Source organism: Myotis nattereri (genome assembly GCF_964212035.1).
Source record: "Myotis nattereri genome assembly, chromosome: 2".
Lineage (NCBI taxonomy): Eukaryota > Metazoa > Chordata > Mammalia > Chiroptera > Vespertilionidae > Myotis > Myotis nattereri.
The window spans coordinates 120,208,780-120,352,958 of record NC_138076.1 but is presented as its reverse complement, the minus strand read 5'-3'; the positions used below and the strand labels follow the sequence as shown (position 1 = coordinate 120,352,958).

The 144,179-nt window shown below is 42.6% G+C and overlaps 1 protein-coding gene and 1 pseudogene across 2 annotated transcripts; one reads left to right on the top strand and one right to left on the bottom strand.

Annotated features, from left to right (window-relative positions):
* Positions 1-31,332: 31,332 nt before the first annotated feature.
* On the bottom strand, positions 31,333-31,702 carry LOC308513526 (large ribosomal subunit protein uL29-like; annotated as a pseudogene). Its single transcript has one exon. The product of its transcript is annotated as a large ribosomal subunit protein uL29-like (transcript).
* Positions 31,703-68,443: 36,741 nt separating this feature from the next.
* On the top strand, positions 68,444-143,850 carry ADIPOR2 (adiponectin receptor 2). Its single transcript, XM_081083643.1, has 8 exons — positions 68,444-68,622; positions 91,697-91,953; positions 120,474-120,593; positions 129,435-129,606; positions 135,517-135,703; positions 135,942-136,129; positions 138,726-138,919; positions 141,009-143,850. Exons 2-8 carry the CDS (start codon positions 91,783-91,785, stop codon positions 141,135-141,137), a joined length of 1,161 nt encoding a protein of 386 aa, XP_080939769.1. The 5' UTR covers positions 68,444-68,622; positions 91,697-91,782; the 3' UTR covers positions 141,138-143,850.
* The last annotated feature ends 329 nt before the right edge of the window (positions 143,851-144,179 follow it).

The following is a 144,179-nucleotide window of genomic DNA, read 5'->3' as shown; positions in this document are numbered from 1 at the left end:
TACACTACCGTATGCATATATGCATAACCCATGGACACAGACAGTGGGTTGGAGAGGGCTTGGGCGGGGGTGGGCTGGAGGGGGTGAGGGGGGGAAGGGGACATAGGTCATACTTTCAACAATAAAGATTAAAAAAATAAAACCTGACAGTTTTAAAAAAAAAAAAAAAGACTGCACTGGACCTATTGTCATTAGAGCTAACCCAAGATCAGCAAGGAGGCAGGCATTCAGGTCCTGACTCCCAACCCACTGGGCCACCCTGTGCAGGATCCGTAGTCCCTGACATGTATCATTGTTAACATGTAGTCTAATTGGAAGGTCATTGCATTGGGCGTAATGCCTGGATCAAGTAGTCCTCGACATTCCAGGGAGCCTTCTGAGAAGGGAAAGGGCATCTGGCACAGAGAACTGACTTGCCCAAGGATGTTCCACCTCCGTCCTCTCCCTGGGACTGGTAGGGGCAGCCTACAGATCCATAATGAATATAAGTTAATATTTGCTTAGCTATTTGTCTGCATGTATTCACCTTGTCTTCAAGATTCATTAGGGAAAAGGTATGCCTGACTGTCTCCATCTAAAAGTAGATGGGAGGGTAGGAAGGCAGTCGCAGCCAGAGTGAAGATCAGGGCAGGCAACCGTTTGTAAAGGCATTCTGATCAAAGTCTCAAGAACTTGGATTGAAAATCCTAACTTGCAGAACTCATTCAGTGGTCAGCCACTCTCCAATCTTTGAGGTGAAAAACAAAACTTGTTACTTGTATTAAAACTCCAAATTAGTTACTGCTTCTGAAATTCTGCCCTGCCTCCTATCTTAAATCATTATTTTCTTTTAAAAAATCTTTTTATTGATTTCAGAGAGGAAGGAAGAAGATGAGAGAGACACATCAATGATGAGAGGGAATCATTGATTAGCTACCTCCTGCATGCCCCCCACGGGGAATTGAGCCTGCAACACGGGCATATGCCCTGACCTGGAATCAAACCCTGACCCCCTCATTCATAGGTCAACGCTCAATTGCTGAGCCACGCTGGTTGAGCCATTCTTTTCTTTTTAAAATATATTTTATTGATTTCAGAGAAGAAGGGAGAGGGGAGAGAGAGAGAAACATCAATGATGAAAGAGAATCATTGATCGGCTGTCTCCTGCACACTCCCATTGGGGATCGAGCCCACAACCCAGGCATGTGCTCTGACAGGGAATCAAACCCTGGACCCTTCAGTCCACAGGCCAACGCTCTATCCACTGAGCCAAACCAGCTGGGGCGAGCCATTATTTTCTTATTTAAGCTTTGTCATCCCCTGGAGTTCCAAGAACTAGCGAGAAGTCTGTGGTTGAGATTGCTCCACAAGATTGAGATCTTACAGCAGGAGTAGTTTATCAAGAAAGAAGCCTATTTCTTGGGCAGAGAGCTACACCATCCTGAAAGGGTGGAAAAAAATAGTCAGATCAGTCTTAAAACAGGCTCTGATTGCCCCTTGGGTGTGGCTCAGTGGTTGAGCATTAACCTATAAACCAGGAGGTCTTGGTGGGATTCCCGGTTAGGGCACATGCCTGGGTTATGGGATCCATCCTTAGTGTGGGGTGTGCAGGAGGCTCTCTTATCACTGATGGTGTTGCTATCTCTCCCTCTCCCTTCCTCTCTGAAATCAATGAGAAAACAAAAACAGACTCTGATGCATTGTCAGCCTCCACTGAACTGGTTACATGTATTTTGGGAGACTGTGTGTGTGTGTGTGTGTGTGTGTGTGTGTGTGTGTGTGTGAGCATGGAGGGTGGGTGTGTGGGTGTGTGCACATGCATTTGTGCACACCCATGCCACAGGAATAGTTTTTCATTAACTTTGGAGGGGAGATGGAGAAGTACTCGAATATGTAAAAATTTTAAAATAACTGTCACCACTTCTGGCTGAGATGCTGCAGAATCTGGATTGTCCATTTTATTGGAAACCCTGCCCTCTGGTTGGCTCGTGATGACAGGCTTCACATCTATAGAGGAAGACGGAGGAGCTGAGCGGGCCACCGGAGCTGTAAGTGTCCAGTCCTATGATTTGTCCTTTATTGTATAAGAGTCTCTGCATTGTATTTATACTAATATTATAAGTCAAGGAAGTAAAGGGTGCTCTCCTTCCTGATTTTACGTAGGAACTATGGGTAATTTGCCCAAAATAAGAAGGTTTTAGCCCAGATATGAGGGTCAGACAATATGTAAGACTGAGTCCTCACACAGTTAATCTTCCAAATTGTATGGGAGTTTGGGTGTTCGTCAAGCAGATAATTCACATTCTTTGCTTTCTCCCCCCGCTGCCTGCCGTTCAGTCTTCACGTGGTTCATCTGCAGTCTGTCAGAGGCAGCAACAGAAGGCAGAACCCAATCAGTTAATCCGGGCTTCCTAGGTAGTTCTGACAAATAACTGAGTGGGAGAGGGGTGGCTAAAATCAGATGCTCAAAGTATGTGTGGATTTAATTTGTCCGTTATGTGCATTATCCGTTGCTCTCCCTGATAACTGAAAATAGACTGAAAGCTGCCCAGAGCCCAGCAGGCAGGAAGCTGCAATGGGAGGAGAGCTCTAAGTGTGGGGCCCCAGCAAAATATCAGAAGGGGCCGTCAGCAGGTGCACCAGATGTAAAAGAACGACACGGGCAGGCCAGTCTTTTCATCCAATTTTATTTTAAAGCCAAATGGACTGTGGGTGTTTTAAGTGGCTCTCTCGTACATTTTCTAAGATTTGGGGCGTGTGCTCTCGCTCTGTTGGGTCAACCAGCTTTATGGCTGGTACTGATTTGAAGTTTGTGTCTTCTCTCATATGTCTGTTTATTTCCAGAGACCTTTTTATTTTGAGTCTCTTTTGCTCCTAGGTATGTCTCCCAAAACCTAAAATGGTGCCTAGCACAGAGAAAACACTCCATAAATGTTTGCTGAATGAATGATGACTCTCACTGAATAGATAAGGGAATTGCAGGATAAGGAGATTAACTGCCCAGGTCACTGTGTAGTTTGTTCTCTCAAAGTTTCAAGTAACAGAAATCAGTTTGAGCCAGCTTAAAAGGAGGGGGGTATTATATGGGTTCAGGAGAGTCCCAGGGACTCCAGGGTCTTCAGGAACTGCCCCCGACACCTCTGGCTGCTCTGCGCCTCCTCTCACTGACCTGTGGTTGGCTTCCCTGTGTGTTCTGCAGACCAGCTTCCTCTGCTCCTCACGGAGGGTGGGGGTGGGGAGGAGGCGGGTGGGGGGGACAGGTCAGCCGACAGTGTCTGTCCGAGTTAACAAGCTGCAGTTCTAGCCATGAGAAGTGACTCAGAATCTCTCCTGACCCTTAGCTCCCAGGCCAGGGCTCTCTCCACCAGCCCAAGACAATGAAGTGGAGGAGTTTAAGGATTCATGGAAGTGTGAGGAGCCGTGTGAGGAGCCATTCTATCCTCATCCATTTCTCTGCTGAAGGTTAGATGAGAGAATGCTTAATCCAGCTTGTTGTTGTGCATGGAAACCCCCTAAATATTTTCCCTGGGAATGTTGGTGAGAAGTCCTTGATTTATGAAAATGCATAATTATGGGACAAATCCTGAGACTTTACTCAAGAGTTAAAAACCTGGGCCCAGTACTGTGAAGAGGAAGCCTCCTGCTCCCTAAATAACTTCAGGGATGAGATAAATACCCATTTGTCTGTCTGATAGTGTTAAGGGACTCAAGTTACTAAGCAGATGACTAGGCTATAACCAGGGACCACCCAGACTGACATTCCATCATACAGATTTAGTAATCCTATCTAATAATAGACAAACATGGCAATTAACCATACCTCCGCTATGCTTCCCATTGGCTAATCAGGGTGATATGCAAATTAACTGCCAACCAAGATGGAGGCCGGCAGCCACGCAGCTGAAGCGAACATGAGGCTTGGTTGCCCCGGCTATGGAGGAAGCCAAGGTTCCCCACCTGCCGGTTCCCCGCCTGCCGTGGCCCAGCTCTGAGCTCCGGATGCAACAATGTTGCAATTATAGAAGCTAAACAAACCCCAGATACCTGCTTTCAGCCAGCTGGCCTCGGAGCTGGAGCTGCAACAAAGTTTCAATTACAGAAGGTAAATAAATCCCAGAATAAAAAGAAAAAAGAAAAAAAGGAGAGACTGGGAGCTTCAGTTGCAGGCTTGGCCTGCCTGAAAACAACCCTCAGCCTCTCATCCAGACTATCCAGGCACCCCAGTGGGGACGCCCACACTAAAGGGGGTGTGGCCACCCTGAAAACAGCCCTCATCCCCTCATCCAGGCTGGCCAGCCACCCCAGTGGGGACCCCCACCCTGAAGTGGGTGTGGGCAGCCTGAAAACAGCCATCAGCCCTTCATCCAGTCTGACCGGGCACCCCAGTGGGGACCCCCACACTGAAGGGAGTGCAGGAAGCCTGAAAACAGCCATCAGCCCCTCATCCACGCTGGCCAGGCACCCAAGCGGGACCCCCACCCTGATCCTGGACACCATTCAGGGCAAACCAGCCAGCCCCCACCCGTGCACCAGGCCTCTATCCTATATAGTAAAAGGGTAATATGCAAACTGACCCTAACAGCAGAAAGACTGGGAATGACTGGTCACTATGACACACACTGGCCACCAGGAGGCAGACGCTCAATGCAGGAGCTGCCCTGTGGTGGTCAGTGAGCTCCCACATGGAGGAGCTCTGCTCAGCCACAAGCCAGGCTGCTGGCTGCCAGCACAGTGGTGGTGGTGGGAGCCTCTCCTGCCTCCTCAGCAGCAGTAAGGATGTCCGACTGCAGCTTAGGTCTGCTCCCTGCTGGCAAGTGGACATCCCCTGAGAGCTGCCGGGCTGCCAGAGGAATGTCTGATTGCCAACTTAGGCCCAATCCTCCGGGGAGCAGGCCTCAGCCAGCAGATGGTCATCCCCCGAGGGGTCCCAGACTGTGAGAGGGCACAGGCCGGGCTGAGGGACCCCCCCACCCCCCGAGCGCACACATTTTTGTGCACTGGGCCTCTAGTCCTATGTAATAAAAGGGTAATATGCAAATAGACTGAACGGCAGAACAACCAAACAACCAATAAAAGCGTAATATGTTAATGATATGCTAAGGCTGCTCAACCACTCGCTATGATGTGCACTGACCACCAGGGGACAGACAGTCAACTGGTTGACCAGTTGCTATGACGTGCACTGACCACCAGGGGGCAGATGCTCTGACCAGTAGGCTAGCTTGCTGCTGGGTCCGACCAATCGGGACTGAGTGAGATGGGCCGGACATACCCTGGAGCCCTCCTGTGGTCCCTCCCCAGCCTGATCGTGCACTGGTGGGGTTCTTCAGCCTGGCCTGTGCCTTCTCGCAATCCAGGACCCCTCTGGGATGTCGGAGAGCCGGTTTCAGTCCGATCCCACAGGCCACTCCTCTTGGGAGAGCGCCAGATGCAGGGGCTCATGGCTGGCGAGCACTGCTATGGCAGCACGAGCCTCTCCTGATCGGGACTGTTTGAGCAAGAGCCTGCAGCAGGCACCATGGGGCCGGGATGAGTGGGAGGGGCAGGTGGGAGCTTCAGGTGGCGTTGGACTGCAGGTTTTGGCCTGACCTCTGCAGGCTACCCAGAGGGACCCCACCCATGCACAAATTCATGCACTGGGCCTCTAGTCTATAGGTATAAAGAGGTAATATGCTGCCCTGGCTGGTTTGGCTCACTGGATGGAGCGTCGGCCTGTGGCCTGAGGAGTCCCGGGTTTGATTCCGGTTGAGGGCGTGTGCCTTGGTTGCCAGCAACATCCCCAGTGGGGCATGTGCAGGAGGCAGCTGATCAATGCTTCTCTCTCATCGATGTTTCTAACTCTCTGTCCCTCTCCCTTTCTCTCTGTGGAAAATCAATAAAATATATTTCTTTTAAAAAAGAGGTAATATGCTAATTGGTCCTAATGGTGTCACAGTCACGACTGTTCAACAGGCTGTGCGCGCACAGGAGCTGGTGGGCAGGGACGGAGGCAGGGACTTGCGCCACCAGGACACGAGGCTGCCAGTGGAGGCGCACGCAGGCCTGCTGTGCCGCCCGCCTGGAGGGGGCATCAGGATGGGCTGCAGCAGCGCCCACAGAGGAAGCATGTGCAGGCCTGCTGTGCTGCCCAGCCCAAAGGGCAATGTCAGGATGGGCCGCGGCAGCGCCCCCAGCGGAAGCGAGCATAGGCCTGCTGCGCCTCCGGCCGGGAGTGGGGTGTCAGGACAGGAGCAGGGCCTCAGCGGAGAGCTCTCAGCACTCCTGTGCCAGGGTCTGAAGACGCAGAGAGAAGGGGAGAGCAGATAGGCAATTAGGGGGATCAGGCCAGGAGGGGCGAGCAGATAGGCAATTAGGGGGATCAGGCCAGGAGGGGAGAGCAGTTAGGGCCATCAGGCTGGCAGGGGAGCAGTTAGAGGCATCAGGCAGGAAGGCAGGTGAGTGCTTAGGAGCCAGTGGTTCTGGATTGCAAGAGGGATCCCAGATTGGAGAGGGTGCAGGCCGGGCTGAGGGACATCCCCATTTGCACAAATTTCATGCACTGGGCCTCTAGTTTTCAATATTGAGCTCTATTTGAAGGGCCAATGGTTCCTGTTAATGATTTAAAGATATCTTCCCTGTGGCAGTATTAATTGCTTCCTGCATGGTTTTCCTAGTTTTTCAAGGTCTGAGCACATGCCAAGAAAAACCTGAATAGGTTAAGGATTGCTAGGATTTTTCTGTACATTTTCCACAGCTCCCTGGGAGCAATGCTGAAAACATTGAAACTTTACATATGCCCTGTGGCCAGCTGAGACCACACGCCATCCAGCTGTCAAACTTTGGGCTGTGGACAAGCCGGACACATTTGAAAAGTAGGAAGTAACTCCACTCCACTCACACTTGGAAGGTGCTGTGTTCCCTTCCTGGCCGGTTTGGCTCACTGGATGGAGCCAAACTGACGAGATCTGACTGCTGGTCTGGTTTTGGCTGCAGTTCTATCTGGCCACACGGTGTCGCTGTTTCATAAATTATAGCCAAATATAGTCTGTGGCTCGCATCACAGTTCAAAAGTGGAGCAGTGGGGTCCTTGTGGATTGATAACAGAAACAGAATCTGGACAGCAGCAAAGTTTTATATTTTTCATTTGGACAAATTTGGGAAGTTAGGCCAGTGTTTTTTACTTATTTTTTAAAGATTGAGTGCGGAAGGTAGTGCAGAGTGAAATGCCTACTGCTCAGCTGGGCCACCGAGACCTCAAAGATGACAATGGATCATGGGCTTCAGAAGTGGCTGCGTAACAGGTATATGATTCACCACGGTTTTATTTCCTGCTCCTGAATAGTTTCCAGGAAGCCGGATACGTTGCATACTTGAAGGTTATCCTTGTAGAGGTGAGGATAATTACAGCTCCATTTATCAAGTGCTTACTGTATACCAGCTGCTTTGCATATATTATACTATATAATTCTCTCAGCACCTCTGCACTGTAGGCATTATTACCCACATGTTACAGGTGGGGAACTAAGACTCAGAGGTTAAGTAATGCCATTTGACTCACACAGCTGGTAATTGATGCCGATTCCAGAGCTCTTTCTCAGTGGGTTTCTGGGTAATTACAGGATCTAGTCACCTGAAATAAGAGGTGCCCATTTCCTTCTAAGCATCAAGGTGTGTAAATAATCTTCCCCATCTTGCCGCCATGAATTTTTAATCAGGAGTGACTAGGGAAATTCTCTTGATAGGGGCACATACACGGCAGAGGGAACGTGGCGATCCCAAATCGAAGGTAAAAGTATAAAACATACAGGGCCAGTGACACAGAAAATTATGCACCAAGTTGACAGAGAGAGAGAGAGAGAATACATATATATACAGTGGGCCTTGACTTACGAGTGTCCCGACTAACGAGTTTTTCGAGATATGAGCTGTCTCTCTGCCGATTTTTTGCTTTGAGTTGCGAGCTAAAATTCGGGTTACGAGCCAGCTTCAGATACCCCACCGCTAGTTGGCGCAGCGAACGTCACAGTGAACGCCACAACATCAGCCCAGCATCACGTGTCTCACTCGTTCACTTTATGATTTGACATACGAGTAATTTGAGTTACGAGCTCCGTCACAGAACGAATTAAACTTGTAAGTCAAGGTCCCACTGTATAATATTTTTTTATTGATATCAGAGAGGAAGGGAGAGGGAGAGAGAGATAGAAATATCAATGATGAGAATCATTGATCAGCTGCCTCTGCATGTCCCTGGGGATCAAGTCTGCAACCCGGGCATCGAAACATGACCTCCTGGCTCATAGGTTGACACTCAACCACTGAGCCACACCGGCTGGGTGAGGAGAGTATATTGACATACAGGTTGAAACAGAGGAGAACTGGTGGAGTGCTGAGCTTGGGGAGTTCCACGCCTGGGACCAGGGAACTAACGGGGTGACTCCACGCAAATCAAGTATGATTTCAAGAGCTGCCTCATGGTCGTTCATTGTACACAGGAGAATTGTTTTGTTTTTTGGGTTTTTTCCTCTGAACATTCGAATTTGTTCTTGGCAATGTAACTTACACAGCAGGTTAGGCAAGACATGTTGACCCTTGGAGAAAGCCCCAAGGCAGCGGCAGGAGGCAGTAAGATGGACTCTTAGCAGGAAAGGAAGGAGCCACAGGGCTGAACTATAGGAAGGTTTCAGACGTCAGGGCCTAAGCAATACGAAGTGTAAGGATGGACTTCACCAGCCTTAACTTGGTGCTCAAAAAGGCAAAATAGCCCAACCAGTGTGGCTCAGTGGTTCAGCATCGACCTATGAACCAGGAGGTCATGGTTTGATTCCTGGTCAGGGCACATGCTTGATTCCTGGGCGGAGCGGGGGGGGGGGGGGGGGGGGGGGCGCGCAGCATGCAGGAGGCAGCCAATCAATGATTCTCTCTCATGACTGAATTTTCTATCTCTCTCTCCCTCTCCCTTCCTCCCTGAAATCAATAAAAACATATATATTTTTAAAGACAAAATACTCCCCTTCAATGATTAGGGAGAGGTCTGAGATGGGGGAGCAGGTTTCTAATTGCTTCCCCCTCCAGGGACCTGTAGGATCCGAGCACAAAGGAAAACAATGGAATCAGGCTGGTGGGAAGCGGAGGTCACCTGGTTCCTTGAGTGAGGGCTTCAGCCACCAGGGCCAGAGCAGCTTTTCTTCCCTCTGGAGAGGTCACCTGAGCTCGCAAGACTGGGAATGCCAGCTTTCGAATCTCTAGTTGTTGAAATTCCCTTGTGTCTCAAAGGCTTTGGAGCAGTTAAATATCTCTCCATGATTTTCCCCCCCTGTTAGTAAGCAGCCAGTTCGCCTGGCAGAAATGTCCAATCATGCATAGAAGTTGCATGTTGCACTGGAAAGAGGAGCTGAGGCCGGGACAAGAAGGTAGGAAGTGGAGGCAGGTACTATGACTCCCACTGCCCAGGGTGTGCCGACGGAGGGTGCAAGAGCAGGACCAGCAGCTCCTGCTGCCTGCCTCAGAGCTCTCGCCTGGGTTCTCGGTTCACAGCAAGAGTGGGGTCCAGGTAGGTGTTAGAAGAATTCAATTTGGTGAACAGCTCTTAGGGCTCCTCATTCTCTAAGAGAAATGAGTCCAGGTCAAAGCATGAAGGTGCTCATGTGTCGGGCAAGCAAGCTGAGGTGGACATTTAGCAGAGCTCGGATTACAACTAGGGCTGAGTCTGAAGTGGTGCTTTAATGTGTGCAAAGGGCGAGAGTGGTATTTTCCCACCCCTTTGGTGGGCCAGTAAGCAGGGAGTTCATTGCTTACCCTGATCCAGCTGAATTAAAATTACCTGGTGAGATTTTTAAATTCAGACTCCCAGACCTAGAGGTACAGATGTTGATGGAATGAATCTGGGGTGGGGCCTGGGAATCTGTGTTTTAAACAATGCCTTGGGTGAATCTGCTCAGAAGAGGTTTGGGAATTGCTGACCTCAGCAAACCTTCCAGGCAGTGAGAGGGCTGTTTGCAGGAAGAGTTGGGCTTAGGGGAGGTGTGACCAGGGCCTCAGGCTGTTAGAGGTCTGAGGGTGAGGATTCTGAGTAAATTATCAATGTCTGCAGGGGTCCTCAAACTCTTTAAACAGGGGGCCAGTTCACTGTCCCTCAGACCGTTGGAGGGCCGGACTATAGTTTAAAAAAAAAACCTATGAACAAATTCCTATGCACACTGCACATATCTTATTTTGAAGTAAAAAAACAAAACGGGAACAAATACAATATTTGTATTTGCATGTGGCCCGCGGGCTGTAGTTTGAGGACCCCTGGTCTACAGTGTCTAGAGAGACTCTACACCAAGCATGTCAAACTTGCGGCCAACGGGCCACATATTTAAACGAGGCAGGCTGCGAGTTTGACATGCTTGATCTACACACAACTAGACTGAACCTGGGAGAGGGAATGGTAAACTGTCCTGAATTAGTTTCCCAGGAGATTAAAATCAGTACAGTCTGTGCCGAGTTCCACCAAATAAGATGTACAAACATAATTTCCTGGGCCTGTTTCTAATCTCCACTGAGGTCAGCTGCACCACATTATGATTAGGTGAGGAGGGGAGTTTTATTAGGCACACCTGAGCCCTAAGCTTGGCCTGTTTTTGTTTGTCTTCTCTAACTTTGGACAAATGCACAAGACAGTGCATCAAAGTGGCATTGTGTAGCTCAGTTGGTTGGGCGTCATCCTGCGCACCACGAGGTCACTGGTTAGATTCTCAGTCAGGGCACATGCCTGGGTTTTGGGCTCAATCCCCAGTAGGGGGCATGTAGGCAGCAGCTGATCAATGTCTCTCTCTCTCTCTTTCTCTCTCTCCCCCTTCCTCTCTCTCCAAAATCAATAAAAAAGCATATCCTCAGGTGAGGATTTTTTTTTAAAAAAGTGGCATTGCATTCAGATTGTACAAAGCCACACGGTTTGCATGCGAGTCTGGACAGACTTGATGGACCACAGCTCAAGAAAAGCCTCTGAGCATTGCTGGTTCCCAGGCAGGCCTGAGCAGGGCAAAGCCAGCAGCTGCTCGGTTGCACAGCCGGCTGGCTCTGCCCCAGGACCAGCCAGCAGAAGCCAACTGGGGCTTCGTGTTCTCTGTAAGCGAAGTCCCTGGGGAGCGTCTGTTTCTGCCAGCAGCAGTCCTGCATTCAGGGCACTGAATTAAGAACTCAATGTGAGTTCTCGGTGGACAGAGACATGGCTTTTAAATTCCAGGGTCAGAGACCAGAATCTAGTCCAGCTCTGGGGTTGATTTGCACAAGAACCTTGGATGAAACACCAGGCTTCCAAGCTTTAGTTTGCTTATCACCCTGGCGCTGAGGCCAGCACTACCGCCCTCACGGGTTTTGTGAGGCTTAGCTGCCAGGGAAGATGAGGAAGGAATATGGAAAATGCACACAATCCCGGTCTTGTGTTAGTTATTATTTCAGTTGTGCTGCAGACTGTTGTGAACTGACCCTGTAACCAGCTAGCTCCTTGTTTTTTAAGTCCCTAATTGTGTTTTCTAAACGAAGTAGTAAAAACACTTTCTCTGCCAAATAAACTTTTTTTTGTTTGTAATCAAAAGAACCAAGGTGGAAATAAAGATGTCTTTCTAATCAGAGAGAGGCTATTTGTCACCAGGACAGGTAACTGAGAGTTAGAGATTCCATTCCCTAGAGAAGATTAAGAACAAAGAAGCATTTCAATGTTTCAGAGAATTTAGTAGAGTCTGGAGACAGAAGCACACCAGACGTTCCCTGGAGACTCATTTTAGCTCCAGAACCCTGGGTCCTGCCTCCATGTAGGGAGTTAATCAACTTCTGAAAAACATCAACAAGGACACAGATTTGGTGCACAGAAGACCAGCCAAGTCAGGCAGATTCCTTAGCAACAAAACAGGTAATATTATCTTTACCTCCAATGAGATAATGGATATAACAGTGATTTGTAAAACATAAACCTTTAAAATATTGAGATACTGGTATAGATACATTGAGCTTGTATTAAGGCAAGATCAAATAAAACATGATTTTTTTTTTAAGTGCAAGATTGTGACATGTAAAATCTTGGGAATCATCTCTGAATGAAAGCCAACTACAAACGCAAGTACTCTGACCCAGATTGGTTTGGTCTTTTGTATGTCCAGAAATCCACCATTCTTCCCTAGGTCCAAACTTGGTCTTCTCTGAGAGGGCCACTAACTGAAAAATTAATGAGAAATTCCACTCTTCTTCAAACGGGAGCCAGTTTTAAAATTTCCAGTCCATTTGCCATTGTTTTTAGGGTACAAAGACCTCAGGAAGCTGCAGAAGATCAAAGAAACCTTGATCAGAAGCATGAGGAAGCAGGCCTATCCCCAGGGAGCTCAGAGATGCAGAGGGAGCTAGATCCTACAGGATTTCTGGGGTTGGCTCTGCCCTCCACGGTGCCTGGCCACCCCATGCCCAGCTCCTCCTCCTCTGACTTCCAGCCCACACCACGGCAGCCACGCTGAGGAGTGAGAGTTGGGGAAGGCCCCACAGAGGGTCCGTGACAGGAAAGATTCCCAGGTCTCAAGTTAGAAGTTGGAAGGCATTTTCTGACGGATCACTGTTCACCACCAGGGGTGGGGTTTTTGTTACCACTATACAGTCCTTGATTTCAGGGACACAAGAAGTTCTTTCAGGCTGTTCTGAATAAGAAAGGTTACACATACCCTTGTTTATCTGGGGAAGCGCCTTCTAGTTCTAAACAATGGACTTACAAATCTCTTTCTCAGAACAATGCTCATTTATTGTTTGGGGACATTCTGTCCTAGTGATGGCTGACTGGGCAGTCATAGCTCTCAGGAGAGGAAGGAGGTAGGGTGTCACCCCTACAGAGTGGATTGTGCTTCAAAATCCAATCCCGGTGTTTGCTAGGGACACACCAGGGACACACCCTGTGCATGTGACGGTCACAGGTCCTGCCAATGCCACTTAACCTTCACTCTGAGCCAAAGGAGATTTGGTAGGTGTGTCCCTCTGCTAAGGTCCTAGTAACACACCGTCAGATATATTTTTTTAAAATATATTTTATTGATTTTTTACAGAGAGGAAGGGAGAGAGATAGAGAGTTAGAAACATCGATGAGAGAGAAACATCGATGAGAGAGAAACATCGATCAGCTGCCTCCCGCACATCTCCTACTGGGGATATGCCCGCAACCCAGGTACATGCCCTTGACCGGAATCGAACCTGGGACCTTTCAGTCCGCAGGCCGACGCTCTATCCACTGAGCCAAACCGGTTTTGGCCACACCGTCAGATATTATTAGGGCCAAAAATTTTTAAATTTTGTTCCCTGGTGAATAAGCACTTATTGTTCTTATCTTTTAATAATACAGGGGTAGGAAAATTGTTTGGAGGTCAAAATACTGAGGTTTTTGTTTTGGTTTGGGTTGCAATGCATGTAGAGAACTGTTTTCTGTATTTTCATTTCAGTGGCTGAGATATAATTGATATACAGCACCTGTGAGTTCAAGGTTACAGCTTAACGACCTGACTTATGTCTGCTGTGAAATGCTTGCCACAGTAAGTTCAGTGAACTTCAGAGAGTTAAAAAAGAAACAGAAAGATGTATTTTTCCTCGTGATGAGAATTTTTAGGATCCACTCTGTTACAGCTGTGGTCCAGCAGTGTTGTCAGTCGTCATTGTGCTGTACATCACGCCCCAGGACTTTTCATAGCACCCGAGTCCCTCCCAGGCCCCCAACTTGTAGAGTTCCAGGCGGAGGCAGAGTAAGCTTCTGGGGCCTGCAGGTGGCACAGCCAGGGATGGGGAATGTGGGAAAGGGCGTGGGCACACAGTGATGGGCAGGGCCTTCCAAGGCCTGTGGCTTCTGCTGCATTCAGTCCATGGAAGATCCAGCTCTGGTTCCAGGGGGAGCATCCAGAAGATTCCCCGTAGACGTGATCTCACAGAGCTTTCAATGGCTGTCCCTAAGGCTCTCTCACTCCTTGATCTGAGCTCTGGATTTTTCCGACAAGGTCATTTAGTTAAAAACCTTCTGCCGTAAAGGCTCCTTCTCTCAGCCCCATGCTGTGGGGCTCTCTCGTTTCCACACACCACTGTAACGGACCTTCCTCAGGAAGCCCCCGAGCCAGGCCATCTTCTCCCCATTTTGGTGGTTGTCCTCCAGCCATTTTGGGGCCCTTCTGCAAAGGCACTGGGGACAGAGACACATGCTACCATGTCCTTTTGTCCCATCTCGTGACAGCAAACTAGGCCATGTCACAGCTGGCCACCTCCTTGGAACCTGTCATAGCCCTCATTTCTTTATTACTTGGCAGCTCCAAAGCCTAGATCGCCTCTCCAACCCCACCCTACCCCCAGCTCCACCCCTCCACCCCTGCTGTGCCAGCATGCCTCAGGCCTGCCCTGTGGTCTCTTCACCCCTTTTCCTGAACTGCTCACCCTCTCCTGCCTGCATTTTCTTTTCTCCTGTACTGTCCAGTCCTTTCCACCCCGCCCTGCTAGCACCTCAAATTCCCTCTTCCCTGGACCTCCTGTTGAAGAGCACCGGCCCAGCAGCCTGGGAGTTACTCGGGCAAAGGTGGCAGAAGCCAGCCCTTAGGAAGCACACTCTCCTTTCTTCCCCCGGGAAACAGCCTTCTGAGCTATGAAGCAATCTGACTTCTGACCCCCACCCCCCACGGGGAAATAGCAGTCTCCGGCATCTGAATGCACCCAGCTTTCGCACACTCAGAGCGCTTAGTGGGCGTGGCCTCCCCTGCTTCCCTCCTCCCCTTGGCCAGCTGCTGTCCAATTGCTCTCTCCTCTTTTCTCCTGTGCAGTGTCCTGGAAAAAGTCACACATCGGGGCCAGTTCTCCCCATGACATATTCAGGCTTCCTGACCTCAGTGGTCTTCACCACGCTGCTCCTAGCTGTGTCCCTTTCCCCTCTGTGGTCCTTCTCCGACCCCCACCCTGAGGTCCTCCCTGCCGCCCCTGCTCTGCTCTTGCTCAGCTGATGGAAAGTGTCATAATTTTGCCACTCCTCTCCCCTCTTGCTCCAAACTTGTCAGTAACTTCACTCTCCCTCCCTGAGATCCTTCGCTCTAGAGAAGAGAGAACTCCAGGAGGTTCCTGATGTGGTGTTTTGTTCAGACCCCCGTGAGATTCCCTCACTACAGCTGTAGAGTTGTCTGCATATCCATTTAGCCTCTTAAAATCACAAGCTCCTTAAAGGTAGGAAAAGTGTCTTCTTCCTCACCCTTGCATTGCCCAGCACCTCGTCTACCTTCCCATGTAGACCCATTGATCTACTCCCCTGTGAACCTACTGATGAAGATAAAGAACCAGAAGTCTCCTTTGAGTTAAGAAAGCAAAGTACGGAAGAGGAGTGCATTTGCAGTGCCAGAGGAATGCAGTAGGGTGAGTCCAGGAAAGTAGTACAGGGTCAGGAGACCAGGGGAAGAAATTGAAGCAGCAGACAGGTGCCTGGACAGATGGCCTTGAAACTCTCCACCTGCCCTGACAGTCTCTTTTTGCACTAGCACCAGCTCAGCACCTCCATGCTCTGTCATCTCAGGCAACCCACCACCCTCTGTCAAATGCAGATCGGAATGTCTTCCTTCTCCCCTCATGAGGCTCAAGTGAGCCAATGCATGTGAAACCACAAAAATCTCAAATTTTAAAAAATTCTCACCAAGGATATGTTTTATTAATTTGAAAGAAAGGGAGAGAGAGAGAAACATCGATGTGAGAGAGAAATGTGGATTGGTTGCCTCCCCCAGGTACCCTGACTGGGGATCAAACCCACAATCTAGATATGTGCCCTGGTGCAGAATCGAATCCATTACCTTTCTGTATATGGGGCAATGCTCCAACCAATTGAGCCACACCAGCCAGGGCTAAATTTTTATTAGTACGCTAGAAGCAAGGGGATCAGAGTATTTAAAGCTCTCTCTCTCTCTCTCTCTCTCTCTCTCTCTCTCTCTCTCTCTCGCCCTCAGTGGGCAATCCCCCCTTGAGGCTACAGTTGGACTTGCCCGTCACCCCTGTCCTGGTGAGGGATCAGCACTGGAAGGAAGGGCCTGGTTTATTTAGTGATTCACTGTATTATGTTGGTTAAATTGTATGCTTGCCAAAGGCAGCACCTGTGTCTGTCAGATGCAGCACCAGTTCACCACTGGACTGCCAGGAGCAAGCACAGTACTGACTCATGTGAAGAGGGATGGAGAGAAAGGGAGGGAGAGATGGAGCGGGGGAGGGAGGAAGGAAAGAGCTTGGGGGTAAAACGGGTGTAGGGCCGGTAGAGGTGCAGAATGTTAAACTGCTGAGAAGGACCTTGAAAGGCAAGAAAGATGAGGGAATGCACCAATCAGTCTGTGACAACAAATAATGACCTGTTTTATTTCCCCCTCAGTCTTATATTTTAATCCCCAGTGCCTACATAGTAATATTTTGTGCAGAGCTTTGTATTTGTAGCAGAAGAGATGTGGAGAGGGCAAAGGCAACAACTGACCATGCCCCTACCCGTACAGCCACGGGAGGATGACTCATGAGCAGGGTGGGAAGGATGTGTGTGTAAACCTTTAAAAAATTCACAAGAGCAAATTCAAAATTTTACACACACCTATCCATCTGTATTTATCTGTATATCTTTATGTATTAGGAATCATGACTTCACATGGATGCCTATCTTCTAATTTGACACCGTAAAGTTGATTCTCGTTTTCCCCCTTTTCCTTCTCTGACAATGAGAAAACTGGCTCCTGTGGGGAGTACTTTAAAAAGCTGAAAAAAATAAAAAAGAAGTGATAGGTCACCACAGCCCTCGCTCCTCTGTGCCAACCCTGCTGCAATGCCTCTGAGGGGGAGGGCAGACTAGGGCAGAGGGAGGCTGAGCAGACCAGCTGGGTTGTGGGCTACCCCCAGGGTGTAAGGAGTCCCAGAAATGCCAGTGCTTGTCAGTAGTGATTTAGGAACCCCATAGATACACACCAGGGAAAAGTTGATTCAAGGCCACCTGGAGCCTTTGTAGTTATATTGAACCTCCAGGGTTCACCTGAATTAACTCCAGGTGACTCCAAGCTGTTGATCTGACCCTAGACCCAGAATATGAGATATGATCTAGGTCAGAATGGTATCAGATTAATTTTGATATCTGGGGGAAAGGGAAAGTAGGAGAGAAGGAGAAGAAAGAGAAAGTTTAACAAGTGTATCATCACTTTAAAGCATTAATAAAAATTGACAAAGTTGACTGTATTCCAATTTAAAATTTCCATGTGACAAAAATAGCTAAGAGCAAGAGGATAAGCAATAAGCTGGGGAAATATTTGCAGCACATCCCATGATGAAGAGCTGACTTCATCACATGCAAAGTACACTTAAAGTCAATAAGATCATCAACTCAAAAGAAAAATGAGCCGAGGACTTTTTAAATATCATAGAAGAAATAAGCGGGAGAACCAAGATGGCGGCATAGGTTAACGCCGGAGTTTGCTGCTTTGAACAGCTACTTCAAAAGTGAAACTAAAAGACGGAACGGACATCACCCAAAACCACTGGAACGCTGGCTGAGTGGAAGTCCTACAACTAGGAGGAAAGAGAAACGCATACGGACACTCAGAGGAGGCGCAGTGCTGAAGTCAAATTCTGAGGTGCGGAGTGCGCGCGCGGAGCGGGCTGGCGGCGGAGGGCGCGGTTGGCGTTTTCAATCAGGAGGGAGTCGCAGACTCTGAGCTCCAGATCCGGGCGAGTCTTTAGGGACCCAGACTCAAACGGGAGAAGCGGGTCTGTCTGGCTTCTGTCAGAGCGAGTGCAGCTTTCTCTCCAAGCTTTGCAGCGGGTGCTGGGACTCAGAGAGGCAGAGCCCCTGGGGACAGGACTGAGAGCCGCCATAACTGCTCTCTCTGGCCCACCCTGTTGATCCTGTGCGACCCGCCCCGCCCAAGCCCTGCACAGAGGCATTTGCCAGATAGCCTCAGGCAAACGCCAGATTAGCACCTCCCTAGAGGACAGAAGTTCTCTCACTGCTGACACAGCTGATTCTCATAGCCACTTGGCCTGGAGGTCAAACCCTCCCTGGAATTAGCTACAACAATCAAGATTTAACTATAAAACCACAAACAAAGACCACTAGGAGGTGCACCAAGGAAGCATAACAAAATGCAGAGACAAAGAAACAGGACAAAATTGTCAATGGAAGATCTAGAGTTCAGAACCACACTTTCAAGGTCTCTCAAGAACTGTTTAGAAGCCGCCGATAAACTTAATGAGATCTACAAGAAAACTAATGAGACCCTCGATGTTATATTGGGGAACCAACTAGAAATTAAGCATACACTGACTGAAATAAAGAATATTATACAGACTCCCAACAGCAGACTAGATGATTGCAAGAATCAAGTCAATGATTTGAAATGCGAGGAAGCAAAAAACACCCAACCGGAAAAGCAAAATGAAAAAAGAATCCAAAAATGCGAGGATAGTGTAAGGAGCCTCTGGGACAGCTTCAGGCGTACCAACATCAGAATTATAGGGGTGCCAGAAGATGAGAGAGAGCAAGATATTGAAAACCTATTTGAAGAAATAATGACAGAAAACTTCCCTCACCTGGTGAAAGAAATGGACTTACAGGTCCAAGAAGCGCGGAGAACCCCAAACAAAAGGAATCCAAAGAGGACCACACCAAGACACATCATAATTAAAATGCCAAGAGCAAAAGATAAAGAGAGAATCTTAAAAACAGCAAGAGAAAGAAACTCAGTTACCTACAAGGGAATACCCATACGACTGTCAGCTGATTTCTCAACAGAAACTTTGCAGGCCAGAAGGGAGTGGCAAGAAATATTCAAAGTGATGAATACCAAGAACCTACAACCAAGATTACTTTATCCAGCAAAGCTATCATTCAGAATTGAAGGTCAGATAAAGAGCTTCACAGATAAGGAAAAGCTAAAGGAGTTCATCACCACCAAACCAGGATTATATGAAATGCTGAAAGGTATCCTTTAAGAAGAGGAAGAGGAAGAAAAAGGTAAAGATACAAATTATGAACAACAAATATGCATCTATCAACAAGTGAATCTAAGAATCAAGTGAATAAATAATCCGATGAACAGAATGAACTGGTGATTATAATAGAATCAGGGACATAGAAAGGGAATGGACTGACTATTCTTGGGGGGGAAAGGGGTGTGGGAGATGCGGGAAGAGACTGGACAAAAATCGTGCACCTATGGATGAGGACAGTGGGTGGGGAGTGAGGGCGGATGGTGGGGCGGGAACTGGGAGGAGGGGAGTTATGGGGGGAAAAAAGAGGAACAAATGTAATAATCTGAACAATAAAGATTTAATTAAAAAATTAAAAAAAAAAAAAAGAAAGAAGCATGACTTTCAAACACACAAAAAGGTGCACATCCCCATTTCTAACAAAAGAAATAGAAATTTAAACTATAAGATATATAATTTTTCACCCATTAGGTGAGTAAAGATGAACAATTTTGATAAACTACTGTGTGGGAGGTGATGTGGAGAAGTAGGTACTCCATGCATTGCTAGTGCGAGTAAAAACTGCACCATGTGGAAAATAGAGATAAAGGAAGATATAAACAAGTGGAAGAATATACCGTGTTCATGGACTGGTAGAATTAACATCATTAAAATGTCCATACTGCTCAAAGCAATCTATAGATTCCATGCAATCCTTATTAAAATACCAACAGCATATTTCACAGATCTAAAATAAATACTCTAAAAGTTTATATGGAACCAAAAAAGACCCTGAATAACCACAGCCATCTTGAGAAAGAAGAACAAAGTTGGAGGGATCACAAAGCCACTGTAATCAAAACAGCCTGGTACTGGCACAAGAACAGGCATATATATCAATGGAATAGAATAGAGAACCCAGAAATTGACCCAAGCCGTTATGCTCAATTAATATTTGACAAAGGAGGCAAGAGCATGCAATAGAGTCAAGACAGTCTTTTCAATAAATGGTGTTGGGAAAATTGGACAGATACATGCAAAAGAAAAAGAAAGAAACTAGACCACCAACTTACACCATACACAAGAATAAACTCAAAATGGAGAAGAGATTTAAATATAAGTCATGAAACCATAAAAACCCTAGAAGAAATCATAGGCAGAAAAATCTCAGACATCTTTTGTAGCAATATGTTTACAGATAAATCTCATAGGCCAAAGGAAACTAAGGAGAAAGTAAACAAATGGGCCTACATCAAAATAAAAAGCTGCTGCACAGCAAAAGAAACCATCAACAAGATGAAAAGGGAGCCCACTGTATGGGAGAACATATTTGGCAATGATACATCTGATAAAGGGCTAATATCCCAAATATATAAGGAACTCATACAATTTAACAGAAGTAAGACCAACAATCCAATTAAAAAATGGACAAAGGACCTAAATAGATACTTCTCCAAAGTGGACATAGAGAAGGCCAAAAGAAACATGAAAAAATGCTCAAAGTCACTGATCATCAGAGAGGTGCAAATTAAAACAACAATGAGGGATCACCTCACAGCTGTCAGAATGGCTACCATCACCAAATCAACAAACGACAAGTGCTGGCGAGGGTTTGGTGAAAAGGGAGCCCTAGTACCCTGCTGGTGGGAATGCAGACTGGTACAGCCATTATGGAAAACAGTATGGAGTTTCCTCAAAAAATTAAATATGGAACTGCCATTTGACCCAGTGATCCCACTTCTGGGAATATATCCTAAGAAACTGGAAACACAGAAAGAGTATATGCACCCCTATATTTATAGCAGGGCAATTTACAATAGCTAAGATCTGGAAACAGCCCAAGTACCCATCAGTAGATAAGTGGATAAGAAACTGTGGTACATTCACACCATGGAATACTATGCAGCAGTAAAAAAGGATCTCTCACCCTTTGAGACGCATGGAGGGACTGGAGAGTATCATGCTAAGCGAAATAAGCCAGTCAGAGAAAGACAAGTATCACATGATCTCACTCAGATGTGGAATCTAAAGAACAAAATAAACTGATGAACAAAATAGATCCAGAGACATAGAAGCATGGAACAGACTGAGGAATCTTTGACGGAAGGCAGGGGTGGGTGGGTGGGTGACAAGAGATTAATCAAAGAACTTGCATGCATATATGCATAACCCATGGATACAGACAATAGTGTGGGGAAGGCCTGGGGTGGGTGGTGGGTACAGGCTAGAAGGGGGTCAATGGAGAAAAAAGGGGGACATCTGCGCTTTCAATAATAAAGATTAAAAAAAAAAACTGCACCGTTTCTTTAGAACAGTCTATCAAAATGTAAACTGTGTGTGCCCTTTGATCCAATGAACCCACTTCTACAAAATGATCATATATATATATGCTCACTCATGTGCACAAAGGTGTATGTGCTAGAAATTTCCTGCAGCATTATCATCAAAGAGTAAAAATCTGAAAGAATCTAACCCTGGCTGGATAGCTAAGTTGGCTAGAGCGAGTCTCGATATGCCAAGGCTGCAGGTTAGATCCTTGGTCAGGGCACATACAAGAATAACCAATGAATGCATAAATAAGTGGAACAACAAATCGATGCCTCCCCCCTTTATCTCTCCCTTCTTCTCTCTCTCTAAAAATCAATAAATTTTTTTTATAGAACTTAAATGCCTGTCAGGAGAGGGAATGGATATTAAACATGGCCATTATGTAAGTTTAAAAAATCACACAAAACAATACCATGGGTTGTTCTCAGACACACTGCTATATGTATGCGGTCTGAAAAGCTATAACAAATTCATGATAGTGTTCACCTCTGAGGACAGGAGGGGAATAGGATCGGCTGTGAAGATCACAGAGTATTTGAACTTTATCTGTAACTTTTACTTCTTTCATGTCAGAAACAAAACAGCTATGGCTAAACTGCTCCTATCAGCTCTGGATGGTGGGAACTTTGTATATCACCTTCTCGCCTTTCTGTATTTTTCCAAAAGGCACGGTACAAATCAGTGGTATAAGATCAGCTCTTTTGTGGGAAAAGGTGCCAGGTGCTTGTTTACATGTAGCTGACTGCTGGAAGGGGAACAAGGAAGTGTGCTACTTAAAAATAATAATTATAAGGAGCAAACAAAAAGCGTGGATTGAGAAAGAGCCTGCTGTGTTTGGAGAGGAGGGTTAGTACAGGCCGGCCCTCTAGGCCAGGAGGACCTCATGTTCCTAGGAGAAGAAAGGGCTTTTCTTTTGGTTTTTCTGAATCTTTGCTGCAGCGGGGGGCAGGGTGGAGGGCTAGAGAGAGACATGCAGGCTGAGAGCTGGGAGCAGCCAACAACACACCAATTATGTAATGGACAAGGCAGGAGAAAACACTGAAGTATCCAGTGTGGCAAAGATAGGTCTGTTTTAAGGTGGTGAGAAGGGAGCCCTGTGGCCAGGCAAACTTTCAGATGGTTATCCTGTTTTCAAAGTCAGAGTGTTCAGCAAGAAAACAAAAACAAACAGTTCAGTTGGTAGAAAACAGACCAGAAAAATTTAACAACAAACATAGGTGAACCTTGAAGACATTGTGCTAAGTGAAATAAACCAATCAGAAAAGGACAGATACCATGTGATTCCACTTCTATGAGGTGCCTAAAATAGCCTAATTCAAAGAGACAGAAAGTAGAGTGGTGGTGGCCAGGGACTGGGTGGGGAGGGGGGGGAGGGGAGAAGGGAGGTTTAATGGGGACAGTTTCCATTGGAGAAAATGAAGTTCTGGAGATGGATGGTGGTAATGGTTGCATAGCAGTGTGAATGTACGTAATGCCACTGAACTATACACTTAAAAATTATCAAAATGGTAAATTTTGTTACATTCATTTTTTTAAAAAGTTACCAACTAAGCTGACTGACAATTTTGACAAGCCTAAAACCTTTAACTAGACATTTAAAGTACAGTGCTTAACCAGTCTTACTATTGCCTTATGGTATTTAACCAAACCCACCTTTATTTTTTCCTATAAATTTTCTGCCAAGAGTGTGAAATACAACTTCGACATTCATATATATATGTACGTATATGTACACACACACACACACACACACACACACATTACTAACAACACATACATAACACAACAACAAAACCAAACTAAAAATAACCCTTAAGAGAGGAAGGAAGGGAGTCTTACTCAGGTTTCCTGCACACAAGGTGGAAACATCCAAGAAAACCATTTCTGTTTTCTGCAATGGCCGCCAGGAGAAAAGCTGCAGCTATGAGACACCCCCCCGCCCCCGCCACACACACACACACACACACACACACACACACACACACACACCTTCCATGCAAAGCTACACCCCTCACTAGCATTCAGGTGGATGGCATTTCTCTGCTTTTTGACCTTTGGACCAGTGTCCTAACTGAACTTCTTTATTTTTTTTTTTGAAGACAGTGTCATAATATGTGAGTGGTGTATCTCAAGCTCTGGGCTATAGGGAGAGTCCTGGTCTTTGGACTCTGAACAGAACTAGGGCAGAGGGAGTCTAGTATCTGGAAGAGATATTGCTGTTGCCTTATGCCACCTAACACTGGTTTTGTAACATTCTGCATCAATGGCCCAATCCCTGCTTGCCCCAGTGCTCATCGGCCCTCTTGATTCTGGTCTCCTTTTGAATTAACACTCTGAGTGAGTCAAAGTGCCCTGTGGCCTGTCCCCCTACTGGCCCCACCAATGAGAGGGCCCTCCGGTGTGCCCAGAGGAGGCCTGTCCTCTGGACCTCAAGCCTCCCACCCAGCGCCACAGGATCCGCACCAGGTCTAAGGTCATGAAAATGTCACGGCCATCAGACTCAGATGACGACAGAGAAATGGAAATACCAGACACTGATTGGGAAACCTGGCTAAAATATTCCTAATCTAGCTTGATGCTTGTCTAGAAGAACTTTTACTTCAGTGGCAGTTTATTGGGCTGGCAAATAGGAGCTCTGGCTGAAGGGGAGGATCAGGGAGAAGTAGACTATCACAACTGGGTACAATTTGAATCCTTGACACGTTATTTATTTATTTTTTTTGCTTGTATCACCCTCAACTAATCTCTAATAAATTGCCAGAAACATCACAAACTCTTGCTTTCACAGACCAAAGAACCCCCCACCAGAAAAAAAAATCTTACTTTTCTGGTGTTAACAGAAAAAACAGGGCTTGTTCTGGAATCTCACACATCTCCAAAAACACAGGCTGGAAGTGATATTGGGCTCCTTCGAATCTGACTCTCTTTCTGGAAGAACTTGAAGAGACAAATGCTAATATCACATTCCGTCTGAGCGCTGGGAATTTGAGAGTGAAGGGAACCAGCTCCCGAATGAGGGAGAATAAACCAAGACAGGAAGGGAGCCTATAGGCCTGGGTGGGCCCTTTGCAGTTTTCCTTGGAGACATGGTCTGGAGGCAAAAGATTCTTCACCTTGGAAGAACCACGTTACCACCTTCTCTTCACTCATTTTTAGCTTGATCAGTGCCTGCCTATGTTTTTTGCTGCATACAGTTCTCTACACTGGCACCCTCCCCTCTTATTTATTCCCCTCTGTTTCTATCCTTCCCCCCCTTTTTATAAAAAAAAAATATTTTTATTGATTTTTTACAGAGAGGAAGGGAGACAGATAGAGAGTCAGAAACATCGATGAGAGAGAAACATCGATCAGCCGCCTCCTGCACATCCCCCACCTGGGATATGCCCACAACCCAGGTACATGCCCTTGACCGGAATCGAACCTGGGACCTTTCAGTCCGCAGGCCGATGCTCTATCCACTGAGCCAAACTGGTTTCAGCAATCCTTCCCCTTTTCACCTTAGGATATATAGGGCTTCAAAAAAAAAAAAAAAAAAAAAAAAAAGGTCAATGGAGAAATCCCAATGATTAGATCAGTCAGTCACCATGCATTTATAGAGCACATACTTTAAAAATCACTACAGGTTTAGACTTTGTTCCATTAATTTAAGAATTAAATTTCCTGCAATGGCCGCCAGAAGAAAAGCTGCAACTATGAGACACACTTGCCCCCGACCCCATCACCACACACACTCCTTCCACTCAAAGATACACTCCTGGCTAGCGTTCAGGTGGACGGCATTTCACTGCTTTTTGACCTTTTCACCAGTGTCCTAACTAAACTCCCCCCCCCCCCCCGGCAGTGTGGCACTGATGGCTGGGCGTCCTCCTGTGCACCGAGAGGTTCCTGGTTCAATTCCAGGTCAGGGCACATGCCTGGGTTGCAGGCTCGATAGGAGGCATGCCCATGGATGTTTTTCTCTCCCTTTCTTTTCCTCTCTCTCAAAAAGTCAATACAAATTTTTAAAAAAGCAAAGAGATAATATCATTTGTAAGTTTAATTTATTGGGGTAACATTGTTTAATAAAATTGCATAGGTTTTAGGTATACAATTCTACAATACATCATCTGTATATTGCATTGTGTGTTCACCACCTCAAGTAAGAGATGATATCATTTACATCTCATTTGAAAAGACTTCAATTAAGTTATAATTTTTTTCCTAAAAACATGTTTTTATTGATTTCAGAGAGAGGAAGGGAGAAGGAGAGAAAGGAACATCAATGATGAGAGAGAATCATTGATTGGCTGCCTCCTGCACACTCCCTACTGAGGATCAAGCCTGCAATCCAGGCATGTGCCCTGATCATGGAGTTGAACCATGACCTCCTGGTTCATAGGTTGACGCTCAACCACTGAGCCACATCAGGCAGGCTATCTTTTTTTTTCCAATATGAAGTTGTTGGTGTGTTATCAGATGATGCCTGGTACAGTGTTCTGACTCATGAGTCTACAGAGGGCCAATACACCTGCCACCTGGTGAAAGGTCAGCCATGTTGCCCTCACTATAATGACGTTGTCCTGGTAAGTGTAGAGCTCACTTTACCCTGTGGTTCTCCACCACAGCACCAATGTCTTAATCTTGAAGTTGGAGCAGCATAGCTTTTCCCTGAGATTCAGATGTGCTTAGCTTTTCACCTGTTAAAAAACATTTTTAAACAAATAAATAAAAAACATTTTAAGTTTACCAATATAGCTAAAAAGACATTGTTTCCTCCCATTACGTTTTCTAGATCCTAAAAGTGGATGTTCCTAGAGATCCGGGTCTCCACCATGTCTCCACTAGGCCCATACCAGATCCACAACAGGAATTAGAAGTACCTCGCTTTTGGGGCTTTTGGCTATGATCAAGTGTAGGAATAAGAAGTACACAAAAACTTCACCCTAAGTCCCATTGCTGCCTGGACAATAAAAGGGGTTCTAGGGAAAGTAACCTCACAGGATGATCTGATCATAAATTCCTAACTGGGCAGGTCTTAGTGTGTAGTCATGTCCCAGGCATATGCGTAACTTCGTTAGTAGTAAAAGGCTATCTTTGCCTTAAGTAAGCCTTGTCTTTTGTTTCTGTGCAGCCAGGTTAATACCTCTTTAAAATGCTTCTTTGCAGACCCCTCTTTCTAAAGGTGACCACTTAGGAAAAAAAAAAATCTTGCTAACTATCCTGTAATTGGATTCCACTGTGTTTTCTCCTACAGTCATGTAATCTTCTCTACATTCTACCTTAATTTCAAATGCATAAAAGAAGCTGCAAACTGTCATCCCTAGAAGCATTTTTCTCAGTCTATTGAGACCTTGCTCCCAGGCATATCCTGTTTGACTCAGATAAAGTCAAAACATTTTGTACAGGTTTGGACGTTTCTCTTTTCTTTCTTCCTTTCTTTATTGATTAAGGTATTACATGTGTCCTTATCCCCCCATTTCCGCCCCCACCCCACTCACGTACATGCCTTCACCCCCCGGGTGTCTGCATCCATTGGTTATGCTTCTGTGGACGTTTCTTACGTCATTGACAGCTGTCACTCTGGTTCCCTGGGGCTCTGCTGATCTCTCCCTAGTTGTCTCAGGTTGACACCTTAGAGCTGGGTTTTTACTTGATTTCCCTAACTAGGCTTCTAGTTTCTTGCTGAGATTAGAGACTGTAGAGCTTATGTCTGCCCAGTGTTGGTTCCTTTTGCCACCCCTCACTAACTTTATGTGATTCTGGTTGACCACATCTCCCTCTTAATCCTCAGATGGTAGAGTGTGAGTCTGTGACCTCGCCTGGCCAGTCAGAGGATTCTGTCCCCCATGGTTGTGGTAGCAGATTCAGGGAGAGCTATAGAGTCCATGGCAGACAAATCAGAGCCTTCTTAGACTTTTTTTTTTTTAACTAAAGCTACCTGGAAGATTGGTCTCTGTTCATTAGGGCTGCTAAGCTTGGAGAAAGTGAAACAGGGACAGCTAGCAGCCATCTTGCCCTTCACAACAGAGCCTGCAAGCAGGGTAAAGCCAAGCAGAGATGAGCAAAGTTCAGAGATGGTGTTTGGATTGTATTATTATTTTCAATTTTTCACTGTCTTTCTGAAGTTATATATATGGAGAGATCTATTTATTTATTATCTATCATCTATTATCTATCTAATCTTTTGCCATGTGACTTTGTAGTGCCTCCCACTAGAGTAAATGGAATATACTTCCCTTCCCATTAACTTTGGACTTAGCCGTATGACTTGCTTTGACCAACAGATTGTGGATGGAAATGACCAGTGTGCCCAGTCTAAGCTGAGGCCTTAAGAGTTTCCACCAACCATTTTGGATCTTCTACTCTCTGTCATAAGAAGAACAGGCCCTAGAAAACTGTTCATTCTTCTGCTTTGGTCCTAGGATGAAGACATGAGGCACATCTGTGGTTAACGTGAAGCCTGAACTCCAGCTGAGTCCAGCCAAGCCTAATCAATACAATATTAGCTTAATCATAGCCAATCTGTTAATCTATGAGCATGAAATAAATGTATGTTGTTATGGGCCATTGAAATTTTGAGGTTACTTGTTATATAGCATAGAGATTTAGGGGTTACTTGCTATATAGTATGATTATAGCAAACCTGACTAACATAGATGGTAAGTGAAAAACAGTTCTGACTACATCATTTAAACCTCTGGATCCCATTGCATCTGAAGTCAATGCCACCCAATTATTGAGTTTCTGTTGTTAGGAACCAAACAAGTCCTCACCAATGCAAAAATCTTTTCTAAGCTCCTAGGATATAGTCCTATTACCTTGACAAATCATTACTAAATCCCTCTCCCACAATGTTGGCTCTGTATACCAGATGAGATCCTGACACAAACGGTCAGATCATCAGCTATTATACTGTTGCCACAGCCTTACCTTTAATCTCACTCAATAACTAACACTCCTAACCCAGTTACTATTTCCAACTCCTGTAATCACTTGTTCCTTGTCCTCAGCGCTGACCTCTGCACTAACTGTAGCTGAACTTGCCATTACCCCTGGATGTCGCCCTTTTGAGGTTCAGCCTCTGCGGCTGAGCCTGTTTCTCCAGCTGCTTTGGTCTACTTAGTATTTGGCTACACCCTTGCCCACAAACATACACATCTCAAACAGAATCCATTCTTACTGTGAGAATGTCAATATGATAAATATCAAAATATAAGTGCTAGATAAAGCCCAGTCGGCGTGGTTGAGTGTTGATCTATGAACCAGGAGGTCACGGTTCAATTTCCAGTCAGGGCACATGCCCAGGTTGCAGCCTCAATCCCTATTGTGGGGTGTGCAGGAGGCAGCTGATCAGTGATTCTCTCTCATCATTGATGTTTCTCTCTCTCTCTCTCTCTCTCTCTCTCTCTCTCTCTCTCTCTCTCTCCCTCCCTCCCTCCCTCTCCATTCCTCTCTAAAATCAATATAAATAAACGCTAGATAAATATTTCTCCTTAATTTAGGATATTATCTTTGACTTTACATAAAATGGAATGTTTCTTTCTAACCTACCTGAATCCTATTCTGGAGTTAAAATCATGAAGACCGGAAAATCTGAAAATGTGGATCAGTTTTGTCAAAATCTAGAAGTGGAAGAATGGAGAGCAAAGATGGTGGGTGTTCCTCCTTGGAGCAGGTGCATAGTGCCAATATAATTTGTATCTTAGCCCTGGCCAGTTTGGCTCAGTGGATAAAGCATTGGCCCATGGACTGAATGGTCCTGGGTTTGATTCCAGCCAAGGGCATGTACCTCATACCTCGGTTGCAGGATCCAGCTCCAGTCCAGGTCGGGGCCTGCGTGGGAGGCAACCTATCGATGTGTCTCTCTCACATCTGTGTTTTTCTCTTTGTGTCTCTTCCCCTCCCTTCCACACTCTCTAAAAAATCAATGAAAAAATGTCCTTGGGTGAGGATTAACAAACAAAATTCAAATCTAGCAGGGACTATTTATATAACATAGATGACTTAGGCCAAAATTATAGGTTGCTCTTCAGACTCCTTAATTCTTCTTAATATATATTTATACAATACATATACAATTTTCAGAAATGTTTATGATTTTTAAAAATTTAAGCAAAGCCCCAGCTGGTGTGGCTCAGCTGGTTGAGTGTTGTCCCATGCATGGAAATGTCACCACTTTGATTTCCAGACATGCCCTGGTTGCAGGTTCAATCCCTAGTCAGGGTGGTATGGAGGCAACCTATTGATGTTTCTCTCTCGCATACATATTTCTCTCTCTCTCTCTCTCTCTCTCTCTCTCTCTCTCTCTCTCTCTCCCTCTCTCTCTCCTTTCCTTTCTCTAAAAAAATCAATTAAAAAAAGTAAAAATAAAAATTTAAGCACAGATATGGTAATATAAGAAACACAATTAATATCACAACGTCTCTATCCTCCCAATCCAAGATTTCTAATGGTTACACTCATATGTGCCTCATCTTCTTTTCTTCTCCAAAGAAATAAAACATTATGGATGTAGCTAAAAATCCCTTTAACCACCACTCTTGGTCCTATTCCCTTTCTGTCTTCATGCTATGAACAGATATGTTTTCCTTTCTATTTTGAATCAATGTGTTTTTACTGTTAATGTTTTTCATGTTGTTTTGCAATTTGTTTTTAGTCCATTATGTTTGAGATCTGTGCACACTGATCCACATAGAGCTAGTTTATTCCTTTTAATGAGACACAATATTACAATGTATGCATATACCATATTTTACATATCCATTCATCTACTGTAGCAATTCTCAACCTTTTCATTTCATGGCAAACATAAACTAACTAGAGGCACAATGCATGAAATTCGTGCAAGAGTAGGCCTTCCTTCCCCCGGCTGCCGGCACTGGCTTCCCTCAGCACCCGGGACCTGGGCTTTCCTCACAGCCCTGGCTTCGTCCTAAAGGTTGTCCGGCAGGAAGTCTGGTCTAATTAGCATATTATGCTTTTATTACTATAGATTAAACTTTGCAACACACCAAAAACTATATTATATTTTTTGCCGGTCTGAAAAAAAAAGGTATAATTTTGATTCATTCACACTGGACAACTATTGTTGTTTGGGCTGCTATCATTTTTTCTTATTTTTTATTTTGACAATCTAAGGGAAAAGAGGTCAGTGCCCCTGACTAAATAGTCAGGTATTGTATGTTTTAAAAATTCTTGCAGCCCTAGCAGGTATGGCTCAGTTCGTTGGGCATTGTCCTGTGCACCAAAAGGTTGCAAGTTCGATTCCCAGTCAGGGCACATGCCCAGGTTGGAGGCTGGATCCCTGGTAGGGAATCATAAGGGAGGTGCAGGAGGCAGCTGATCGACATTTCAGTCTCATTATGTTTCTCTTTCTCTCTTCCTCTCCCTCCCTCTCTCCCTAAAACTCAATAAAAATATTTTTTAAAACTCTTGCGGCACAAAGTGAATCCATATTTAGATTTACTTAAAGCTTTACCAGTTTCTTTGTTCACCATTCTTTCTATCTTTCTTTTGTTCTTTGTCAGGGACATTTACTTTTTCTTTTGTATGAATTTATATGTGTGTGGGAAAGAGACCATGTAACTAAAAATACATGACAACATGCACATACTGCATTATTTATGTGTGAATAATATGATATCTAAGATACATTTCAAAATAATCTAGGAGGGACATAAGTGGATGAGGTCATAGGTGAAATTAGACTGGCTGTGTACTGACAATAATTAAAGTTGGGTTATAGGTGCAGGGAGTTTATGCTACTTCCTCTATTTTTGTATACGACTGAAATTTTTCATACATGTTAAAGAATTTAGAAAAAAGGGAAAGCACTCTACTGGTAGCAGAGGTCCTGGACCCCCTTACTCAACTGGCAGCTGACTAGCTATGTCACTTTTTTAAAGCCACTCCCTTTCTCTGGGCCTCAATTTCCTTCTCTCTAAAATGATCAAGGTAGACCAATGATATTTAAGATCCTTTCCTGCTTTGACATGGTAAGAGATATCAAATCTTTTTTGTTAATATTTGTTTTTTGAGATATAATTCACCATTTTATTTTATTTTATTTATTTATTTTTTCAGCCAGTTTGTGCTTCATTGGCGCCGTGACGCTCAGGCCTTGACCGCGTACTTCCGTAGGGGGTAGAGCCGCTCCTTCCACTGCTGCTTCTTGGTCTTCAGGTTCTCTTCATGCTTGTTGAGCGGCGGCGCATGGCGCGTGTTTTCTCAGGCCTCAGATCCAGGGGCTCGTACTTCTTGCCCTTGTAGAATTTCCTGAGTTCTCTTTCTGAGTCTGGTTAATGACAGTAAGAACACGGGAGATAGACTTGCGAGCAACCCGGATCTTAGAAAGCTTGGAAGCTGCGCCGTCTGTCACTTTGGCTACGCGCAGCTGGGACAGCTCCACCTTCAAGTCGTCCAGCTATTTGAGCAGCTCCTGCTTCTTCTTGCCGCGAAGGTCCCGAGCCTCACTTTTGGCCATAGCTGAACACACCGCCGCCGCCGCCTGCTCGGAGAGCTCACCATTTTAAAGTGTACAATTCAGTGGTTTTTAGTATATTCACAAGGTTATACAACCATCACCACCATCTAATTCTAGAATACGTTCATTACCCCCAGAAGGAATCCCATACCCGTTAGCGGTCATTCACCATTCTTTTCTTCCCCCGTCTCTGGCAACCACTAATCTATTTTCAGTCTCTATGGATTTACCTGTTCTGGAAACTTCTTATAAATGGAATCATACCACATGCAGCCTTCCATGTCTGGCTTCTTTCACTTGGCAAAATGTTTTCAAGGTTCACTCATGTTGTAGCATTTATCAGTATTTCATTCCCTTGTTATGGCCAAATAATATTCCTTTGTATCACTATCCCATTTTGTTTACCCATTTATCAATTAATAAATATTTCAGTTGTTTATATTTTTTGGCTCTTACAAATAATACTGCAATGAACACTCATATACAAGAAATCCCTATAAATGTATATACACTGTAACAGCTGGTAGCTCAATTTTGAAAATGAAAAGTATTTTAATAAACACTGACTTTATAATTATTCAAAGTGTGTGTATACATTTGGGGGGTGGATTCCCTGTATATGTTTTTGTGTGAACATATCAATTTAATTATTTTAAACCTAAAGATAATGGTAGGTCATATAGCAACACCATATTAACTTTTTGAGAAGCTGCCAGAACTGTTTTCTATATTGGCTGCATAATTTTACATTACTACCAGCAATGCATGAGGGTTCCAATATTTTCATATCCTCACCAATACTTGTTATTTTCTAGTTTATGTTTTTGTTTTCACTATTTTAAAAATCTTTGTTGTTGAGAGTTTTACAGATGTCTCCCCATTTTTGTCCCCATTGTACCCCTCTACCCAGATCCCGCCCCACCCCAGGCCTTCACCATCCTATTGTGTTCATAGGTCATGCATATATGTTATAAGTTCTTTGGTTAATCTCTTCCCATCCCTGCCCCCTTCCCTCTGAGATTAGTCAATCTGTTCTATGTTTCCATGCCTCTGGTTATATTGTATTCATCAGTTTATTTTGTTCATTAGATTCCTTGTTCATTTATTTTGATTTTTAGATTCAATTATTGATGGATATGTACTTATTGATATTGTATTGTTCATATTTTGTCTTTTCTTCTTTTTAAAGGAGACCCTTTAACATTTCATGTCATACTGCTTTGGTGGTGATGAATTCCTTTAGCTTTTTCTTGTCTGGGAAGCTCTTTATCTGACCTTCAAATCTAAATAATAGTTTTGCAGAGTAGAGTAATCTTGGTTGCAGGTCCTTGCTTTTCATCACTTTGAATATTTCTTGCCACTCTTTTATGGCCTACAAAGTTTCTGTTGAGATATCAGCTGCCAGTCATATGGGTCTTCCTTGTAGGTAACTAACTGCTTTTCTCTTGTAGCTTTTAAGATTCTGTTTGTCTTTGACCTTTTGCATTTTTAATTATGATATGTCTTGGTGTGGGCCTCTTTGGGTTCATCTTGTTTAGGACTCTCTGTGCTTCCTGGACTTGTATTCTGTTTCTTTCACCAGGTAAGGGAAGTTTTCTGTCATTTTTCCAAATAGGTTTTCAATTTCCTGCTTCCTCTCTTCTCCTTACAGTACCCCTATGATGCAAATGTTGGTATGCTTGAAGTTGTCCCAGAGGATCCTTACACCATCCTTTTTTATGGTTTTGGGGAATTCTTTTTCTTTTTGTTGTTCTGATTGGTGTTTTATGCTTCCTCATACTCCAAATTGCTGATTTGATTCTCTGTGTCCTCTTCTCTACTGTTGATTCCCTGTAAATTATTCTTCATTTCAATTAGTGTATGCTTAATTTATGACTTTTTTATGATGTCTTATGGTACCTTTTATGACATTGACTTACTCTCTAAGTTCCTTAAAGTAGTCACTAAGTCCCTTGAAACTCTCATTAAGATCCTTGAACATCATTATAGCCATTGTTTTGAACTCTGTATCTGTTAGTTTGCTTGCTTCCATTTTTTTCTGGATATTTCTCTTGTTCTTTCATTTGTGACTTTTCTTTGTCTCCACATTTTGGCTGCTTCCTTGTGTTTGTTTATATGTATTAGGTAGAGCTGCTATGACCCCTGGAATTGGTAGAGTGGCCTTGTGTAGTAAGTGTCCTGTAGGACCCAGTGGCTCAGCCTCCCCAATCACTTGAGTGGGTACTCTAAGTGTACCCCTATATGGGGTGCATGCACTGTCTTGTTATAATTGAGCCTTGTTTTCTGTTGGCATCACTGGGAGGGATTGACCTCCAGGCCAATTGGCAGTGTGGACCAGGTGCGACTACAGTGGAAGAGCTGATGTGCAGGAGACACTCCTATGGAGCAGGACTTGCTTCAATGGCACTTTGGTACTCTCCGAATCTGACCTTTGAGTGTGTTGCTCATGGATGTAGTAGGGTTGTAATCTGGCATGATCTGAAGCTGATCACCAGGTGCACTGGCTCTGGGACCTCCTGGGAGGTTCATAGTCAGCTACTGCCTGTGCCCTGTCTGGGGCCACCTGACATAAACTACCGAGTGATCTGCAGATGGCTGCTACTTGTGTTGGCTTAGAGGTGCCCAGGAGAGGCCAAATGGTGAATCAAGGCAAGCTGCTGCTAGTGCCTGGCATGGGGCCTCTCATTGATATGTATGGGGCACTCTGAGGCCAGCTGCTGCTTGTTTGAAAGATTTTAGAAAAGTCTGAAGCCTGAGCCAGGACAGGCTATTCATATGGAAGGACCACTGCAAACCACTTGGGTGGGGCTGCAAATTAGGTGGGGCAGGTTCTCAGGAAGTCACCAGGGCCAGGTGAACAGTGTGAGCCAGGTTGATGGAGACTCAGATATGGCACCTACCAGTCAGCTCTGTGGCAAGGGAAGTTTCAGCATAGAAACAATGACCTCTGCCAGTACTTTTGTCTGGGAGAAAGCTGCCCCCCAGTTCTGTCCTGATGCCAGACAATTCAGTTCCTCCCTGTATGTCTATGAACCCTTTCAAGCTGCTGCTCCAGCCCTGGAGCTCAGAGAGAGTGTGTAAGTCATTGTGCCAGCCCTTTAAGAGGAACACCTGGGACTCCAGCAGCCTCTATGTCTCTCAGCCACAATTCCCACTGTTTCTTTCTGCTCAAAGTTGTGTGGGGACTTCTTTTCCCAGCACTGGAACCCTGGGCTGAGGAGTCTGGTGTGAGGCTGGGACTCCTGGGTCCTCACGTAGACCTCCACAGCCAAGATATCTCTCCTGATTTAAAAAAAGAACCGCAAAAACAACAACAACAACAAAAACCCCAAGAAAAAAATAAAACCACCATATGTGGGTCTCAGCCCATTCCACACCTTCGTACCTCCTACCAATCTCAATGTGGCTTATTCTTTAATTCTTTAGTGGTAGGACACCCATTCAGCCAGATTTCAGGCAGTCCCAAATGATGGTTGTTCTGTGGGTTAGTTGTAATTTTGATGTGGTAGTGGGAGGATGTGATTGCCGTATTTACCTACGCTGCCATCTTAACCAGAATGTTTGTTTTCATTTTTTAATTATAGTCATTCTACTGTGTGTAAAGTGGTATCTCATTGTTATTTTGACTTACATTTCCCTAATGACTAGGATGTTGAGCATGTTTTCATGTGCTTATTGGACATTTATAGATCTTCTTTGGAGAAATGTTAATTCAAATCCTTTACACATTTTTTTAATTGAACTATTTGTCTTTTTATTGCATAGTCTGCATACTAGATCTTTATCAAATATACAGAGTGTCTCAAAAAAGTGTACACACACTTTAACAGCTGGTAGCTCAATTTTAAAAATGAAATGTAGCCCTAGTTAGTTTGGCTCCGTGGATAGAGCATTGGCCTGTGGACCAAAGGGTCCCAGGTTCAATTCCGGTCAAGGACATGTACTTTGGTTGCAGGCTTCTCCCCAGCCCGGGCCCTTGTCTGGGCTCATGCATGAGGCAAAAAATCGATGTGTTTCTCTCACATCGATATTTCTCTCTGCCTTTCCCTCTGTCTTCCACTCTGTCAAACTGCAGCAGGAAGGCCAGGGAGGGTTGGGGGGCAGAAGGGAGGGGGATAAGAGATCAACCAAAGGACTTGTATGCATGCATATAAGCATAACCAATGGACATAAGACACTGGGGGGTAGGGGAGGCCAGGGGATTGTCAAGGGCGGGGGAAAAAAGGACACATATGTAATACCCTTTGTAATACTTTAAGCAATAAAACAATAAAAAAAATATCAATGGGAAAAATCCTCAGGTGAGGATTAAAAAATAATCTATAATAATAAAAGCATAATATGCTAATTAGACTGGACTTTCTGGATGACCTTCCAGACAAAGCTGAGGCTGCGAGGGCTGCGGCAAGCCACCGCAGCTGCGAGGGCCGAGCCTCTTGCACAAATTTCATGCATTGGGCCTCTAGTAATAATAATAATAATAAAGAACTTTTAAAAAAGAAATGTATTTTAATAAACACTGCCTTTATTAATTATTCAAAATGTGTGTACAAGTTTTTTGGGCGGACACCCTACATGATTTCAAATATCTTCTCCCATTTTGTTGCATTGTCATTTAACTTTTTTGATACACAAAAGTCTTTAATTTTGATGAAGTCCAATTTATCTATTTTTCTTTGGTTCCTTGTGTTTTAGATATCATATATAAGAAACTGTTGCCTAATATGAAAACAGGAAGATTATACATATATCTTTTCTAAGAATTTTAGTTGTAGTACAAATATGTATATATATATTATGGATTTCAGAGAGGAAGGGAGAGGGATAGAGAGATGGAAACATCAATGAGAGAGAAACATCAATTGGCTGCCTCCTGCATACCCCTGACTGGGATCGAGCCTGAAACCCAGACATGTGCCCTGACCAGGAATCGAACCAGTGACCTCCTGGTCCATGGGTCAAAGCTCAAACACTGAGCCATACTGGCTGGGCCTTTAATCCATTTTGAGTTCATTTTTGTACATGATGTAAAATAGGGGTCTAAATTCATTATTTTGCATCTGGATATCTGTTGTCCCACTATCACTTGTTGGAAAGATTATTCTTTCTCCATTGACTGATCTTGGCATCCTGTCAGAAATCAACTGACTGTAGATGTATGGGCTTATTTCTGGACTTTTCATTCTATTCTATTGATATATATTTTCTTTCTTTCTTTTTTCCTTCCTTTCTTCCTTCCTTCCTTTCTTTTTTTAAATATAGGAAGACATGGTGGACTTCTGGTCAAGATGATGGAGTAGGTACATGCAGTATTCACTACTTCCCAGAATCACATCAAAATTACAACTATACTACAGAACAACCATCATTCAGAACCACCTGAAATTGAGCTGAAGTTCTATAGCTATGAAATTAAAGAAGAATTCACATTGAGACTGGTAGGAGGGGCAGAGGTGTGAAATGGGCTGGTTCCATGACCATGTATAGCCGATAAAAATAAGGAGGGATACCTTGACTGTGGAGGTCCCCCCAGAGGAGCAAGGAGTCCCAGTCCCACACCAGACATCCGTGCCTAGGGTTCCATTCCCAAAAGGAGAAGTCTCCAAAACTTCTGGCTATAAAAGCCAGTGGGAATTGAGGCTGAGGGAGGCCGAGGCTGCTGGAGTCCCAGGCAGTTCCTCTTAAAGGGCTTGCACATGGACTTACTCAGACTCACTCCCTCTGAGCTCCAGCATGGGGACAGAAGCTTAAAAGGCACCAAAGACCTACAGGGAGGAACTGAATTGTCTGGCATCAGGGTGAGAGGTGGAGGGGAAGCTTTCTCCTAGACAGAAGTGTTGGCAGAGGCCATTGCTCCTTTGATGAGCCTTCCCCCACAGAGCCAGCAGATAGGTGCCATATCTGAGACTCCATCAACTTGACTCACACTGTTTGCCCCACTCTGATGATTCCTTGAGGCCCCACCCCACCCACCTTTCGGGCCTAACCACACTATTTCCATAAGAATGGTCTGTCTTGGCTCATGCTTCAGATTTTCCTAAAATCTCTCAAATGAGCAGCATCTGGCCCCTAGAAAATTGGCCCCAAGCCTGGCACTAGTAGCAGCCAGGCTTGGTTCACAGTTTGGCCTCACCTAGGCACCTCCAATGTTGGGGGCCAGATGTAAGCTGGCAAGGTCCTTGCACCTGAAGGGGCTAGCAAGGCTGGGACCCTTACCCACACAGTTTTCCCAGACTTGTTTGGATGGCGATTATCAGTAGAATGAGAACAGCCTTTCATGGCTTACCAAGAAGTCTGTAACTATTTACTGAGATATGCTGTACTGAGAACTTGTCCTTCTGCTGTGTCTCTCCCTTAGAGATTAAGAGGAACAAAGAATACATTCCTCTTGACAGACCTCCTATTCAGTGTGTTGTGTATAAATAGGATTGTGTGGCTAATAAAGTTGCTGTAGTTCCTCGAATGAGCTGCAGTCCTCCTGATCCCGCTTTCCTGTCTTTCTTTCTTTTCTCTATTCCCACCTCCCTGCCTCAGCCCGGCTCAACCTGTCAGGCTGGCCCTGACACTCCAAGCTCAGTACAAGAAGCAGCCATCTGCAGATTGCTTTGTAGTTTATGCCTGGTGGCCCAGGGCAGAACACAGGCAGTGGCTGATCTTGGCCTGCATGTTCTGGGAGGCCCCTGAGCCAGTTTACCCAGTAGACAGCTTCAGACCATGTCAAAGCACTACCACCCAACCACCTCCCTAAGCAGCACACTCAAGGGAAGACTCATTGGGAACCAGAGCCCTGCTGAAATAAGTCCTGCTCTGTGCAGTGTGTCCCTGCACAGGTGATCCTCCAAGGTGGTTGGAGTTTGGTGGTCAGTGGTCACAGCCAGTCTTTGCAGCTGATCTGATTGATGCGCCATCAGCAATCAAGACTCAACTACAACAGGAGGGTGTGCAGCCCACACAGGGGGGCACACTTAGAGTGCCCAGCTGGGGCTATCAGGGAGGTTATGCCACTGGACCCTATAAGACACCTACTACATTAGGCCATGCTACCAAGCCTGGGAGACATAGCAGCTCTACCTAATATATAGAAACAAACACAGGGAAGCAGTCAAAATGAGGAGACAAAGAAACATGGGCCAAATGAAACAAAAGAACAAAACTCCATTTAAAAAACACACTAAACAAGCCCTAGCCAGTTTGGCTCAGTGGATAGAGCATTGGCCTGCAGAACAAAGAGTCCCAGGTTTGATTCCAGTCAAGGGCACATACCTTGGTTTGAGACTCCTCCCTGGCCCAGGCCCTGGTTGGGGCTTGTGCAGGAGGCAACCAATCAATGTGTTTCTCTCACATCAATGTTTCTCTCTGTCTTTCTCTCTCTCTTCCACTCTCCCTAAAAATCAATGGGAAAATATCCTCCGTTGAGGATTAACAAAACAAAATAAAACAAAAAACCTAAACAAAATGGAGATAAGCAATCTACTAGACGTAGAGTTAAAAATACTGATTATAAAGATGCTCAAGGAACTTAGTGAGGACCTCAACAGCATAAAAAAAAAAAAAGAACCAGTTAGAAATTAGAGCTATACTAACTGAAATAAAGAATAATTACAGGGACTCAACAGCAGAGTAGAGGACACAGAGAATCAAATCAGCAATTTGGAGTATGAGGAAGCAAAAAATACCCAATCAGAACAGCAAAAAGAAAAAAGAATCCTTCCATAAAAAAGGATAGTGTAAGGATCCTCTGGGACAACTTCAAGCATACCAACATTTGCATCATAGGGGTACTGTAAGGAGAAGAGAGGAAGCAGGAAATTGAAAACCTATTTGGAAAAATGACAGAAAACTTCCCTTACCTGGTGAAAGAAACAGAATACAAGTCCAGGAAGCACAGAGAGTCCTAAACAAGATGAACCCAAAGAGGCCCACACCAAGACATATCATAATTAAAAATGCAAAAGGTTAAAGACAAACAGAATCTTAAAAGCTACAAGAGAAAAGCAGTTAGTTACCTACAAGGAAGACCCATATGACTGGCAGCTGATATCTCAACAGAAACTTTGTAGGCCATAAAAGAGTGGCAAGAAATATTCAAAGTGATGAAAAGCAAGGACCTGCAACCAAGATTACTCTACTCTGCAAAGCCATCATTTAGATTTGAAGGTCAGATAAAGAGCTTCCCAGACAAGAAAAAGCTAAAGGAATTCATCACCATCAAAGCAGTATTACATGAAATGTTAGAGGGTCTTCCTTAAGAAGGAGAAAAAAAAGATAAGAAAGATGAACGGTAAAATGGCAATAAATACATATCTATCAACAATTGAATCTACAAACAAAGTGGACAGTATAACAGAAACAGATTCATACATACAGAGAACTTTTTGTTGGTTCTCAGATGTGAAGGGGGTTGAAGGTGGATGCATGAAAAAGGTGAAGAAATTAAGAAGTACAAATTGGTTGTTACAGAATAGTCATGGGGATGTAAAGTACATCTAGGGAATATAGTCAATAATATTCTAGCCTGGCCTGTGTGGCTCAGTGATTGAGCACTGACCTATGAACTAGGAGGTGATGGTTTGATTCCCCATCAGGGTACATGGTTGAGGGCTCCATCCCCAGGTTGAGGGCTCCATCCCCAGTGTGGGGTGCCTCCTGCAGCCAACCAATAATTCTTTCTCCTCATTGATGTTTCTATCTCTCCCTCTCTCTTCATCTCTCTGAAATCAATAAAAATATGTTTTAAAAGCAAGTATGAAGGCACATAACAGGGGTAATGTCTGACAAAGGTTCCGAGCTGTTAAATTGACAAAAGCATAATTGTAGTTATTAACTAAACTGGGGTTAAGAGAAGAAGACAATATAAACATGTGACCACATTCTCTAGAGCTAAGTCACTTCCCAATGGAGTGGCATTATAAACTCTTAGACATGCTATTTATAAAATGTCTTAAACCAGCTGGAGCTCTCCTATGGCCAAACCCAGGCTTGAAAAGCATGTATCAGTGTGGTTTGAAAAATGGTTTTAAAACAGGGAAAGTAGACTAAAACAGAGAGATCCAACAACTATTTTTAGCATCAGCAGAGTTTTAAGTAGCCTTCTACTGTTTGCTTCTATTGTTAACAAGATCTTCTATAATCATTTCTTTGGACTTCCCATCTCCAAATTTCTTTTTTTAATTAATTTTTATTCTTACCTGAGGATATTTTTTCCATTTATTTTTTTTTTTAAAGAGAGTGGAGGGGAGAGAGGTGGGGAAGAGAGAGAGAGAGAAACATCAATGTGAGAGAGACACATTGATTGGTTGCCTCCTATTTGCACCCCGTCTGGGGCTGGCGATCAAGCCTGCAATTGAGGTACATGCCCTTGATCAGAAATTGAACCCGTGACCTTTTGGTCTAAGGGCCAATGCTCTAACCACTGAGCAACTTGCCAGGGCCCACCTCCAAATTTCTTAATAGGCCAATTCAATCACCTTTCCCTACTGGGCTTGACATCCAATTGGCATGGTGGCAATATAAATTAAATATTGTCTTGATCTGCACTTGTTTTCACACAACTCTGGTATGTTCTAAGGTTATTTTCATGTTTCCTGTGTGTGAGTTTCTCTTCCCCAAAATAGTTGTGGATTGTGTTATAACTTGTTTCTTAATTGGCTAAATTTAAAGAAACATGAGCTATTTAGAGATGCCACATTTAGTATTTATTTGATGAGTGAACTAGTGAAAAGCAGTAGGTCTATGAAGCTAAGAAATTTATTGCAGAACTTGAAAAACTTGATTCTGAGGATGGGTGATTAAGATGTCGGTGTGGAGAGAGGGGGTTATTAGGGAAGAAAGAATCTGGAAAGTAAAGGCAAATATGCAGTTCCCTCACCAAATTTGCAACATCTATATTGATTTTGCTTTCAACCTTTACATATTCCTTTGCGTGCTTCTTTAATTGCTAGTTTTACTCATTATGTGACAACTGGATTTTCACATATTTTACTTTTGGTGTGTTTATTCCATAGTAACTTTTAAATTCATACCCTTGATGTCTAGCATAGTTCTTATTACATAGTAAATATTCAATAAATATTGTTAAATGAATGAATGAGTGAATGCTATTTTAAAAAGTTGAATGATATTTTGAAATCACACTTAGACACTACTAAAAGACTTTAAGACAATTTTGCCTTCCTTTTCTACCTTCCCTTCTCTCTATCAACATTTATTGAGCACTCATTATAAGCCAAGCACCATGTTATATGCTGGAAACTACTGGGATTTACTCTTCCACCTTGAAATAATTTGGCAGTTGATGAAAACCTGTAATGTTTGTTATTTAAAAGTAGCCAGTTCTTTTTTTCTTTTTTAAATTTTATTTTATTGTTTAAAATATTACAAATAGTAGTACATATGTCTTCTGTTTTTCCCATTGACCTCCCCACCGACCTCCCCTACCCTCCAGCACATGCCTTCACCGCCTCCCCCAACCCAGGGTCTTGTGTCCATTGGTTATACTTATATGCATGCATACAAGTCCTTCGATTGATCTCTTACCCTCCCAACCCGCCCCGGCCTTCCCGCTGTAGTTTGAGTCTGTTCGATGCTTCTTTGCCTCTGTATCTATTTTTGTTCATCAGTTTATAATGTTCTTTATGTTCCACAAATGAGTGCGATCATGTGGTATTTATCTTTCACTGACTGGCTTGTTCTTTGCGGTTCTCTCCATGGACCATGCCCGTGCCTTTCTCCCTCCCCCTCCCCCTAGGTATGTTCTTTTTCTCTCTTTCTCCTAAGCTCCAAGGGCCATTCTTTTGCCTCTGTAATTTGTTTCCTGAGCCAATTTCTTTTACAGCTCACTTCTTCTACCTCTGTGACTATAAATAAAGCCTTCTTGCTGGGCCAGCATAGCTCACTTGTTGAGCGTCAACCTGTGAACCAGGAGGTCGAGGTTTGATTTCCGGTCAGGGTACATTCCTGGGTTGCGGCCTCTATCCCCAATGGTGGGTGTGCAAGAGGCAGCTGAGCAATGATTCTCTATCATCATTGATGTTTCGCTCTCTCCCACTTCCTTCCTCTCTGAAATCAATAAAAAATGTATTTTAAAACTTTCATGTATATATTGCCAGTTCTTGGATTTGATGACACGGTGCAAGTGTAAGGCTTACAGTTTTATTATTGCTCTGAGGTCTACACTTCCTAGAGCCATTAGATTAAAAAAAATAAAATTTTTAATAGTGATAGCTGGTTTACAATTTTAAGCAACCAGTGCCTGGAATAGGCATCCTTTACCTGGGATTGAGTCATACACATAAATGTACACTCTTAGAGGAGCAGGGGCATTCTTCTGGCAACTTGTAAATATGTTGTATATATTTATTTCTTCTGAAAATGTTAATAGCGACTCTGTTTGCTTTACTCACTACAGAGTCGCTATTGGTCTAGTGGTTAAGTTCTTGGGTAATTAATAGTTATAGTCCTTCTGTTTGAGTCCTGGCTCTGCTGTTTAATAGCTGTGTGATCTTAAACAAGTAACTTCACCTCTCTGCTTCAGTTTCCTTGTCTGTAAAATGGAGATAACATCAGTACTATGCCATATATATGTATGTAATCCTCACCACAACCCCATGACATAGTGCTATTGTGTATATACAATTCAGAAAATGCTCAGCATATAGTATTCTTTCTATATTAACTATTGTTATTACAATTATTACATAGTTGTGGCATTGATGATACCAATGGTGAAAATTGTGATGACTTAAACCTTCCTAAAGCCACTAAACACTAACTGAAGAGTGAATGAAAATGAACTACTACAAGAAATGTTGAATAACCAGCTGACTATTCCAAGTATTGCTAAGATAGCTTTTTCCTTCTCGTTCTATTTAAGGCCAGCCAGACTCTTAAGCCTGGAGAATCTGACTTGACTTCTGAGATGAATTAGGTTGAATTAGAGTAGCAAAAACAATTTGCTTTTTAAATTTCACTAAAATGTATACTGATTCTATTTTTCAGCATGGATGGAACTGACTCATTACAATGGTTCTGTGGTTTATTTTATCCCATCAAATGCACATTGTTGATGCTCTACCAGTAATAAATGATGAATGGGGAAATGTTAACTTTTGATTAGCTATCCTAAAGCTTCTCTCGTCCAGTTCCACCACATACAATTAGAGAAACAATTTACTTGAGTCGTCATTTCCACATACTGACTTCCACTGCTAAAAGGGTTAGTCGAATTAGATTAGGTTAGAATTTGTTCCAAAGGTTTTTAACTTTTCCTAGCTTTACATGACCAAAGCTTTCTTTAGATAATTGAATTTCAGGGTTATCTGTTTACCTTTGTTGGGTCAATTTTGCCTTCTCAAACGCCTGAGAGTGATTTCTTTCCCCCATGTATTATTTTTGAGGTCTCTCCTTTTTTCCTTTTTCCCCCTATTTTTCTTGATCCCTTTCTTGCACAAATAACTGCCAATTCTCACATGCCTGCCCCTAGGAATCTGCTTTCTACCATGGCTGCTTCTCTCCCTGGGCTCTGCCTCTGGAAACAGCCACTTGGGGAACTCCTAACCCAAGAGTGCCCAGTAGAAATGGTGTCAAGTTATTTTATTCAGATGCTGGCTGTCTAGCAGACTTAAAATCCAATAGATCTATAGATCATTGCTTGAATCTCTTCAAGAGTGGAAGACTGAAGCCTAAGGCCTAACTCCTATGGCAGTGTAATTAATTTAATACTTTTTTTAAATTATAAGAGAAAGTTTATTTAGAGGTAGTAGACAGGCCCTTGTAGTTTAGGAGAGAAAAACGCAGAGGTAACGACGTCCTTGGGGGCTGGGGTGAGGGGGGGGTAGGTGGGGGGGGGGGGGAGGGAAAGCATGGGCATGTTCCCAAGAGGGAGAACATGCCTATTGCTGTGTGTTTTTTATTTTTTTCTTAATCCTCAACCGAAGATATTTTTTCCATTGATTTTTAGAGAGAATAGAAGGGAGAGAGAGGTGAGAGAGACACATCAATTGGTTGCCTCTTGCAACCCAGGTACGTGCCCTTGATCAGGAATCAAATCTGCAACACTTCTGCCAAGGCTCTAACCACTGTGAGACAGTGTATTTTTTAAAAAATCTTTTTTTTATTGATTTCAGAGAAGAAGGGAGAGGGAGAGAGAGATAGAAACATCACAGATTAGACAGAATCATTGATTGGCTGCCTCCTGCACGCCCCACACTGAGAATACAGCCCACAACCCGGGCATGTGCCCTGACCAGGTATCAAACTGTGACCTCCTGGTTCATAGATCAATACTCAACCACTGAGCCATGCCGGCTGGGCTGCAGTGTATTTTTTATTTTTATTGATTTTTTACAGAGAGGAAGGGAGAGGGATAGAGAGTCAGAAACATCGATGAGAGAGAAACATCGATCTGCTGCCTCCTGCACACCCACTACTGGGGATGTGCCTGCAATCAAGATACATGCCCTTGACCGGAATCGAACCTGGGACCCTTCAGTCCGCAGGCCGATGCTCTATCCACTGAGCCAAACCGGTTAGGGCTGCAGTGTATTTTTTAAATGTGGCCCATGGGGACAAGACCAGCTACGTAACTTGCAAGACCCGTATAAACAAGGGGCCTCTTGTTCAAAGTTATTAAGAACTTCAAGTCTGCGATGAAAGAGCATTAAACCTAGTGTAGGGTCCTTCTGAGTACAGAGCCCTGTGCAATTGCACAGGCTGTGGGTCCATGAAGCCCAGCCTGTGAGTAGCCCATAACATCAGAATCTCTGAAATCTGACTGGTGAAGGCCTGATTTCTGGGTCCTACCACAGGATTAGTGAATTGGAATCTCTGGGGATAACGTTTGGGAACTGACAATCATAACAAGATTCCCAGAGGTTGGTTTTGTACATAAAAGTTTGAAAACCTATTTTCTTCATTTGCTTGGGAAGTGGAAAAAGCAATTCTGTATTTTAAAAGTATTTGGCTTGCTTTCCTAAGTAGCTATAGGAGGCAGCTGAGAGCATCTACCTTGCACTAAGGGCTTTCTTTTCTGCTCTTTCACACTCTTTATTCTTTAAAAAAAAATTTTAAATTTTTATTTATTGATTTTTTTCTTTTTTCTTTTTTTCTGGCATCAGTTCTACCAATTGGCTTTCTCAGCAGTGCCTGTCACAGGCATCTGAAGACCATCGTGAAAATAGACATCACCTGCCTATTTATTGATTTTAGGGAGAAAAAGGGAGGGAGAGAGAAACATCGATTTGTTGTTCCACTTATTTATCCATTCATTGGTTGATTCTTGTATGTGCCCTGATGGGGGATTGAACCCACAACCTTGGTGTATCAAAGCAATTCTCTAACCAACCAAGCTAAGGGCTCACACTCTTTATTATTCTTTCTTCCCTTTCCTTTCCTATTCTGTGTTTGTTTGGGACCTGTCAGCTGGCCCCCAGGCGTGGTTAAACTTGATTGATGATACCCAAGGCATAGAAATTATTTAACAAAGAGAAAGTTCAAGAGGAAGAAGTAAGACTTTCGATTGTCTGGGAACTTTTTCTACAGGAATTATGTCTTTTTTTGTCAGAGCCCCCTTTTCTAAACCAGTTTGTTTTTCCTTCAAACACAACAGAAAAGGGCGGGGGGGGGGGGGCGTGGTGGGGATATCAGACAAACAAAGCGATTCGAACAATGCCAATTCCACAGTCTCACCCTCAGTGACTATTTGGTCACATTCATAGGGCCAGTTCGGTTTCCTCAACACTAAATGCCTGCCAGTTCTTGAAACTTATTTCTGCAAATTGTCACTTGACCGAATTGCAACACCAAGGGCTCAGTAGTTCATCCTGAGTAACGTGAAGAAATACTTTTATCAAGTTACCCTAAGCACTTGGTTGTAAATTCTGAATTTAACTGTATATCATTAAGATAGTTCAAGGTTAATAAACCTCATTAAGTTATGGATTTTGAAGTTTGGCTAAAAAAAATGCTCTTCTTTTTCTCACAGTTTTCTGTGTGTAAGTTATTCCTTAAGTAGTCACTCAGCGGAACAAATGCTGTCTTGAATGTTTCCTTATTTAAAAGGTACTTTGAAATTACTTATAAAACTTTTTCTTTATTGATTTTAACTTCTTATTGAAAATATATGTTTTAAAAAAATAATAAATAAATAAATATATGTTTTTATTGATTTTAGAGACAGAGGAAGGGAGAGGGAGATTAAAAACATCGATGAGCCTGGCTGGCATGGCTCAGTGTTGAGTATCAACCTATGAACCAGGTCACGGTTCCATTCCTGGTCAGGGCACATGCCTGGGTTTCGGACTCGATCCCCAGTGGGGGCATGCGGGGGCCTGCGGGAGGCAGCAGATCAATGATTCTCTATCATTGATGTTTCTCTCTCTCTGTCTCTCCCTCTTCTTTCCTCTCTGAAATCAATAAAAATAAATTTTAAAAAACCTTTGAGAAGTAAATACCAATCATCTACCTCCTTTACACCCCCTACTGGGGATTGAGCCTGAAACCCAGCAAAGTGCCCTGACCAGGAATCAAACCAGCAACCTCTTGGTGCATAGGATTATGTTCAATCCACTGAACCACACCAGCCAGGCTGATTTTAACTCCTATTTCCTATTCTCCCCACCAAAGCTTCATTACTCTATATTTTTAAAGTAATAAAATCTTTTTTGTTTCTATTCTTGTAGCAAGTGAGAGACTAAATGGAAATAATCCTTTATAACTTTGAAATATCATACAACCCTGGAGTTCTTAAAAATATTTTTTCTGCCCTGGCTGGTGTGGTTCAGTTGGTTGGGCATTGTCCTGTCCAACAAAAGATTGCCGGTTTGATTCCTGGTCAGGGCACATGCTCTGGTTGTGTGGGCTCCATCCCCGGTAGGGGTAGTGCAGGAGGCAGCTTTTTTATGATTCTCTCTCTCTCTCTCCTTCTTCTTTCTCTCTCTCAAAATCAATAAAAATTTTTCTGTTTGTTTTTTATTTTGGGAAAGTACTTAATATGCACAGAACTCTTACAATTCAATAATCAGAAGAAAAAAAATGCAAATTGTTGAAATAGGCAAAACATTTAAACAGGTATATCACAAGAGTATAGATAAGAATGAATGGTCGCCAAACCGGTTTGGCTCAGTGGATAGAGCGTCTGCCTGCGGACTGAAAGGTCCCAGGTTCGATTCCGGTCAAGGGCACGTACCTCGGTTGCGGGCACATCCCCAGTAGGAGGTGTGCAGGAGGCGGCTGGTCGATGTTTCTCTCTCATCAATGTTTCTAACTCTCTATCCCTCTCCCTTCCTCTCTGTAAAAAATCAATAAAATATTTAAAAAAAAAAAAAAAAGAATGAATGGTCAATAAGCACATTAAAAAGTTTCAACATCGGTCTGACCAGCTTGGCTCAGTGGGTGAGCATTGACCTATGAACCAGGGGAACTTTTACTTGGTTTTTAGAGCTTGTCTGCTGTTTCTTTTTAAATATATTTTTATTGATTTCAGAGAGGAAGGGAGAGGGAGAGAGAGAGAAAACATAAATGAGAAGAATCATTGATCAGCTGCATCCTGCATGCCTCCTACTGGGGATCGAGCCTGTAACCAGGCCTGTGCCCAGACCAGGAATCAAACCCAGATCTCCTGGTTCATAGGTGAGCCATGCTGGCCATACATGTCTGCTATTTCTTAAAATTAACTGGCCTGGTCCTAGCTGTTTGGCTCAGTGGATAGAGTGTTGGCTGGGGGACTGAAGGGTCTTGAATTCGATTCCGTTCAAGGGCACTTACCTTGGTTGTAGGCTCAATCCCCAGCCCCTGTCAGGGTGCATGCAGGAGGCAACCAAATGATGTGTCTCTCTTTCTAGTATATCGATGTTTCTCTCTCTCTTTCTCTCTCTCTCTCTCTCTCTCTCTCTCTCTCTCTCTCTCTCTCCCTCTCTCTCCCTCCCTTCCACTCTCTCTAAAATCAATGGAAAAATATTGTCGGGTGAGGATTAACAAACTGACTGGCCTAAAAGAATTTTAAAAAACTAACTGGCCTAAAATAATTCTAACCCAAAAAGACATATTTTGGGGTGACAAATTCGGTTTCCCTACATTTCCTAGGCCACAAACTCATACAGCATGTTACTATACCAAATACTATAGGCAACTGTATCACAATGGTAAGTATTTGTGTAATGCATTGTGATACAACATTAAGAGGTCTATGATTTATGACCTCACTAAGTGATAGGAATTTTTTAGTTCCATTATAATCTTATGGGAGCACCATGGTATATGTGGTCCCTCATGACTTAAACATCAAAACAATTGAAAAAATGGGATTTTCAAGGGAGACTGGAGGAACCAAACTTCCATCTTGGGTTTCCTATGGGATATTTATTTAATTTACAACCACTGTTTCCCCAAACAATACACCATAGAAGTTTTTTTAATCACCTATTTTACAAAGCTTCCTTGCAATTTAGCATAAAAACAAATCTTTTTATGTACTCCAATGACCCTTCTGGAACACCCTAAAGTTATTCTTACATATACTGAGATTTTAATCCTTAAAACACCAATTTCTAAGAAAACAATGAAAAAGAAAATAAACCCTCTCAATTTCTAGATGAAAACAAGAAGTAAATAATTAGCATTCTTTATCTTAGCAGATTTATGAAGACATTTTATAACCCCTAGACATATTTCACAGACATCAAAGTCAGTTATTAATATAAACTTATTTTTGTAAACCTGGGTAAAATATAAATATTACACTTATATCAACAACTTGAAAGAGGTGTCTGTTCTACTTAAATCACCAAACTTAAACTAGCTTTTGTTTACTAAGAATTAATCTTAGATCATGTGAACTTGAAAAGCACTAGTTAGTTTCTATTTCCGAGAATTTTAAAAATGCTTACAAGGGTCTGATTTTAAATTAATTTTAATAATATCATCTGAAGGTAAAAAGTTATTTCATATTTATTTATTTATTTATTTTTAAATATATTTTTATTGATTTCAGAGAGGAAGGAAAAGGGAGGGGATAGAAACATCAATGATGAGAGAGAATCATTGATTGGCTGCCTCCTGCACGCCCCCTACTGGGGACCAAGCCCACAACCCGGGCATGTGCCCTTGACTGGAATCGAACCCAGGACCCTGCAGTCCACAGGCGGATGCTCTATCCACTGAGCCAAACCAGCTAGGGCACATTAACAATATGGATAGATACATGCAGATAGATGCAAAGACATTCTAGCCATGAATAGTTGTATCAAAACTGTTTTGGAAGAAATTCACTAGTTTATATAAGATTAGTTGGATCTAAATTATGTTTTGGAGGCACTTACAGTTTATATTTGTCCTTAACAAGCCCAGTTTCAAATTACCTTCTCCCTTTAAAATAAGGACAGCTGTTGTTAATACCTTAAAAGAATTGAGCTGACATCATAGGTTGATCCATTTTATAGCAAGCTTTTTCTAATTTTGCACACAAAATATTAATTTAGAAATACCAAAGGATCCTTATCTTGGCCATCTTAGTACTAATGGGAGACTGACTGTCCTTCGGCTCAAAGGCATGATTTTCCTGTGAGATCTGTAGGTTCTCAACAAAGTTCTAGGAAAAATCAGCCTTTACCAGTATGTGCACATCTCCAGATGATTCAAATGCAGTGACTATCCTTTGTCAAACCTAAGTACATCCTAGCTTGTTGAGAATTTTTATAATAATTTACCTGAAAGGGGAGGGGGTAAAAAAAAAAAAAATTTACCTGAGCCACAGAGGCTATGCCTAGAAACAAGATCTCCACAGACAAACATAAACCTTCCAAGAAATAAGGTTATAGCTTTTCTATGCATTTGAAATTAAGAAGGGAACATAAGGACACGATTACATGAAGGAGGGAGAAAGCAAGGCAAAGATCAAATTACAGGACAGTCAAGAAGATTATGTGCTCTCTAGATGTGGTCATGCTTTAGAAGAGGTCTGAAAGGAGGCATTTCAAAGGCATGTTAACCTAGATGCACAGAAACAATGGACAAGGCTTGCTTAAGCCTTTCCTAAGGAACTTATAGTTGTGGGGCATGACTACCCACCCGGTCCTGCCTCGTCAGGAATTTATGATCAGATCACCCTGTGAGGTCACTTTCTGTCTACACCCTGTAGGACTGTTTCATGCCCTGGAGGAAATTTTTCCTTATGAACCCCACAAAAATTCTTACTCACCTAAGAATACCTGAGCCAGGGTCAATGAGAATTTACTGGATGCCCCCAGAACTGTGATGCTTCCCAAGGCGGACCCTTCCCTCAGGGCATTTTGCCCCTCGTGAAGAACTCTCCCTTCTGCTGGCTTTTCAGGTTTCAGTGTGTTACCGTACTGGATGCCTTAAGGAGCCCATCTCACCACTCGAATTCGAGAATCTGCAACAACTATTGTCACCCCATTGGCTATTCCGGCTGGGAAAGCAAGTGTCATATCTATTTTGGAGCTAAAAAGAATTGGGTCTCTCATTTAACCAGCAAAGATTCTCAACCCTTATTCATTTTGATGATTTTAAAAAATTGATTTTAGAGACTGGGGGGGGGGAGGGGGGTGGAGAGAGAGAGAGAGAGAGAGAGAGAGAGAGAGAGAGAGAGAGAGAAACATAGATTTGTTGTTCCACTTACTTATGCATTCATTGGTTGATTCTTCTTGTATGTGCTCTGACCCGGCATCAAACCCACAACATTGTGGTATCAGGGTAATGCTCTAACCAACTGAGCTACCCTGCCAGGGCTTGATGATTTTCTAAGAACAGGTCAAATAAAGTTAGGACCTGCTACTTAAAGTAAGAAGGTCTGGGATTCCGAGGAAAAACTCACTCGAGTTCACCTAATGCAAAGTGGGGACCCAGTGGGGCAAAATGGGCCCTTGCTGGTATCTAGCACCAGTTCTGAGTCCGCAGGGTGGCTCTGGGTGGGTTTTCTCATGAGACAGGCCAATAAGCCAGAACAAGCGAAATAGGGAAATGGAGACAGTTAAACAAGCAGTTTGCAGCCATCTAGTAAATCCTATCTTCCCTAAACCAGAGACACTTAAAAGCAAGTTGTTTGCACTTCTCCTCCCCAACCAGAGGGTAAATAGCTTAAATCACCCTATTCAGGGAGACAGATAGCAGAAATCCAATTAGTGCCATTTGCTAAGGACACCCAAGGACAGATAAAGTTATGAGAATACACCTCATTTTGATACATCAACATAAAGCTGATGAATATTCTAAGATCATCCCCTAAGAACTCCCCTAAATGTGCAGATATATATATATATATATATATATATATATATATATGTATATATGTATATATATATTATGGGTTGGCTCAGCGAGATAGACCACTGACTCAGAATTTAAAGTTAAGAGCCTTTATTAAGCTGGCCAGCTGACCACAGCGCTTATCTCCCCCTCTGGGAGCTTCGGAGCATGTGGCGGAGATCAAGGGTGCAGTATGATCCTTTATAGCAAAACAGTGTTACCTTAGAAGTTCACAGAAAGTTCATAAGCACAAAGGGGAGGTAAACGGAGTCACACCTGGCTGGAGCATATCATAACATATTGTTTTTCTAAGACAATCTAGCAATTTTTCTTCCATGGTTCCTAACCCTGACACAATCCTTCTCCATATCCTGACACAGTCCCTCTCTATACGTCAGTCCCCACTCCCAGCACATTCAGTTTCTCATGTTTCATTTCCTCCCCTTAGCACATTCTGTAACATTCTGTAACCCTTCCATGGCTCAGTCCCACACCCTATAAAAATATATATATATATAATTGATTTTTTTACAGAGAGGAAGGGAGAGGGATAGAGAGTTAGAAACATCGATGAGAGAGAAACATCGATCAGCTGTCTCCTGCACACCTCCTACGTGGGATGTGCCTGCAACCAAGGTAGATGCCCTTGACCAAAATCGAACTCGGGACCCTTCAGTCCTCAGGCCGACGCTCTATCCACTGAGCCAAACCGGTCAGGTCAATGTGCAGCCTTTAAAACCCCTCAAAATGAAAGGACATGCCTGAGCCTTCCCTCCCCTTTTTCCCCACAGGCATGCATACTGATATACCTCTTAAACTCTAAGGGCCCCACAAGGCTTGCAATGAGGAGCAATGGGCAGCAGCAGTTCATCCCAGGCAAACTCCCTAAGTCACCTAAGGCCCCCTTTTCTCTGACTTTTTAAAATCTTTTTTTTTTTGTATATATATATTTATTAGTTCCAGAGAGGAAGGGAGAGGGAAAGAGAGATAGAAACATCAATAATGAGAGAGAATCATTGATCGGCTGCCTCTTGCACGCCCCACACTGGGGGTCAAGTCCACAACCCAGGTATGTGCCCTGACCGGGAATCAACTGTGACCTCCTGGTGTATAGGTGGACCGTCAACCACTGAGCCATGCTAGGCGGGGTTCTCTGACTTTTAGTGAGCCAAAGCAGACCAGCCTAGGCTCATTTCCCCCGTTGTTTATTGTTTCAGTTCCCAGTTTTAATAAGTGTCCTCTAAAATTCATCTGGACTCGTGTTGTGAAATATTTCCTGCACAAAGTCAAGAACTCACATACTACCAACTGGCGCTAGGCAGACCTGCCAAGGGTCAGTTTCCCTTTCCAGTAATGTACAAAGTCTTTTTTGTTGTTTTAAATCCTCACTGGAGGATATTTTCCTATTGATTTTTAGAGAGTGGAAGGGAGGAGGAGAGACAGAAAGAGAGAGAAACACCAATGTGAGAGTTATACATCGATTGGTTGCCTCCTATATGCACCCTACCCAGGGCCAGGGATCAAGCCCTTGACCGGAATCAAACTTGGGATGCTTCAAGGCTGATGCTCTATCCACTAAGCCAAACCGGCTAGGGCAACATTCAGAGTCTTGTTAACTGCACCAAGGAAATATTGATGTAAGAAATATGCAAACTTGTAGGAAATTTTTATAAGAATTTATTTGACCTAAGCTGATTGACAATTGCTGGGAAGCAAGATCACCAATGCTGTGGAAAGTAAGTTTGCCATTTCTTTTATGCATTAAGAAGAAAGATTCCGATGAATAGCCTACATATCAAAAAGGAATTTACATAGATGTAGAAATGTAGGGCCGGCTCCACCGGCTGCAGCCCTCAGAGTCAGAAAAGGGTCAGGAAGGAACAAGCAGTAGCAAGAGGACGCGCAAGACGGCGGTTTCAGGCCCTGGCCGCTGGCCCTTCTCCCGGAACTCCTGCAGCAGCTGGCCAGCTCATGCTCCATGCCCTCCGTGTGCCGAAGGCCCTGGCACAGCTCACGGGTGAGGATCAGGTCGAGCAGACGTTTGCAGTTCGGGAACCTTTCTGACTGGAGCTTGATTCTCTTACTTCTGTCCCACATGTGCAAAATGCCATTCTGCATACAGAGTTCTTCGTCTTTCCTAAGGAGACCATTGTACATCTGATTGTATGTGGTTTTGAAATCATAAATACTGGGGTTATCGAGCGCCAGCCCTGGAAGCCTCGTGTGAGTCCCTGATCCAAAGGACCAGACCCTCAATCCGAGAAAGTTGTGCACCTCCGTGCCCTGTCCTGGTGCTAAGCAGACCATGAAGTCAGCGGGGCGGCCTCATGCTCGGGCTCCAACTCTTTGGCTCCAGAATGGAATTTAATTTTTCTAGGTCTCAGTTTTCTCAGCTTTTCGATGAAAATAATACTGCCAGCTTCACAAGATTATGGTAAACTATAAATGAGCTAATGATTCTACGCTAGTTAGGAGAGCATAGAATGAAAGCAAGCACTCAGAAATGGTAGGTAGTGCTTGCAGTACTTGGAATGAAAATGGCGAAGGGATGATGACAGTCCTGTATTGTTTACTGTGCTGCGGCAGTGATAGTCAATGGAGGTAGGAGTGGAGGTCAGAGCCACCGCAGCAGAATCAGCCCCAGGGGGAGCATGTTAAGAAGTAATCACATGCTGATCATGCTGACATTCCTGAGAACCATGGGAGGACCCCATCCTGTCATGCTCTATATCAGGAATCGCCAAAATGCAGCCCAACTTCCAGCTTTGCATGTCCCAAGAGCTAAGAATGTTTTTAAAATATATTTTAAAAGTTTATATAAGCACCCATAATATCTTTTACTTTGACTCTTGACCCACAAAATCTAAAATATTTACTAGCTGGTCCCTTAGAAGAAAACTTTGCTGACCTCTGCCCTATATTATTGATTACTGCAAGACTCCCAGGACATACTTACTCTTTGCCCAAATATTCCTCATATCCCTTATCTGAACCAATTTAACTACCCCTTCCAAATACCCATATACTAAGCAAATCCCCTAAATTTCGCAAATCATCTTTATTTCCTCCCCTTCTAAAAATATAATTTCTCGACCTAACCGGTTTGGCTCAGTGGATAGAGTGTTGGCCTGTGGTTCAATTCCAGTCAAGGTCATGTGCCTTGGTTGTGGGTACATCCCCAGTGGGGGGTGTACAGGAGGCAGCTGATTGATGTTTCTGGCTCTCTGTCCCTCTCCCTTCCTCTCTGTAAAAAATCAATAAAATATATTAAAAAAATAAAATAAAAAAGAAGAAAGATTCCATGAAGGTGGGAGAAAACAAGTCAGGGACTGGATTACAGTATAGTTAATATTATGCTCCCTTGCGGGTGGTTACACTTACTTCAAAGTTGTATTAGCCTAAATGCATAAAAACAATGGACAGGGCTTGCTTAAGGCAAAGATAAACCTTCTAGTAAAGTGGTTATATTCCTGGAACTTGACTATCCACCATGACCTGGCCAGATAGGAATTTATGAACAGATTACCATGTGAGGTTACTTTCAGTGTAATTCCTTTTTTGTCTACAAATTGGAATATTTTATTATATGTAAAGTACCTATACTAATAATAGACAAATATGTAAATTGACCATCCCTTCACGATGCCCACAGCCAATCAGGATTGTGTATGCAAATTAACCCGACAAAGATGGCGGGCCTGTGGGCAGCGAGCATGTGCGCAGACACAGAGCAGCCGGGGGCGTTCTGAACTGCCCCAGCCGCTCCAGGCCTCTGGGCAGTGTGTGAATGCAGAAAGGTGGCTCCGGCTGGAATGAAGGCGGAAAGGCAGCTCCGGACGAGAGCGAAGGCAGTGCCGGCAGCCAGGGGAAGGAAGGCCTATTTTTGCACGAATCTTTGTGCATTGAGCCTCTAGTACTATAATAAAACTGATCTTTATAAAATATAAAAAATGTTCAACCCTAGCCAGTCTGTCTTGTTGGTTATAGTTTCTGCCATTGGGCTAAAGAGTTGTGGGTTTGATTCTGGTCAAGGGTAAGTACCTTGATTGCAGGCTCAATCCCTGCCCCAGTCTGGGCATGTATGGGAGGTGCAGGCCAAGGTCAGCTGCCACCTGTGTTCTGCGGGGCAAGGTGGCATGAGCTACAAAGTGATTCGCAGATGACTGCTACTTGTGCTGGGCTTGGAGGTGTCCAGGTGAAACCAAGCTTCAAATGAAAGCTGGCTATTGCTAGTGCCAGGCTTAGTGCCACTTAGTGAGAGGTATAGGGCATGCTAGATGCTGCTTATTTGAGAGATTTTAGGAACATCTGAAGTATGAGTCAAGACAGGCCATCCTATGGAAAAGCCATTGGAAACAGGTTCGGTGGGCCAGAAAGTTGGGTGGACCAGGACCTCAATTTAGAGCAAAGTGTGAGCCAGGCTGATGGAGTCTCAGACATGGTGCCTTCCCATGGGCTCTTTGGGGCCCCACAGCTCTTTCTCTGGTGCTAGACAATTCAGTTCCTCCCTGTATGTCTCTGGTGCCTCTCAAGCTGCTATCACAGCACTGGAGCTCAAAGGGAGTGAGTTGGAGTAAGTCCTGCGCATGGGGCCTTTAAGAGGAATTGCCTGGGACTCCTTCAGCCTTAATCCACACTAGTTTTTATAGCCAGAAGTTTTGGGGACTTCTCTTCTTGGGACTGAAACCGAGTTGAAGAGGGGGGCCGGGATGGGTTCTGGGACCCCTCGTTCCTCAGGGGTGATCTCTGTAAGACTAAAGAAAAAATGGTGAAGATATAAACAAATGGAAGAATATACTGTGCTCATAGATTGGTAGAATCAACATCATTAAAATGTCCATACCACCCAAGGCAATCTATAGATTCAATGCAATCCCCATTAAAATACCAATGGCATATTTCACAGACCTAGAACAAACTCTCCGTAAATTCATATGTAATAAAAAAAGACCTGAATAGCTGCAGCAATCCTGAGAAAGAAGAACAAAGTTGGAGGGATCACAATACCAGATATCAAGCTATATTACAAAGCCGCTGTTCTCAAAACTTCCTGGTACTGGCACAAGAACAGACATATAGACCAATGGAACAGAACAGAGAACCAAGAAATCAACCCAAGCCATTATGCTCAATTAATATTTGACAAAGGAGGCAAGAGCATACAGTGGATTCAAGACAGTCTCTTCAATAAATGGTGTTGGGAAAATTGAAGAGATACGTGCAAAAAAATGCAGCTAGACTGACAACTTACACCATTCACAAAAATAAACTCAAAATGGATAAAGGACTTAAATATAAGATCGAAACCATAAAAATCTTAGACGAATCCATAGGCAGCAAAATCTCAGACATATGCCGTAGCAATATCTTTACCAATACAGCTCCTAAGGCAATGGAAACTAAGGAGAAAATAAACAAATGAGACTGCATCAAAATAAAAAGCTTCTGCACAGCAAAAGAAACCATCAACAAAACAACAAGAGAGCCTACTGCATGGGCAAACGTATTTACCAATGTTATATAGGATAAGGGTTTAATCTCCAAAATTTATAGGGAACTCATACAACTTAACAAAAGGAAGATAAACAATCCTATCAAAAAATGGGCAAAGGACCTAAATAGACCTCTTTCAAAAGAGGACATATAGAACTCCAAGAGACGTATGAAAACATGCTCAAAGTCACTAATCATCTGAAAGATGCAAATCAAAACAACAATGAGGTACCATCTTACACCTGTCAGAATGGCTATCATCAACAAATCAACAAACGACAAATGCTGGCGAGGATGTGGAGAAAAAGGAACCCTCGTGCACTGCTGGTGGAAATGCAGACTGGTGCAGCCACTGTGGAAGACAGTGGCTCAAAAAGGAAGACGGTTTCCTCAAAAAGTTAAAAATGGAACTTCCATTTGACCCCGTAATTCCACTTCTAGGACTATATCCCAGAAACCAGAAACACCAATCAGAAAGGATATATGCACCCCTATGTTCATAGCAGCACAATTTACAATAGCTAAGATTTGGGAACAGCCTAAATGCCCATCAGCAGATGAGTGGATTAGAAAACTGTGGTACAGCTACACAAAGGAATACTATGCTGCTGTGAAAAAGAAGGAACTCTTACCATTTGCAACAGCATGGATGGACCTGGAGAGCATTATGCTAAGCAAAATAAGCCAGTTGGAGAAAGATAAATATCACATGATCTCACTCATTTGTGGAATATAATGAACAACATAAACTGATCAACTAAAATAGATCCAGAGACATAGAAGCATCTAACAGACCACCCAACCTCAGAGGGAAGGCAGGGATCAACCAAAGGTGAGAATGACCAGGGATAGGTCAATGGGGGAAAAAGGAGACCTATGTAATACTTTAAACAATAAAGAATTAAGTAAAAAAGAAAGAAAGAATGTTCATATATCCAGACCACCCAATGAACATGATCAGACTTCCTGGAGTCCATCTGACACAGGTTAGTAAATCAGGAACAGTGGGTTAGGGAAACTGAGACAGATAAATGGCCAAGCAGTTACAGCCATGTAGTAAATTGAAAAATCCTATCTTCCCTCACCAAGGACACTTAAGAGTAAATGGAGGCCCTGGCTGGGTAGTTCAGTTGGTTAGAGAATTGTGTTGATATGCCAAGGCTGTGGGCTTGATCCCTTGTCTGGATACATACAAGAATCAACCAATAAATACATAAGTAAGTGGAATAACAAATCAATCTCTCTCTCTCAAAATCAATAAAAACATTTTTTAAAAGAGTAAATGGTTTACACTTCTCCCCAACCAAAGGATAAGTCACCCTAGTCAGGGAATAGATAACAAAAATCCAATTAGTGCCATTGTCATGCCTGTTGTGCCCAGATTTCAAGATTCCCAAGGGCCCACCAGGGAGCCAGCGAGTCCGATGCAAAAGCAAAGAGTCCTTCATTTCAAGCTAGCTTGAGCTCCCCGTCCACCACACTCACCGACACAACGGCAAGCCAAGTGGCCGAGAGACCGAAGCCTGATGGGACGGGGGTTTTATAGGAGGGTGGAGTAAGGGCAGGAGAGGGGACTGTGGGCCCGGCCGATTGGCCAGGCGCGAGTTGGTGTCTCATTACACAGGATGTAGTCATATTGATGGTGTGCACTTCCCTTGATTATCATTGGTTAGTCCAGAGAAATCCTGGGCGTGGCCAGCAGAGGCCTGGGCCTCGGGAAGAAGCCCCCGCCAAGCACATGGCTCTGCCCAAAAATGGAAGACCCAGGGCAAGATGGAAGGCGCAGTCCTTGCCCCTCCCAGGGCGAGCTGAGCCCAGGCTCCAGGGGCCAGTCTGGTTGCCGGGGGTCCAGCAGATCAACCAGTTCCAGCCCAGACAGGAAGTCCACGTCCTCCGTCTCGTCCCTGGGGGCGCCAGCGATCGCCTCCTCCTCCATCTCCTCGGGCGAGGGAACGCGCCCAGCCCCACCACCGCCGCTGCCACGCGGGTCCGGTCCGGGGGCGGCGGGCGGGTGGCGGCCTGCGCCGGGCTCCCGCCGTGGGCTGGGGAGTCGGTGCCCGAGGCCACCAGCAGCATGGTCAGGCTGTGCCTCATGGGGCCCGGCGGCCGGCCCACGTAGGCCCCGCGACGACTTGCCCTTTCAATGCCCAGATTTCAAGATCCCCAAAAGCCCACCAGGGAGCCAGCCAAGTCCAATGCAAAAGCAAAGAGTCTTTATTCGAGCTAGCTCAGCTCCCCAACCACACTCACCGACGCAATGGCAAGCCAAGTGGTAGAGAGAGAGAACTCTGTGTGGAGAGAGGTTTTATAGGGGGGTTGGAGTAAGGGGAGGAGAAAGGACTGTGGGCCCTGCCGATTGGCCAGGCGCAAGTCGGTGTCTTGTTACAAAGGATGTGGTCATATCTATGGCGTGCACTTCCCTTGATTGTCATTGGTTAGTTTAAAGAAGTCCTGGGTGTGGCTAGCAGAGGCTTAGGCTTCCGGGAAGAAGCTCCTTGCCGAGCACACGGCTGCCCCAAAATGGAGGATCCAGGGTAAGATTGAGATCCTCCCCTGAGACCTCCCCCCAAATTCCTTCCTTTATAAAACAGATAAGAACCTTTAAGACAAAGACCCACCTATCTCTGGAGCATGCCCATGCCTTTCTTCCCTCTCAGGCATGCATCTTTACTTTTCTCTCTAAAGTCTAAGGATCCCCGCTAGACTTGCACACCATGGCTCACTTTTTTCCTATAATGTTTCTAGAGAGCCAAAGCAGAGCACTGCTTCTTCTACCCTAACTCCTTCCCTTGTTTCACTGTCTCCAGCTTTAATAAGCATACCTTCAAAATCACCTGGACTTGTGTTGTGAAATCTTTCCTTCGTGAAGTCAAGAACCCACACACTACCAGCCAGCCAGAAGCAGGCCTGCTCCAGGCCTGGTCCCTTTCCCGTGACACATCCTCCAGACCAACTGACATCTGACTGATAACTGTCCTGTGTCAAATCTAAGGCTAAGAATCATTTGTTATTATCAAGAATGCACTTTTTACTCTAAGAACTCTTAACCTTTCTTTCTTGTTTGGAATACTTCTGGGTTTTTGCCTAACTGTGTTTCTGGTTTGTAAAACCTAAGACCCTTGAATAAATCTTTATCATTTATTTCTAGCCATAGCCTTTAGACTCTTTGTGCTCATTCAACACATCCATCACCTCAGAAGAACATTCTTATTGTGGATGAAAAGGGCACTATAATAAGTCTAACTGAAATAAACTCACAGGGTGATCTGAATATAAATTTCTATCTGGGTAGGCCGTGGTAGGTAGTCACACCCCAGGCATATAACTTCTTTAGTAAAAGGTTTATTTTTGCCTTATGCAAGCCCTTTCCACTATTCTTGTGCATCTAGGTTAACACATCTTTGAAATGCTAGAGTAATCCTCTTTTTCAGACCCCTCGGAAGGGAGACTACCCTCAATAGAGCACATAATCTCATTAACAATACTGTAATTCCATCCTCCTGCCTTGCTTTCCCCCCTGCCTTCATGTAATCTTATTTATGTTCCTTCCTTAATTCCAAATGCATATAAGAAATTATAAATTGCATTTTCTGAAGCACTTTGCTCAGTCCCCTTGACATGTTGCTTTTAAGATCCTCTGCTTGGCTGAAAGAAATTTATAAAAATTCTCTACAGGTTTGGATGTTTTTCTATTGACATTATCACGAGAGACTGAGAGTTGATGCCAAATGGACCTGTACAAAGAAACCTATTAAAAGTAGCTCTGGCCCTGCCCCTGGCCAGGTAGCTCAGTTGGTTAGAGCATTGCCCAGATATGCCAGATAGTGAGTCAATCCCCAGTCAGCGCACATACAAAGAATCAACTAATGAATGCATAAATAACTGGAACAACAAATTGATGTTTCTCTTTCCCTCCCTTCCTCTATTTCTCTAAAAATCAATAAGAATAGAAGAGAGAACCAAAATGGTGGCATAGGTAACCACCTGTACTTGCTGCCTCCCACATCCACATCAAAATTACAACAAAAATACAAAAAACTATCATTCAGAACCATCTAAAAGCTGGCTTAATGGAAGTCCTACAACTAGAGAAGTACAGAAGAAAGCACCTTGAGACTGGTAGGAGGGGCAGAGGAGCAGAATGGGCTGGTCTGACATCCATGTGTGCCATTTTTTTAATTGGGAGGGAGATTGTGTCTGCAGAGGCCGTCTGTGTGGAGCAAGGGATGCCAGCTCTATCCCAGACCCCCAACCCAGGGTTCCAGAGCTGGAAAGAGAAGTCCCCGCAACTACAGGCTATAAAAACCAGTGGAGATTTTGGCTGAGGGAAACAGAGGCTGCTGGTGACCCAGGTGTTCCATTTAAAGGTCTGGCGCACAAACTTACTTGGACTCCCTGCACCAGGCAACATTGGGGGATCCAGACACATATGGGGAGGAACTGGATTGTCTGGCATCAGGGCAGGAACTTGGGGGTGGCTTTCTCCCAGACGGGAGTGCTCACAGGGGTCATTTTTCCTGTGCTGGAACTGCCCCAATCACAGGGTTGACTGGCAGCCATATCAAAGTCTCCATCAGCCTGGAGTACACTGTTTGCTCCTCCCTGGTGATTCCCTGAGATCCCACCCCATCCAATTTGCAACCCTACCCAAGCTGTTTGCAACAGCTTTTCCATATGAATGGCTTGTCCTGGCTCAGGCTTCCGACTTTCCTAAAATCTCCCAAACAAGAGGCAGCTGGTGACAGCATGCCCCAAACCTATCAATAAAAGACCCAAGACCCAGCACAAGCATCAGCCCACCTTGCTTCACAACTGGGCCTCACGTGGGCACCTCCAAGCCCAATAAAAATAGCAAGGAGTAGCCACCTGAAGATCCCTTTGTAGCTCCTGCCACGTGGCCCCAGGTAGTGGCTGACTTTGCACCTCCCTGGAGGCTCTAGAGCCAGTGCACCTGGTGGACATCTTCAGACCATATCAGATAACAACTCTACACATCCACAAGCGACACACTCAAAGGGCAGGCTCAGTGAGTACCAAAGCCTCACTGAAGCAAGTCCTGTTTCATAGGGGTGTTTCCTGCATAGCAACTCTCCCACTGTAGTCCAACTGGTTTCCCCAGCCAATTGGCCTGGAGGTCAACTCCTCCCAGTGACAACAGCAGCAATCAAGGCTCAACTACAAGACTGTGCACTCAGCCCACACAAGAGCACATCTAGAGTGCCTCAGGTGACTGGGGAGGCTGAGCCACTAGGCCCTACAACACCTACTACACAAGGCCACTCTACCAATTATAGGAGACATAGCAGCTCTATCCAATACACAGAAACAGACACAGGGCAGCAGTCAAAAATGAGGAGACAAAGAAACATGTCACAAATGAAAGAAATGGAAGCAAGCAAACTACTGGATACAGAGTTCAACACCATGGTTATAAGGTTTCTCAAGGATCTTCATGAGACTTTCAAGGCTCTTAGTGAGAATATCAGAGAAATTAAAAAGGATCAGTCAGAAATTAAGCATACACTAACTGAAATAAAGGTTAATTTACAGGGATTCAACAGTAGAGTAGAGGAGTGTGAGAGTAAAATAAATGATTTAGAATATGAGGAAGCAAGAGCAAAAAGAAAAAATGAATCCAAAAATATGAAGATAGTGTAAGGAACCTCTGGAACAACTTCAAGAATACCAACATTCACATTATGGGAGTGCCAGAAGAAGAAAGACAGCAAGATATTGAAAACCTATTTGAAGAAATAATGACAGAAAACTTCCCCTACCTGGTGAAAGAAATAGACTTACAAGTCCAGGAAGCACAGAAGTCCCAAACAAGAGGAACCCAAAGAGAACCATACCAAGACACATCATAATTAAAATTCCAAGGGCTAAAGACAAAAAGAGAATCTTAAAAGCAGCAAGAGAAAAGCAGTTAGTTACCTGCAAGGGAGTGCCTATATGACTGTCAGCTGATTTCTCAACATAAACTTTGCAGGCCAGAAGCGAGTGGCAAGAAATATTCAAACAAACAAACAAACAAAAAGAATAAATATTCAGAGTGATGAATAGTAAGGACCTACAACCAAGATTACTCTATCCAACAAAGTTCTCACTTAGAATTGAGGGTCAGATAAAAAGCTTCACAAACAAGAAAAAGCTAAAGGAGTTCATCACCACCAAATCAGTGTTACATGAAATATTGAAGGGTATTCTTTAAGAAGAGAATTCAATGAAGAAGAAATAAAAACTATGAACAATAAAATGGCAACAAATACATATTTATCAACAATTAAATTTAAAAATCAAAATAAATGAACAAGAAATCTAATGAATAAAATAAACTGGTGAATAAAATAGAATCAAAGGCATGGAAGCAAGGAACAGACTGAGGAAACTCAGAGGGTTGTGGGGAGAGGGACAGGAAGAGATTAACCAAATATCTTATATGCATAATAGAGGCCTGGTGCACGGATTTGTGCACTGGTGGGGTCCCTTAGCCTAGCCTGCACCCTCTTGTAATCTGGGACCTCTCAGGGGATGTCGGACAGCTGGTTTCGGCCCGATCCCCTCAGGCCAGGCCAAGGGAACGCACCAGTGCATGAATCTGTGCACTGGGCCTCTAGTATGCATATAAGATCTTTGATTAATCTCTTCCAGCCCTCCCTGCTCCCCGCTTCCCTCTGAGATTCATCAGTCTGTTCCATGTTTCCATGCCTGTGTGTTGATCATCTGCCCCCTGGTGGTCAGTGTGTGTCATAGATACCAGTCGAATGGTTAGATGGTTGCTTAGGCTTTCATATATATAGACTAGAGGCCTGGTGCACAGATTCGGGTGGGGTCCCTTGGCTTGGCCTGCAGGGATTGGGCCGAAACCGGCTCTCTGACATCCCCAAGGGGTCCCAGATTGTGAGAGGGCGGTTCTCGGGTGACGCACCCCAGAATCGGGCTCTCTCCTCTCTTTTCCCAATATTATCTCACTTTCTCTTTTTATCTGTCTCACTTCTTTCATCTCACTTTATCCTAAGTTCGGCAGTAACTGATGACTTGTGGGCATTTAGCTGCAAAATGCAATCATTCAGCAAACAGGATTTACTTAGCCTGGAACCTAGTCAGCCTAGGGCAGGACCCTGCTCAATGTCAGGCTCCCACCCAGGCCCTTCTGCCCAGGCAGAGTCCTGTGGTGGCAGGAACCTTCTTTTTCCCACCTGAGCTGTTCCTTCACCGCCTTCCCTCCCTGGAGGTTGCCCTGGCTCTGCTGTCCACCTGGAAGGAGGGAAGCCACTGCCGTTTTCCCAGCTGAGTGTGGTAGCGGGAAAATTCACTGCCTCCACTGGAAATCGATATTAAGCCGGTGCCACAGCCAGTAGGTCCTGTGTGTCTCATCATTTAGCTAACTGAGTCGAGAAGTATCTGTAAGGGCCAGACCCATGACCTCTGCAATGGGCTACAGGCCCGGTGGGGAGTCAGACCTGAAGTGGGGAGCCAATGGGCTAGAGGCCTGGTGCACGTGCACCGGTGGGGTCCCTCGGCCTGGCCTGCGGAGATCTGGCCGAAACCAGCTCTCCAACATCACCCGAGGGGTCCCAGATTGCGAGAGGGCGGTTCTCGGGTGACGCAACCTGGAATCAGGCTCCCTCCTTTCTGATTCTGGGTGTGTCACCCGAGAATCGCAGTTGCCAAGTCACCACAGCTTGGCAGCTCCTGCATTGAGCATCTGCCCCTTGGTGGTCAATGTGCATCGTAGCTACCAGTCGGCCGGTTGCTTAGGCTTTTATATCTATAGATATGTATTACCTATGGTCATAGACAATGGGGGAAGGCCTGGGGCAGAGTGGGAATGGGGTGGAGGGGGGCAATGGGAGAAAAAGTGAGACATCTGTAATACTTTCAACAATAAAGAGTTTAAAAAATAAATAAAATCAATAAAAAAATAAATAAAAGAATAAAGTAACCTCAATCTCCCATTAGTTTCTCCTGTATATTTCCTAATCATTGTCCCATAGTTTACTGTCCTTAGTCCAAGTCCCTTTGCTTTGTCACATCCCCACAATTTTCCATTCTTTTTGAAAAAAGGTTTATAAGCTGTTGAGTCTAACTACTTCTTCAGGTCTTTGTTTTCCTTCTAAAGACCCCTGTGTGTAGATAAAAATATTAAATAAACGTAAGTTTTTCTCCTGCTAATCTGTCTTATGTCAGCTTAATTCTTAGTCTACCACAGATTCTAGGAGGGTGGAAGGAAGGTTTTCCTCTACTACAGCATACATAGGAGACAATCACAGACTGATTTGACAGTTCTTGCTCTTTTTTGGGTGGCAGGGGTTACCTCTTTTATGGTCCATCTTCCATTTTGTCCTTCAGGCTAGTTTTAAGTATTTTGTAATTACGAAGCTGTTAATTTCCCTTTGTGATTTTTTTGGAAAAGTTGTAGACACAGCACAAAGAAGATTACTAATTTTGGTTTTCACTGGCCAAATAATTTGTTTTTTTCTTCTTAAAATAGTAATTTTAAAAAAAATAATAAATGAAATCATTTTTCTTTTCTTTATGGGAGAAGCAACAAAAACCAGTTATGATCTCAAGTTAAATTCACAATGGGGTCTAGGATTTTTTTTTTTACCTTAAAGAATTTGAAAGCTTCACCTCCATTTGCTTGTTGCTTTAGATCAGCAATTTTCAACCTTTTTCATCTCATGGCACACATAAATTAATTACTAAAATTCTGCAGCACACTGAAAAAAAAACATTTTTTTTTGCCAATCTGACAAAAAATAGGTATCATTTTGATTGATTTACAAGATAATAATGATAGTAATTACCTGTCCTTTTTGCTCCAAAGTGACTTGCCAAAGTCAGGTATTGCATGTTTTAATAATACTTTTGGCATAACTGTTGAAAATTGCTGCTTTGGATATATCTCCAATTCTCATTGGCTATTGGCTTGCATATCACAATGGAGGATAAGTCTGTCCCTAGACCAAGTCCAATATCATCATTTCAGCAAAATATTGTAGTGTCGCTGAAGTCTCATTCGGGGATATCTGCAACTGGATTATGAATGTTACTCACCCAGTGATGCGTTCGCCTTGTCAACATCTGATAATTGTGGAGGTGACTACATCAGACTAGCTGTGCCACAGAGCACTGTTGGGTCACTGGTGGCTAGTATGGGGAGCAGGGTGAAAGGGACTTTTTCCTTGGTGCTGCAGAAGATGTAGCACCAAGGCACTCCACTTCCTGTGGAGAAGTGTGACACCATAAAAATGGGTCCTCAGATGACACTGGAGGATATAAGACTTTACTGATGGTTCCCTTTGGTTCTAGTCAGAAGACAGCATATAAAGATTAGTGGCCGAGAGAAGCCAGAAAAATCTGCTTTGGAACACGTAATGGTGGCATTTAGGTATGGGATATGGTGAAGGAAGCCATGGCCGTGGGATTGTCCCTCAGGTTAAGGATGGTGGCAACATCTGCATTAGCTGAAAAAGGGTTGGGGTTCAGGTGACAGAGAATGATAGGTAAAATCTTGATGGGAAAACATTAAGGCTCATTCTCACATGTTTTAGCATACAATGGAGTGTTCCAGAGGAAGCTCTTTGAGTAAAGCGCATTGTTTTGTCAAAGCAAGATTGAGAGAACTATGCAGAAAAGATCTGAAATCCCTGAATGATCTCTTTTTTAATTGTCTTTTTTATATAGTTCTGTCACCTTTAGTAGACCTCTTATTAAGCCTCAGGTTCTTGTTCTCATTTTTGCCCTATGTGAGTTGGCATACTGGGTCAAATTTTCTATTCAAAGGCACTGTATTCTGTTTCTGATTGTTATGGAGGTAGGTGTATGTCTTCCTTGATTCCAATCTCAAAAGTTTGTTTTTACCTAGAAAAATAGATGACATTATTGTTATGTCTTTACAAATTATGGAAATTAAAAAACATAATTAATATTTTCAATGTAAACTACTACTTGAAGGGAATTAGTTCCTTTAAATTTAGTTCTAATAATTTTACTTATACTAATTTTATCTTTCAAGCTTACCTGGGTGGCCTTTAGCTCTCAAATACCTGTGTTAAGACCATATTATTCATGTTTTTGTGTGTGATTTTAGTAACTTTAATAACTTCTTAGAATTTACATTTCCAAGTTGAAGAGTTCTCCATTTTTATTTTTTCCGCACATAATCAGACTCAAGGTCTTATACCGATATGAAGCTTTTTCTGTGGAGCTTCTTCGGGCATCCTTTGTTTTGTGTTGCTGTGGTCCAATGGAAGCACAGCCATGGGCATAGATGTTCTTGAAAGGGGCGGATTTCATTTAGTCAATAGCAAGAGTGTTAAGACAATGACCTCTTCAGAGTATGATAAATTCCTCTTAGAACTGAATGTGAAAACATTTTTCTATGCCAGGTCCTACACTGTACTTCCTCTGCTTCCAGAATAAGTACGTAACCAAACCTGCTCTTGTTTTCTAAGTTAGAGCTCAATTAAAAGCTCACATGTAGAAAAAAAATCACTCATGTTGGGTAAATGGACACAGGATTTAACAGGCAAACGCTTTTGTTTTGGGAAAGATTCGGCTAATGCTTTCGGATTTATTTCCGAAGCTTTCAGAGACGACGTCTAACAATATATTGGCCGTTGGCAGAAACACACGATCTGGCTTAAACCCCTAAATTTTGGCTTCTGCCCAAGGTGTGTGTAACCCGTATCCACAGAGACTGGGAAAAGCGTCCCCGAACTAGGAAGGCCCCGATTCTTCTCATCTAAACCGCTTTCCTTATCGGTGGGAGGGAAACAAACGAAGGGAATTTATGTGCGCGCCAGTGGAGCGTTTCCTCTTGGTCCCTGGACGCGCAGCACAGCTTTCATCGAGCCCCAGGCTGAACCACAATTCCCAGGATGCACCCAGGTTCTGCGGTACGAGAAGCAGCTTCCGGTTTTCGCCAGTGCGGCTGCGCTCAAGGTGTGGTCTTATTGGGTCTTACCGCCTCGCGTGCGAGTCACGGCGACGTGCGGCCGTGGGGGCGGGCGGACGATCTAAGACTCGGTATCGCGGCGGCGGCAGCGGCACGGCTGTACCGAGTTGGGCTCCTTCCCTCATCTGCCCCCCCTTCTCCCCTTCCCCTCACCTGTGGTTCCCGAGGCGTCCGAGACGCGCGGCGAGGCGGCGACAAGCTCCGGGTGAGGGTCTCTGGAGTGTGCGCGCCTTTTCCCGGGCGAAGCGGTAGAGCTCGGGTCGGGAGGACGTGACGGCTGAGGGGACGAGTGTCCGGGTGTGGGCCGGGGAGCGTGCGTTCGTCCCCGCCCTGAACTTGGCCTCTTCACCTGATCCGCCCGCCCCGGACCGTGTGTCGTGAGGGGCCTGGGTCCGCCCTCCTTTCTACCTCTCCCGCCGCGCCCCTCTGGGCAGAGGGTCCAGAACCCTCTAGCTCTCCTCCCTCCGCCTGCAGTTGCCTCCCCTCACTCCCCGCGGAGAGAATCTGCCCCCCGTTTTCCCATTTCCGTCTCCTTTGTCACTTGTAGTACTTTCTTGGGTACCGGCGTCGAATGGGTTCTGCCCAGTGCTACTTGGACAGGGTATGGAGCGGGGAATGCCCCTCACCTCCTCCACGGCGGCGTTGCGGGCCACCTGGCTGGCAGAGCAACTTGGGCTCCGTTTTCCCAAGTCCGATTGGGCTTCCCGGCTCTCAGCTGTGCTGCTCTGAAAACTGTTGATAACAAGGGTGCCAGTCCGCGAGAGACTGTGGCTTGGAAACTAATAGGTCCTTTAACCCTCCTCCTGGCTTTTGACCTTCTTTAAACGTTTGCTTCTGGAATTTTGACAACTGAACGTGATAGCCCAGCAGTGAATTTTGGTAGAAAGACTCAAATGTCCACCTGGGATTTTAGTGGTTGATCTGACTTCATTGCAGGCTGCTGACATTTTTTTTTAAACAGTAGGATGATTTTTTTTTTAGTAGGATTATTTATTTATTTATTTATTTTGTTAATTGTTAATTCTCACCCGAGGATATTTTTTCTGTTGATTTTTTTTTAGACCGAGTGGAAGAGCATGTGAGAGACAGCGAGAGAGAAACACGATGAGAGAGAGAGAGAGAGAGAGAGAGGCAGAGAGACAGACAGACATCAGTTGGTTCCCTCCCGCACCCCGGGGGCCGGGGAGCGGGCATCCAGCCTGTAACGGAGGTAGTGCCCCTGACCGGAATCGAACCTGGGACTCTGCAGTCCGCAGGCTGACGCTCCGACCACTGAGCCAAACCGGCTAGGGCAGTAGAACGATTTAAAAAAATTAACTTCAGAGAGAAAGAGAGAGAGGGAGAACATCGATTGGTTGCCTCCTGTAGGAAACCTAAAACCTGGGTATGTGCCCAGACCATAAATTAAACCCACCACCTTTGGTGTATGGATGGGACAGTGCTCCAACCAACTGAGCCACACTGGCCAGGGCTAGAATGATTTTTAGTATTTTCATTTTAGACATGACTTCTCAGCCTTACCTTAGTCCTATTATATCTTTTTCTAAAACAGCCCCTCCCTAAACCATTTGAAACTCCAAGAAATTAGTCACATTTAAAATCATTTGATCACAAAACTCTTCTCAGTGAAATGTTAAAATTCATTTCCTTCAGGCCAAAGCTTTATTTTTTTGGGGGGGTGGGGGAGATCATATGTCACTTAGGTAGTTTGAAATGCCCTCATATCAAGGGCCACCTTTCTGTCTCTCCTTTTACCGCGCTCTGACATTTATTATGTTAGCATTTCATAGATTTTTAAAATGTTTCATTTCATAGAAATTTCATTTCTGATGCTGTTGTTCATAGATGTTTTCATTCTTAGAAATCTGTCAGAGTGGTGACTGTGATGATCTATAACTAAAATCATTTCATCAGTATGCAGGACTTCCACACATGTGGTAGCAGCTGCTTGGTGGTGAATTATTATGCACTTTGAAAACTTTCAAATTGACTTAAGCATGAAAGGCATATTTCTTTTAGCCTCTATTTTAACTGCCCACCCACCAGCATATGATTTTAGGCAAATTTTCTCATTACTGGGGTTCTAGGGATGAGAGGAGGATTTCCAGAGTGTTTTTCTAAGTGAATGGATTTTCCCTCTTATCAGTAATCAATATAGCTGATGCACTTGGGTATAAATCACATTTTGTTTTCCAAAATGAAAATTGTATTCTTCATTTCAGGGGTCAGCAAACTTTACAGCTTATGGGCCAAGTTCTGCCGGCTGCCTGTTTTTGTAAATTTTTTGTTGGGACATAATGTATGTGTTTGTTTAGATATTGTCTGTGGTTGCTTTGTGGTGCATTGGTAAGTTGAGTAATTGGGACAGAGACCCATATGTCCTGCAGAGCCTAAAATATTTATTATCTATTCCTTAATAGAAAAAGTAAACTGACTCCTGCTTTATTTTATTTTTAATATTTTATTTATTTTTAAGCAAAAGCAGTGTTTTATTATAGAAATCTTTCTTCTTTAGGGAGGGGACCCAAGTGCATGGCCATATTTTATTGATTTTAGAGAGAGGAGCGGGGGGGAGAGAAAGAGAGAAACATGATGTGAAAGAGAAACATTGGTCAGTTGCTTCCCATATGTGCCCCGACTGAGGATGGAACCCACACCCAGGTATGTACGGTGCCCCGGAAAAGAACCTGCAGCCTTTTAGTGTATGGGATCATGCTCCAAGCAACTGAGCCACACTGGCCAGGGCTCCTGCTTTTTTTAAATTAACATTCCATGTAGAAAATTAAAATGATTCAGGAAAATGTAAAGGAGAAAGTAAAAATTATCCAGAATCATATAACTCAGAGGGGTTTGTTTTTGTGATTGTTTTTATAGAATTTGTTAGTGAATATTTTTACATAAATTGGCTCATATTATTAAGTGTTGATTTGTAATTTGCTTAAAAAATCTTAGGTTATTTTAATTTGCAATGGTATACATTTGTATACAAAGATTCTGCACTTGAGGACCAAGTTTTCCTGATTTGTCTTATTAGTCAAAGTTTTAAAAAGTTAGGAATAATAGATGCTTGATGTTGAATAATATATACTTGATGATGATGGTGGTGGTGGTGGTGAACACCATTTTTTGAGCACTTACTGTGTACTAGATAGTTTTCCAACACTTTATATGTAGTAAGTCATGTAATATCTCCAGCAGTTCTGTGGGGACACATACTATTATCCCTATTCACAGATGAGGAAACGGAGGCATAGAGAAATTACCCAAATTTATCAGCTAGTTAATGGTGGAGCTGGGATTTGAATCCATGCAATATGGTTTTGGGACTGAGACCCTCAATATGTTACAGAGCCTATCCTTACAGAACTGTTCAGTGAAGAAAATTTAGACAGTCTAGAGGCATATTATGTAAAAGTTCCTCCTTGTGTTCCTCTTTCCATTTCACTCTGTAGAAAACCACTGTTAACAATTTGATATAGAACTCTCCAACTCTTTGTCCTCATTTGCAAATGTTGATTTGCAAATCTGCAGGTTTTAAAAAAAATTAGTACTTTTTCTTTTAAAGTTATTTTTAAATTTTTTTACTTATTGATTTTGGAGAGGGAGGAGGGAGAGAGATACAGAAACATCGATTTGTTCTACTTTATTTACTTATTTATTAAAATTTATTGTTACTGTTGAAAGTATTACAGGTGTTTCTCCCCTCCCCCCCTCAATTAACTCCCTCCACCAATGTTCCACTTATTTATATATTTATTGGTTGATTCTTGTATGTACCCTGATAGGGAATTGAACCTGCAACCTTGGCATATCAGGACAACGCTCTGATCAACTGAGCTACCTGACCAGGGCAATACTTTATTTTTTAGAGCAGTTTTAGATTTACAGAAATTTATGCAGCTAGTACAGAAAGTTCCCATATCGTTCATCCCCCATTTTTCGTTGTTAATAGTATTTTGCATAATGTGACATATCTATAATAATAAAAGTATAATATGCAAATGGACCGAACGGCTGAACAGCAGAATGACCATCCCGACCACCATGTTATGGCATGCACTGGTGCTAGGTCAGCCAAGGCGGTTGCGACGTGATTGTTTGGGGGTGGCCCAGCCATCACCCTATGATTACCCTGCAGAGGGAGGCCCATGCCACTGGCCGGTGGGGGGGCTCCGTGATTGCCCCAAAGAGGGAGACCCAGGCCACCCTCTGCAGGACAATTGATCGGGGGGCTTGCGATTGATCGCCCCAAAGAGGGAGGCCCAGGCCATTGGCCAGCAGGCTGTGGCGGGTGGGTAGGGCCTCTCTGGGGCGATCTATCGCAGCCAGGTGGGTGGGGCCTACCTCTTTGGGGTGATTGATTGCAGGGCTTCTGGACTGCGAGAGGGTGCAGGCTGGGCTGAGGGACCTCCCCCGCCCCCCCCCCCCCCCCCCGGCCCCTCTGCCCCCAGTGCACGAATTTCGTTCACCGGGCCTCTAGTTATAATTGATGAACCAATATTGTTGCATTGCTATTAAATAAAATGTAGTTTATATTAGGCTTATTTTTTGTGTTGCAGAATTGTTTTTTAAAAAGTGGCATCAAACCAGTCATTGTTTAGCAGTGTGCTTTTTACTAGTAGGTGGTTTTCAAAGTAATAGCGCTTCTGAACTTTTTGATGCAAATAAACATTCTTGATTCACTAATTTGCAGATTAATTACATATACTTAGCATTCTCCTTGGAGAGTAGAAAACTTGAGAGTTACTTCATTCCTTTTCTCTTTCAAAAGTTTATCTTGTAGTGCCAACTGCTTTTCTCTGAAGTAATGCTGATTATTTTCTAACTGAACATCCTGGCTCTTCCATGAAGCTGTTCAGCTTCTTGGAGATTTCTTGTTCATAAGAAGAATGGTGCACATAAACCCATTTACCCACCATCCTCCTCTTCAATGAGACTGGTACTTCCTCAGCCATCTTTATCATTCTCAGCATTCTCTTCCTCAGCTTCCAGAACTTATGTTCCTGGAATGCAAACTTTAGCAGCTAATTGTCCATATTCTTGTGCTCTTGATTTTTTCAAGGCCTCTGTAGCCTTACCCCAGAATTTCTTATGCAACATTTGAGGATTTAGTGTTTGGATGAACTGGATCAATTCTAGCAGACATCATCACATTCTTATCTTTGTTTTATGCTGGGCCAGGTCTTGAAGAAATTTTTAAGTCATTGAGCTGTTATTTTTCATAGCACTGATTCCTACTGCCGTGACTTCCCAAGAGCTCTTGTCCATACCAAAATGGGAGGCCACAGTCATGAGCAATGATTGAATGATCTTTGGGACTACCAGGTGATGAGATGTTTGTGCAGCAAACAGATCTTGTTATTTCCCTTTGGCTTGGTGCCGTTGCAGAAACCTTTGCATAAGAGGATGGAAGTTTGAAAAAGCTCATGAATTCCCACCAATCTCTCTATATAAAAGGCTAATATGCAAAGTGTCCCTTCGGGAGTTATACTGGAGTTCAGCTGCTTGCTGTGATGTATGCTGACCACCAGGGGGCGGTACAGAGTGAAGGAAGGCCCCCGCTGGCAGTTGGCAGCCAGGGAAGGAAGGCCCCGGCCGCCAGCTGTCCAGGCCTAGGGATCCTACCTGTGCATGAATTTCGTGCACCAGGCCTCTAGTCTGGTTATAAAGTTCAACTTCAACTTCAACTCTTCTTAGGGCTTATAGCCACTTTAGCAATTTTGTTTTGTTTTTGCAAAATCTTGGAGATTATGAATCAAATGAAAAGCTGAAAAGTTAAACACCTCTGTTTTCCACTTTTGTTTCTGAAGCACTTTCATAACCTTTTAACCTTTTCTTGTGTTTGGAGTCTTTCTTCCCTGTGGCATACTGCACTAGCATCTTTCTTTAGGAAGAGAGATGAACAAGAGGAATAGGCAACAACTAATATCTTGGTAACCTTAGAGAAGCATGCAGTTGTGATAACGGTGATGTTTTTGGCATAATTTCTTCTGTAGCGTTCACTTACCACTTCCAGAAGATACCTTGGAGTGCAGTTATATTGCTGCTTCTTGACATGTGTATGTGAAATTCTGTGATACTATATTTACTTTATTCTTGTATTTTGTGCTTGTATTCTCACCAGTACAAAAATGAGTATATAAAATCTTAGGTGCTTCTATGGCAATGTACTAGTAGAAGTACAAAGAAGAGCTCTAGCAAAACAGATTGATTAGATTCCTCTCAGTGACATCAAAGCTTTGCAAAATGTTATTGAAAGATTAGATTCAAGACAGTGTAATTGTAGGAGAGCAGATCTTTCAGCTCTTGAGGAAAGTTATAGATGTTCTGGGCAGCAGTGACCAATCTGTGCCATAAACATCATCAGCTTTGCCAGTACTTTGCAAGGTGTATTTGGTTGCAATTTAAAAATCTCCATATTGGATTTCTAGTGAGCTAAATGTACTATTGTAGAAACTCCTCATTGTAGGTAAGAGGATCCACTTTATTAGTTCTATAACTACTGCAGGTTACTGGGAAGCTTGTGTTTGTTTCTGCTGGGCATGTTGGCTGCATACTGGCTAACAGCAGTTTTCAGAAAACCACACTGACACCCGCCAGCCCTTCTGGCCGTGGCTTGGAATCATGCTTCTGGGTGTGGGGAAACAGCCCTTGGGAGCTCTGCAGGTGGTACCATCTTGGATCATAGTAGTGTGCTTTAAAAAAATAATATTCCTGGGTAGCTTTCTAGGTCAATACATCTGCATCTACTTTGTTCTTTTTAAATAGTTCTTTAGTATTTTATTGAGTGGGTATGCCATAATCTAATAGTGTTCCTATTGCTGGATATTTAGATTAAGTATTGTAAATTGTACATGTGCCTTGTATGTACAATTGTCTCATGATAATGACTGTCTCTCTTTTTTTAAAAACAATAATGGCAAGAGTTATTAGAGTGAAAAGCAGTAGATAAACTTTTGAAAGGTAGAGTGGGCAGGCTAGAGGGTAGAACCTGCTGCTAATGACTCTTTAGGGTAACTTTCTGAGTCTAATTACTGGTTGAAGGAAATATGTTTTTCATTTTGATGTATATTACCAGACCGCCATCCAAAAGGTCACAGCAATGTAAACTTACTAAAAATGTGGATGTGGTGAGGTTCTTGCATCTCTATGCCATTGCCACGATTTTTTAAAAAACTATCCAATTGGCAATGTTATTCATTTCATTTATCTCACTGGGAGATATGATTTAGACTTACTTTAGTGGGGCTTACATTCTGTGGTTGTTCTGAGTACTCCATTAAAGAGAGATGCTCACTTGTTTAGATTCTCTACTTGTCTTTGAAAGCAGGATTTTATCTCCCCTGTTAAAAGAATCTGGGTGACTTCCCAGTAGGCTTTATATTTCTTGAGGGTAAGGAGTATATAGCTTTCTTCATATCAAATAGCAACCCAGGTTTATATGAGTAAATGTTCTTTTTAAAACCTAAATTGGATCCTGTTCTTTTGGGATTACTAATGAGTAAAGTATTTTAACTTTGTTAAAAATAACCTTTTCAAAGACTTTGTGAAATATAAACTTGGAAAATTACAGTATAAAATTGTCATCTTGGTGTATATGCTCCAGCTCATCCTTTATTTCTAAATGAGATAAATTTAAGACTGATCGATGTCGTAGGACCTATTTGTTAGTAATAATTAGCCTACCCTATTTATTTTTTAAATTTTTATTTATTGATTTTTTTTTTTTTGAGAGAGAGAAAGAGAGACAGAGAGAGACAGAGAAAGAAACATTGATTTACTGTTCCACTTGTCTGCGCATTCATTGGTTGGTTCTTGTATGTGCCCTGACTGGGGACCGAAACCAGTCTTGGTGTATTGATGCTCTAACCAACTGAGCTACCTGGCCAGAGTAATTTACCATATATATATATATTGTTAATCCTCACCAGAGGATATTTTTCCATTGATTTTTTTTTTTTTTAGAGAGAGTGGAAGGGAGAGGGAGAGACACAGAGAGAGAAACATGGATGTGAGAGAGAAACATTGATTGGTTGCCTCCTGTACTCTCCCAGACCTGTGATTGAACTCGAAACCTGGTATGAGCCCTAAGTGGGAACCCAATCCGTACCCCCTTGGTGCATGGGATGATGCTCCAACCAACTGAGCCACACTGGCTAGTGTGCAACCTACCCTATTTAATAAATACTTTGGTATTCAGTTTTGGAAGTTAGGAATGGATTAAATAGGGGATTTATTTCACGGAACCCATGGTTTTGAATTTTCTGTTTTGAAGTATACCTTGTGTTAGAGGGGATATATGCTGGCTAAGTGATATTATAGTTTGTCTTAGTTATATAGTGTAAGTTCTGACAGAATGAAAAGGGAAGCTAAATTCTGAAAATTGCCAAAATATCTTTAGGCATGGGGAAAATAACTGTGAGAAAGGACACTTTAAGTTTTTAATGGATGACCACAGACAAATACAATTTTCTTTATAGCTTGCTTAAGTGTTACATATTATTGGACACTGTATTTTCCACAATATCCGTGCACTAGAAAACAAAGCATACAAAGAGTATGGTCTTGAAGAGACCAAAATAATTAGCTTATTAAAATTTGGCCATCTAGGTCTTTTCTTTTGTATATTGTTTTTGGTGTATATTAGCTAATTTTTTCACTGGCAGCATATTCATACTAATCCTATACGTATGTCCTTAAATTTTAGTTTAGTGAACATGTATTCATAGTTGTATCTACACACCCATTCCTTTGGTCAGGGAACAAATAGTGGCAGTGAAAACTTTTTAGCATTGTGGAACTGAAGGGTTACTTTTTATTTTCTTGGGATTTATTTATATCCTATTTCATTCCAGAAAGAATTTCTAGTTACTTAAAAGATCCAGAAGTATAATAAAATGTATATTAAAAAAAAGAAATGAGAAGGAGGAAACATATATTCTGTTCCCAAGTGGCAGCATAGTTCAATGACTAAGAATAAAATTTGGATTTGAATTTTCTTGGCAGCAAAAGGAAAAATGGAAATACAGTAAAATACATAGCACTAAACTGGAAGGAGGAACAAGACCAGTTTTCCAGGGATAAACCTTCTCTTGACATATTTTAAGGAAATATTTAAATTGGGCATTATATAAAAGCTGTTTTTGTTGTTGACTAGAGGTTCTGGTTAAAAAAAGGTGATGACTAGTCATTAACATTTTAAACCAAGAAAATTAATTTTGTATGGTGGTTGGTTTGAATTTAGGATGCAGATGTGTGTTTTATTTCCTTAAAATACTTCAAACATCTATAGAACACAGAGTCAATATAATTAATATCCATATGTCCACCATACAGCTATATCAAATCTTAAATGTTTTCCCATTTTTTAAAGAAAAAAAATGGAAAGAAAACATACAGTTGAAGCATCTTTTTGGATTATATTTTACTTCCCAGAAGTAACAGTTATCCTGAATGGTGTTGGTGTTGATCATTCCTAATGCCTGTTTTTATGTAATTACTTCATAAGGATTATATTTATAAGCAGGTCATGTTATTGTTTTGCATATTTAAAACTTTATGTAGACACTTTTCTGCCTATTCTGTAACTTATTTTTTTTATGAAACATGTTTTTTAGTTTCATAGGAAGTTGATATTTTATTAACATTTTGACCCACAAAAATGGCTGTTTTCATATGGTTCAACCTGATTATAGTCATCACGTTTATCTGCTGTATAGTTATATTATTATTAGAAAACCAGTTTAAATTTATTTTCATGTTGATAGGTGTTTAGGTTTATTGTTTTTCCTGTTTTAAAAACAATGCTACTGTTAAAATTCTAGATAGAAAAGTATCAGGTTGTACTGCAGGTAATAAGGATATATGTTTTGTGACATTTTCATAGCAGAAAGCTTTTTGGAAATGAAGGGTTTATTGAACCAAATACTAGTTGGAAAAGGACAGGTCCCGTGACGTGCAATCTAAACTATCAGCAGCAGGAGCTAGATGAAGAAGGCAACATGCCCTCTGTCCTGGAGTAGATGGCCTCTTTTAAATACAGGGGTGGGCAAAAGCAGGTTTATAGTTAATACAATGCAATAATAATATAATAATTAATAAATAATAAAATACAAGAGCCTTGGCTGGTGTGGTTCAGTTGATTGGGTGTCATTCTGTGTACCAAAAAATTGTGGGTTCAATTCCCTGTCAGGTCACATACCTAGGTTGCAGTTCTATCCCCGGTTGGGGCACGGAAGGGCAGCAGCTGATAGATGTGTCTCTCTCACATCGATGTTTCTCTTTCTCCCTCTCTAAAATCAATGAGGAAAAAAAAGACTTAAAAAATAATGGTAATATAAGAGTAAACTGTTGCTTATACTCAACTGTAAATCTGCTTTTGCCTACCACATATTATGTTTTTGAAAGAATTTATATTGGCTACAAATAAGGGGAGATGGGAAAAGGTGAAGGGGGGAGGCAGTTCTAGGATAGGTGCACAGTCCTTAAGAAAGAAATATTTACTATTGGTTGGTGCTGGACAAGTCTTGAAAGTTCATGCATAAGCAGATGCTGGGGCATCTGGTGGTCTCTATAGAAGTTTATTCAAAGCTCTAAGGTGCAGTCAGGAATGTGAGCAGTCTATTGTTAGTTGGCCCACAGTTAAACTGGTTAACCCTCCAGTCAGCTGTAATTTAATTTAGGACATCTCAGAATCTTTCTCTGGTTATTACATTGAACATTCCTGATTATGAATGCTTGTGCACATATTTAAGATCTTGGGCAAGTTTTTCAAACTGCTTGTTGAGAGCCATGAATTGGTTGGGAAATCAGGTTAGGAATTCAAATAGGATGGAAAAGTATCACGTTGTATTGCAGGCAGTAAGGATAAATGTTTTGTGCAGTGTGTGTGTGTGTGTGTGTGTGTATGTGTATGTATGTATGTGGATATGAAATTTGAAATCCTCTAAGATAAATTACTTAGAAGTGGAATTATTGGGTTAGAGGTTATGGAGAAATTGCCAAATTGTTCTCCAAAATTGTCCTATTTTGCATTTTTTCTCATTAAAATGTGAGAATTTACTCTTTCCAAATTCTTATCCATGGCACGGTCAGATTTTTTACATGTTTACAAATCAAATTATTGTGAAATGATATCAAATTGTCTTAAGTTTTTAAATTAATTATGAGATTGAGCATGTTTTCAAATGTTGAGTAACTATTCAGGTTTTTTTGAATGGCTGTTCCTTCTTCCTCCCCTCCCAATTGGGTTGTCTTTTAAATTGATTTTAGGAGTTTTATATTCTGGTTATGTCTGTTAAGTGAATTGCAAATATATTCTAGTCTCTGTGGCTTATTTGTTAATTTTTTCGTATTTCTAAAAGTCTTAGACTTTTTTACATTTAGGTCTTGATTTTGCCTGATTTTTTTTTTTTTTTTTTTTTTTTTGGTATATGTGAGGCAGGGATCTAATTTAATTTAAAAAACATTTTTATTGATTTCAGAGCAGAAGGGGGAGAGATAGGGAGAGAGAGAGAGAGAGAGAGAGAGAGAGAGAAAGAAACATACATCAGTGAGGAGAGAGAATCATTGATCAGCTGCCTCCTGCCTGTCCCACACTGGGGATGAAGCCTGCAACCAGGACATGTGCCCTGACCGGGAATTGAAACTGTGACCTCCTGGTTCATAGGTAGATGCTCAACCACTGAGCCATACGTCCAGGCAAATTAAATTTTTAAATATTTTTTAATATTTCTGTTAATATTTTAATACTTTTGTTAATTAATATTAATACTTTCTGTTAATATTTAACATTTTTATATTTCTGTTTTTATATGCCTATGCATGTAAGTTGTTGTAAATCTTTTAAGTAGTTTCAGTTCAGTACACTAACAGCCTTTTTAAAAAAAATCCTTACCCGAGGACATACTTCCATTGATTTTTTAGAGAGAATGGAAGGGAGGGAGGAAGTGGGGAGAGAAAGAGAGAGGAGGAGGAGAGAGAAAGAAACATCGATGTGTGAGAGACACATCCATTGGTTGCCTCCCAAACACACAAAAACCCAGACCAGGGATCGAGCCGGAACCATGGTACGTGCCTTTGACCAGGAACCGAACCAGAGACCTTGCGATATGTAGGGCGGTGTTCTAACCACTGGAAAACCAGCAAGGACAGCCTTTTTTTTTTCTTTCATCAGGCTGCTTCACATGTTCAAGTTTGTGACTTCTGGGCTAGAATAATGTGATTGGTTGATTACTTGATCCAGAACTAGAACCCAGAATGTAGATAGACAGAGAGCATACAGGAGGTGGGCAAAAATACATTCACAGTTGTGAGTGTGCGAAACACAGAGTTTATTCTTATACTAGAGGCCTGTTGCATGAAGAGAGTCATGCAATAGGCCTTCCCTTCTCCTGGCTGCTGACTGCGGCACCCGGGACCCAGGCCTTTGCTCTGGCCAGAGCCGCCTTCCGTCCTCCATCTTCACAGCCCCAGCCGGAGCCGTCTTCTGTCTTCATGGCTCAGGCTCACCTTCAGTCTTAGCTCCGCCACTTGGAGCCTACATATGCAAATTAGCCGCCATCTTTGTTGGTGGTTAATTTGCATATCGTGCTGATTAGCCAATGGGAGGCGTAGCGAAGGTATGGTCAATTACCCTGTTTGTCTATTATTAGATAGGATGATATATTTTTCCATACGAACAACTGTAAACCTACTTTTGCCCACTCCTGTACAGTGGAACCTCGGCTCTTGAATTTAATTCATTACAGAGGCTGTTCAAGAAGCGATTTGCTAAAAAACTGAATCATTTTTTCCCATTAGAAGTAATATAAGTTGAATTAATCTGTTTCAGACCCCCAAATGATTTCGTTTTAACCTTTCTTATATACAGTTCATGTCTAATGTACTGTTTAACCTATGAATAAACGTGTCTTAAGTTTATCCAACCACCCCCTACTAGCCTTAAATGAATCACTTTGAACACTTGGTCCAGGGTTGTCTTTTAAGTCAGTATGCAGCATCTTTGTTTGCTCATATATCACTGCTTGGGAAATGGCTGTCACTGGCTAACTGCTTTTCATTTATCCAAATCAACAACAGTTTTTCTACCTCTTCAGTAGTCTGTGATCATTGTTTCTTTCACACCCTTAGCAACATTAGCACTGAAGATTATAACTATTTACACATTATATCACCGTTTATATATATATATTTTATTGATTTTTTAACAGAGAGGAAGGGAGAGGGATAGAGAGTTAGAAACAACGATGAGAGAGAAACATCAATCAGCTGCCTCCTGCACACTCCCTACTGGGTATGTGTCCGCAACCAAGGTACATGCCCTTGACTGGAATCGAACCTGGGACCCTTCAGTCCGCAGGCCAATGCTCCATCCACTGAGCCAAACCAGTTAGGGCTATATCACAGTTTAGCTGGTCCTGATATATTGATGCCCTCTTTTATGTCTTAAAATTGTGCTAATGGTTGATTTAGCTGGCAACAAAAGCATTTTCTCCTTTGTCGCCAGAGAGACCCTTTTTGTCATGCTGAGGTATCAGCTTGAAAGGGTTGTCAGTTTGAAAATCAAAGTTTGGTTCCACAACCCAGACATTTTTGTCTGTGAACAAGTTGGCCTAGAACTGAATTGTTTGATATGGGAGATGTTGGAGAAACGAGGTTTGATTGTATTTTGTAGACCTCACCCAAATGTCATTTCTCTCAGTCACTTTTTAAATTGAATCTGGGTTGCAAACAGTTTGAGGATGTATTTTTATGAGGAAAACAAGATTGCTGGTTAATATCTACAGACTTTGGAAACTAGATAAGCATGTATTGGATTGATATATTGATAGTTGAAACTTCAGAATACTTAAATGTATTTAGTGGTCCAGTTGCTGTTATATATATGTCCTGATGTTTGAGACTTTTTAAAAAATATATTTTTACTGATTTCAGAGAGAATGGGAGAGAGGGAGAGAGATAGAAACACCAGTGATGAGAATCATTGATCTGCTGCCTCCTGCATGCCCCCTGCTGTGGATGGAGCCCGCTGGGCATGTGCCCTGACCAGAAATTGTACCGTGACTTCCTGGTTCATAGGTCAGTGCTCAACCACTGAGCCATGCCAGCTGTGCAAGACTTTTAATTTTGAATTTAGGAGAATTATGTATATAAGCTTGAGCCTTAACTGTCTTAAATGTTTGTTAGAAACCGCTCTAAATCATTTAGTTTAAGAATGAAAACTTTGCCCTGGCCAATGTGGTTCAGTTAGTTTCAGAGTCATCCTGAACTCTGAAAGGGTGTTGGTTCAATTCTCGGTCAGGGCACATGCCTGGGCTGCTGGCTTCCATCCCTGGTAGGAGGCATGCAGGGGGCAGCTGATTGATGTTTTTCTCTCTTCTCTCTTTAAAAATCAATAAAAGTATTTAGAAAAAAGAATGAAGAAAGACTATTACCTCTTACCTCTTCCTTTTTACTCTTCAGCCTGCTGTAATTTAATTTAGGACATCTCAGAATTTTTTCTTGTCAAAGTCTTACATTTTTATTTCTTTTGGGTAGAGTTTTAGTAGAATGGTTTAGTCATACAGTTAGTGTATTTGGAAGTTTCTTTAGTTAACAATTTTTCAAAGTGGTTGTGTCAGTTTATCTTCTGCCAGCAATGTACTAGTCCTCATTAATATTTGGCATTGTGTTTTAAAGCAGTGGTTACCAACCTTTCAGACCTCCTGGGACCACTAAATTCATATTTTAAATCCCGTGGACCACTAACATGATTTTTTTTAAAAAAAAGATACATTTGTAAAATAATGATCAGAGAACTTCCATTTTAATATGAAATGCACCTATTTAATATAACATTATAAATACTTATTTAATCATAACAAAATCTTCAAAATTTAATTGTAACACATTTATTAAAGTTTAATTTTTAAGAAATAATTGAAGCGTATTTAAGTCTTACACATTTTTAGAGTGTGATATTTGCTCCTGTTTGCTTGAAATAAGTTTATGGATTTTTGGCTCCAATGTCGTTACTGCAAGATGGAGAGCCGTATTTATTTCAAGCTGACTGGTACCGAGTTTTAATTGCTGTGACAGATGAAAATGTTTTTTCGCACAAATAATGTTGTTGAAAATTGAATTGAAATTTTCATTGCTTTTTCACTCAGCAATGGGTATTCACTTTTAATGGAGATCCAAAAATGAGGTCTTTGATAAGGATGACTGGAATTTAGCTTTGAGACTGTCGTGGTATGATAGATTGATGAGGCTTTCTTTTTCATTCATGCTTAAATTGCTGTCTTCCATGTTTGCTGCAGATGGATCTATTATCCACATATTGCCATGTCTGGGATCTTCTTTCTTTGGGTAATAATGACCAAAAGATTCTGTGAGTGATTGTAAGTGCTGTTGAACAATGATTACCACCTGCTGGTGGACATCCTTCTTTCATATATTTACCAAAGTTTGAAAACACTTGCAGATCTTTTCAGCCAATCTCGTTTGCTACAGTAATATTTTCTTTTGAAAAGCATCCATTTTACCTCGTAGTGTGAACACGTCTTTATGTTGTCCTTGCAGGGATATGTTTAGTTCATTTAATAGTGAAAAAGTTTCTGCCAGGTATGCAAGCTTGGCTACCCACTCATGGTCAGAGAAGAGTTCTTGTAATTTCGGATTATTTTGCCGATGGAAAAATATTTTGACTTCTTCGCACAGGGCGAACAGTCGGGTTAGTATCTTGCCCTATTATGAATCATGCTTTTGGCATCAAGTCTCAATACTCTTTGCATAGCTATAGATCCTGAAGATTTTCTCCTATCCTATCTAATAATAGACAAACATGGTAATTAACCATACCTTCGCTATGCCTCCCATTGGCTAATCAGCAAGATATGCAAATTAACCACCAACAAAGATGGTGGCTAATTTGCATACTGCAGGCAGGGCGAGACAGCACGAGCCACCAGTGTGAGCCGCCATGCAGTCCCCCGTGGGCTACCCCTGCCTGCTGCCCGTGATCGGATCCGGTCCTGGGCTGCAAGCAGGCAGGCCCTGGAAGCCCCAGAAGCCGCCTGCCTTCCGCCCGTGATTGGATCCAGTCCCGGGCTGCAGGCAGGCGGGCCCCAGAAGCCCCAGAAGCCGCCAGATATGGCAGTAACTCTGTCAGTAAGCACTCTGAAAGTCAGTGGCATAAATGCACCAATTAAAAGACAGATTATGAGGGTGAATCAAAAACAAAACCCACTTTAAATATAAAGACACATATAGATTAAAAGTAAATGAATTAAGCTGCAGCCTGTTTTGCTTAGTGGATAGAGCATTAGCCCATGGACTGAAGGGTCGCAGGTTCGATTCCAGTCAAGGGCATGTACCTCAGTTGCTGGCTTGATCCCCAGTCCTTATCAAAACATGTGTAGGAGGCAACCAATCAATGTGTCTCTCCCTTTCCCTTCACTCTCTCTAAAATTTAATGGAAAAATATCCTTGGGTGAAGATTAACAAAAACAAAGTAAATGGACTAAGTAACATTGAAGAGATTGATTATAAGAAAAATATATTCCAAATTTTGTTAGTTGTATAATGGTTATGTTTAAATTATTAACACCTAAGAAATTGGGTGAAGGGTACATATAATATGCTGTAGTATTTTATAGTTTTTTTTTTACATGTATGAGATGATTTCAAATTAAAATATTAAAAAATTAAAAATTAATAAAATATTAATTGAAATGTATATGCATTACATGAAAAAATCTCCTAATTGCTTCTAACATAATTTATTAAATTGTGCTAAAATTTACAAGGGTTCAATTAAAAAATATCTTAATTCTAAATGATGTAATAGAAAATATATAATAGTGCAGTTATAAGCACTTACCTGAAAATAAAAATTTAAAGAATTAGCCAAAGAAAATATATGCTCAACCCATGGACACAGACAACAGTATGGTGATGGCCAGAGAGAAGTGGGGGGCAAGAGCTGGGTAGAGGGAGCAAAAGGGGGGAAATAGGGACATCCTATATCCTATCTAATAAAAGAGAAACATGGTAATTAGTGTACGACCGCTACCCTTCCCATTGGCTAATCAGGGCAATATGTAAATTAACTGCCAGCCAAGATGGCGGCCGGCAGCCAGGCAGCTTGAAACTAACATGAGGCTTGCTTGCTTCAGTGACGGAGGACTCCAACATTCCCCGCCTGCGGCTGCAACTCTAAGCAACTATGTAACAAATATAGAAGCTAAACAAAACCCCAGAAACCTGCCTTAGTCCACCGGATCACAACATTGTAAGCAAAGGCCAGAAACCTACTTTCAGCAGCGGAGGCCTAAGAGCTGCAGCCAAGCCTCAAAGCTAAAGCTGGCCCAGAATAAAAAAAAAAAAGAAAGAAAAAAAGGAGCGGTTGGGAGCTTCAGTCACCCCCAGCCTGAAAACAGCCCTCAGCCCCTCACCCAGGCTGGCCAGGCACCCCAGTGGGGACCCCCACCCAGAAGGATGTGTGACCAGCTGCAAACAGCCATCATCCCCTCACCTAGGCTGGCCAGGCACCCCAGTGGGGACCCCCACCCTGATCCAGGACACACTTTAGGGCAAACCAGCTGGCCCCCACCCGTGCACCAGGCCTCTATCCTATATAGTAAAAGGGTAATATGCCTCCCAGCACTGGGATCAGTGGAGCCGCGAGGCCTCCCGGCACCGGGATCAGCGTGACGGGGCATCGCCCAAACCCCCTGATTGCCCTGCGGCTCTGTGTGTGACAGGGGGCGGTGCCCCAACTCCCCAATCGGCCCTGCTCTGAGCCTGACCAGGGGCTGCACCTAGGGATTGGGCCTGCCCTCTGCCACCCGGGAGCAGGCCTAAGCCAGCAGGGCGTTGTCTCCCAAGGGGTCCCAGACTGGGAGAGGGCACAGGCCGGGCTGAGGGACCCCCTTTCCCCCAAGTGCACAAATTTTTGTGCACCGGGCCTCTAGTAATAATAATAAAAGGCTAATATGCAAATTGAACGGCAGAATGGCTGGTTGCTGTGATGTGCACTGGCCACCATGGGGCAGATGCTCAATGCAGGAACTGCCCTTTGGTGGTCAGTGCACTTCCATATGGGGAGTGCCACTCAGCCAGAAGCTGGCTCATGGCTGGCCAGTGCAGAGGTGGTGGCAGGAGCCTCTCCCACCTCCGTGGCAGGACTAAAAGAATGTCCAACTAACGGTTTAGACCCGATCCCTTGGGGGCCTAAGCCTTTAGTTGGACATCCCCTGAGGGCTCCCTGGTTGCCAGAAGGATGTCTGACTGCAAGCTTAGGCCTGATCCCCCGGGGAGTGGACCTAAGTCAACAGGTGGACATCCCCCAAGGGGTCTTGGACTGCAGATGGGCGCAGGCCGGGCTGAGGAGACCCCCCCCCCCCCAAGTGCACACATTTTTGTGCACTGGGCCTCTAGTGTTTTAATAAAAGTTTTACATTTTATATTTTAAGTTCATGCTCCATACGGTGTGAGGTTTATTTTGATCAAGGTCCCACTCCCTCCCCTTGCCCAAGGGATTGTTTCTACTTCATTATTTGTTTTAGTTATTCTGGGCCTATTTCTTCCATATCAATTTTAGAATAAGCGTGTCTATTTACAAAAATCTTTGCTAGGGTCTTGATAGGAATTGTATTAAACCGATAGAAGAATTTGGGAAGAATTGACATCTTTACTATTTAATGTTTCACTTCATGAATATTAAATGTTGCTATTTGTTTAGACCTTTGATTTCTTTCATTAGCATTTCGTAATTTTCAGTAAACAGATCCTATACATATTTTAAGCATATACTTAAGTTTCTTTGAAGTAATTGTAAATTACATTGTTTTAAATTTTAGTTTCCACATGTTTATTGTTAGTATATAGAAATGTGATTGATATATGAGTGCTCATGTTCTTTCTGTTGACCTTGCTGAACTCACTTAGTAGCCCTAGGAGTTTCTGTAGATCTTCAGTAGCATTTTAAGTTTTGTTTTTAAGTGTTTTATCTTTCACTTTCTATTGTGTGTATTAGTTTCTTCTATAATAACCAAATATTCTGGGCTTTTAGGATGGAAGCTGTTAATATGTAGATGTAATTTTATATTCAGTCACTTTGATGAGTTTTCTTATTGTAATGGTTTTTTGCAGTTGATTCTTTTGGGTTTTTTGCTAAACTGTGATAATGTGTAAATAGTTATAATCTTCATTTTTCCCCTCTTGTTTAGTTGTCTATAACCTCCAGGACAGAGTTAAATAATGGTGATAAAGGACAACACCCTTACCTTAGAGTCTTAGAATTGATTGCTTTGGGTTTCAAGGTATTGCATCCTAGTAGAACTTCATTTTATCATTAGAGAGAATGCAAATAAAGTAAAATATATAGTAGTAGATTACAGTTCTCTCCAGTGTTCTTGTATTGGACCGTTTTGTTAAATCGTTGGGAACCTGAGCATTGACATATATGTTTTTTCTTTCAACAATTCTAGTGTTCAAACTCTGAAATATATTGGTAGGCCTTTCTGCTTTAGCATATGTAAAATGGTAAATATAACTAATTTTTTTTGATTGGAGATTTTACAGTGTCTTATTTTGTTCATTCTTCTTTTATTATACTTATAAATTTAGAAAGCATTGTTGATAGGACTCTGTGTTTACCTTAGCCCTTTCCCGGAAACTGATTTTTTAAATGTCTTTTTATTTTAAGGAGAATTCTTACAGATTCTTTGGGAAAACTTATTTCTTGTCATTTGCTTTCTGTTTCTGAGTTGAAGATTACAAAGCAATTCTAACTAATAGAGCATTCCATTTATATTCTCCTTAATGAGCAACATGCCTCTATACATAACTCCTGCTTATGAGAAGATCAGTGTGGTCATATTTCAAGGCTGCTTTGCAGAAAGCTTTATTCTATTTTCTATGTTTGATAGTAAAAATTTTGATTCTTTAGTTTACTTACCATGTAAACGAAATGACTTTAGGGTTTTTTGATGTAGGAAATGTCCAAACATGCAGAGAATTTTTATGAGTTTATTTAAGCCATTCTGGTGACAGTTGCCAGGAAGCAAGATCTCAGATACTCTGGAAAATGCCAGTTTTGCAGTTTCTTTCTTTAAAATAAAAATAAAAAATATTTATTGATGAGAGAGAGAGAGAGAGAGAGAGGGGGGGGGGGGGGGAAGAGGAAGAGAGACAAAGAGAGGGAAGCATCCACTTATTTATGCATTCATTGGTTGATTCTTTTTTTTTTTTTTTTTAAATATATTTTATTGATTTTTTACAGAGAGGAAGAGAGAGAGATAGAGAGTCAGAAACATCGATGAGAGAGAAACATCGACCAGCCGCCTCCTGCACATCCCCCACCGGGGATGTGCCCGCAACCCAGGTACATGCCCTTGACCGGAATCGAACCTGGGACCTTTCAGTCCGCAGGCCGATGCTCTATCCTCTGAGCCAAACCGGTTTCGGCAATTGGTTGATTCTTGTATGTGCCCTGACTGGGGATCGAACTCACAGTCTTGGGTATGGGGAGGATGCTTAAACAACTGAGCTTCCTGGCCTGCAGTTTCTGGTATACTTTTGGAATTAAGGAGGGAACATAAAGGAGATTATGAAGGTACAGGATAGTTAACAAGATTATTTACTCCTTAAAAGGTCTGGAAAAGAGGATTACTTCTGGCATCTCAAAGGTGTGTTAACCTAGATGCATAAGACTAATGGACAGGACTTGCTTAAACCTTTCATTAAAGAGGTTATAGGCCTGGAGCATGACTACTCACTATGACCTGCCCAGTTAGGAATTTATGATCATATTCTTTTATGAAGTCACTTTCCATCACTGGACTTGGCTGTTTTATTAGAGCCCTCTTTTGTCCACAGGTTCAAGTTCTTATCTTTTTTTTCCCTAGTCTTAATTTTTTTGGGTAGCAGATAGCACATGAACTTCATGAGGGCCAGACGACCTAGATATAAATCCCAGCTGCTCTTTATTTATAGACTAATGGCCTTGAACAAGTTACCTAATCTCTGAGCCTACTTTCCACATCTGTATATGAATATAAATCATTAACATTGTTTCCTCTTTCAGAATTGGGCATTAATAGCATAGTTTATAATCTCAGTATTACAAATATGCTTGCTACGGCCTTTATGTGATAGGCACATGCCCAGGTTTGGTGATCCTTAAAGTTTTATGTTTGTTATTGCTCCCAAAACTTTGAAAACACTTAGAGAAATTCTGTAGCAAAGTCATGATTTATGAAACTAACAGAGTAATTCTTAGTTTAATTAGAATTCTTGGACTAAGTCTTGTGTACCCACATATATGAACATTAAATGCACCTTTTATGGCATCCAGGCCCTCCCACTTTGCCCTACTCCTACTTTCCCCTGGTAAGAACGTTGAATCTCATGGGATTTATGAGCATAACATGTACCCTGGCTCCTTCCTATTTTAGTATTTCTAATTGGATTGCCTGTGATAATCATCTTATTTGGATATGTAACTAAATGTGTAAAATAAGCCTCTGGCCCTCACCAGTGTGGCTCAGTTGGTTGGAGTGTTGTCCCATACACCAAAAAGTGGTGAGTTCAATTCCTGGTAAGGGCACATACCCAGTCTGTTTGATCCCCAGTCTGGTTGTGTACGGGAGGCAACTGATTGATGTTTCTTTCTCTCTTTCTCCCTTCCTCTCTAAATATCAATAAAAAATAATATAATAAACTTTTGTAGTATGAATTAAGAGGTAAGAGCGTCAAGGACTTGAAATATTGAACTCTAGGAAATTTATTGCAATCCAGTTTGGAGAGAGAGAGATGATTTTTGAAAGTGTTTTTACAAAAACACTTAACATTTAAATATCATCTATCAAATATTCATTAAACATGTGTATCGCACTTTCTAAGAACTCACAGGGATATAAAAGTATGCTCTGGTCCTGAGTTTCTTTTCTTCCAGGGTAATCTGTAGTTAAAAACAACTAAAAATATTGAAATGCAGACATTAAATAAGTTAAATACAAACCATTACCACCAATATATGCTATATAAGTCAGAGATTTGGTCGTATTTATTTTCTACAAAGTATGGCGAATTTTTGTTTCCTTAACTGTGAAATTGGTTATTATGATGCCTATATGATGTTGGATATGTAAAACCCAGCTATAATGCATACAATCCACATATATAGTTAAATATATTTTTATTGATTTCAGAGAGGAAAGGAGAGGGAGAAAGAAACATCAATGATGATAGAGCATCATTGATTGGCTGCTTCCTGCATGCTCCCTACTGGAGATTGAGCCTGGAACCTGGGCATGTGCCCTGACTGGGAATCGAGCCGTGACCTCCTAGTTCATGGGTCTGTGCTCAACCACTGAGCCACACTGGCTGGATCCACATATATTCTTTCTACACTTATATATGTTTTTCATTGAAAAAGTAATGTATAGTATGTGGCAAAAATATACAAGTAGAACAAAAATGAAAAGTAAATCTTCTCATTCAAGACCCAAATTCCCCTCCCTCCCTCCCTCCCTCCCTCCCTCCCTCCCTCCCTCCCTCCCTCTTTTCTTTCTTTCTTTCTTTCTTTCTTTCTTTCTTTCTTTCTTTCTTTCTTTCTTTCTTAATCCTCACTCAAGGATATTTTTCCATTTGTTTTTAGAGAGAGTGGAAGGGAGGGGAAAGACAGAGAAACATCAGTGTGTGAGAGAGACACATAGATTGGTTGCCTCCTACACATGCCCTGACCAGGGCTGGGGATCGAGCCTGCAACCCAGGTATGTGCCATTGACCGGAATTGAACCCGGGACCCTTCACTCCGCAGGCTGACACTCTTATCCACTGAGCCAGACTGGCTACGGCTGCTTTTTCCACATAAAAGTAGTTTTTGGCCCAGCCAGTTTGACTCAGTAGTTGAGTGTCGACCTATGAGCTAGGGAGTCATAGTTTGATTCCCAGTCAGGGCATATGCCTGGCTTGCATGCTTGATCTCCTGTGTACGGCATGCAGGAGGCAGCTGATCAATGATTCTCTTCAGTGATGTTTCTATATCTGTCCCTCTCCCTGCCTCTCTGAAATCAATAAAAATACGTTAATAAAAATAAAATAAAAGTAGATTTGGGCAGTCTTTCCTATCATCAAATATAGATTTTTAAAATATACATTCTTGTTTTACCATTAGTAATGATTGCTGAGTATTTCATTGTTTGAGCATATAATAATATAACCCGTCTCTTCTCCCAGCACTTGTTTAATGTGTTTAAAATATGTTAAATTTAAAATCTTCCTCTCTTTAGGGTCAACACACTGTCCTGAGAGTCCACCCTCCCAAGAAGAAGGGACAGAAAGAAAGGTCTCTTTGTAAGAAAGCCTTGTGTATCCCATGAACCAGACAGCGAAAAACGGATTGGAGTGCATCAGGACTCCAGAGCCAGAAATACGGCTCAGAAAAGGACTCCAACTTGATGGTACAAGGAGAGGTGATAATGACAATCACCAAGGAGATTTGGAGCCTGTTTTAGAGGCATCTGTTCTTTCTACCCAACTTAAAAAAGTAAGTTGATGTGTTAAGACAGTAAGACAAATTTATGGAAGTATGGCTGGAGAGAGGATGGGGTTTTGAAAAGGAACCTTGAGCACATTTGTAAGTTTTTCAGAATAATTTGAAATCTCTTATTAAATCAGGTAGGTATTACTTGATTTCATAGTAATGCCTTTTCTGTTGACTCTTAAAATCATAATCTGCTTTATCTTGTTTGAGAAAGGAAATGGGTTGTGTAGTGCTTTAGTGATGACATATTGTTTATATTTTTGGAGAACGTTTTTGTTTTTTTCATTTTATTGATTTTTTACAGAGAGGAAGGGAGAGAGATAAAGAGCTAGAAACACCGATGAGAGAGAAACATCGATCAGCTGCCTCATGCACACCTCCTACTGGGGATGTGCCCACAACCAAGGTACATGCCCCTGACCGGAATCAAACCTGGGGTAGAGCCATAACCTCCCCATCGGCCCTGCCCTGAGTGTGACAGTGGCGGCGCCCCAATCCCCTGATTGGCCCTGCTCTGTGGGTGATAGAGGGCGATGCCCCAACCGCCCCCCATGTTCCCTGCTCTGTGTGTGATGGGGTCGAGCCATAACCTCCCCATCGTCCCTGCCCTGAGTGTGACAGGGTGCGGCGCCCCAGCCCCCTGATCCGCCCTGCTCTGTGCGTGACAGGGGGCGGTGCCCCAACTCCCCTATTGGCCCTACTCTGTGAGTGATAGGGTGTAGCTCCCCAATCCCCTGATGGGCCCTGCTCTGTGCGTGACAGGGGGGAGCTCCCCAACCCCCTGATCGACCCTGCTCTGTGCGTGACAGGGGGTGGCGCCGCAACCTGCCCATTGACCCTGTCTTGAGTGTGACAGGGGGCGGTGCCCCAACCCCCCAATCAGCCCTACCCTGAGCGTGACTGAGGGTGGCATTACAACCTCCCGATCTGCCCCACTCTGTGCGTGACAGGGGCGTCGCCCCAACTCCCCAATCGGCCCTGCTCTGAGCCCTACCAGGGGCTGCACCTAGGGATTGGGCCTGCCCTCTGCCACCCGGGAGCAGGCCTAAGCCAGCAGGTCGTTATCTCCCAAGGGGTCCCAGACTGGGAGAGGGCACAGGCCGGGCTGAGGGACCCCCTTCCCCCCAAGTGCACAAATTTTTGTGCACCAGGCCTCTAGTCTCTAATAATAAAAGCATAATATGCTAATTAGACCAGATGTCCTTCTGGATGACATTCCGGATGAAGCCGCGTCTGTGAAGAAAGCCCGGGTCCCGGGTGCCAGAGGGAAGCCAGTGCTGGCAGCTGCGGGAAGGAAGGCCTACTCTTGCACGAATTTCATGCATCAGGCCTCTATTGTGTGTGTGTGTGTGTGTGTGTGTGTGTGTGTGTGTGTGTATTTGGATAACATATACATTTCTTACTGTGAGTCATAGTTAAAAATGTTTTGAAAGACTTCTTGAAACTGCATCTTTACCATTCTAAGAGATATGCTTATGCGGGTAATAGTGGTGCTGGTTTGAACTCCAGTTGGTTGTCTTGTTTGTTGAGATCTTTTTATAATAATTTCACCAGGGTTTTGTAGCAATATAGGCTATTGTGGTAAGAAATTTGAGCTCACTTTTTCTTTTATTCTTGGTACTACTTTATAACTTTATACTAGACTAGGGGCCCAGTGTACAAATTCATGCACCTTGAAAGGAACTGTGGGTTTCGAGGCTGCGGTGGGCACGGGTGGGTCTCGGCCCATCCTCCGTGCCCCCGCCCAGCCCCCTGTCTCCTGGCAGCCCTGCTCTTGCCGCCACCACTCCCACGCCCTGTTGGCGCCGGCCCCGCTCGCACCCGCTGATGGCACAGAGCGATTGGGGCTGGCACCTGCAATAAGTGTGAACCGCAGCTGCTGCCCTGATCACCCCTCAGAAGCAGGGGGAGGTGGAGAAGCCCTCGGGCAATCAGGGCCAGCAACTGCCGCTCACACCTGCCGATGGTGCTGAGCAATCGGGACTGACACCAGGCGCCAGCAAGCGGGTGTCAACAGCGGCTCCTGTGTGGGCTGCAGGTGCGAGTGGGGCCAGCGCCAGGCACCAGCAGTGGGTGTGAGTGGCGGCTCTGGCGAGGGCTGCGGGTGCGAGTGGGGCCAGCGCCAGCAGTGGGTGTGAACAGTGTCTCCAGCACTGGCAGCGGGTGCGAGCAAGGCTGTCGCTGGCAGTGGGTGCAAGAGGCAGCTGCTGGCTCCGATCGCCCCTCAGGAGCCGGGGAAGGTAGAGAAGCCTTGAGGGGCGATTGGGGCCAGCAGCTGCCACTCGCACCCACTGACAGCACCAAGCGATTGGGGTGCAAGCTGGGCCAGTGCCGGCAGCAGGTGGGAGCGCCAGGCAGGACCGCAGTGCGTGGAGCAAAGAATTTTCAGTGACCACCAGAGGTTCGCCCCAATGATAGCAACCGGCACTCCTCCTTGGTCTGGCGCCCTCGCTCACCTGCTCCATCATCCCGCAGTGGCCGATGCCCGCCATGCTCTGCCCCCTGCTGCCAACACCCGCCATGTTCCGTGTGTGTCCCCTGGTCAGCACACGTCATAGTGACCTGTTGTTCAGTTGTTCCGCCATTCGGTCTGTTTGCATATTAGGGTTTTATATATATAGATTGTGCTACAATGACCGATTATTTGCATGCATGTGCTTGCAAGTGCTGCACACACACAGGCAGATTAGTAATTTATAGAATTTAAAAAAACCTATTTGCCTACTGCAACTATAAGTGTAATTTGACCTATAAACTAGCATTATTGTTTAAAAAGAAGTTTGATGGATATCTTGGGCAAGAACTTCCTTTTACATTTAAGACTTTGCTTTCTTGTTGCCACTTTGTAGTAATAACTGGCCTGATGCAGAGATTTGTGCACATTGAAAGGCAATTAATTAGAAGAAGGATTCATGCAGTAATTGCATTAAAAATTACAAGTCAAAATCTATCTATCTATCTATCTATCTATCTATCTATCTATCTATCTATCCATCTAAAGAGCCAGGGTCCGTAACATCCAAAACGACCGAAGAGACAACCGAATGCCAGGCTGCGCATGCAGCAGGCTCAGGTGGGCGAGGACTGGTGAGCGGGCCAGTGTTGGAAGAGTGTATTCTCCAGGGTATATTCCTGAGCTGCTGGGAGATTCTCTGGCCACCTGAGATCCTGAACTGGCATAAGTGTTTGGAAAATCATCCTCTTACTCGTTTTTATTAAGAGTTCTCAGGTGTATGTATAGCTCACATTTATTTCATTGTTTAATATTAGAAGTATTTTCCTCTAGCCGGTTTTACTCAGAGGTTAGACATCGGCCTATGAACTGAAGGGCTGCAGGTCTGATTTTAGTCAAGGGACTATACCTCGGTTGCAGACTTGATCCCAGGCCCTGGTCACGGTGCCAGCAGGAGGCAACCAATTGATGTGTCTCTCTTACATGGATATTTCTCTGTCTGTCTCCCCGCTTCCTTTCTACTCTGTAAAAATCAATGGAAAAAATATCCTCGGGTGAGGGTAAACAGCAACAAAAGCTATTAGAAATGTTTTGGGTCTTTATTTAGAAGTTTGGCAGTGTTTTTTTGTGACCAGTGGTAATGCTTTTGCTGTAGGAACTTAATTCTTACTTATATGAATTAGCCAATGTTAAAATTGGTTTTGTTAGATGTTGTTTCATTTAAATTTGGAGTTTCTGAGAACTTATCTATACCAAGTAAGGACTTAGTGTATATGCACATTGTTGCACACAGATCTCTAGAATATACGTATTAATCTTGCATGACTGAAACTATACCAATTGAATAGCAACTCCTCATTCTCCCCACGCCTCAGTCCCTGGCAACCACTATTCTACTTTCTGCTTCTATGAGTTTGACTACTTTAGATATCTCTCTAAGTGAAATCATACAGTATTTGTCCTGTGACTGGCTTATTTCACCCAACATAATGTCAACATATGTTTGTCTGTGATTTAGCATATGACAAGACTTCTTTTTTTATTTTTCCCTTTTTATTGAATTTATTGGGGTGATGCTGGTTAACAATATTACCAGGTTCAGGTAAACAGTTCTACAATACATCATCTGTACTCTGTACTGTGTGCTTACCACCCCAAGTCAAATCTCCTTTCATCACCATTTAAAGACTTTTTTTTTTTCTAAAGAACTACGTTGTTTAACTTCAGGGACATTGAGGTTTTTTTTGTTTGTTTTTTGTTTTTTTTAAATATATTTTATTGATTTTTTACAGAGAGGAAAGGAGAGAGATAGAGAGTTAGAAACATCGATGAGAGAGAAACATCGATCAGCTGCCTCCTGCACACCTCCCTACTGGGGATGTGCCCGCAACCCAGGTACATGCCCTTGACCGGAATCGAACCTGGGACCTTTCAGTCCGCAGGCTGACGCTCTATCCACTGAGCCAAACCGGTTTCGGCTAAAGACTTCTTTTTTAAGGATGAATAATATTACATTATATACATGTACCACACATTGTCTTTATCCATTCTTCCACTATGGATTTTTAGGTTGTTTCCACCTTTCGGCTATTGTGAATAATGCTGCAGATATTTCTTCAAGATACTGTCTTCAGTTCTTTTGGATAAATACTCAGAAATGGGATTACTGGTCATATGGTAGTTCTATTTTTAATTTTTTTGAGGAACTTCTATACTGCTTTCTATAGCAGCAGCATTATTTTACATGCCCATCAACAGTGCCCAAAGGTTCTAATTTCTCCACATCCTCATCAACACTTACTATTTTCTTTTTGAATATGGCCATCCTAACAAATGTGACGTGGTATCTCATTCTAGCTTTGATTTGCACTTCCCTGATGATTAGTGATGTTGAGCATTTAAACAACCATATATTTTTATTGATTCAGAGAAGAAGGGGAAGGGAGAGAGAGAGAGGAACGTAAATGAGAGAGAATCTTTGATTACCTACCTCCTGCACTTACTCCCACTACTAGAGATTGAGCCTGCAACCCGAGCATGTACCCTGACCTGGCATCAAACCTTGGCTTCCTGGTTCATAGGTCAATGCTCAACCACTGAGCCACACCGGCTGGGCAAGCATTTTTTTCATATACGTTTTGGCCACTTATATGTCTTTGAAGAAATGTGTATTCAAGTCCTTTGCCAATTTTTAAAGCAGGTTATTTATTTTATTTTTTTGCTATTGAGTTTAGAAGTTTCTTATATATTTTGGATATTAACCCTTTTTTAGGATATATGGGTTGCAAATATTTTCTTCTATTCCATCGGTTACTTTTTCACCCTGTTGATTGTTTTCTTTGCTGTGCAGGAGCTTTTTTTTTTTTTTTTTTAATGTTATTTCCTTAAAGCAGTGACTTTCAACCAGTGATGGAAGAATTTTTTTTAAAAATACATATTTTATTTTTTACAGAGGGGAAGGGAGAGGGATAGAGAGTTAGAAACATCGATGAGAGAGAAACATCGATCAGCTGCCTCCTGCACACTCCCTACTGGGGATGTGCCCGCAACCAAGGTACATGCCCTTGACAGGAATCAAACCTGGGACCTTTCAATCTGCAGGCCGACGCTGTATCCACTGAGCCAAACCGGTTAGGGCTGTGCAGGAGCTTTTTATTTTTTATTTATTTATTTTTTAATATATTTTATTGATTTATTACAGAGAGGAAGGGAGAGGAATAGAGAGTTAGAAACATCGATGAGAGAGAAACATCAGCTGCCTCCTGCACACTCCCCACTGGGGATGTGCCCGCAACCAAGCTACATGCCCTTGACCAGAATCAAACCTGGGACCCTTCAGTCCACAGTCCGACGGTCTGGACTGTGGGCAAACCAGTTAGGGCTGTGCAGGAGCTTTTTAATGTAATGTAGTCCCACTTGTCTAATTTTGCTTTTGGTATCATATCCAAGAAATCACTTCCAAGACCAATATTTTGAAGCTTTTCCTCCATGTTTTCTTCTAGGAGATTTATAGTTTCAGGTCTTATATTATATATATAATATATATGTATTATATATATATATATTTTAGTTAAATCATTACGAAGTGATTTTTGTATATGTGCACACCATTTATTGCAGAAACTATCTTTTCCCTATTATGTAGTCTTGCCACTCTTTTTATTTTTATTTTTACTGTTCTTTTCCATTGGTCTGTATGTCTTTTTTTTCTAAATGTATTTTTACATTTTTATTGATTTTAGAGAGTAAGGGACACGGAGAGAGCGAGATGGAAACATCAGTGATGAGAGAGAATCATTGATTGGCTGCCTCCTGCACACCCTTACTGGGGATCCAGCCCACAACCTAGGTATGTGCCCTTGATTGGAATCAAACCCTGGACTCTTCAGTCCGCAAGCCGACACTCTATCCACTGAGCCAAACTGGCTAGGGCTGTATGTCTTTATGGCAGTATCATACTGTTACAGTAGCTTTGTATTATGTTTTGAAGTAAGGACTTGTCATGCCTCTAGCTTTGTTATTCTTGCTCAAGTCTTTGACTATTTGGGGTCCTTTCTCATTTTATATAAATTTTAAGATTGTTTGTTCTATGGCTTGGGTTAAAGAAAGTGGCAATGAATAAACAGAAATAGAAGAGGGTCGCTTTGGCCGGTTTGGCTCAGTGGATGGAGCGTCGTCCTGCGCGGAATGAAGGGTCCCAGGTTGATTTCGGCCAAGGGCACATACCTGGGTTGCTGGCTCGATCCCCAGTCGGGGGCGTTTGGGAGGCAACTGATCAATGATTCTCTGTCATCATTGATGTTTCTGTCTATCCCTCTCCCTTCCTCTCTAAAGTCAATAAAAATATATTTAAAAAAAAAAAGAAGAGGGTTGACCAGGTTGTTTAACACAGGGTTGGAAAACCTGTCATCTAGCCTTATAGAATAGGCAGGTTATTTAATTTCTCTGAATTTGTTTTTTTCGCATGTCATAGGACAGTAGATGATGTATGTGTTCCTTTCCAGTTAAAAATAAGATTCTACATTTTTATCAATTTCTTGATATTAAGAAATGTTTTCAAATATACACAGCGAACTGTTCTGAAATATACTCATATCCAATTTAAAAAACTGATGTGATAAAGAAAACAATACTTCTGCCAGTTTCTAGAAGTGACTGTAATTGAACGCTTAGTAAAGGCTGATCGAAAGTGGAGAAGAGGAAAGAAGGGGAGCGTGTGTGTAGGGCATTTCAAGTAACCGGAGTAGTGTGTGCAAGGTTCTTAGTCTGAAAAGAATTTGGCCTATTTAAAAAGTGTGGTGAGTGGATGGCGGAGGATTGTAAGAGATGAAGTAAAAAAAATGTGTAGGTAAGGACTCTTGTAAACTGTGATTGGAGAAAGTGCGTTGGAGGCCATTGGAAGATTTTAAGCAGAGGAGTGATAAGATCTTATTTACATTCTAAAAAATTTTAATGTTTGGCTTTCATGTGAAGACATATTGGTACATTTTTTGGGGGGGGGAGAAAATTATAGATGAGCTAGGAAGCTGCTACAGAAATTTGTGAAAGTAGCTTAGTTTGGGTTGGTGGTGATAATTGAGTTGGCAAGAAGTGGGATATATTAGAGCTGTGTTTGGAAGTAGAGTTGATAGAATTTGCTGGTAGATTGGATGTGATGGTTAAGGGAGAAGGAATTGACAAGAATGACTCTGAGGTATGATACGAATACAGTGGAGGCTCGGTTCTCGAACTTAATTATTTTGGAAGGCTGTTCGAGAAGTGATTTGTTCAAAAACGGAATCATATTTTTCCCATTAGAAATAATGTAAATTCAATTAATTCATTCCAGACTCCAAATGATTCCCTGTTTTAACCTTTCTTCTTCCTCCTCTTCTTCTTCTTCTCTTCCTCCTCCTCCTCCTCTTCCTTCTTCTTCTTCCTCCTTCTCCTCCTCCTCTTTCTCCTCCTCTTCCTCTTTTTTTTGTTTTGTTAATCCTCACCCAAAGATATTCTTTCATTGATTTTTTTTTTAGGGATAGTGGAAGAGAGAGGGAAAGAGAGAGAAACATCCGTGTGAGAAAAACACATCCATTAGTTGCCTCCTGCATAAGCCCTGACCAGGACCGGCTAGGAAGTAGCCTGCAACCAAAGTACGCCTTGACTGGAGCCTACACTCTATCCACTTAACTTTCTTATATACAGTACATGTCTGAGATACTGTTTAATCTATAAATAAACACTTCTTTTCTTAAATTTACCCAACCACCCCCTACTAGCTTTAAATCAATCACTTTCAGCACTTGTTTCAGGGTGTCTTTCAGGCCATCATGCAGCATCTTTACTTGCTCATTTATCACTGCCTCTGAAATGGCTGTCACTGGATAAAAGCTTCTACCTCTTCAGTTGCCTGTGATCGTTGTTTCTTTCACACACTTGAGGATATTTTTCCATTGATTTTTAGACAGTGGAAAGGAGGGAGAGAGCAGAGAGAGAGAAACATCAATGTGAGAGAGACACACATGGATTGGTTGCCTACCTGCTCCCTCAACTGGAATTGAACCTGAGACCCTAGTCTGAGGGCTGATGCTCTACTGATTGAGCCAAACTGTCCCGGGCAACATTAGCATTCTTTTTTTAAAAACATATATTTTATTGATTTTTTACAGAGAGGAAGGGAGAGAGATAGAGAGTTAGAAACATCGATGAGAGAGGAACATCGATCAGCTGCCTCCTGCACATCTCCCACTGGGGATGTGCCCGCAACCCAGGTACGTGCCCTTGACCTGAATCTAACCTGAGACCTTTCAGTCCACAAGCCAACGCTCTATCCACCCAGCCAAACCGGTTTTAGCATTCTTTTTTTTTTTTTATTTTTTTTTATTTTTTATTTATTAATTAAATCTTTATTGTTCAGATTATTACATTTGTTCCTCTTTTTCCCCCCCATAACTCCCCTCCTCCCAGTTCCCGCCCCACCATCCGCCCTCACTCCCCACCCACTGTCCTCATCCATAGGTGCACGATTTTTGTCCAGTCTCTTCCCGCATCTCCCACACCCCTTTCCCCCCCAAGAATAGTCAGTCCATTCCCTTTCTATGTCTCTGATTCTATTATAATCACCAGTTCATTCTGTTCATCGGATTATTTATTCACTTGATTCTTAGATTCACTTGTTGATAGATGTGTATTTGTTGTTCATAATTTGTATCTTTACCTTTTTCTTCCTCTTCCTCTTCTTAAAGGATACCTTTCAGCATTTCATATAATCCTGGTTTGGTGGTGATGAACTCCTTTAGCTTTTCCTTATCTGTGAAGCTCTTTATCTGACCTTCAATTCTGAATGATAGCTTTGCTGGATAAAGTAATCTTGGTTGTAGGTTCTTGGTATTCATCACTTTGAATATTTCTTGCCACTCCCTTCTGGCCTGCAAAGTTTCTGTTGAGAAATCAGCTGACAGTCGTATGGGTATTCCCTTGTAGGTAACTGAGTTTCTTTCTCTTGCTGCTTTTAAGATTCTCTCTTTGTCTTTTGCTCTTGGCATTTTAATTATGATGTGTCTTGGTGTGGTCCTCTTTGGATTCCTTTTGTTTGGGGTTCTCCGCGCTTCTTGGACCTGTAAGTCCATTTCTTTCACCAGGTGAGGGAAGTTTTCTGTCATTATTTCTTCAAATAGGTTTTCAATATCTTGCTCTCTCTCATCTTCTGGCACCCCTATAATTCTGATGTTGGTACGCCTGAAGCTGTCCCAGAGGCTCCTTACACTATCCTCGCATTTTTGGATTCTTTTTTCATTTTGCTTTTCCGGTTGGGTGTTTTTTGCTTCCTCGCATTTCAAATCATTGACTTGATTCTTGCGCTCCTCTGTTCTGCTGTCGGGAGTCTGTATAATATTCTTTATTTCAGTCAGTGTATGCTTAATTTCTAGTTGGTTTCCCAATATAACATCGAGGGTCTCATTAGTTTTCTTGTAGATCTCATTAAGTTTATCGGTGGCTTCTAAACAGTTCTTGAGAGACCTTAAAAGTGTGGTTCTGAACTCTATATCTTCCATTGACAATTTTGTCCTGTTTCTTTGTCTCCGCATTTTGTTATGCTTCCTTGGTGCACCCCCTAGTGGTCTTTGTTCGTGGTTTTATAGTTAAATCTTGATTGTTGTAGCTAATTCCAGGGAGGGTTTGACCTCCAGGCCAAGTGGCTGTGAGAATCAGCTGTGTCAGCAGTGAGAGAACTTCTGTCCTCTAGGGAGGTGCTAATCTAGCCTTTGCCTGAGGCTATCCGGCAAATGCCTCTGTGCAGGGCTTGGGCGGGGCGAGTCGCACAGGATCAACAGGGTGGGCCGGAGAGAGCAGTGATGGCGGCTCTCAGTCCTGTCCCCAGGGGCTCTGCCTCTCTGAGTCCCAGCACCCGCTGCAAAGCTCGGAGAGAAAGCTGCACTCGCTCTGACCGAAGTCAGACAGTCCGCTTCTCCCGTTTGAGTCTGGGTCCCTAAAGACTCGCCTGTATCTGGAGCTCAGAGTCTGCGACTCCCTCCCGATTGAAAACGCCAACCCCTCCCTCCGCCGCCAGCCCGCTCCTCGCACTCCGCACCTCAGAATTTGACTTCAGCACTGCGCCTCCTCTGAGTGTCCGTATGCGTTTCTCTTTCCTCCTAGTTGTAGGACTTCCACTCAGCCAGCGTTCCAGTGGTTTTGGGTGATGTCCGTTCTGTCTTTTAGTTTCACTTTTGAAGTAGTTGTTCAAAGCAGCAAACTCCGGCGTTAACCTATGCCGCCATCTTGGTTCTCTCCGATTTTAGCATTCTTGATGGCCTCTTTATGTTTTAAAATTGTGCTAATGGTTGACTTCCCCAGCAACAAAAGCATTCTCTCCTTTGTTTGTTGCTGGAGAGACCCTTTTTGTCATGCTGAGGTATCAGCTTGAAAGGGTTGTCAGTTTGAAAACCAAAATTTGGTTAGACAACTGAGACATTTTTTCTGTGAAGAACTTGGTCAGAACCGAATTGTTCTAGAATGGAGACTTCCAGAAATGAGGTTTGACTGTAATTGGATTGCTGGGGTTATGATAATATATTCTGAAATGGGAAGAACTACAGAGGATGAATTTGAAGTGTGGAATTCCAGAGAGAGCTGTGCTAAAGATAATCCTTTAGGAAGTAGCCTCAATATAGGTGATATTTAAAACTATTGAAAATGGTTAAGGTTACTTAAGAGGGGCAGAGTAAAGAGAAGGATAAGAGAAGGGCCCTAGGACCCAGACAGGAACACTAACATTCACAGGGTATTTCAAGGAGAGAAAGCAAGTAGAGGAAGCTAAGAAAGAGAAGCCTGTGAGTTAGAAAGAACGAAAACCCAGGAAAATGTAAAATCACAAAGAGTAAGAAAGTATTTCAAGAAGAAGGGGGAGGAAGCTGTAGTTTGTGTCTAGTGCTACTAAAGAGGTCAAGGATGAAAAGAATGGAAAAGTGTCCATGGTGTTATGCCCAGATTTCAAGATCCCCAAAAACCACACCAGGGAGCCATTCCAATGCAAAAGCAGGTCCTGTATTGAGCTAGCTAACTCGACCCTGCCTCCTGGCCGATGCAGCGACTGGAAGCAGAATGCCACTCGCGAGAATATCAGGGCTTTAATAGGGGGTGGAGTGAGGGGAGGGGAGCTGACTGTGGGCCCTGCCGATTGGCCAGGCGCAAGTTGGGTCCTGAGCACATGTCGGCGGCTGCCCCAACATGGAGGATCCGGGGCAAGATGGAGGGCATAGCCCTCGCCCTTTCACATGGGTTTTGGCAGTATGGTATTTATAGGTGAAATTAACAAGAGCTGGAGAGGTGGGAACAGAAGCCAGACACTGGAGAGGTAAATTGTGAATAGTAGGTGGTAAGTACTCATGGCATGTGTAGTACGCTTCTTTCTCTATCATGGAAAAAAGTGTTTCAAATAAGTGAACTTTTTTCCAAGTGTGTTTCCTATGTGCTGAAATTATTTAAAAAATGTTTGGTTTTCCATGCAGAAAAATAACAATTAGAATTACACAAAACCTTTAATTTTTGGCTTATTCCTTCTTTTAAACAATTTTTATTTATTGATTTGATAGAGAAAGAAACATTGATTGGTTGCCTTCCACACTCACCCTGACTGGACTGGGGATCAAACCTGCAACGTACCTTGGTATGTGCGCTGACTGGGAATCGAACCACCACCTTTTTGGTGTATGGGACGACACTCCAACCAATTGTGTCACATAGCCAGAGCTAAATAATGTTAAATTTAAAAAGCAGAAAATAAAGTAGTATTTATATACATTTTGTCTTATAAAGTCATATACACATATTTAGAGTTACATAAATATTTAAATATTAATATACCAGAAAAACCATATTCCTGTGTAATTCAGCTTTTGCTGCAGGAATTGAATACTCCAAAAACTCAGTAATTTACAATAAGTACACATGTTCTATGAAGGCTGCAGGTCAAGTTTGATTGTTCTAGGTTGCCAGTCTCTTGCAGGTCAGCTCCATGTGTCTTTTCATTCTGGGACTCAGGCTGAGGGAGGCTTCTTGGGACATGTTCTCATGGCAGATTGCACTTAAAGTTTTTGCTCATATGTATATTACATCTGCTTATCTTCCATTGGGCAAAACAGTCATGTGGCCAGATCTAAAGACAATGGGATGGGGATTCTAATACTGTTTGGGGAACCAGTGCCACAATTTTTAACGGAAAGAAAAAGCATTCTCTACTCCAGGATATTTACATAGGTTATTGTACTTCATGTAATACATTTTCAGTGCTGAATCTGATGCTAGAGAGAAATTTTCTGTTTGTACCACAGAATACTAGACTGGCAGTGGAAGATCTAGGTTATTTTATTTATCTATGTTAAGTTAGGTAGCTCAGGAGGCGGCGTAGGAAATTAAGAGAGCCGAGTTAATCAGAAAAGAAAGAAAGGAAAGGTTTTATTCTGCGTCCCTGGGCAACCCATGAACCCCAAAGACAGGGCACGTGGATCCGCGCCAACAGGGAGGAGGGCGCTTTTTTTATACTGTGGTTGGGTGAGGGGCGGGGACATGAACTGAGGAAGTTTCCGCCACAGGGGGTCAGCAGGGTATTCAGGAAGGAGTCAGTATCTGTGTGGGGGTCATGTAGATTCCAGGGAGAAGCTGGTATCTGTGTCTGGCATACTGATCTGTTTGAAATTCCAGGGAGAGTCCATTATCTCATCACACGTCTGCATGTATCCGATCCTGGGCTCTCTCCGACCTAACAATCTAATTCCTGACTGTAACTTTGCAAAACTTTTCTGTGCATTGGTTTCTCTGAAAAAGAGTAACAATATCATTGTGCAAATTTACCTTCTATATGCATACTATGAGTAATGTGAGAATTTACTGGTATGTGAAAATTCTTTTAGTTTTTAGATTTGATGTTTGCATTTCTGTTCCTGTCCATTGCCCTCAATTCTAATAATGAACTTTGGGTTAAAAAAACGAACTTAGCAGTGGACATATTCAGAGGTTTACCAGATGTTGTGAATTAGTGTGTGCATTTGAACTGAGTATTCTATTGAAAAATCAGACAGAGGGTGAAAAACCGGGACTACAGGCTTTATTAGAGAAGGACCTGCCGGGCTGTCTCACAAGGGGAGAACAGCAGCATGTGCAGGGGTGGGCATGCCTTTTGAGGGGCAGAATGGGAAGGGGTGGGGGGCTTAGTGTACTCGGCACACACTGATTGGTGGCTTACTGCATTGTCCATAGAGGAACAAGGGCTTAGGGTATTTGGCAGGTGTGGATTGGTGGTCCAATGTATAGTCCATATAAGGTACATGGTTAGTCACTCAGGTATTTCCGGGCTGCAGGTTAAGTCATACTCCGCCCACCAGTTGGGGGAAGGGAGGATCTATCATCTATGATATGTATTATAGATGAGAAAACTGCTAGAGAAGCCTACATGACCTAGAACCTACTAATAAACAAAGTTACTGAGATTCAGGTTTTAAGACTATATATTTTTTGGTTATTTTTGACATAGTCCAGTGATTTACAGTTTGGAGCAGTTTTGAGCTCTTAGGAAATATTTTGCAGTGTATTAATGTAAAAGTATTCAAACCTGTAAAGAATTTTTGTGAGTTTATTTGAGCCAACCTGTCGACATTGCTGGGAGCAGAATCTCAAAGGATGGGGATAATGCTCCAGAGAATGGTGGTTTTTCACCTTGTTTTATACATTACAATTAAAAGAGGAGACCTAAGTGGGTTATGTGAAATCCATTGGTGATAGATTAGGGAGACAGGAGAAAGCAAAGGGGGTTGGGGGGGGGAACCTCTGGGATTGTATAAAAAGTAAAATGATAGACATATATTTCTTTTACTAGTACTTAGGTGGGTGCAGGATAGTTAACAGCCAACAATTAACATGATAACAATAACAATGAAGGAATTTATCTCTGTCATGGTACCCAGGCACATTTGGTTGTGCCCCAAGGGGTCCGGAAAAGGGGAAGTTACAAGTTACCCAGACATTTCATAGATATGTTATTTTAGATGCAAAAAGACAATAGGCTCAGTAAAGATCGAAGTTGATCTTTGTCAGGGAAAATACTGGCCTAGGACATGACTACCTACTAGAAATTGCTTTTAGTTAAATTTTTAATTTCAGACCAGCCTTTGTGGTAACTGCCATGCAGGTCTTCCCTGAGTTAGTCAGGTTAGCATGTGGCCTTTTTTTTTCTGTCCACAAGTGTCTGGAGACATTTTTGGTTGTTGCAACTGGAGGAGTTGTGTTGCAAGCATCCAGTGGGTAGAGGCCAGGGATGCTGCTAAAAATCTTCCAATACACAGATAGCACCCCCAATAAAGGGTGATCTACCTGAATATGAATACGTCAGTAGTGCCTATGTCAGTAGTAGCATATTGCCACAGCAGCATCTCTAGAACTGTTATACTTTCTAGTAATGGAAGTATTGTAGCAGTGTATTTTTTCAGGTTTTCCAGGGCTGTCATTTTGCAAACCTTCACGAGATTCCGTCAAATCATAATCCACGTAAATGATTCATCTTAAGTTGTCTACTCTGGGCCAGGTGTTTTTTTAGTGTTTGTAATATGGTGGTTAATAAGACAGCCTGTGTGGTGCAAGTGCACAAGTGGAGAAGACACAGGCAATAAAAACCCAAAACACAAACTACTAAGATAATTATAGACAGTGAGTGGTAAGCTAGGAGGGAAAAATATGCTAAGGTAATGGGGTAGTTAGTGAGATGCTTTAATTTTTTAAAATTTTTTATTAAGACTTAATTATTTTATTATTTTATTGTTATTACTAGAGGCCCATGCATGAAATTCGTGCACGAGTAGGGTCCCTAGGCCTAGGGATCAGGGCCGATCAGGGCCTTCTGGCTGCAGGCCTGGGCCTTCCTTCGTTCCACGCCGCCCCCTGGTGGTCAGCGCACGTCATAGCGAGCGATTGAACTCCCGGTCTCCCAGTCAAACTCCCAAGGGGACACTTTGCATATTAGCCTTTTATATATATATAGATTATTATTATTTTGATAATTTTAATGAATTTATTTGAACCAAACTGACTATTGCTGGGAAGCAAAGTCTCAATGGATTGAGAAAATGCTCTGGAGAATAGCAGTTTTGCAGTTGGTTTTATACATTACAATCAAAGGAAGAGGCCTAAGGAGGGTTACATGAAATCCATTGGTGGTAGATTTGGGAGGCCGGAGAAAGAAGGAGGTTTGGGGGAGTAATCTCTGAGATTGGCTAGGGACTAAAATGAAGAGACAAATACTTCTTTTTAAGTTGGTGGGTATAGGATATTTAAAAATTAACATTTACAGCACATAGAGATGTATGTGGGCAACAAGGTAACAATGAAGCACCTCATGCTCTGGTTGGAAATTGTACCCTGAGGGGTCTGGGAAAAAAGGGAATTACTCTGACATTCCAAAGGTATGTTAGGTGCAAAAAGACAAACAGGCTCAGTTAAGGTAAAATTTGACCCTTGTCAAGGAAGATACCTGCTTAGGACATGATTATCCGACATGACATGCTTTTAGTTAGGAAGTTTTAATTTCAGACTATCCTGCGTGGTTACTTCAGGTCTTTGAGTTTATAAGGCCTGCCATGCATGCCTCCTGAGCGTGTCTGATTTAGTATATGGCTCCCTTTTTGTCCACACTTCCCCCTTTTGGTCATAAATCAGTTCAAAAGATGCATTGATGACCAACCTTTTAGTTGGATAATGTGTTCCCATGATGCTAGAAAGGTTCATCAGTCATAGGAAGTCTTAATGTCAGTGTTTGTCTTGCTGAACAGGGGATCATTGGGGATGGGACAAGACTATAATCTTTGATGGAAGCCAAGGCCAAATTTTTCTCAAAAGGGAAAAGCAGGTGCCCTAGCTGGTTTGGCTCAGTGGCTATAGCGTCAGCCTGTGGACTGAAGGATCCCAGGTTCGCTTCTGGTCAAGGGCACATGTCCAGGTTGCAGGCTCGATCCCTAGTAGGGGGTGTGCAGAAGACAGCCAAATGGTGATTCTCTCTCATCATTGATGTATCTATTTCTCCTTCTCCCTTCCTCTGAAATCAGTAAAAATAAATAAATAAATAAATAAATAAATATATATATATATATATATATATATATATATATATATTTTTTTTTTTTTTTTTTTTAAGGGAAAAGCCAGTAAATGGGAGGCAGTCAGGTCTTCTGGGCCCTCATTAAGAAAAACACTATGGATCACTTCTAACCTATAAGCTATCATGATCCAAGTTTTGTCTGTTTCACTTTTCTGTATTTTGCATCTAGTATAACATTTACTTAAAGTTTGAGGGCACACCATACACCTCTTTAATTTTTACAGTGTGACCATGATATGGGTTCCCATTTACTGTGGCCCATCTATTTTCTATTGGAAGCACTCAAGTGCCCTTTATTTTAAATCTGATTCCTGCTAGTTGGCAATTGGGAACTGTAACCTTAATGTTTAATTGGGACCAAGGCTGTAAGAACATAATGGTGTAAATTACAATTATCATTTAAAAATGGCCTGAGGTCAGGAGGACAGTAAGAGTTTCATAAGTAAATTTCCTGTGCCTCGCCAGCAGTTATAGAGGGCCTTAAAATATTTTAGTCACTTCAGCTTCCATATGAATTAATATACTTAGTAGTCCTTGTTGGTACGGGGTAAGCATGTTCCCATAATTGGGTTCTAGTGTTTATGCATAAAATTCCCTTCTCAGTATTCCTTTTCCATTAACCTTCTATAGCTTCCCTGTTCTTAGTTTTTCTCTTTTTTACTCATTCAGAAATAACCAACTTATTAGATCAAACTACTACCTTTTAACTTCTTTTACAAACCCATACACCCTGCCTGGCCAGTTGGTTGAATATTATCCCATGCACCAAGAGGTTACCTGTTCAAAACTTGGTCAGGGCATATGACCGGATTTCTGACTCCATCCCTAGTACGGGAAGGGGGTGTGCAGGAGGCAGCCAATCAATGTCTCTCTCTCACATCGATGTTTCTCTATTTCCCCCTCTCTCTAAAAATCAATAAAAACACATTTTTAAAAAAACTACAAAACCCCACATACCCCTTTTCTTTCTTCTGCAATGATATTTTTTATAAATTTCAAAAGAGACACTGTAGAAAGGGTATTAATAATAATATAAAAGTTATTTTATACACCTTTAGCAGTTATTAACAGTTAAGATATATACACAAGGTTTGAGAAAAGCCCAAAAAACAGATATAACTATTATTATGACTAACATTACTAGCAGGGAGGTAAAGACAAATAAATGGTGTTTTAGGTTCAACATTAATTTGTAGGTATTCAGGCCTTGTCGATATCCCGAGATAGCTATCTATGATGTCAGTGGCTTCTCATTACTGAGGAGTCTTTGATCGGCAGATGACGTGGTTAGGCACCTGATAAGGTCCCTTCTGATGAGGTTGGAGAGAGTCTTTGTTGTCTTTTCCAATGGACAAAATCTGGTTGTAAGTCGTGGTCTTTGAAGTCTTTATTTCCCAGGAGCATGCTATGAAATGAATCTGTTATTAATTTATTAATTTCTTTAAGCTAGTTAATAATTATTCAGAATGTCTCTTTTTAGTAAGGTTCTTATGTCCCTTCATTTAGATGCATAGGATGGCCAGTGACTAATGAGAAAGGCAAAGTTTACCAAAAAGAGTATGTTGAGGAGCATTATAGGGAGAGCTTTTGGCCAATAAGACTTAATTTTTTTAAAAAAATATTTCATTGATTTTTTTTTATAGAGAAGAAGGGAGAGGGATAGAGAGTTAGAAACATTGATGAGAGAGATCAATCAGCTGCCTCCTGCACGCCCCCCACTGGGGATGTGCCCGCAACCCAGGTACATGCCCTTGACCGGATTCAAACCTGGGCCTGGGACCTTTCAGTCCGCAGGCCGATGCTCTATCCACTGAGCCAAACCGGTTCCGCAAGAAGACTTAATTTTTAAAAAAATACATTTTATTGACTTTTTTATAGAGAGGAAGGGAGAGGGATAGAGAGTTAGAAACATCGATCAACTGCCTCCTGCACACCTCCTACTGGGGATGTGCCCGCAATCAAGGTACATGCCCTTGACCAGAATCGAACCTGGGACCCTTCAGTCCGAGGGCCAATGCTCTATCCACTGAGTCAAACCAGTTAGGGCAAGACATAATTTTTTTAGAGCAGTTTTAGGTTCAAAGAAAAAATGAGGGGAAAATACAGAGATTTCCCACATAACCTTTGCCCTCAAACAATCCAAAGTCTGTAGTTTGCATTACAGTTCATTCTTGATGATTGCACACTCTATGGGTTTAGACAAATGTACGTATAATGACGTGTATCCATCATTATCTTATTATACAGAGTAGTTTCACTGCCCTAAATAAAAATCCTGTACTCTGCCTATCCCCTAAAAATCCTGTAGTTTCACTGCCCTAAATAAAAATCCTGTACTCTGCCTATCCCCTAAAAATCCTGTAATTTCACTGCCCTAAATAAAAATCCTGTACTCGGCCTATCCTACTTCTCCTCTCCTGAATTTTTAGGTATAGTGATAAAGGAAAGCCTCTCTAAGGAAGAGCATGTTTGAGGTAAGACCTGAATGATATGGAACCAGCCATGCAAAGACTTGGGGGAAGACTGTTTCCAGGTAGAGGAAACAGGCTAGTACAGAGATCTGAAGGTAGGAATTAGCTTTTCTTTTTTTCCCCCTCTTCCTCTTCCTTTCAACCCTCCCTTTTTTAAAGGACTGGAAGAAGCCAGAGCAATTAGAGTATAATGAGAGGGAAAAGTGAAATGAGATGAAGTCAGTGGACCAGGCAGGGACCAGATCATGTAGGTGTACAGAAGGATTGTATCTTTTAAAAATATATATATTTTTATTGATTTCAGAGAGGAAGGGAGAAGGAGAGAGAGATAGATACATCAATGATGAGAGAGAATCATTGATCAGCTGCCTCCTGCACTCCCCACATTGGGGATGAAGGCCACAACCCGAGCATGAACTGTGACCTCCTGGTTCATAGGTCTATGCTCAACCACTGAGCCATGCCGTCTGGGCTAGATTGTATCGTAATAAAATTCACTGGAAAGTAGGCAATCTTTGGTGTGTTTAAACAGTAGGAGACATTGGTGATTTTGAAAAGATCACTTTGAATGTGGAGGATTGTGAGAATACAGAATGGAAGAAAAAAGAAGCGTGTTAGAATGTTCAAGGTGAGAGATGATGTTGGCTTGAAACAGTGGTAGGAGCAGCGGAAATGGAGAGAAATGGATGGATTCTGATTATTTTGGAGGTCAAGCTAGCAGGACATCCTGATGGATTAGATGTGGAGAGTGAGGAAAACAGGAATTTAAAGATGATTCCTGGATGTTTAAATTGAGCTAAAACTGAGATTTGTAAGGCAAGAGTGAGGAGTAGGTTTAAAGGTGGTGCAAATCAAGAGTTCTGTTTTGGAATGTGAGATTTGAGATTCTTATTCGTTGTCTTGGAAGATATATTGAGAAGGCAATAACTAAATCACAATGACTTTAACTATTTTTAAAACTGACATGAATCTAAAGAATTTTGCAGCATTAAGGAATTTCAGGCTAAACAATTTGACTGGAATTAAAAATGGCAAAAGTTCGGTTTACAATATTAGCTACTACATGAGATAGTAAAATGTTTTGTTCAGAATTTGCACACCCAGTCTCTTTTGTGTTAATCACATTGTCTAATTCTTGTTATACTGTGTATTTTTGTTTGCCATTTTCACTTGATAATGCCCTCTTAAGTATTTATTATTTTGTTTCACTAACAAATAATCAAGTGAATGTGATTTTTTTCATGCTTATATGAATGAACTCATATTGTCCTGAAAACCTGTATTTGATTTTCCTTTAATGTGAGAGCTAACCCAAAAGCCAGAACAAAAGAACCATTTATTTCTTTCCATCTGCTTTCTAGACTTTTTGTGAGGAATCAAGGAGAGGATCTGATCCATAGATTGTAGAATGTTAGAGCTGAGAACTCTCTCTGAAACCCTGTTGTTTACTTATCTCAGTTTACCGATGAGGAAATTGTGTTTTTGTTCCTGATGAAAATTCTTCTTTGTGTATTGTTTCTCTTTGGAGGAAGTTCTTTGCTAAAAAACAGAAGGTGGTTTATGAAGAGACCAGTGCAACTGCCTGTGCTACGTACCTGGGAGGTGGTTTCAGTAGAAAACTTATTGGATCATTTAAGCAATGAAATCTCTTTTTTTGCTCTGGCCCTTCCTTGGCCCTTTCTCTCCATTCATTATCCTATATTTAATCTATATGTAGTACTGTCACTTGCTACTAATTTCAGGGTTATTAGTGTAGAATAATCATGGGAATTAGAAAAGAAGGGGGTAGAGTTACAAAAAACTGTAACTTTGAACTGAAATTAAAGACAAAATATTAACTTCCTATCTTCAAGTGACTGGAAGAGTTCCATATACTGACTTTTTGGTTCTTTTTTTAAAGAAAGGACTCATTTCTTACACTTTCCAGTTTTGAAGTGGAACTATATAAACTGTTAGCAAGTAGAGTGCATCCTTTTAAATCTTTTTAAAAATGTTTTTTATTGATTTTAGAGAGAGAGGAAGGGAAAGGGATAAAAAGAGATAGAAATATTGATGAGAGAGAAACATTTATCAGCTGTCTCCAGCATGCCCCCTATTTGGGATTCAGCTGGTAACTCGGGCATGTGCCCTGACTGGGAATCTTGGTTTGTGGATCATGCTCAACCGCCAAGCTACACCTGCCGGGCCTACATAATTCTAATAATGCCTTAAATTTGTATGTAGCACTTCCATACATGTTATTTCATTTACTTCTTAAAACTGCGCTCTGAAGTAGAAGAACAGATATGATCTCTTTTTGAAAGTGGATGAAAGTAAGATTTAGAAAGCTTAGAGTAATTTGCCCAAGGTCACATGGCTGAAAGAGCATGTGCTGTCTCCTGATTGCTCTTTCTGCTGAACAAAGCTGCCTTTGTGACAGCTGGCACCAGGTTGACTTTGAGTTTCTCAATTACAAGCTCTACCCCTGAGTGTTTATGTTGAGCCCAGAGGTTAGACTCAGTGGTTGGTACTTGTGTTTTTTTTTTGCTGGAATTGTTGCTGCACACCTAATTTTCTGTTAAACCAGGTTAATTTTGCTTCTTAGATGCATTCTAGCCTTTTAATGGATTTTTCTGTTTATTTTGAAAATAAATAAACCAAATGTATCATGGTACAGTCCTTCATATTTCTAATGATTTTGCATCATTTTCTTTGAGTATTTGTTTCCCTCATTTTAAGATGTAGAATTTAACTAGATTGCATAGATTTAAAAAAATATATGGTTGTTTCCCTTAGGCCCCCTCATTGCATTACATGGCAATTGTTTATAGAATACAAGAGTAATAGGAAAGCAACAGGGTGATTTTTGTTAAAGTTACAAACAAGTTAAGTGAAATCCCAAATCGGTTTAAAGGTAGTTATATGCATTACAGAGTGATATGTCTTTTTGTACAGGCATTTACCAACAGGTTTCTTTAAGTCTATTAGGAGTTCTTGTGGCTCTTTAAAGAAAATAAATATACAGATGCCAGGATTTTATTCTAGACCTATTGAACCAGAATCCTTGGGTCCTGGATTTATGTATTTAAAAAAATATATTTTTATTGATTTCAGAGAGGAAGGGAGAGTGAAAGAGAGATAGAAACATTAATGGTGAGAGAGATAAATTGATTGGCTGCCTCCTACATGCGCTCTACTGGGGAATGAGCCTAAAATCTGGGCATGTGCCCTGACTGGGAGTCGAACTGTGACCTCCTGGTTCATAGGTCGACACTCAACCACTGAGCCACACTGGCCAGGCTGGATGTATGTATTTTTAAAAAGCTTCACAAGCGATGAAGATGTCACTATTGTTTGAAAAAGGAGTGCTTAAAGTAATTAGTTATATTTTATTTAAAGCAGTTAATGTATTAAAAACTTCTTAGGAACATGCTTTACAAAAAGACAAATCTCTACATGTCCTCTAAAGAATATTTGGGAAATAAAGTTAGATTTATTTATTTGTTATTTGTTAAAGGAAAATGCCACATTTACTCATAGTTGACTCATAAAAAATTGAGATAATTCACATATAAAATTCACCAATTTAAAGTGTACAATTCATGGTTTTATTATATTTACAGAATTGTGCAACCATCACTACAATCTAATTTTATTTTATTTATTTTTTTAAATATATTTTATTGATTTTTTACAGAGAGGAAGGGAGAGGGATCAAGAGTTAGAAACATCGATGAGAGAGAAACATTGTTCAGTTGCCTCCTGCACACCCACTACTGGGGATGTGCCCGCAACCAAGGTACATGCCCTTGACTGGAATCGAACCTGGGACCCTTCAGTCCGCAGGCTGAAGCTCTACCCACTGAGCCAAACCGGTCAGGGCTACAATCTAATTTTAGAACATTTTTTCATCCCCAAAAGAAACCTCTTACCCATTAGCTGTCACTCCCTATCCCCATCCCCTTAACCTGGGCCACTTCCAATCTACTTTATGTCTTTTTTGGATTTGCCTGTTCTGTACTTTTTAAAAAATTAATCCTCACCAGAGGTTATCTTTCCCATTGATTTATTTTTATTTTTTTGGGAGAATGGAAGGGAGGAGGGAGACACAGAGAAACATTGTTAGACACATTGATTGATTTCCTCCCACATGCACTCCAACTAGGGCTAGGGATCGAGCCTGCGATCAAGGAATGTGCCCTTGGCCAGAATTGAACACGCGACCCTTTTAGTCTGAGGGCCGATGGTCTAATCACTGAACAACTGACTAGGGCCTCAGTTATTGTTTTTTGTAGACATCTTAATTTCCACTAACCCTTGAGTTTGTATTTGCTAACTATATCAGCTTGCTTAATGCCTTTACTACACAGTTCAGAACTCTAAATTTAAGACTAGATTAACCTGTCAGTTTTCTTAAAAGACTATCAAAATAACCTGGTGCTCAAACTAAGCCAAGTTTATATTTACTGCTGTGAGAGTGAGCATTGCTCTAAAGAGTTCCAATAGTGTTTTAGAAAGAAGAGGTCCTGGATGGAAATTTATAGGGTTTTGGTGTCTTGGTTCTAGTGGTTTAAGGCAGGTCTTTTTTCTGTTTCTTTTTTAAAAAAAATATATTTTATTGATTTTTTACAGAGAGGAAGGGAGAGGGATAGAGAGTTAGAAACATTGATGAGAGAGAAACATCGATCAGCTGCCTCCTGCACACTCCCTACTGGGGATATGCCCGCAACCAATGTACATGCCCTTGACCGGAAGCAACCCTGGGACCCCTCAGTCCGCAGGCCGATGCTCTATCCACTGAACCAAACCAATTAGGGCTCTTTTTTTTTTCTTACTGAATTTATTGGTGGTGACATTGGTTAATAAAATTATATAGGTTTCAGGTGTACAGTTCTATAATACATCATTGTATATTGTATTGTGTGTTTTCCACCTCAAGTCAAATCTCCTTCCATCACCCCCTTTACTCTCTTCTACCTTCCCCCACCTCCCTATCCCTCTGATAGTCACTATACTGTTGTCTTTGAAAAAGGTGAAGGAAATAAGCAAAACAACAAAGAAAAACACACACACCACAAGACACACACACACACACAAACACACACACACACACAAACCCCAAAACCTCATAGACACAGACAAGGCAGGTCTTTCAACACAGAGAACATATTTGCACTGGGCAAAACTTGTGATAGGATAGTTTAGGACTCGTTGAGCAAGTCTTGATGAGCAAATATTTGTTTGATAAGCGAGCAGGTTTGCTTAGCTGAGCAATTTATTGTACTAAGGGGCTGGTGGAGCAGCCTGTTGTTTAGTTAAATGAATTTTTGAGAAGTTCCTAAAGCGAATAATGAAGTTATGCACTGGTTTTTATCCTTATTTTGCTGGGCAGGAGTTTCCTGGAACAATTGATAAAGTCATGTTAATGTAAGGGCTTTAGATTCTTCTTTATCATTAAGTTACGTGAATGTAAAAGGTCTTAATGACATCTATAAAGGCAGACACATTTTAATTAAATACTTACTCTTCCCAACCCTGGGTATTTTATAGTTTCCATGACTTTAATCTTCTAACTGTAGATGGCATTATGATTGTGGATCTCTGTGGCACTTTGCTGACTTCAATTAGTATTTCAATATAACTTATCCCTGAATGCACCCTAAGTTTCCATTGAACTGAACTAGTTTCTGTTCCTCAAAATGGTACTTTTGCTTTTCCTTTTCCCTCTTGACTATTGTGTTCATTTCATCTTATCAAAATTCTGTACCTCATTCAATCTTTCCTGAGTCCCACACTTTCTATCTTTAAACTAGCTCTACCGTATTTCTATATAGAAATTTATGTGACTCATTCAGCCCCTTATTAGATTGTAAGCCCATGGAAAACAGACTGCATTTTACTCATCTTTTAAAAAACCCTTTTAATAAATATTTGTGTTACAGTGATTTTCAAATATTTTTCATCTCATGGCACAAACTAATCACTAAAATTCTTTGGCACACCAAAATATATGTTATATATTTTGACCATCTGACAAAAAAAAAAAGATATAATTTTGATTCATTCACGCCAGACAGTTAATGTTGTGTTGATTGTTGTCATTTTTTTATGTGCCCTTCACTAAATAGTCAGGTATTGCATGTTTTAAAAATTCTTGTGGTACACCAGTTGAAAATCACTGCTCTATTGAACTGAGTCAGGCTAAAAAGATAAATGTCCAGTAGATTAATGAATTATTTCATATTAGACTGATCTTAAAGGCCTTTTATCTTTATCTCTATGATTCTATCTTTCCAAAGATAAAATATATTATAGAGAACTGTCATTTTAGCTTGTACTTTGGGTAGATCATGAGTCAGATATAATTGCTTCTTTTAAAAATAGATTTTTATTGATTTCAGAGAGGAAGGGAGAGGGAGAGAGAGATAGAAATATCAATGATGAGAGAGAATCATTGATCGGCTGCCTCCTGCATGCCCCCAATGGGGATTGAACCCACAACCCGGGCATGTGCCCCTGACTGGAATTGAATCCGGAACCCTTCAGGTCTTCAGGTTGACGCTCTAGCCACTAAGCCAGTGGTTCTCAACCTGTGGGTTGCCACCCCTTTGTGGATCGAACGACCCTTTCACAGGGGTCTCCTAAGACCATCAGAAAACACATATATAATTACATATTGTTTTTGTGATTAATCACTATGCTTTAATTATGTTCAATTTGTAACAATGAAAACACATCCTGCATATCAGATATTTACATTACGATTCATAGCAGTAGCAAAATTACAGTTATGAAGTAGCAATGAAAATAATTTTATGGTTGGGGGTCACCACAACATGAGGAACTGTATTAAAGGATTGTGGCATTAGGAAGGTTGAGAACCACTGCACTAAGCCAAAACAGGTAGGGCAAATATCATTGTTTTGAAATATAACCAACTTTAACTCAGTCTTCTCACAGATGGACTTCACTGAATGTAGCAGGAAAAAAATGTTAAATAGTGTTTTTTTTTTTTCTCACTTCATAGCATTGACGTCTTTTTAAATATAGTGACTTATTCATAGAAGGCCTTAGGGAAGTAAGTTTTATGCTTTAATTTTAGGCAGCTTTGGTTTTAATTCTTTAATCTTTGTAATGTCCTGTTTCTCTTCATAGTTCATTTTGATAAAGGGTTAGAGGTATGACCACAGAACAGAACGTAGTATGTATTTGACACTCGTATGTGATATTTTAATATGGTTGTGATGCAGTGTTGAAAGAGATCTTTGGGTACTGTGGTTTAGTGGCTGCTAAATGGGAAATCAAAAGTAATTTCCACTCATGACAAGGTGGTTCTTTAGAGTTAATATTGGAAGATAGAGACTGTTTTATATATAGTGCCCAGTGTAGGGTTTCCCAACTATCATGTGGCATAGCTATAAACTTGCCCATGTACCCTAAGAGAAAGCATTTTTTTTAAAAAATTCTGTTTTGTGGCCAGTGTTTGCCTCTACCACTTTATACCTACTTGTTATCTTCTGTCTAACCCAGGAAACTGTATTTGCCACCACCCACTCTACACATCCCTAATTAGCAATTCCATAATGCTTGAATACAATAAATAGCTAACTATGATCTGGCACTTAAAAATTTTTTGAGGATATATATGTGAGCATTTATTTGTAGGAGGGTGAGAATTGGGGATAATACAGGATAAATCAATAGACTTATTAGTACTTTGCATTTCTGAAGGAAACTTTTTAATAAAAATCTTGCTGATACGTTGGGGTGGAGTAATGTGATATGTATTTCTTACCTTTGACCACATTGTGCCTAATAACATACCCTGGACCACTGATGGAAATCTTACCAACAGTAATAATGCATTATCTTGAATTGAGATTAGCTCTTTTTAGAAGCACCCGTTCAGATAAGAAAGGATGATTATGAAAGATGTGACAGGAAAATATGACAGGCAACCCTAATGCTTTGAAAATTTTCAATATGTATGAGTTTGTTACCATGGGTTAGTTAAATAATAGTAGCTCCTGAACAATATGGTTCAAATTTTAGTTACCACAGTATATTTACCGTGAGTAACTGCATAAAGTACAAACGTTTCTGGTAGCTCTTCAGTCCACAGATAACTATGCAAATAATAGATGTGTATCATGGTCAGCGACCAATCATGTCACTTCTTTGAAGTCTGTCAGTGACTGATTATTGGATGTCTGTTAACTCATAATGCACAAAACAGGCAAGTGTATAGTTGTGCTGCTTCCCAGTGATAAACATTTATGACTTTTTACAAAAATGGAAAACCAGAAGTGGGAATTGGCTAACAAAGATAAAAGTGAAGCAAAGAAAGGAACATGATAATGCTGAAAGTAAAAGTCAAACATAAACGGATTGTAGAGGAAATAGCTGACTGTGGTAATGTTGACACTGCCACCGCTTAAGACATTTTAAATAGGCAGCAAGAGGAACTTAGTGAAGGCAAACTTGTCAACATAAATGAGTCAAGTGTTTGCGACCAAAAGGATGAGGATGTCCAGAGAAATGATATAGGCAAAAAAGTCAAATTAAAGGAACTCTTAAAGATATTTTAGGACACAAAGTGCAAAGAATAAAATGCTGCAAGCCGATCCAAACTTAGAATGGAGTATGACATTGGATGGATGGATGTATTGGATGGATGCTTAGGCCTTGGCACTAGTAACCACTTATTTAGTAAATAACTCACTTACTGTTAGCATTTTTCATAGTGAAGTATCTGATAAAATATTTTTTTTCTGATGTAAACACATAATACTGGTCTATGGCATATATAATTTGAAGTGTATAGACCAGCCGTGGGCAAACTATGGCCCATTCAGCTGTTCTATCCGGCCCGCGGAGCCGAAAGAGCGGAGGGTTCTCTTGCTCTCCCCTCTGCTCCTTCACCAGCAGCAGTGTTAACATGTATTAGTTCACACAAATACTCCATCCATGCTTTTGTTCCGGTCCTCCGGTCCAGTTTAAGAACCCATTGTGGCCCTTGAGTCAAAAAGTTTGCCCACCCCTGGTATAGACCCTCATATATTCTTTAGATCAGTTTCTCAAACACTATTGACATTTTGGCAGATAGTTCGTTGTTGTGGGGAGCTGTCCTTTGCATCGTAGGATGTTTAACAGCATCCTGGCCCTTCTTGCTAGATGCTAGTAGCATTCCCCCCACTTTTGACAAGTAAAAATGACTCCACATATTGCCATATTCAAGGTGGGTGGGAGCAATAACTGCTACTGAAACAAACAGGAATGCTGTTGTTATAGTTCATTTGTCTGTCAGAGAAAACTTGAGTAACTATTTTTCATTTTTAATACTCATAATTCTATAATAAACTGACTTTACTTCCTGTATTGTTACTTGTCTGAGGCTTTGTTTTGGCCTTAAGAGAATTCATTATAATTCTTCAAGGAAAATATATTGATTGTTTCAATGGTTTCTGGTCTCTGTCCCTGATTATTTCTGATTGCCTTGCAGAGCTCTGAGGAACGTGAGTGTAATGATGAAGCTTCTCAGGAAGAGGAGGGGTTTATGGGCATGTCCCCTCTCTTACAAGCCCATCATGCTATGGAAAGAATGGAAGAGTTTGTTTGCAAGGTAAGATGGCAATTTCTTGTAATTTTCGTGTTATATGATCCGCCGTTCCCAAACAGAAACCTTTAAGGAGAGTGGTAGTACCTTACCCTTTGGTTTGCATGAGGGGTAATCTCTGGCAAAATGGAGACAAAAGCAATCTCATGACTTTAACCCTGTTCAAGACATAATACATTTGCCTGCAGCAGCCATGACAAAGTTTTGAGAAAACTAGGACATCTAACTGGTAAAGAAGTTTTCCCTAATACAGTGGGGCCTTGACTTACGAGTTTAATTCATTCGGAGACCTAGCTCGTTAAGGAGCTCGTTAACTCAAATTATTCTGTCAACTCAATGCAAAAAACCGGCTGAGAGAGAGCTGGTATCTCAAAAAAAAACTCGTTAGTTGGGACACTCGTAAGTCAAGGCCCCACTGTATAGGTTACTGATAGTTTAGACGAGGCAGAATGAAGCAAAATTGGGGGTGGTTAATGCCTGGAGATTCTAAAGTGCTATTTCCAAGTCCCTTGATCTATTTATGCTGTTGACTGTGATAGCAAGTATGATACTTTCTAGGGTCATCAACTACTCTTTATATAGGATTTGCCTGGTTTTCATACACATGTAGTGTTTTCAGTTTAACTGGTATATTGTCTCTCTAAGGCTTTTCTTCCAATTCACTTTCTGGTTCATTAGGACCTATTGTGGGGATTTTTTTTTTCTTTTTCCCTAAAATGGTAACTGGAATTGGGATTGCTTGCTTGGAGAAAATATGTCAAGGACACTGGTAAATCTATAGCCACCTGATTATACTGATTGATCAGGGCCCTGGCAGATGAAAAGTCAACATAAGCCAGTTGCCTATGTGTATATGTGTATGTAAATTCATTTACATATTAAACATTCCTGGAAAACTCTTTTAGAGAGAAATTTTCATGCATGTGGTCATAGATCCTGAAAACTAAGCTTAGGTTTTTCTGCATTCACAGTGACACTAGAAGTAATTGAGGCCAGTTGACTTAGAATACTATACTTTAGATAAGAGGACAAGAAGAAAACATTATAATCTGAATAGAGACATCCCTTCCAAGATGAAGGGGTTGGTGGAGAGGGGAAGGGGAGGGATATAAACATGGGACTACTTAGAGCCCAGGAAATTTTTTACAAAAAAATCTTTATTGTTGAGGGCATTATAGATGACCCTGTTTTCTTCCCCCATTGCCCCCCTCCACCCGGTTTCCGCTCTGCCCGAAGCCTTCGCCACCTATTGTCTGTGTCCATAGGTAATGCATATATGCATTTAAAATCTTTGGCTAATCTCTTCCTACCCCTTCCTCCACACTTCCCTCTGAGATTCGTCAGTATGTTCCACGTTTCCATGCCCCTAGTTCTATTTTATTCACCAGTTTATTTTATTCATTAGATTTCTTGTTTGTTTATTTTGATTTTTAGATTCAGTTGTTGATAGATGGGTATTTATTGCCATTTTATTATTCATATTTTTTTTCTCTTCTCCTTCCTCTTCCTAAAGAATACCCTTCAACATTTCATGTAATATTGGTTTGGTGGTGATGAACTCCTTTAGCTTTTTCTTGTCTGTGAAGCTCTTTATCTGACCTTCAATTCTAAATGAAAAGCTATGCTGGGTAGAGTAATCTTGGTTGTAAGTCCTTGCTATTCATCACTTTGAATATTTCTTGCCACTTGCTTCTGACCTGCAAAGTTTCTCTTGAGAATCAGCCGACAGTTGATTAGTGCTACACTTGTAGGTAACTAACTGCTTTTCTCTTGCTGCTTTTAAAAGAGTCTTTGTGTTTAACCATTGGCATTTTAGTTATGATGTGTCTTGGTGTGGGACTCTTGGTTCCTCTTGTTTGGGACTCTCTGTGCTTCCTGGACTTGTAAGTCTGTTTCTTTCACCAGGTAGGGGAAGTTTTCTGTAATTTTTGAAAATAGGTTTTCAGTATCTTGCTCTCTCTCCTCTCTCTGGCACTCCCATAATGTGAATGTTGGTAGGCTTGAAGTTGTCCCAGAGACTTCTTACACCAAGCATGTCAAACTCACTGCGGCCCACAACGAACATTTTTGTGGCCCAGCCAATATAACGGTATGTAAGAAACGTTTCAATAAAAATAACGAACTACAATGTTTGCTAATGGCTGATTACTATAATTGTTGTTGCATTCATCTCCCTTACATGCCTTATGCGCAGGTGCACCATTTCTCTCCACTAATACTAGCAGTGAGCATTTTAGTAGCCAATTGCCACGTCATTAGTCTTGTACGGACTTGTTTTATGTGTGCAACAGGTAATACTTTGCTTTCGGAAAACAAGAAAAATAGGTTTATTTGCATTATGCTTATTAATTTGTGTAGTTATTCAGTGTCTGGTAAGTTAATGTACAAGAAAAAATATTAATTTTATCACAATGTTCTATTTTATGTTAATGATTACTCATTTATTTCAGCTCTTTGTATTCAGCATGTCTTTGTTGAAATAAACCTACGTTTCTATGAAAATTGAAGCTTTTTTTTTTTGCGGCCCACATAAACTTAAACCTTGTTTATTTGGCCCGTGTTAGCCTTTGAGTTTGACGTGCTTGCCTTACAGTATCTTCATATTTTTGGATTCTTATGTCTTTTTGCTCTTCTGATTGGGTGTTTTTTGCTTCCTCATATTCCAAATCATTGATTTAGTTCTTAGACTCCTCTACTCTACTGTTGAACCTTGTAAATTATCCCTTATTTCAGTTAGTGTAGGCTTAATTTCTGACTGGTCCTTCTTCATGTCTGACATTTTCACTAAGATCCTTGAAAGTCTCACTAAGTCCCTTGAAACTCTCTCTGAGTCCTTTGGAGCTCTCATTCAGATCCTCGAGTAACCTTAAAACCATGGTGTTGAACTCTGTATTCAGTAGTTTGTTTGCTTCCATTTCTTTCATTGTGACATGTTTCTTTTTCTCCCCATTTTGGCTGCTTCCTCCATTTGTTTCTATGTAATTAGTTAGAGCTGCTATGGTTCCTGAAATTGATAGAGTGGCCTTGTGTAGTAAGTGTCCTGTAGGGCCCAATGGTTCAGCCTCCTTAGTCACCTGAGCTGTGCACTCTAGGTATATCCCTGTGTGGACTGTGTGCACAGTCTTGTAGTTGAACCTTGATTGCTGTTGGCATCACTGGGAGGAATTAATCTCCAGGCCAATTGGCTGTGAAGACCAGCTGCTACTACAGTGGGAGAGCAGCTGTGTAGGACACCCCTATGGAGCAGAACTTGCTTCAGTGGGGCTTTGGTGCTCACTGAGTCTTCCCCTTGAGTGTGTTGCTTGTGGATGTGTAGAGTTGTAATCTGCTATGGTCTGAAGCTGTCCACTGGGTGCACTGGCCCTGGGGCCTCCCAGGAGGTGCAAAGTGAGCCACTGCCTCGGGCCATATGGCAAGAACTACAGAGAGGTCTGCAGATGGCTGCTACTTGTATTGGGTTTGTGAAGTGCCCAGGTGAGGCCCAGCTGAGCAGCAAGGCAGGCTGGTGCTAGTGCCGGGTAATGGGCCTTTTATTGATTAGTTTGGGGCATGCTGGTGCCAGCTGCTATTTGTTTTAGAGGTTTTAGCAAAGTCTGAAGCCTGAGCCAGGATAGGCAATTTATATGGAAAAGCAGTTGCAAACAGCTTGTGTGGGGCTGCAAATTGGATTCGGTGGTGTTTCGGGTCATCACCAGGGCAAAGGGGACAGTGTTAGCCAGGCTGATGGAAACTCAGATATGGCTGCCCATCAGCTCTGCTATGAGAGGAGGTGTGGTGGTGGTGGTGGTGGGGTCCCAGCACAGGAACGAGGACCCCTGTCTGGAAGAAAGCTGCCCTGAGTTCCCACCACATGCCAGACAATCCAGTTCCTCTCGTATGTCCCTGTGTCCTCCAAAGCCTCCCGGCACTGGAGCTTAGAGGGATTGAGTCTGAGTACGTTCGTGTACTGGCTCTTTAAGAGGTGGTTTTTACAGCCCAAAGTTATGAGAACTTCTCTTCTCAGCTCTGGAACCCTGGGCTCAGGGTCTGGGACCCTTTTGCTCCTCAGAGTGTGGCGGGGGGAGGGGGTTCAGTGTTGGGGGGGGGGCACTCTGCAGCCAAGATATCCCTCCCAATTTTAAAAATAACAGCACTGTGAGTGTCGGACCAACCCATTCTGCATTTCCGCCCCTCTTACCAGTCTCAGTGTGGTTTCTTCTTTACTTCTCTAGTTGTAGGACTTCTATTCAGCCAGGTTTCAGGTATAGTGGAGCCTTGACTTACGAGTTTAATTCGTTCTGTGACGGAGCTCGTAATTCAGATTACTCGTATGTCAAATCATAAAGTGAATGAGTGAGACAGTGATGCTGGGCTGATGTTGTGGCATTCACTGTGACATTCGCTGCGCCAACTAGCGGTGGGGTATTTGAAGCTGGCTCGTAACCCCAATTTTAGCTCGCACCTCAAAGCAAAAAAATCAGCCGAGAGACGGCTTGTATATTGAAAAACTCGTTAGTCGGGACACTCGTAAGTCAAGGCCCCACTGTAGTTGTTAATGATGGTTTTGTATCTTAGTTGTAATTTTGCTGTGATTGTGGGAGGCAGCAGGTCCAGGCATTTATCTACGCCACCATCTTTGTTCTCCGAGCCCAGGAAGTTTTAATCAGTGTTTGAAAATTGGTGAAAAAAAAACCCCGAGCAAAACAATAGATCCATTCTACTGATTACTGACATAGGAGAATTAGTACAGAAGGATACAAAAGATCTATTTTATTTTTCAAAAAGCATGTTTTGGCCCTGGCTTGGTGGCTCAGTTGGTTGGAGCATCTTCCTGTACACCAAAACGTTGCGGGTTCGATATCCGGTCAGGGTACTACCTAGGTTGCAGTAACTGATTGATGTTGAATCTCTCAGTGTTGAGTACATATTTAGTGTCTGGGCCATTGGGGATTTTTAATTTTTATATTATTAGTAGAGTACTGTAGCTAACTTCACTGTCTTTTTGTTCTTTCTGAACTAAAAATAATACAGTAAATAAAACTTTCAATTTAATAGCTAATGAAAGAATAAATAGGGCATTTTTTTGTGGCAAACTATGATTTATTGAAGAAAATGAGTGGGGCACAGAAATGGATAAACCATTCACTTATCATCCACTAGCAGTTTGTCTATGAGAGCAGCAAGAAGAGGCCTCCTATTACATGGTGTTCTCCAGACCTGCTCTACCCTGCTCTGGTGGTGCCACTGACCATATTTAAAAACTAGCCATGTCCAGTGCCTCAAGGATTCTGTTTCTTGGATTGAAAGCAAGTAAATGGAGACAGTTAAAATGAAGTGTCCTGTGGTCTTGCTGGTGTACTTTCTCTTTAGGAAAAGCTTTTCTTACAGGAATAGGGGAAGGAAAATCATTTTAATCTTTATAGAGAATCCAAGTTTGATCTTGGTCTCTTTTTTTCAGCCTTCAGTTGCTGTTATTTTACCAGCGTAGCCTGGCTCATGTGGGAATAGGTATATTGTGGGTATTTTTTTAAAAAAAATTCTATTTGTGCACTATATAGTCTGATAAAAACTCAGTGGACCATTGCTAAGGTTGATGTAGGCGGTGTCTTTGTCAAGCTTATAAATAAACATGCTTTCGTCTAAGCTGTGATCCTGTTCTTTTTCCCCCAGGCAGTAAAAGAGGATACGTGTTTAGGTTGGCATTTGGCTTGACTCCAAGTTGAGAATAAGGTGTAGGGTTTGTTGAATATAAATTAATTGCAGTATAATTAGAAAGTACAGCTCCCTGGCTCAGTTTTTAGACCACTAGAACGTTTGTATAGAAACAATGGGGTGGTGGGGGGGAGAATCACTCTTGACATTTTATGCACATGTAACTAGTAAGAAACTCAACATATTCTTTCTGACTATACAAAGGGAGAATTTGATTATTTTGTCTGTGTGGCAACACAATAGTTTTTATGTGGTCACAGTAGAGCTGTTTTTGAATTGTGAACTGCCTTGAGGATGTAGGGATTGATGCTCATTTTCCTCTCCCTCTTAGAAAATAAAATTCTCCCGAAGTAAAACAGGGTAGCAGCATCTTGTAAAGTTAATCTCAACAATAGCTGTTTTACCAAGTTCAAATTAGATAAAAGGAATTCATTATCTTGGTGTGTCTCTCACTTTCTCTCAATATAAGTCCTATGAAAGCTACAGCTACTTTTACAAGTCGTGAAAATATTAGCAGTAGACATAAAAAAAAATCTAGATTAGTCTTTTGGCATTATTTTATTTTGTTGTATGTTAGGAACAAGCACTGAACAGTCAGATTAACACCAGTAACCACAGGGCCATATCTGTTCTTTTTTTTTAATATATATTTTTTATTGGTTTCAGAGAGGAAGGGAGAAAGAAATAGAAACATCAATGATGAGAGAGAATCATCGATTGGCTGCCTCCTGCACACCCCCTACTAGGGATCGAGCCTGTAACCCAGGCATGTGCCCTTGACTGGAATCGAACCCAGGACCTTTCAGTCCATAGGCCGATGCTCTATCCACTGAGCTAAACCAGCTAGGGCGGCCATTTCTATCCTTAAATTTAGTCTCCACTTCCTTTGGAGTTACACAGAGGATCAGTTTTTTATAAATGTCAGGAGACATTAAGGAGAGCAGAGAACAGGAAAATGTTGTAGGGTGAACGGAATGGGCATATATCTGCATAGTAGAGAGAGAACCAAGTGTCTATGGTCAGCCATGTTTGTCACAAGAACCCTGAGGACAGTGGGTGGAATCATTGCCTGAACCTGAAGCCTATAGGTAGACCATGTGTCTGGCATTTTTTCTTACATCTTTCTGGCTAGCAGAAGCAAGTTCGTTTAGGATTAAGTGATCCTTGTGGTGTGGGCTCTCTGGGCTGAGAGACATTAAAAGAAGCAGAGTGCAGAGATTGACAGACTTTTTAAAGAGTGCATACCGACTCCTGATCCCTTTTCCTTTAAAGTTTGATGGGAGGGACAGTGAGGAAAAGGGAGAAAGGGGGCCAAAGGGACTTGAAAGGCAGTTAAGGCCAAACTTTTTTGTCATCTCTCCAGCATGAGGAGGGTGGATTAATTATTAATTCTCCGACTGGTGATAGCCTCTGGGATGGTTAGGGTTAATTCCACCTTTGGGATGGATGTTGAGATTTGCTAACTCATTCATGAAATGCTTTGGGTCATTTCATTTAATCCTCATATCTTCCTTATGAAGTAATCAAAGCACTAGAATCCTCATTTTATAAATGAGGAAACAGGCTTGGCGATTTTGTGATTAAAGCTCATTCAACTAGTTAATGGCAGACATCCAAGATTTTCTGACTCCTATGTTCTTTTCTACTTCATCATATATGCTATGATAGGAAGAGAAGATAAAGGGAGAAAGAGAGATTTTTAGCAAAAGGCACAAAAGCGTGATCCTATATAGTTCTTTTTTTTACCAACAGGAATCTATCTATCTATCTGGCCAGTGTCCATTACGACCAAACAACTGGTCACCATGAGGTGCATTGAGCACCTCTCGGTCCCTCCCCCCAGGGCTCAGGCAGCCGTGAGCCCCAGCGGCTGTGAGGCCCAGGGCTCAGGCCTTGTAGCCGTGGCCACCGGCAGTGGCAGCAGCAGCAGTGGGGTGATGGGGTCGGAGCCTTCTTATCTGTCCAGTTGTCTCCTGCAGAGGGAGGCCAGACTGTGGCTTAGGCCCGCTCCCCATGGGCTAAGGCTCCTGGACTGGTCACCCCTAACTGCCGCCTTCTCCCCCCACCCCCCAGTGCAGAATTTTTCATGCACCGGGTTTCTAGTATCCTATCTAATAAAAGGCTAATATGCTAAGTGTCTGGTTGTCCAGTCATCTGTTCAACCAATCAAAGTGTAATATGCTAATGATATGCTAAGGCCACTCAACTGCTTGCTATGACGTGCACTTACCACCAGGGGGCAGACACTCTGACCAGTAGGTTAGCTTGCTGCAGGGGTCCAGCCAATCGGGACTAAGCGAGATGGGCTGGACATGCCCTAAAGCCCTCCTGCGGTCCCTCCCTGGCTGGCCAAACTCCTGTGTCCCTCCCCGGCCCTGATTGTGCACCAATGGGGTCCCTTGGCCTGGCCTGTGCCCTCTCACACTCCGGGACCTCTCGGGACATGTCAGAGAGCTGGTTTCAGCCCAATCCCGTTCAACGCAGGAGCTGCCCCCTAGTGGTCAGTGTGCTCCCACAGGGGGATCGCTGCTCAGCCAGAAGCTGGGCTTATGGCTAGTGAGTGCAGCGGCAGCGGCGGTGGTGGTGGCAGGAGCCTCTCCCACCTCCGTGGCAGCGCTAAGGATGTCTGACTGATGGCTTAGGCCATCAGCAATCGGATATCTCCTGAGGGCTCCCGGACTGCGAGGGGACGCAGGCCGGGCTGAGGGACACTCCCTCCCCCCGAGTGCATGAATTTCGTGCACCAGGCCTCTAGTTAAGTATAAAAATGATCATGTTTAATATCACAGGGATTTCTCAGAGGTAAAGTCTGTTGTGGAGAATGGAGGGGAATCTGTATGGGTGGGACTTTGGACCCTTCATCCTACTTTTAGCCATATTGAAACAAAGTTTGTAACCACTCTTTAGGACATATTCTATAAGTGCATTTACTCTTCCCCTTTCTTAAGAAAAGCCTTTCTGCTTCATTTAAAAAATATCTTTTCATCAGTTTTTTAGAAACTCAGAATATAGGACATTGTTCATTTGAATGTGTTTCTCTTTCTAAAAATAAGTTATTTTTCTCATAAGAAAATGTAAGAGATTGTTATTTGGGATCAGTGCTGCTAAAGTTACAATTAAAACCCCCCAAAATATTTGATAATATTTTTCTTCCAGGTTTGGGAAGGTCGATGGCGAGTAATCCCTCATGATGTCCTACCAGACTGGCTCAAGGATAATGATTACCTTTTACATGGACACCGGCCTCCTATGCCTTCTTTCCGGGCCTGTTTTAAGAGCATTTTCAGAATACACACAGAGACAGGCAACATCTGGACACATCTCCTAGGTATGTAATATCAGTGGTGTAATGAATTGGTGATCTATATTCTTTTTTCATTTATTTGATGGTAAGGACGGAACTTAAAAAATGTATTTGGAATTTGCCATTTTGTTTTCTGGATTTCTGATGATGCAGTTTTGCAGTGATTTGCTCTGTGGTTTGCACTATGATTTTATTACAGCTAAGTTATATATATATATTTATTGTTTAAAGTATTACATATGACTCCTTTTTCACCGATTGGCCCCCCCAGTCGAACCATGCCAAGAGTAAGATACTATTCAAAATGTGGTATAATATTTTAATGAACACTGAGAGGAAGGTAGTTATTGAATAAAAGTAACCTGGTTTTCCAAAGTCATTACTTAGAATATTCACATTTCATTTTGCCTTAAAGTAGAATGTGATGCATGATATTTTTTCCCATCATGATTGTATATTAAAGAAGGAATAGAATGGTATTGGTGATAACTGTGTAACTACATATGAAAGAATAAAGTTGGACCCCTACTTCATACCATATATAAAAATTAACTCAAAATGGATTGAAGACTTAACCATGAAACTATAAAATCATTCAGAGAAAACATTGATGCAAATCTTTGTGACTTTGGGTTAGGTGACAGTTTCTTAGAATTGCACCTAAAGCACGCGCAACCAAAGAAAAAAATGGATAAATTGGACTTCATCATAATTAAAACTTTTATGTCAAAGGACATTATCAAGAAAGTGAAAAAGTAACCCACAGAATAGGAGAAAATATTTGCAAAATATCTGATGATTGCTCTAGAAAAAGAACTCTTACAACTAAACAATAGGAAGTCAACTCAGTTTAAGAAATGAGGAAAGCATCTGAGTAGTAATTTCTTCAATAAGTTCTAAAAATGGCCGACAAACACATGAAAAGAGGCTCAACATCATTTTGGGGAATGCAAATCAAATACTTGGAGAAATGTAATGAAATACTTACTAGAATAGCTGTAATAAAAAATGGGAAATAACAAGTCTGGCAAGGATATAGAAAAATTAGAACTCATATATATTGCTGGTGGGAATATAAGAAGGGTGCAGCCTGTATGGAATACAGATAGCTAAACAGAGTTCCTGACAAATTCTACTCCTTAGGCATATACTCAAGAGAATTGAAAACATGTTAAAACAATGAGGACATGAATATTTTTAGCAACATTATTCATAATAGCTAAAAAGTGGAAACAGCCCAAATCTTTCAACTGATGAATGGATAAATAAAATGTGGTATATCCATACAATGAAATATTACTTGATATTGATACATACTACAACACGAGTGAGCCTTGAAAACATGCTAAGTGGAAGAAGCCAGACATAAAAGGTCACTTATTATGTGATTCATATACATGAAATGCCTAGAATGGGAAAATCCAGAATCAGAAAGTAGGTTAGGGCTGTCTGGGATTGGGATTCGGGAATGAGCTATGACTAATAACAGGTATAGGACTTCTTTTGGAGATAATAATAGTGATAATTTCATAACCTTGTGAATACAGCAGTCCCGTTATCCAAGGGAGATACATTCCAAAACTCCCAGTGAATGCCTGAAATCACAGATCGGACCAAACTCTATATATACTACTAGAGGCCCAGTGCACGAAATTCATGCCGGGGGTGGGGGGGTTCCCCCCTCAGCCCAGCCTGCACCCTCTCCAATCCGGGACCCTTTCGGGGGATGTCCAACTGCCGGTTTAGGCCCAATCCCCAGGGCCTAAACCAGTAGTTCGACATCCCTCTCACAATCCTGGACCACTGGCTCCTAATTGCTCACTTGCCTGCCTGCCTGCCTGGTCACCCCCCCTCACCCGCCGGCCTGATCGCCCCTCACTGCCTCTGCATGCTGGCCTAATCGCTCTTAACTGCTCCCCCCCGATCCCCCCGCTGGCCTAGTCACCCCTAACTGCCCCCCGTTGCTGGCCAGGTTGCCCCCAACAGCCCCCTCCCTGCCGGCCTGGTTGCCCCAACTGCCCTCCCCCCCGCCAGCCTAATCGCCCCCAACTGCTGCCCCCCTGCCAGCCTGGTTGCCCCCAACTGCCCTCCCCCCCCCGCCTTGCTGGCCTGGTCACCCCTCACGGCCCTCCCGCTGGCCTGGTTGCCCCATGCAGCCTGCTGTTCAGTCGCGTTTGGTCGTCCCTCACTAACCCCCTTGCCGGCCTGGTCGTAGGCAGCCATCTTGTGAGGGCGTGAGGGTTAATTTGCATATCACCTCTTTATTATATAGGACTAGAGGCCCAGTGCACAAACATTTGTGCACTGGCGGGGGTGGGGCCACTTGTGCCCTCTCACAGTCTGGGACCCTTCGGGAGATAACGACCTGCTGGCTTAGGCCCGCTCCCGGGTGGCAGAGGGCAGGCCCAATCCCTAGGTGCCTGCCCCGCAGCCCCTGGTCGGGTTCAGAGCAGGGCCAATTGGGGAGTTGGGGCGCCACCCCTATCATGCACAGAGCAGGGCGTATCAGGTGGTTGCGATGCCACCCTCAGTCACGCTCAGGGTAGGACTGATTGAGGAGTTGGGGTGCCGCCCCCATCACACTCAAGGCAGGGTCGATGGGGAGGTTGCGGCGCCACCCCCTGTCATGCACAGAGCAGGGCAGATCAGGGGGTTGTGGCGCCACCCCTGTCACATACAGAGCCGGCCGATCAGGGGGTTGAGGTGCTGCCCCCTGTCATGCACAGAGCAGGGCCCATCAGGGGGGTTGGGGCTCCGTACACTGTCACACACAGAGCAGGGTTGATCAACGGGTTGGGGAGCTCGTCCCTGTCACCCACAGAGCAGGGCAGATCAGGGGGTTGGGGAGATCCCCCTGCCATGCACAGAGCAGGGCGGATCAGGAAGTTGCGATGCCACCCTGTCACACTCAGGGTAGGGCCGATTGGGGGGTTGGGGCGCCACCCCCGTCACACTCAAGGCAGGGCCGATGGGGAGGTTGCAGCTCCACCCTGTCACACACAGAGCAGGGCTGATCAGGGGGTTGGGGAGCTCCCCCCTATCAGGCACAGAGCAGGGCCGATCAGGGGGTTGGGGTGCCTTCCCCTGTCACGAACAGAGCAGGGCGGATAGGGAGGTTGTGACCCCACCCTCTGTCACACACAGAGCCGCAGGGTGATCAGGGGGTTTGGGCGCTGCCCCTTGTCACGCTCCAGGGGCCAGGAGGCCTCGCGGCTACGCTGATCCCAGTGCTGGGAGGCCTCACGGCTCCGCCTGACACCAGTGCAGTGCGGCCTCGCTGCTCAGCTGATCCCGGTGCTGGGAGGCCTCATGGCTCTGCTTGACACAGGGGCAGTGAGGCCTCACGGCTCTGCTGATTCCGGTCCCAGGAGGTCTCGCGGCTCCGCCGATTCCGGTGCCAGGAGGTCTTGCAGCTCCACTGATCCCGGTGCCGGGAGGCCTTGCGGCTGCACTGATCCTGGGTTTGGGAGGCCTTGTGGCTCTGCTGATCACAGGCCGGGAGGCCTCGCGGCTCCGCTGATCCTGATGCTGGGAGGCCTTGCGGCTCCGCTGATCCTGATGCTGGGAGGCCTTGCGGCTCCGCTGATCCTGGTGCTGGGAGGCCTCGCTGCTTCGCTGATCCCGGTGCCGGGAGGCCTCGCAGCTCCGCTGATCCCAGGTATAGGAGGCCTTGTGGCTCCGCTGATCCCAGGCCAGAAGGCCTTGTGGCTCTGCTGATCCTGGTGCTGGGAGGCATATTACCCTTTTACTATATAGGATAGAGGCCTGGTGCACGGGTGGGGGCCAGCTGGTTTGCCCTGAAGGGTGTCCTGGATCAGGGTGGGGGTTCTGCTTGGGTGCCTAGCCAGCCTGGATGAGGGGATGATGGCTGTTTGCACTAGTCACACCCCCTTCAGGGTGGGGGTCCCCACTGGGGTGCTTGGCCAGCCTGGATGAGGGGATGATGGCTGTTTGCAGCTGGTCACACCCCCTTCAGGGTGGGGGTCCCCACTGGGGTGCTTGGCCAGCCTGGATGAGGGGATGATGGCTGTTTGTAGCTAGTCACACCCCCTTCAGGGTGGGGGTCCCCACTGGGGTGCTTGGCCAGCCTGGATGAGGGGATGATGGCTGTTTGCAGCTGGTCACACCCCCTTCAGGGTGGGGGTCTCCACTGGGGTACCTGGCCAGTCTGGGTGAGGGGCTGAGGGCCGTTTTCAGGCTGGCGGGTGACTGAAGCTCCCAACCTCTCTTTTATTTCTTTTTTCTTTTTTATTCTGGGATTTTATTTACCTTCTGTGGCTGTCACTGGAGCTGAGAGCCGTCTTTAGCTCTGAGGCTCGGCTCCAGCTCTGAGACCTCAGCTGCTGAAAGCAGGTTTCTGGACTTTGTTTACCTTCTGTATTTGAAACTTTGTTGCAACTCCAGCTCTGAGATCCTGGCTGCCTGAAAGCAGGTTTCTGGGGTTTTGTTTAGCTTCTATATTTATAACAATGTTTCTTGGAGAGCAGCTCAGAGCCCAGCAGGCAGGCGGGGAACCTGGCTTCCTCCGTCATTGGAGCAAGCAAGCCTCCATGTTCGCGTCAGCTGCCTGGCTGCCTGCCGCCATCTTGGTTGGCAGTTAATTTGCATATCTCGCTGATTAGCCAATGGGAAGGGTAGCAAAGTTACAGCTAGTTACCATGTTTCTCTTTTATTAGGATGTTTTTATTTCTACGCAGGCTTATCTGATAAGTTTAATTTATGTAAAATTAGGCACAGTGAGGAATTAACAACAATAACTAGCAATAAAATATGACAATTATAACACTATATTGTAATGAAAGTTATGTGAATGTGGTATCTGTGTGCTGACACTCCCACCCCCAGTAATAAATCAGATAACTGAGACTGCTACTAAGGGACTAAGGTCTGGGAAATGTATACATTCTGGACAAAGGGATGATTCATGACCTGGGGTGGGATGGCTCGAGATTTCATCACACTACTCAGAGTGGTGTGCAATTCAAAACATGGATTGTTTCCTTTTGGAGTTTTTTATTTAATAGTTTCAGACCACTGTTGACCATGGGTAACTGAACCATGGAAAGAGAACTAGACATGGGGGAACTATTATATACTAAATAGTTTCTGGCCTTTCCCCATTTGACTTGAATTTCTTGTCACATTTTATTTCCACTGTGTCCCCATGTTCCTACCTTGCTAGTATAGTGAGAATAGAACAGAGTATGAAATCAAGTTCATTACTGATGTCTAACTCCAGGGTAAATGTTTTATTAAATGGATCAAAGTGATTAACTTAGCAAATGTTTAAATTCTTAATATCTGTGCCTTCCTTTTGTTAAGTGGCCCTTCCCTAAGCAGTAAGAACATGACATCTTACGATGAAGAACAATTCAAAAATTGGTTATGAAATAGCTTGAATAGGCATTTACTGTCCTTAATTCTTGAATCTATTGGACCAATTGATGAAGACCAGAGAAGCATAGTGTTCCTTGACAACTATTGGTGGAGGAAAGCTGTATTTCTTGATAGGGTTTGGAGGTATTGGAATTTATTGCAAAGCAAACGCAAAGTGGACCTTTGAAAGCTGGATAATAGCATAATGTGCCCCAAATGGTATAAATGGAATTTCATACTAAATCTAGAGGTAGAAGTCGACTGATACAGTCTTCTAAAGAGTAGCAGGATGGTGTGGTTTATTTTTTGATTATGCTCTTAGACAAATAAGTGATAATATTTTGTATACTCAGTTTATGAAGCTGAGAAGTATATGATGCCAACAATGTTTGAAATAGCCAAAATTTTGGTTAGGCTTCAGTTATTTAGAAAATTTTTCTTACGGAACTTTCGATCCAGATATCATTGTGATTGTGAAGGTTTGAAAACATAATTAGCATATAACTTTTTGTCTTCAGAAGGATAATTTTTTCTCTCTCCCCTGCACTCTTTTCCTAGGTTGTGTATTCTTCCTGTGCCTGGGGATCTTTTATATGTTTCGCCCAAACATCTTCTTTGTGGCCCCTCTGCAAGAAAAGGTGGTCTTTGGGTTATTCTTCTTGGGGGCCATTCTCTGCCTTTCTTTTTCATGGCTCTTCCACACAGTCTACTGCCACTCAGAAGGGGTCTCCCGACTCTTCTCTAAGTAAGTATCTGTGAAGTCCATATTTTGATCAATGGTTTAGAGTCAGTGGGTTAGTGAAAAACATCTAGCAGAGCTGGCAGAATTCTTAATACCACCTCATAGGAACTTTAAAAAATATTAAAGCAAGCACTCCAGTATGCCTCTTAGCTGTCATTGCTAGCTCATGTCATGGGGGATGAATGTGAACATCAGTAAGCAGTGATTTTTAACATTAAATGCGTTTCTTTTTCTATTCTAGACTGGATTACTCTGGTATTGCTCTTCTGATTATGGGAAGTTTTGTTCCTTGGCTTTATTATTCGTTCTACTGTAACCCACAACCTTGCTTCATCTACTTGATTATCATCTGTGTGCTGGGCATCGCAGCCATTATAGTCTCCCAGTGGGACATGTTTGCCACCCCCCAGTATCGAGGAGTACGAGCAGGTAAGAGCATGTGGAGGTTTTACATTGAACAGTTACTTATTTGTCAGCCACTTACTAAAGGCTTACCATTGTCTAAGCATTGTGCTATGTATTTGTGATGAATAGATCATAGTTCCTGTTTGAGGGGCTTTTAATGTAGTCTTCATTAGAACTGAGGAACAGTGGTTAGCTATGTGAGCTGATGTACTTGGGGCAGTGTGGCTTACTTGAGTTTATGGCCATACACTGTCGATAAGACAAGGGCTCTGTAACTTTTGTAAAATAAACAACAATTCCTTTTACTCTCAGTATGAAGTGTACTTTTTGTAGTTAATCATTTTTGTTATTTTTATTTTAAAATACGTAATCTGCCTACTGATTGTATTATGTTACTGTAGGCATCATACATCTCTTCTGATATAGGGATAAAGAGGCCTTTTATTTTTAGGGTGATATCTGTTGAGCTGGAGTTCATATGGAAAGCCAGAAGTCTTTGAGTACCTTGGTTGAGCCGTCCTCAACCAAGGACGTACAGAAGTTACAGGTTAACAGAGATAGGTTTTTATTTCCCACTGGACTGGAGACTCCTTATAGCCAAGGCTGTGTCTTGAATTTTCTCTTCCCAGTATCAAACCCAGTGCCCACTGAGAATGAACCAGAAGTATTAAAAGGAGTATTTTTCCACCCTAGCCGGTTTTCCCAGTGGGTAGAGCATTGGCTTGTGAACCAAGTGGTCCTGGGTTCGATTCTGGTCAAGGGCACGTACCTTGGTTGCAGGCTCCTCCTTGGCCCGGGCTCTGGTCGGGGAGCATGCAACAGGCAACCAACCGATGTGTTTCTCTCACATAGATATTTCTCTGTGTCTTTCCCTCTCTCTTCCATTCTCTCTAAAAATCAATGGAAAAATATCCTCAGGTGAGGATTAAAAAAAAGAAAAAGTATTTTTCCTTTCAGCCTTTAAAAAAATTTTTTGAAAGAAAACAACTGTTTGGTATTAACATTTAAGCCATGGTTTATCTGCAGTTACCTAGAAGGTTAGGAGTTAAAATTAACTTTATGTTATAACACTCTACCCTATTCCTTCTTTAAGTGTTTATGTGAGCAAATGAACAATGGTCAGGGTTGGCTTTCTGTAGTACTTGACTGTGGTGTTAAGCCTGCTTGGGAGCACAAAAAATAAGAATGTCTTTGCTGAGTAGAGCTGCACATCCTGCTGATTATACACATCAGAAGAACCAAGTTCCTGAGCTTTGACTGAGACAGTGACAGGCATGACCATTGGCAGCCTTTGCTTAGCATGTAGAGGCACAGAACAAGTGAAAGAAGAAGGTCATGGTGATTTTTTTTTTTTTTTTTTAGTGAGGAGAGGAGGTAGGAAGTAGTTTTTATTTAGGCCTACTTGATTTCTTTTCTGAGATGAGCATTGTCATTTTCCTCTTCTCTGTCGATGTCCATTTTATTTAGGAATAGGCATTGTACTTACATCTGCTGTTGTATACCAGTAGCTTATATAGTAATGTCCAAAGCAAGCAGTATGCCCCTTTCTATTGAGAAAGCTTACCAAATGATTGTTTTATAAGGGTCATTCTTAAGTCTTTGTGTCAAAAATGTAAAACAATTTCTACTCTTGTATGGAGTATTCGTGTAGTGCTTGGTTAACACACAGATTTCAAAGTGGTTTTACAACAGTTGCCTTCAAACTTTTTTGATCATGACATTTTCTCTTACAACCCTGAACACACACACACACACACACACACACACACACACACTGACAGAAACAATAGTTACAAAACTTTTATAAACTAGCTTGTAACTTTCCACTTGTGACACAGTCTGATTTTTGTTATTTTAGCCTAGTTCATTTAAAAAATTTTGATCCAGACTCAACTTAGTTGGTCATATCCAGAAGTTTGAAAAACACTGCTGTAGATGATTTTGAAGGCATTGGGGCTTGGTGGAGTGTTCTGATACTTCTGTAGACTTCTGTACCTCATTGGTGCTTTTGGGCCTGAGAATTTTCAGAAGCATCTGTGTCTCTCTGTCTCTGTCCCTCTCTCTATCTTGGAAATGAACACATGGCTTAGGCTTGGAGGGATGAACCTCTAGCGGAGTGTAGTTCTAGCTGTGGTTTCCAAAAATACTTTGGGGATTCATCAGAACCAATAATTGCCTTTTCTTTCTTCGCCTCCACCTCTACTCTCTCATCCCCTCCCCTTTCCATCTCAGGAATATCTGTTGCTTTAAAGTGAAGATAAAATATGTAAAATTGCTTTATATTGCAACCTGTGTCTATAAAGAGGCAGAATTTTAGGGAATTTTAAACCAACTCCTAGAGCTGTCTATTTCTAAAACACTTTGCATTGTGCTTTGAGGACTGCTGAGTCCTTAAGCTAAGCCTCTTTCAGCAGGAGGCTCCTTGCATCTGTAAATAGATCTGTCTTTTAGAACATAGCTGTGCTGTCTCGTGTGGCAGTATCCGAGTTTGAAGTACCTTCTTTTTCTGTTCAGATAAGAAGCTAATGTTGCATTCTACTTTGAAGTATTCGATTTATAATATTTATTTCTTGTTCCTTATTTCTCTTCTGCATTTTTGCCTTTTTCTTGTGATTTCTAGGAGTGTTTTTGGGACTTGGCCTGAGTGGAATCATTCCTGCCTTACACTATATCATCTCGGAGGGGTTCCTGAAGGCTGCCACCATAGGACAGATCGGCTGGTTGATGCTGATGGCCAGTCTCTATATCACGGGGGCTGCCCTGTATGCTGCCCGCATTCCCGAACGCTTCTTTCCTGGCAAGTGTGACATCTGGGTAAGTGTGATCAGAGGTGGCTATTGTGTATATATACTTATCTTTTAGTGGGTTATTGGCAGACTGGGAAGTGAAATAAATGAAAACGTTTTAGACTCAAAACCAACAGATCTGTACTCTAAGCCTAACTCCCCCTCATCAGTTATGTTTCTCTGGATGATAAGTACAATAATAGCTGTATTTATTGAGTACTTACTGGATGCCTGGCACATGACTGAGTGAGCACTTCACATGGATTACCTCATTTAACATATTAGTCCTATCAGGTATAATAACTGTTACTAATGTGTTCATTTTGAAGATTAGGAAATGAGGTTTAAAGAGATCAGTAACTTGTCCAGTGTGCCTGGCTATTCAGTGGTAGGGGTAGAATTGGAATCAGGCTAGTCTAAAAACAGAGTGTGAGTCCTGTATACTGCACTGTACTGGCAAGTCCTTTAGTCATTCTTCGTCGTAGCTTCCTCGTTTATGAAACAAGAATGATGGACCAGATTTTTGCCTAGGTCATTTTTGATCACCAAATTTAGTGATTTGTAATGAGAGATTGAATATATATATATTTGGTTGGAACAGGAGATAGAGATAACTAGATTGCAGTTAATGGAGGAAAGAGGAAGGGCAAATAAAATACAAAAGACCAATAGATAGAAAATTTTAAAACAGAAGATGGCCGGAAATGTTTTCAACAGTAGAAGTGGAATGTTGTTTGATATGAAGTCTGACCTTTGGAATTCTTTTCCTTAACCTGTTGATTTTTTAGACTAAGTTGATCATCTAGTCTCTTTAAAGTTTAATTTAGCTATCTGTAAAATGAGGATAATGCTAATTTAGGCAATCTTTTGACCTTCAGATTAGCTAATTTATCTTTCTGAGAGCTTATTTGGAGGTTCTAGCAGGGGAGCGCAGCTACTCGTATATCCTTGACCAAAGACTGGTCCTCTCGGGGTAGGGGTGGCGGGGGAGGGGAGGTCGGTCACTTCTACCAACCAACCAGTCAGCTTCGGGAGGGATGCACAAGGATTGGTGAGGGAGGAGGGGGACACCCACCTAGCCAGCCAGATCAGCCGAATCAACCCTGGCGATCAATGAGGTGACAGATGTCGCAGCCAGATCGCCCTCACATCCTTAGCTAATTTATCTCTCTGAGATTGCCTCCTCATAATTTTGGCATTGATATGGATTTCCCCCCTTCCTTCTTTTGGGGAAGAATGAGTCCCCTTTGGTTTCCTAGGAAACAATCTCTATGGATGTGACTTAAAAATTTAGTTTACACTCTAAAATCAGTGTCTTTCCCTTGATAAATACTGTTTTGCTGCTGTACTTTTTCTTTCTTTTTTTTTTTTTTCCTGCTGTACGTGTTAATTTTGAGACTATAATGAGAGGATAGTGTAATTTTGAAGTAATTTTTGGTACAACTGAGAATTTGATAATCCCCTTTGAGCATTCAACAGAACAGGTCAAATCAGAAATAATATCACATGTTTGTAGACCAGCTTCTGACTTGAGAAGGAAATAAAAGGCCCTGCTTTCCTAGTCTTTTCGATATAGTATGTTATTCATGTAATTCCAGAGTCTTCGAGCTGGAATACTCTAGCCACCATATGTTTTGACCTTGTACCCAATCCTGGAAATCCCTTTAGTTTTTCTAACAGAGAGCATTTTTGTAACATTTGAATGACCAGAGCTCAAGTGCTTTAGTCCATGATAAAAATATCCATCAACAATGAGGAAAATGCCCTTCTGTCTATGCGGAGCCCGCTGCTAGGCATTAGGGGGTCCTTGGGGCCTTTGTGGTCTGTCTTTGCCCATCATTTGCCCCTGAGTTCACCAGATACTCCACTGTTAAGTGTGCAGAGTTTCATGTCTAGAACTTAGCGGCAGCACCTTGATTTCTGTGGGGACAGCTGGCCTTCAGTTTAGCAGAATATGATATGCCTAATGTATATCCCAACATCTGTGGGCATCTCGAATTTGAGCTCTGTCGCATCCATTCCTTGCCCTCTGCTCAGCATAAGTGATCTTAAGAATCATTAGCAGACTTTTAATAATGCATGGGTTTCTCCACCCCCCTCTCTTTTTTTGCCTCCAGTTTCACTCTCATCAGCTCTTCCACATCTTTGTGGTTGCTGGCGCTTTTGTTCACTTCCATGGAGTCTCAAACCTCCAGGAGTTCCGCTTCATGATCGGCGGAGGCTGCAGTGAAGAGGATGCACTGTGACACCTGCAGTAACCAGGGCTGGGACCCTGAACCAGGGCCTGCTGCACCTGCAGGCTTTTCCTTCCTGGCCATTATGCCAGTTCCAGAGGAGCCCCAAAACTTTGACAGCTTCGTGCGCTTGGTGACACACCAGAGGCTCCATGTGGCACATGACTGAGAAGAGAAAAACAAAAATAAATCATACCTCAAAGGATGGAGTGCATCAATTTGGGGAAAAGGAGAAATGGTCTAAACCCTGATGTATTGTTGGGATGTACTGATTGAGGGCTCTGTAAGACCCTTGGCAAACTGGCTTCTGATCCATATCATATTTATTTGATGGGGAAACAGTTTAGCTGGCAGTTCATTCTTCTCTCCCTTTCTCCTTAAAACAATAATTCAAACCAATTTAGGTAAACATTTATATCCTATCAAGGGGTGGGAATGTGATTTTAGATGCCCTTTCGGGAGAACAAACAAGTTAATGTAAATAAGATTTCTAACTTACTGTTTAAATAAGAATTTATATAAATGTTTAAAACATAGGGGTAGGGGAGGGAGGGAGAATTTTTGTATAGAATGAAACATGCAAGTACCACACACTGTTTCAATTTTGCACAAAGTGACCGGAGGAGGATCAGGTGATAGCCCCAGAGTGTATAATGCCTTGGTGCACCATGCTGCCTTCTGAAGGCTGTCATCCCTGGACCCCGATGGGGCAGAGAGCACAGACCCTGCCCAGTGATCTCATCGCCACTTTCATGCCTGAGAGCCTTGGGGAGTCCTGAGGGAGAGGGAGGTTGTATTTGTTTTCTAAGGAAGCAGCAAGTGAATGGCTGACAGGATGTTAGTTAAAAGCTCTAGTTCAGGTGTCCTTTGAGAGACCCACTTCTTTTTTATGCCGATGATCCTTTCTAAGGAACAGAGCCACCTGCTGCAGAAAGTCAGTTATGCTTGCAGGAGGGTGGAGGAGACTAGGAGCTCTGGAAATGTTAGCATAGGGCTGGTCTGGGTGCTTCCTGGCATCCTGTTCATTTGGGGGTGATTTTCATCTGATTGCAGGGATGTGACAGTTTTCCATATCCTTGTTATGGAGCTTTTGGAATATCCTGGAAATGTCCCTCTGATAAAATCCCTGCCCCAACTACCCTTCCTCCTCTTGGAAATAAAAATTGACCTTTTCCAGCATCATCATTCTTGGCATGGAGCCAATCAAGAGAGTCTGCCTTGTCCAGGTGCCTCTTGAGCTCCTTTACCAAGGTTGGGAGACCGCTTCCTTAGGATTAGGAAAGACGAGTGTCCCCTGGTAACTGTCTTGGTGAACCTCAGTGTGGCAGACGTACCTGCTCTCCTTGAACAAAAAAGCCACTAGAACTCTTGTAAAGCAGGGTCTAATACCCACCATGGAATAGCAGCAGTCTGAATCCCAATTTTAAGGGATAGTGTGGTGGGAAATTTTAAAAGGAAATTGTATGTTATTGCCAAGGAGTCTGGGAGAATCTTGAAAGCTGTATCTTTGAAGAGTTGCCAGAAGTGTTAAAAAAAAAAATTACTTATGTCTTCAAGGTTACCCTGTTATGGCATCAGGGAGAGTGTTAGGGGAAGGCTCTGGTTCATATAATTCTCACATGGCTCATAGGCAAACCACGCAGATAGCACTAGAATCTTAGGTTACTTACTGTCATCCAAGGCTGCAGATGATCGTTACATCCTGGGATTGTGCGCATTAAAATAAACGCTGAGGCCCTAAGCACGGGGGCTGGCATCCTCCACTGGTGTTTGCAAATGTGGGAAGGGTCTCCTGTTTATTCTGTATGGGGTTTTCTCGGTTCTTTTTCTCCTCTCTCCCTTCTAATCTCCAGCAAAAGCTGGGATCCAGGAAGAAAGAATCCATTGTAGAACTTGGAAGGAACTTAATAGTATTTTGGTTCTGGATAAGGTCACTACCCTGGTTGCTAGGTGGACCCAGCAAATGACTCAGTGGGTGAACCAGTTCAGTGCCTGACAGAATAAAGAGCAGTATTACTCCCTCTGAGGGGACAGCCCAGCAGGGCAGTGCCATGTGAAAGGAAGCTCACTTAGCTCCGTGGAAGCAACAGCACATATCAGAAGCCAGACTTGCTCTTCGGTCATGCTCTTTGAGGTGCGGGGTGTAAGATGCAGCCTTGAAACAACACCAATAGAGGTACCTGTCTCTGGGCCCAGTCACCCCACACCCCAAAGAGGAGCCCAATCTGGTTCAACATAGCACAAACCCTTAGCAAACATGAAATTTAACATCAATGATGTATAACCCAGTGAAATCTCCCCTTAGGGTGTGTGTGGGTGTGTGCGTGCCCATTTATAAGTGTGTGTCTGTGCAACTGACTACCAACAGCCTCACTGCACTTGGTCTTACAGTGCTCGCTGAGAACTCTCACCAGGTTGGCGCCTGAATGCCTTACTCTCAGCAGTCTGAGGCTTGCTTGCTCTGTGCAGATTTTTAATTTTCTTTTTTGGCCCTAGGCTGATTAGGACCTCTACAGCTTCATACTATCACCATTAAATAGTGGCCTTTTTCAGTATTTTTTTCCTTACCCTTTAAAAATTGCTGAAGCCACAAAGCACATGTTTTGGGGATCATAGAAGTTTTTGGGGTTTCGGAAAGGCATCTGTGCGATGGTTCATTCACCATGGGATTTCCCTATTTGCTGTATACTCAACTTCTAATAAAAGGAACCAAGTGGAAAATGAACTTTTGTTGTGTATTTTTTTCACTGTCTCAGCTTACCACCCCAGAGCTTTTGGCATTTCTGACTTGAAGTGTTAATTTCGACACTGAAGCTTAAGGAATTTTCAGAAACTTTCTAATCTGAATTCACAAGCCAAAATCCGCATGCCCAGCTCACTTCTCAACCTTTCTGACCAAGTTTATTTTATTTTTTAAAATAGGTTTTTATTGATTGCAGAGAGAAGGGGGGGGGGGGAGAGAGAGAGAGAGAGAGAGAGAGAGAGAGAGAGAGAGAGAGAGAGAGAGACATCAATGATGAGAGAATCATCCATCGGCTGCCGCTTGCATGTCCC

Bases quoted from the DNA above. Each gene is read 5' to 3' on its own strand.
- ADIPOR2 (XM_081083643.1), top strand. From the start codon at position 91,783: ATGAACCAGACAGCGAAAAACGGATTGGAGTGCATCAGGACTCCAGAG. The intron at 120,594-129,434 runs GTAAGATGGCAA...TTTTTCTTCCAG, and splicing joins TGGAAGAGTTTGTTTGCAAG to GTTTGGGAAGGTCGATGGCG. The intron at 135,704-135,941 runs GTAAGTATCTGT...TTTCTATTCTAG, and splicing joins GTCTCCCGACTCTTCTCTAA to ACTGGATTACTCTGGTATTG.